At 45.0% G+C, this 133,256-nt stretch overlaps 2 protein-coding genes across 4 annotated transcripts; both read left to right on the top strand.

Annotated features, from left to right (window-relative positions):
• Window positions 1-31,086: 31,086 nt before the first annotated feature.
• LOC110507150 (cis-aconitate decarboxylase-like) lies at window positions 31,087-36,540 on the top strand. The gene is made up of 6 exons (XM_021587004.2): window positions 31,087-31,307; window positions 31,959-32,016; window positions 32,604-32,791; window positions 33,581-33,673; window positions 34,089-34,294; window positions 35,177-36,540. Exons 1-6 carry the CDS (start codon window positions 31,290-31,292, stop codon window positions 36,120-36,122), a joined length of 1,509 nt encoding a protein of 502 aa, XP_021442679.2. The 5' UTR covers window positions 31,087-31,289; the 3' UTR covers window positions 36,123-36,540.
• Window positions 36,541-50,601: 14,061 nt separating this feature from the next.
• Window positions 50,602-109,369, top strand: LOC110507915 (solute carrier family 12 member 9). Of its 3 annotated transcripts, XM_036965310.1 has the most exons (14): window positions 50,602-50,873; window positions 51,070-51,343; window positions 63,626-63,760; window positions 64,133-64,270; window positions 64,858-65,175; window positions 66,313-66,420; window positions 66,503-66,614; window positions 77,424-77,581; window positions 79,872-79,954; window positions 81,792-81,916; window positions 97,407-97,599; window positions 107,309-107,483; window positions 107,886-108,032; window positions 108,172-109,369. In XM_036965310.1, the coding sequence occupies exons 2-14, from the start codon at window positions 51,118-51,120 to the stop codon at window positions 109,101-109,103; spliced, it is 2,850 nt and encodes a 949-aa protein (XP_036821205.1). In that variant the 5' UTR covers window positions 50,602-50,873; window positions 51,070-51,117; the 3' UTR covers window positions 109,104-109,369. The 3 variants fall into 3 exon arrangements, with proteins under 3 accessions (XP_036821205.1, XP_021444011.1, XP_036821206.1); XM_021588336.2 differs by having other exon boundaries at window positions 50,602-51,343; XM_036965311.1 differs by lacking the exon at window positions 51,070-51,343 and having other exon boundaries at window positions 50,603-50,873.
• The last annotated feature ends 23,887 nt before the right edge of the window (window positions 109,370-133,256 follow it).

The following is a 133,256-nucleotide window of genomic DNA, read 5'->3' as shown; positions in this document are numbered from 1 at the left end:
TTAATTATAATCTACACAATAATCCACATTTCCTGTTGTTGTAGATCTGTAGATCCTGTTGTTGAAGATCTGTATCAATAAGAAATGACAATAAGAAATGACTCAAAAGCGCATCAGACAGCTGCCATCAGAACAGTGTGGTCATGTTTAACACAGTTCAAGTCAGAGCCATATACACTGAACAAAAATATAAACACAACATGTAAAGTGTTGGTCCCATGTTTCATGAGCTGAAATAAAAATCCCAGTAATATTCCATATGCACAAAAAGCTTCTTTCTCTTACATTTTTGCAGTAATTTGTTAGTGAGCATTTTTGTATTTTTTGTATTTATCCATTATTTTACCAGGTAAGTTGACTGAGAACACATTCTCATTTACAGCAACGACCTGGGGAATAGTTACAGGGGAGAGGAGGGGGATGAATGAGCCAATTGTAAACTGAGGATTATTAGGTGACGTTGATGGTTTGAGGGCCAGATTGGGAATTTAGCCAAGACACCGGGGTTAACACCCCTACTCTTACAATAAGTGCCATGGGATCTTTAATGACCTCAGGGAGTCAGGACACCCGTTTAACGTCCCATCTGAAAGACGGCACTCTACACAGGGCAGTGTCCCCAATCTGGCCCTCCAACACCACTTCCAGCAACATGTGGTCTCCCATCCCAGGACTGACCAGGTCCATTTATCCTTTGCCAAGATAATCCATCCACCTGTCAGGTGTGGCATATCAAGAAGCTGATTAAACAGCATGATACTTACACCGGTGAACCTTGTGCTGGGGACAATAAAAGGCCACTCTAAAATGTGCAGTTTTGTCACACAACACAATGCCATATGAACTACAGACAAGAAACACAATTGCATTTCATACATGGCCATTTGAATGCACAGAGATACCGTGACGGGATCCTGAGTCCCATTCTTGTGCCATTCATCTGCCGCCATCACCTCATGTTTCATCATGATATCATCATGTACACAATTCTTGGAAGCTGAAAATGTTCCAGTTTTTTCATGGCCTGCATACTCACCAGACATGTCACCCATTGAGCGTGTATGACAGGGTGTTCCAGTTCCCGACAATATCCAGCAACATCACACAGCCATTTAAGAGGAGTGGGACAACATTCCACAGGTCACGATCAACAGCCTATGCGAAGGAGATGTCCATGAGGCAAATGGTGTTCACACCAGATACTGACTGTTTTTCAGATCCACGCCCCTGTCTTTTTTTAAAGGTATCTGTGGCAATGTCTGTATTCTCAGACAAGTGAAATCCATAGATCAGGGCCTAATTCATTTATTTAACTTGACTGATTTCCTTTATGAACTCTAACTAAGTAAAATCTTTGAAATTATTGCATGTTGAGTTTATGTTTTAGAATGTTGCAACAACTTTTAGCATTTAGAATATTGTCATACTTCTAAACATTGAGTTACGTACAGTAGCACTGTTTAAATATTGCAGTCATATTTTCATGTAATGTTCATGGGGAGCTAACATGGATGTCATAAAATGTTGTAGTGTTATGTAATGTAAATGTGTAATAATGTAGAAGACTCAATGTCCTAGCTTTGTAAATATATGGCCCTGATTCAAGGTATCATCTAACCAGGGCTAGAGTCTATTTGATCATGCGTTTTATTACATTGTGTTGCTTGTGACTCATGCCTTAGTGTATTTGATCGTTCTAAAAGGTCACTCAGTGGTGTTGACCTGAACTGATCGCCTCAAAGACTTCATACTCAGACATGTTCATTAGGCTCCAGATGAACAGAATGTCTGTAGCTGTGTTTTAGATTTGCTTTATTGAAATCATTTCATGTGACTGTAAATTACATCTAGAAACAAACAGGCCACTGACTTACTGGTTATTACCTAACTGATAGGTCCAGAAGCAGTAAACTGAGATGGGCCTATCATGAGCCAGGAAATTGCAGTCATATTTTCATGCTCCCATGCATCTATAATTATTTTTTCATGATTGACATTGTTGGCAATGAGAGAGGCTCTCGGGAATAGTATCTTCACGTAAAACGTATATAAAACATTTGATAAGTAGGTGAATTGTGATGAGCGGGAGATTGGTACCTGCGAAATGATGACAAGGAAACAAGTCGAATGGTTGGCTTTTGTGACGTTAAACAGACGTAAAGCATTTTGATGGGCATTCTTGATGCTCAGAATGGAGGGAGAAGATAGATGCCAGTGTATAGTGTAACAGTGACATCACTTATAATATAAGGAAGTACATCTATCAGGTAAACTCATCATGAAACTGTGGTATCAGTTAAGGCTGGTTAAACATCTTTAACAACGGCCTTTGTTGGCTTTACTCTACCTGTTCTACTCTACCCTTGTGAAGACTGGTTAAGCACACAGAAGAGGAGTTCTTTGTTGGCTTTACTCTACCTGTTCTACTCTAACCTTGTGAAGACTGGTTAAGCACACAGAAGAGGAGTTCTTTGTTAGCTTTACTCTACCTGTTCTACTCTACCCTTGTGAAGACTGGTTAAGCACACAGAAGAGGAGTTCTTTGTTGGCTTTACTCTACCTGTTCTACTCTACCCATGTGAAGACTGGTTAAGCACACAAAAGAGGAGTTCTTTGTTGAACATGGCCATTTCCCCAGATTCACTTTTCATTCTCTCCTAAATGTTTCCTTACAGCTCTACTCAGTCCTTATATTCCTTACAGCATCTGTTATCTGGAATCTTCATCAGAGGGGTGAGAGAGGAGTGAGAGAGTCTGAGGTGTGAGGGAGGCAGAGGTGGAACCAAGTCACTCTTATTCGAGTCACAAAGTTGCAAGGTCAGTCTCAAGTTGAGTCCCAAGTAGAGAGGATTAGGATGGGGAAGAATAATTACTTGAGGGGCGACAGGTAGCCTGGTGGTTAGAGCGTTGTGCCGAGTAACCGAAAGGTTGCTGGATCGAATCCCCAAGGTAAAAATCTGTAGTTCCGCCCCTGAAAGAGGCAGATAACCCATTGTTACCTAGGCAGTCATTGTAAATAATAATTTGTTCTTAACTGTCTTGCCTGGTTATATTTAAAAATAGTAGTGAAAAAATGATGTCAGTAACTGTGTCCGTCATTCATCTTCAAAGGAAGTACATCCATCCTTTGTTATGCCTGCTGGGTATTTCCCCAGATCAACCTTCTCATCTCTTTTGACGAACATAGAATATTTTATCATCTCCACCCGACACAGCCCGAAGAAGACTGGCCACCCCGAAGAGCCTGGTTCCTCTCTAGGTTTCTACCTAGGTTCCTGCCTTTATAGGGAGTTTTTCCTAGCCACCATACATCTACATCTGCATTGCTTGTTATTTGGGGTTTTAGGCTGGGTTTCTGCATAAGCACTTTGTGATATCTGCTGATGTAAAAAGGGCTTTTAAAAAAATTTGATCCTCTCCTTTGTACCTTCACTTTCCTTACTGATTTTATCTTATTTTATGTTCCTCACTTACCTAAAACATGTTGACAAGGAGGCTAATCTTGATGTGAGAAAGGCTGGTACCTGTGAAGAGAGATGCCATCACATACATCATGAAACTATGTTAATACCTCTTCACCTAATTCCAGAAACTGTACCAGTTAATCACGTTATAGCTGTTGAAAGACTGGTCAAACAGGAGTTATTTGTGGGCCCTAGCCATGGACATTTCCCCCAATCAACTGTTCATTCTCACTGCCTCCTTTAAAGTGGAATATGTCTCCATCTGAGGGGTAAGCAGAGGAGGCTGGTGGGAGGAGCAATATGAGGACGGGCTCATTGTAATGGCTGGAATAAATGGAATGGAGTCAAATGTGGTTTTCATATGTTTGATGTGTTTGAAAATGCTCTATTTATTCTATTCCAGCCATTACAATGAGCCCATCTTCTTATAGCTCCTCCCACCAGCCTCCTCTGGCGTTGAGAGAGGGGTGGGAGAGGTTCTGAGGGGTCAGCAAGGGGTGAGAGATGTTCTGAGGGGTGATAGAGGTTCTTGGTAGTGGTATCATCATGAAGAACCTGTGCAATAGTTGTTTAGACTTTCACTAGGCAATGTACACAACATACACATGTAGCAGGCTCAACTTGCCCGGCTACAATAAATGCCATAAATTGTCTGTCTTTCACTTAGAAAGAAGTAGAACCAGATATATCAGTTTTAGGCAACTGGAATTCTTTGCAAAAAAAAAACTGACCAAATAGGTGAGCTCCATACTACATTAATAATATCATATCTATGGGCTCTCACAGGGTCGAGTTACTCTGCTTAGTTCAAAACACCTCTCCATTCAGAGGGTGAACAGTAGGCTTTGTTGGAGAGTTGAACAGTGTGTGTGTCCGCGTTCATGCTCCAATGCCCCACCCTGACCCGACTGTGGCGTCATGCTGCTATAAAAAACCCTGTAAATCAAAACATTGCAACCCAATATGCTTTTATGAAAACAGAGAGAGAGAGAGACTGTTGGTATATATATAATTCTCACTTTTCCCCAAAACCCTCAAGTATTCTAAGAGTAAGTATCCTGTTTTGTTTTGTGTTTTGTGTCGACTGGGTGACTAATGTAGACAGGACAGTACAGCCACACCTCAGAATCCCACCTCAGAGCTTTTGGCAAGTCAGAGTTCTTTTGAAGTGCTTCTGTAGCAGAAGGGCGTGTGTGAAACTCACTCCTCAGCCTGAAGTGACCCTGCTTGTGCTGCCGAATAGCTAGCTTTTGGGTGGCATGACTTGGTAAGAAGCTTAAGGAGGGCAGTTAGGTCCTGGCTAGAGGCTACTAGAACCCCAGCTCAGAGATCTATTGGAATGTCCCAACTGCGTTGGAGACCATTCTGAGTGGTGATGGATGTAAATTAATGATTATTTATTGATTATTATGGAATATAATTATTGTGACGTTCTACAGCCTACATGTACCTCGAAATGAATGCATGGATTGATATGGGAGCTAAACACATTCCAAACAGTTGAGCTCCAAAATTGAAATGACACGATTTACATTATTTTCCATGATTTTACAATTTATTTGAATTTATACATGTATATACTGATGATTTTGTAAACCAATTTCAAAATTCACCTCAGATCTCTACTCGAATGATCCATTTCTATTGGAGATCATTTTGAATGTGAAGGTTTCGTTTATCTTAGCTGTGCTTCCTCATGTCCAGAAGTAATTGGTTTTCAGTTGACCAACTAGGGAGGTTGTATGAAGCAGCATGTACAGCATCCTCTAAAACTAGACCCTACTCCATAGTTCTGCAAACTTGACATTGTTTAATACATGGATATCCTTTAATAATGTTCTATTTATTAATGTGTTTTTTATCTCTTCAGGTGCTGGGTCTTGTGGTGGATACAACTTATTTTAGGCTGATTATTGAGACTTGTTCATTCAAGACATGACAAATATTGGTTACGGTATTGAAAACAGATCAAAACTGTGAATTTAGGTGTAGTTGAGTTTTAATGTGAAATAGATTTAAACAATGACAGTACCCTCGGAAATGATTCAGACCCCTTGACTTTTTCCACATTTTGTTAAGTTACAGCCTTATTCTAAAATGTATTAAATATGTATTTTTTTCAGCAATCTACACACAATACCCCATAATGACAAAGCGAAAACAGGTTTTTAGAACATTTTCCAAATGTATTAACCCTTGTGTAGTCTTAACATTCTGTATACTGCCCTTGTCCTAAGGGTCAAAAATGACGCGCCTTCACTAAACTCCTAAAATAAAGCAGCTTAATTGAATTTTAAACCCCAAATCTATTTTGCATGAAGAAACAACCTGTCATTCATCACAAACTTTGTGAATATCTGTGTTTTCCCTCTTCACAATGCATAAAGACTGCATTTAATCAGTGGACACAAGTCTAGATTTATTCTTATTATTAGTATTTCTAAAGGTACTGTGTAGGTGTAAACATACATTCTTGAGCAAGAGATGGCACTTGTATAGTCTAACAAAGGAGAAGAAATGTGCAGAAAGTAGTTTTGAATGCATTTTATTGAAGGGAAACAATAAGTCTTGAACTTTTTTGGCAACATATTGATATATTCTTATATACTGTACAATGAGGAATTCAACTACAAAATACTTCTCCCATTTTTTAACCATTGCCCCCTCCCACAAGGTGTATAAACAACAACAATAAATAAGAATAAAATAAGATAATAGATACAAAACAAGAACATGAAGAACATGAATAAATCAACTCTAATTAGCACATGTAGGACAGTATGCAAGTGTGTGTGCGTCACTTGAGTGGGTTGAGTCACTGATGTGATCTTCCTGTCTGGGTTGGCGCCCCCCTTGGGTTGTGCCGTGACGGAGATCTTTGTGGGCTATACTCGGCCTTATCTCAGGATGGTAAGTTGGTGGTTGAAGATATCCCTCTAGTGGTGTGGGGGCTGTGCTTTGGCAAAGTGGGTGGGGTTATATCCTTCCTGTTTGGCCCTGTCCGGGGGTGTCCTCTGTTTGGCCCTGTCCGGGGGTGTCCTACAGGGAGACAGGACGGACAGCTGATTGTCCTCGCAGTGGCAGACCATGTGAAACAAGGATCGGTACATCCGAACATCACACCTGCGGGACAGGAACGCGCAATCCCTCCATCAGTGCCCAGACTGTCCGCAATAGGCTGAGAGAGGCCTGTTGTAAGGCAGGTCCTCACCAGACATCACCGGAAACAACGTCGCCTATGGGCACAAACCCACCATCGCTGGACCAGACAGGACTGGCAAAAAGTGCTCTTCACTGACGAGTCGCGTTTTGTCTCACCAGGGGTGATGGTTGGATTCGCGTTTATTTTATTCGCGTTTAAGGAATGAGCGTTACACTGACGCCTGTACTCTGAAGCGGGATCGATTTGGAGGTGGAGGGTCCGTCAGGATCTGGGGCGGTGTGTCACAGCATCTTCGGACTGAGCTTGTTGTCATTCCAGGCAATCACAACGCTGTGAGTTACAGGGAAGACATCCTTCTCCCTCATGTGGTACCCCTCCTGCAGGCTCATCCTGACATGACCCTGCAGCATGATAATGCTACCAACCATACTGCTCGTTCAGTGGGTGATTTCCTGCAAGACAGGAATGTCAGTGTTCTTCCATGGCCAGCGAAGAGCCCGGATCTCAATCCCATTGAGAACGTCTGGGACCTGTTGGATCGGAGGGTGAGGGCTAGGGCCATTCCCCCCAGAAATGTCCGGGAACTTGCAGGTGCCTTGGTGGAAGAGTGGGGTAACATCTCACAGCAAGAACTGGCAAATCTGGTGCAGTCCATGAGGAGGAGACGCAGTACTTAATGCGGCTGGTGGCCACATACTGACTGTTACTTTAGATTTTGACCACCCCTTTGTTCAGGGACACATAATTCCATTTCTGTTAGTCACATGTCTGTGGAATTTGTTTAGTTTATATCTCAGTTGTTGAATCTTTTTATGTTCATACAAATATTTACACATGTGAAGTTTGCTGAAAATAAACACAGTTGACAGTAAGAGGACATTTCTCTTTTTGCTGAGTTTATTTATCACTTTGGTCCTGTTTCAGTAGTAATGAAATCAGACCTTCTTGTTGAGTATCTGATCATCTACCATTTTTATAGGATTGGTTCAAATATGCTAATAACGGTTCACTAAGTATATCAAAAACTGGTATGCCATTCATCCCAGCCTTAAAGGCTTTAACTGCATTAAGAAGTTCCTCTGCTGTAATTTCGCTTTCACATTAGTCTTTCTGTACAGCTGTTAATTCTACATTATTAAAATAAAACAATTTACAAAGAATTAACTTTGGTTAGTGGAGATGGAGGAGACTGAAACAAAAGCATATGCTTAAAGTACTTTGCTTCCTCTTTCAAAATATTGTTTGGGGAATCATGGGTGACTCTGTCAGTTGTAAAACGTTTCAGTAAAACCTTTATGGTAGCATTTCTATGTTGACGATGAAAACATAATTTGGTGCATTTTTCCCCATAGTCCATCCAGTTCACTTTATTGTTAAAATATATAAACTTTTGTCTTCCTTGAAAAAGATCCTTCATTTATTTTTGTTTTACCTCTAACTTATTCTGTGCCTCTATGGTACTGTTTTTATTGCTATCTATTTGCACTGTTTGTCCTTCTAGTTCTTTTGTTAATATTAACTATTTTGACGTAAATTGCTTTTGTTTTAAAGATGAGTATTTGTATTTATTAGTGACCCCCAGGGCAGCAGCTACTCTTCCTGGGGTCAAACACATTAAGGCACTTACATTACATACACAAAATATAAAAAAGTACATCATATAACATTTTTACACCACTACACGTCTACAATACAAAATGTATAATACCACCATACAACAATATTACCATCATTCTTCAGAGCCATTCTTCAGAGCCATTCTTCAGAGCCATTCTTCAGAGAACACTTACTCGGGGAAGATGAAGACATGCATTCTACAGCAGGAAGGCTTAACATAACTACAGCTAACGGGTTGGACATCCCTTACCTAGGTTACCTTGAGTTAGATGTAGAGACCATGGGGACAACTTTATCCAGGTGATGCTTCCTGGTAGTCACAGACTAAGCAGTCACAGACTACAGTACCAGGTCTCCTTGGAATGAACATCATCAGCAGATGCAGACAACTAGACCATGCTGAGTTTGAGACAACTCTAGGCAGTGAGGTGGATTCTGATTGGAGAGAAGCCTTTCAGCGAGTACAGAAATGTGATGTAATTGAAAAGGCTTCAGCTGCCGTGTGGCTGGTAGGGATACTATACATGTACAGTGGGGCAAAAAAGTATTTAGTCAGACACCAATTGTGCAAGTTCTCCCACTTAAAAAGATGAGAGAGGCCTGTAATTTTCATCATAGGTACACTTCAACTATGACAGACAAAATGAGATTAAAAAAATCCAGAAAATCACATTGTAGGATTTTTAATGAATTTATTTGCAAATGATGGTGGAAAATAAGTGGTTGACTAAATACTTTTTTGCCCCACTGTACCTGTGTCTTCCGTAGCCACAGTCTATGCAAGGGGACATCAAATTCTCTTTGGAGCCAGCTAACACACAATTAGCTAGGTGCTCTCCTGGTCTTTCCCACACTTGTGGAGTCAAAGAGTCATTGGTTTCCTGTTCAAGTTGTACATTTCTCTCAGGAGGATGTGTAGAAGAACCCTAGGACCCGACTTGGCATTGACAGTGATCAATGTGAGGTGCGGTTCGAGCGTGTCTCTGCCGACAGAAGAAGTGACTGTTGACAGAAAAGGTCAAACATCTGACAGTGACGTTCAGTTGATATTGGACAGCGTACATATCGGTGGAACAGGAAGAATAAGCTAGGCTGCTCTTTTGGCCAGTTACTCAGAAGTGTTTGCATTCCATTATGAGGACCTGGGTTACACTGATGAAGTCAAGCACGAGATTCATTTGTTCGATGACACACCAGTAACACAGCCCTACCGCCGCATTCCTCCTACACAGTACATAGAGGTTAGGGGTCACATCATCAAACTTCTGAAGAATGGTGTCATCCAGGCGAGCTCCAGCTCATACGCTTCCCCTGTGGTCCTAATCCGTAAGAGTGATGGGAGTCTATGTGTTGAATATAGGTGACTGAACACAAAAAACAGATGTGATTCTTTTCCTTTGCCTCGACAAACATTTTGATGCACTACACGGTGCAAAGTTATTTTCAACTATCAATCTTTCGAGTGATCATGGTTGCAATACAATAAACTGACAGACACAAGACTGCCTTTACAACTCCTTTTGGCCTATGGGAGTATCTTAGAATGCGGTTTGGGGTTTGTAATGGCCCTACGACATTTAAATGACTCATGCAAGTTAATACTGTTAGTATGCTTGGATGACATACTTGGGTTCTCTCAGACATTCCAGGACCACTAGGAGAGACTTGAGAGAGTGTTGAAAGTACATTTTGAGAAGTGCCATTTCCTTCAGCAAGAAGTATGTTTCCTTGGGGATCAGATTTCAGCAGAGGGTGTTGGGACAGACCCAGAGATGATCACCTCCGTAAAACAGTGGCTAGTCCCTAGTACACTCAAAGATCTGAGGTTGTTTCTTGGCTTCTGTAGTTAATACAGGAGGTTCACTGAGGGTTTTTCCAAACTGGCTGGCCTTCTCCGTGACATGGTCAATGCATGCCTCAGAGTAGATAGCCCTGCAAAAGCTAAACGTTTTTTTTGAAGGTTCGTGGACATCCGAGTGCCAGGCTGCTTTTGTGCTGTTGAAATTGAAACTTAGCCCTGGTCATGTGTTAGGTTATGCTGATTTGACTCGTACTTTCATTGTCGAGACAGATGCAGGTGGCCAAGGATTAGGTGCTGTTCTCCAGCAGCAAGGAGATAGGAAGAGAGTAATAGCGTACGCCAGCAGGATGCTCCGTAATGCTGAAAAGAATGACAGAAACTACAGCAGTATGAAACTTGAGCTCCTCGCCCTCAAGTGGGCTGTTTCAGATGTAGTGTCCCCATGAGTGACAGAACACTGAGCCAATCACGGCGCAACTAGAGAACATTGCCAACCACTACGCTCCGTATCAAGAAAGCAAAAACAGAGACCATGTTTGTATGCCGCTTTATTAACTCAATTAACTCAGGGCAGGTGGGTCTCTGACGGGATGCCACTGTACATGTTTGTAAACTTACCATTAGAAAGTACCATAATGATTGGGTGTCCATATACTGTAGCTGTACCACGATGTTTGCACTGCTATTGAGTAAACCTCTAACTGTTCTCCACTATTCCACCTGCTAAAATCTCCCCCCATCCCAAGTTGTGTTGTCATCCCAGTGACTGGCAGACCACCCCTGACCACCTGGATCCTAGGGCCTTTGAGAGATTGGGACACATCCTTTGAAAAGAGCACACAGTGCCACCCACAGAACAGAAGCAGATTAACGCCAAAATCATTTCCAACGTCCTCACCTCGATTGTACTATATACAGTTATTGAAAAAAAAATATATAAAAACATATATATAATATATATATATTTCCACAATGAACTAATAATATGCGTAATAATGTATGCAGTTCATGCTAAGGATGCTAAGGGTTGGTCTGCCAGCCATGTTTATACACTACAGTTATCTTCAAGAGGGGGTGGTTAGAGCATTGGGCCAGTAACTGAAAGGTTGCTAGATCGAATCCCCGAGCTGACAAGGTCAAATCTGTTGTTCTGCCCCTGAACAAGGCAATTATCCCACTGTTCCTAGGCTGTCATTGTAAATAATAATTTGTTCTTAACTGACTTGCCTAGTTAAATAAAGGTTAAATAAATAAAAACATTTTAAAAAAGAGAACACTCTTCATTGGCTGGTGGCCTGAGATGTGTGTGTCCAGTACCTGATCTGAGTGTCATCATTGGTGAACAGAGGATGGTGGATGGATTTGAGAATGGAGGAGAGAGGGAAGGTCATCCTCACAGCATACTGCTCTTCACCCTCTCAAAGATCTGTTGGATCCTGATAGCTGGGACACAGCCCTCCCTCATGATGCTACTTGTACCTAGGGGAGGAGGAAACAAGACTGACTAAGTGATCATTGACACACAAGGGACCATGGGGTGAGACTACGGTTGCAAAGTCCTGGTAACTTTAACTAAATTCCTGGTTGGACGATTCCGAAAATTCTTTCTTCAAACCTTCTGAAATCCAGGAATCTTCCAACTGGGATTTCTTGAAATTTGGGGAAAGTTATTGGAATGTTCCAACCCCAGGTGAGACAACCCACAGCCTAAGGGGTTAGTTATGACATCATACTTTCATCTATCTTGAGGCAGTTGACCACTGTGGAGGCTACGACCTCGTTGGAATCCGAGTCACACAAAACACCCTGGATCTTATGGCCCAGACGACTGAAACACACGCAGATAGAGGAGACAGTGTCACTATCAGTACTAGGGAGACAGTATCTGAGTAAATTCAGATTCTGGTTCAGAACTGCATAAAGAATAAATAACATCTACATTATGGCCTAGTAACCAGTAGAGGACTAACACATTAGCATAACTGTATGTTTACACAGCAGGCTGACTGATATGAAACCAAATCAAATAAATTTTGTTTGTCGCATACACATGGTTAGCAGATGTTAATGCGAGTGTAGCGAAATGCTTCTAGTTCTGACAATGCAGTAATAACCAACAAGTAATCTAGCTAACAATTCCAAAACTACTACTACTATCCCCAAAGTGTAAGGGGATAAAGAATATGTGCATAAAGATATATGAATGAGTGATGGTACAGAACGGCATAGGCAAGATACAGTAGATGGTATTGAGTACAGTATATACATATGAGATGAGTATGTAAACAAAGTGGCATAGTTAGTGGCTAGTGATACATGTATTACATAAAGATGCAGTAGATGATATAGAGTACAGTATATACGTATACATATGAGATGAATAATGTAGGGTATGTAAACATTATATTAGGTAGCATTGTTTAAAGTGGCTAGTGATATATTTTACATCATTTCCCATCAATTCCCATTATTAAAGTGGCTAGAGTTGAGTCAGTGTGTTGGCAGCAGCCACTCAATGTTAGTGGTGGCTGTTTAACAGTCTGATGGCCTTGAGATTCAGTTTGTCTGTGATGTGTACGCCGAGGAACTTAAAACTTACTACCCTCTCCACTACTGTTCCATCGATGTGGATAGGGGGGTGTTCTCTCTGCTGTTTACTGAAGTCCACAATCATCTCCTTAGTTTTGTTGACTTTGAGTGTGAGGTTATTTTCCTGACACCACACCCCGAGGGCCCTCACCTCCTCCCTGTAGGCCGTCTCGTCGTTGTTGGTAATCAAGCCTACCACTGTTGTGTTGTCCGCAAACTAGATGATTGAGTTGGAGGCGTGCGTGCCCACACAGTCTTGGGTGAACAGGGAGTACAGGAGAGGGCTCAGAACGCACCCTTGTGGGGCCCCAGTGTTGAGGATCAGCGGGGTGGAGATGTTGTTGCCTACCCTCACCACCTGGGGGGCGGCCCGTCAGGAAGTCCAGTACCCAGTTGCACAGGGCGGGGTCGAGACCCAAGAGCTTGATGACGAGCTTGGAGGGCACTATGGTGTTAAATGCCGAGCTGTAGTCGATGAACAGCATTCTCACATAGGTATTCCTCTTGTCCAGATGGGTTAGGGCAGTGTGCAGTGTGGTTGAGATTGCATCGTCTGTGGACCTATTTGGGCGATAAGCAAATTGGAGTGGGTCTAGGGTGTCAGGTAGGGTGGAGGTGATATGGTCCTTGACTAGTCTCTCAAAGCACTTCATGATGACGGAAGTGAGTGCTACGGGGCGGTAGTCGTTTAACTCAGTTACCTTAGCTTTCTTGGGAACAGGAACAATGGTGGCCCTCTTGAAGCATGTGGGAACAACAGACTGGGATAGGGATTGATTGAATATGTCCGTAAACACACCAGCCAGCTGGTCTGCGCATGCTCTGAGGGCGCGGCTGGGGATGCCGGTCTGGGCCTGCAGCCTTGCGAGGGTTAACACATTTAAATGTTTTCCTCACGTCGGCTGCAGTGAAGGAGAGTCCGCATGTTTTGGTTGTGGGCCGTGTCAGTGGCACTGTATTGTCCTCAAAGCGGGCCTTGGAGCAGGACATCCTGGTCCGTGACTGGGCTGGTTTTCTTTTTGTAATCCGTGATTGACTGTAGACCCTGCCACATACCTCTTGTGTCTGAGCCGTTGAATTGAGATTCTACTTTGTCTCTATACTGACAGGAAAGATCAAACCGCTCTATAACCATCCTCCTGGATGCATAAATACTTCAATACTGACGTTTCTCTCAGCATCACATCAAATAGTGCTCTGCAGGTTAAATAGTCATCATTTGATGAAACCCATATGAAGATAGCATAGCTGTCAAAACGTTGGTATCTAATAATTACATTGGTGCTGCAGTGTGCACCATTTATTTCATTGTATAAATGTGATAATTTACCACTATAAGGTTTAATAAGTAAGCACCAACAGTCTTAAATACATTTTGATAGACCTGATGACCATGTTGTGGTGCATGCTGTCGGGTTCTCCGATGGGATTGGCAGAGGTGATGACTAGTTGAATGGTGACATCACACAGGTGTCCGGTGACTCGGTCAGGGACTCGGGACAGAACCGAATGCAACGGAATAGAAATGGAAAAGGAGTGTGTTGTTCTCACAAGTGGCGGGGCAGCAGTCTCTGAGAGAAGGTACAGTTGACCAGCGATACTAGGGCTCCATACACACAGATGAAAAGCAAGGGCTGATTTCAAGGTTTTACTGCTAACCTACAAAGCATTACATGGGCTTGCTCCTATCTATCTCTCTGATTTGGTCCTGCCGTACATACCTGCACGTACGCTACGGTCACAAGACGCAGGCCTCCTAATTGTCCCTAGAATTTTTAAGCAAACAGCTGGAGGCAGGGCTTTCTCCTATAGAGCTCCATTTTTATGGAACGGTCTGCCTACCCATGTCAGAGACGCAAACTCGGTCTCAACCTTTAAGTCTCTACTGAAGACTCATCTCTTCAGTGGGTCATATGATTGAGTGTAGTCTGGCCCAGGAGTGGGAGGGTGAACGGAAAGGCTCTGGAGCAACGAACCACCCTTGCTGTCTCTGCCTGGCCGGTTCCCCTCTTTCCACTGGGATTCTCTGCCTCTAACCCTATTACAGGGGCTGAGTCACTGGCTTTACTGGGGCTCTCTCATGCCGTCCCTGGAGGAGGTGCGTCACCTGAGTGGGTTGAGTCACTGATGTGGTCATCCTGTCTGGGTTGGCGCCCCCCCCCCCCCCCCCTTAAGTTGTGCCGTGGCGGAGGTCTTTGTGGGCTATACTCAGCCTTGTCTCAGGATGGTAAGTTGGTGGTTGAAGATATCCCTCTAGTGGTGTGGGGGCTGTGCTTTGGCAAAGTGGGTGGGGTTATATCCTTCCTGTTTGGCCCTGTCCGGAGGTGTCCTCGGAGTGGGCCACAGTGTCTCCTGACCCCTCCTGTCTCAGCCTCCAGTATTTATGCTGCAGTAGTTTATGTGTCGGGGGGCTAGGGTCAGTTTGTTATATCTGGAGTACTTCTCCTGTCCTATTCGGTGTCCTGTGTGAATCTAAGTGTGCGTTCTCTAATTCTCTCCTTCTCTCTTTCTCTCTCTCGGAGGACCTGAGCCCTAGGACCATGCCCCAGGACTACCTGACATGATGACTCCTTGCTGTCCCCAGTCCACCTGGCTGTGTTGCTGCTCCAGTTTAAACTGTTCTGCCTTATTATTATTCGACCATGCTGATCATTTATGAATATTTGAACATCTTGGCCATGTTCTGTTATAATCTCCACCCGGCACAGCCAGAAGAGGACTGGCCATCCCACATATGCTCTCTCTAATTCTCTCTTTCTTTCTCTCTCTCGGAGGACCTGAGCCCTAGGACCATGCCCCAGGAATACCTGACATGATGACTCCTTGCTGTCCCCAGTCCACCTGACTGTGCTGCTGCTCCAGTTTCAACTATTCTGCCTTGTTATTATTCGACCATGCTGGTCATTTATGAACATTTGAACATCTTGACCATGTTTTGTTATAATATCCACCCGGCACAGCCAGAAGAGGACTGGCCACCCCACATAGCCTGGTTCCTCTCTAGGTTTCTTCCTAGGTTTTGGCCTTTCTAGGGAGTTTTTCCTAGCCACCGTGCTTCTTCACCTGCATTGCTTGCTGTTTGGGGTTTTAGGCTGGGTTTCTGTACAGCACTTTGAGATATCAGCTGATGTACGAAGGGCTATATAAAATAAATTTGATTGATTGATTGAGATGATAGAGAAGACAGCTAGCATGGCAACTGCAGGAAGAACGCCAGGGCAATGTTAGAACAGTAACATTTAACTGACGTCTAGGTATCAAAACACTGCGTATATGATGCAATGTTTTGAACAGAAAGCATACATGGTCACTGTGGCAGAGATAATGTGAGGTCTGAGACAAGTGCTGTAAGAGCTGTGTAAATGGAATGAGGTGAGGAACTGGTTCCTTACTCTCCAACTGGTAGGGGAGCTGTTGGAAGGTGGACAGGAGGAAACAGACCAGGACCACCTCCATGACCGTGGTCAGAGACAAGAGGACCAGGTTCCCATACACAGCTGGGGGGGGGGGGGGGGGGGGGGGTGGAGAGATGGAGAGGTGGAGCAGAGACATGCAGAAAGTTAGGAAAACAGGATGAATATACTGCATGTGTCCCTAATGACCCCCTATGCCCTATATCAGGCTTCCCCAACGGCGGCCCACAGGCGATTTTATTTGGCCCCTAAAATTTTCTGATCAAAATAATTTGTTGGACATAAAAGACCGGAAAACACCAGCAAATCAGCTCCAAGTGATTTTAGTTTTGGAAATCTGTTCCAAAGTATTCCCACACATAATAGAGAGATATATGTGATCGTATAGAAATGACTATGTTTTAGTCAAATGTTATATCTGTTTGGGCTTCCTGCGGTCAATTTACAGTCTACAAATTATTTGTAATCAACTTTTTTTTACCAAGGCCTATAAGGGTATAAGGAGTAGGGTGCCAAACACAACCTCAGTTTTCACTCTTTTTATCTGTTGAAGCAGGTGAAGAGGTAGATTTTGGTCATTTCATGAGCATGAGGAAAGCGTTCAAGTCCAGAAAAGCAATGACTACAGCTGTGAACCCTATGGACCCTGCTGGAGAGATCTGTAGCATGAGGCCTGAAAACAGATAAGAGAGTACTGGTTACTAAACAGGTCACAGAGCATGGAGACGACAACAACAACAGCAACACTGACTAATTTTGCTGCAAATCTCCTTTTGAAATTATTGTATGATTTAGGCTAAACTTAAAGGCACATTCTTCCTGTTAGGATCTGTCAATGTGTGAAAAGTGTGTGCATGTCAGTGCCAAAGATACATTTTCGTTTTGTGTAAACCTAATGGATAATAAAGTATTCTAATCTTTCAGGGTACATCCCAAATGGTACCCTATTCCCTATATAGTTCACTAAATTTGACAAGAGCCCTATATAGGGAATTGGGTGTCATTTAGGAGGCAGCACAAGTCAACCGTGTACCTGCGAAGCGATACCATGTCCATGTAGCCCAGACAAGAAGGGATGAAGATGGGATGACGGACCCAAACCTCTGTCCTCCCCTGACCTGCAGTCTGCTGACCAACCCCTGTACCACTGTTCCCAACACCAGCACCCACGGAACGCTCAGCCGCAGGAACACCAACCGCTGACTGGACAAGGCCGAGTGGTGCGCCGAGAGAGCTACCAACCCATTGGTCAGGTAGAATAGAGTGTCAGTGATCTGAATGGTCGGTGGTGATGATGACAGCGCCCCCTGGAGATTCCCCGGGGAACATCAGCATCACAGGAAGGAGCGGAGGCGGTAAGAGGAGACGAGCTGAGGACCCACGGGGATCAGAATTTTCTCAGAAATAGAGTTGATAAGGCGGCAGAACTTCGCGAGGAGTGGGCAAATAGGGAGGAGGACACCCCAAAGAACATGTAGTGCCCCTGGAGGGGGATCTGCGGGACAGTGGAGACGGACAGCAGCAGGAACAATGCATTGTGGGCAACTTCCAGGGCTTTGTTACTCAGACTCACCACTAGGAGGAGCAGCACCGCGGTCACGAAGAACCATTCACCAACCATCGACTGTCTCCCAGCAGCCACCTCTCCTTCCGACACAATTACGGGTGTCAACACAAACTCCTCCTATGCCTTGGTCAGCCAGTAAGTGGCGTGCAGTCCAGCCTAGATGGCCAGGTAGCCGTCATGGCGAAGGTGAGCTTAGTAGCTGGAGAGGAGCTGAGCAGCAGAGAGGATGGACACCCACACGGGCCCCAGGGAGAAGGATGTGAAGTAGCCGAAGATGTAGAACAGCAGGATGAAAGGAGACACAGTGTCACAAAAAAAAAACTGAGCGCCTGGGGTTCAGTGTACCTCGTGTTCTTCTTCTTCTCCTGTCAAAGGCTCTGAGCACTGGCCAAAGGGATTTGATTGGTCCCAAGTAAGAGAACGTTAAATAGGGGGGTGCCGAACTCTCTCAGGATGTAGCACTGTGCCAGGCCTTTCACCAGCATGGCGGCGCTGCCGTACACGGCGAAAGGGAGGATGAGGAGTTCTAGAATACCGGAGACAATCAGTGGCCAGGCGGAGGACACTCCCAATACCGCAACCTTGAACAGCAGAGTCAGCGTGATGGCGCCAAATACGATGACATTTACCATGGCTGAGCAGAAGGCCAACAGGAAGGAGAGGAGGGTGTAGGGGAGTTCAGCTGACAGGGATAGATTGGTTATGAAAGAAGTGGGTGTTGTCATGCTGCTCATTAGGTCATGTGACAGGATCAAGTTGGTAGTGATTGGTTGGGAGACACCCTGGAAGATGCATGTGGTGCCGTAGCTCCCCCAGAGTGGTGCATAGCTCCCCCAGTGGTGCCGTAGCTCCCCCAGAGTGGTGCCATAGCTCCCCCAGAGTGGTACCGTAACTCCCCCAGAGTGGTACCGTAACTCCCCCAGAGTGGTGCGTAGCTCCCCCAGAGTGGTGCCGTAGCTCCCCCAGAGTGGTGCCGTAACTCCCCCAGAGTGGTGCCGCAACTCCCCCAGAGTGGTGCCGCAGCTTCCCCAGAGTGGTGCCGTAGCTTCCCCAGAGTGGTGCCGTAGCTCCCCCAGAGTGGTGTGTAACTCCCCCAGAGTGGTGCCGTAGCTCCCCCGAGTGGTGCGTAGCTCCCCCAGAGTGGTGCCGTAGCTCCCCCAGAGTGGTGCGTAGCTCCCCCAGAGTGGTGCTTAGCTCCCCCAGAGTGGTGCCGTAGCTCCCCCAGAGTGGTGCCGTAGCTCCCCCAGAGTGGTGCTTAGTTGATGAAGGCAGTGCTGCTTACAAGGCTGGAAATCAGCTGACACATTCCACCTATCAGGATCAGGTGAACACCTGCAAACACACAACACTGTTAGTGATGTTGAACAAACACTTAAAACAGACAACAGCAAAAACAAAGAGTAGAGTTAGTCATTGTGATAGTGATCATGATGGATGGATTGATTAGCGTACCTGCCAGGATGTTTTCCATCCTGTGCGCCTGTACTCCGGTCCTAGTGGTGTTGAAGTTCTGCAGTAGAACCAGGAACGCACTGATCCCATTGGATAACATGCCCAACACCCCCAGCTCACCATAGAAACTGGCATGAAAACCATCAGAGGTTGCCATGGCATCTGTCGTTTCAGCTACAGCTGTAAAGCAACAGAGACAGTAATAATATTATGTGAACAGGAGAGAGGACAGCGAAGAAAATAATAAAAGAGAGACGGATGAATGATGAACATACAAGCTATTCAGTACCCTATTATTCCAGCATCAATCTGGGTTGAAGTGTTTAACTATAAGCCTCTAGGCTGGGGTCCCAAATGGCACCCTATTCCCTATGGGCCATGGTCAAAAGTAGTTCACTATATAGGGAATAGGGTGCCATTTGGGATGCAGGAACCCTAGACTGGTGTGGTTAGGCTGTTCTGTCTGTCAACACTCTCCTCGAACCCAGGGCTAAGTCTACCTCTTGCTCTAAATTTAAACCCAACATTGTCTCATTCCTGTCCTGCCAGTTTCTTTATTCTGTGGATTGGAAATAAAGTATAAATGTGTTTCTAGTATAAATGTGTTTCTAGTATAAATGTGTTTTGGACAATAAACAACCAGAGGATATATTTGCAGAGTTGATGATGTCACTGGCCCAGTCATGGAGATATAAATATTATGTTGACTGGGACAGATTAGTTGACACAGGTCCTTCCCAGACAGAGAAAAACAGGCATAATTGGAGCTTACTGTCTAGAAAGGGCTCAGGTTAAGATTCAGCTCGATACTTTGTGTTATTTATCACTGAACATAATGATCACGTCGCCGTCTATATGAAAAACAGTAATCTACACTTTACTTTTTATCAAAACACACTTGTGAATTACCATATCCCTCCCTGCCTTTCTCTCTCTTACTCACTTTTCCCTCTCTCTCCCTCCTCCCCGTACTTACTCAGCAATCCCTCTCAAAGAGCCCAGCAGTACCTCTCTACTCCATGTCCTACCTAGTGTCAGATAGGTGCTGAGTCTCATATCCACACACTCCCAATAACAAACACAGGAGTCATAGTGCAGTAAGGGTGACTGGAGGGAGCCAATGTACAGCCGGTGCCTGTGCCTAGAGAGATAGGAGGCTGCTGCCTAGAGAGATAGGAGGCTGCTGCCTAGAGAGATAGGAGGCTGCTGCCTAGACAGATAGGAGGCTGCTGCCTATAGAGATGGGAGGCCACTGCCTAGAGAGATAGGAGGCTGCTGCTTAGAGAAATAGGAGTCTGCTTCGTATAGAGATAGGAGGCTGCTGCCCAGAGAGATAGGACACTGCTGCCTAGAGAGAAGGAAGGCTGCTGCCTAGAGAGATAGGAGGCTGCTGCCTAGAGAGATAGTAGGCTGCTGCCAAGAGAGATGGGAGGATGCTGCCTAGAGAGATAGGAGGCTGCTGCCTAGAGAGATAGGAGGCTGCTGCCTAGACAGATAGGAGGCTGCTGCCTATAGAGATGGGAGGCCACTGCCTAGAGAGATAGGAGGCTGCTGCTTAGAGAAATAGGAGTCTGCTTCCTATAGAGATAGGAGGCTGCTGCTTAGAGAAATAGGAGTCTGCTTCCTAGAGAAATAGGAGTCTGCTTCCTAGAGAGATAGGATGTCGCTGCTTAGAGAGGCTGCTGGTGCCTAGAGCGATGGGAGGCTGCTGCCCAGAGAGATAGGACACTGCTGCCTAGAGAGAAGGAAGGCTGCTGCCTAGAGAGATAGGAGGCTGCTGCCTAGAGAGATAGTAGGCTGCTGCCAAGAGAGATGGGAGGATGCTGCCTAGAGAGATAGGAGGCTGCTGCCTAGAGAGATAGGAGGCTGCTGCATAGAGAAAATGAGGCTCCTGCCTAGAGAGATAGGATGCTCCTGCCTAGAGATAGAGGATGCTCCTGCCTAGAGAGAGAGTATGCTCCTGCCTAGAGGGAAAGGATGCTCCTGCCTAGAGAGAGAGGATGCTCCTGCCTAGAGAGAAGGAGGCTCCTGCCTAGAGAGATAGGATGCTCCTGCCGAGAGAGATAGGATGCTCCTGCCTAGAAAGATAGGAGGCTGCTGCCTAGAGAGATAGGAGGCTCCTGCCTAGAGAGATGGGAGGAGGGTGCCTAGAGAGATAGGAGGCTGCTGCCTAGAGAGATAGGAGGCTGCTCCCTAGAGAGAAGGAGGCTCCTGCCTAGAGAGATAGGATGCTCCTGCCTAGAGAGATAGGATGCTTCTGCCTAGAGAGAAGCAGGGTCCTGCCTAGAGAGATAGGATGCTACTGCCTAGAGAGATAGGATGCGGGTGCCTAGAAAGATGGGAGGCTGCTGCTTAACGAGATGGGAGGCTGCTGCCTAGAGAGATGGGAGGCTGCTGTCTAGAGAGATGGGAGGCTGCTGTCTAGAGAGATGGGAGGCTGCTGCTTAGAGAGATGGGAGGCTGCTGCCTAGAGAGATGGGAGGCTGCTGCCTAGAGAGATGGGAGGCTGCTGCCTAGAGAGATAGGAGGCTGCTGCCTAGAGAGATTGGAGGCTGCTGCCAAGATAGATAGGACTCCGCTGCCTAGAGATATAGGAGGCTGCTGCCCAGAGAGATAGGACACTGCTGCCTAGAGAGATGGGAGGCTGCTGCCTAGAGAGATAGGAGGCAGCTGCCTATAGAGAAGGGGGCAGCTGCCTAGAGAGAAGGAGGCTCCTGCCTAGAGAGATAGGATGCTCCTGCCTAGAGAGATAGGAGGCAGCTGCCTAGAGAGTTAGGAGGCTGCTGCCTAGAGAGATAGGAGGCAGCTGCATAGAGAGATAGGAGGCAGCTGCCTAGAGAGATAGGAGGCAGCTGCCTAGAGAGGAGGCTCCTGCCTAGAGAGATAGGATGCTCCTGCCTAGAGAGATGGGAGGCTGCTGCCTAGAGAAATAGGAGGCTGCTGCCTAGAGATATGGGAGGTTGCTGCTTAGAAATGCTGCTGCTGCCCAGAGAGATGGAAGTCTGCTTCCTAGAGAGATGAGAGGCTACTGCCTAGAGAGATGGAACGTTGCTGCCTAGAGAGATGGGAGTCTGCTGCCTAGAGAGATAGGAGGCTACTGCCTAGAGAGATGGGAGGTTGCTGCCTAGATATATAGGAGGCTGCTGCCTAGAGAGATAGGAGGCTGCTGCCTAGACAAATAGGAGTCTGCTGCCTAGAGAGATAGGAGGTTGCTGCTTAGAGAGGCTGCTGCTGCCTAGAGAGATGGGAGGCTGCTGCCTATAGAGATAGGGGCAGCTGCCTAGAGAGAAGGAGGCTCCTGCCTAGAGAGATAGGAGGCAGCTGCCTAGAAAATTAGGAGGCTGCTTCCTATAGAGATAGTTAGGCAGCTGCCTACAGAGGAGGCTCCTGCCTAGAGAGATAGGATGCTCCTGCCTAGAGAGATAGGAGGCTGCTGCCTAGAGAGATAGGAGGCTGCTGCCTAGAGAGATAGGAGGCTGCTGCCTAGAGAGATAGGAGGTTGCTGCCCAGAGATATAGGACACTGCTGCCTAGAGAGATGGGAGGCTGCTGCCTATAGAGATAGGGGAGGTTGCTGCCCAGAGAGATAGGACACTGCTGCCTAGAGAGATAGGAGGCTGCTGCCTATAGAAATTGGAGGCTTCTGCCGAGAGAGAGAGAGAGGAGGTTGCTGCTTAGAGGGGCTGCTGCTGCCTAGAGAGATGGGAGGCTGCTGCCAAGAGACTTAGGACGCTGCTGCCTAGAGAGATGGGAGGCTGCTGCCTAGAGAGATAGCAGGCAGCTGCCTAGAGAGGAGGCTCCTTCCTAGAGAAATAGGATGCTCCTGCCTAGATAGATGGGAGGCTGCTGCCTAGAGAGATGGGAGGCTGCTGCATAGAGAGATGGGAGGCTGCTTCTTATTGAAATGGGAGGCTGAGCCTAGAGAGATAGGACGCTGCTGCCTATAGAGATTGGAGGCTTCTGCCGAGAGAGAGAGAGGAGGTTGCTGCTTAGAGGGGCTGCTGCTGCCTAGAGAGATGGGAGGCTGCTGCCAAGAGACTTAGGACGCTGCTGCCTAGAGAGATGGGAGGCTGCTGCTTAAAGAGATTGGAGGCTGCTGCCTAGAGAGATAGGAGGCAGCTGCCTAGAGAGATAGGAGGCTAATTCCTAGAGAGATAGGATGTTCCTGCCTAGAGAGAAGGAGGCTCCTGCCTAGAGAGATGGAACGCTGCTGCCTAGAGAGATGGGAGTCTGCTGCCTAGAGAGATAGGAGGCTACTGCCTAGAGAGATGGGAGGTTGCTGCTTAGAGAGGCTGCTGCTGCCTAGAGAGATAGGACACTGCTGCCTAGAGAGATGGGAGGCTGCTGCCTATAGAGATAGGGGCAGCTGCCTAGAGAGAAGGAGGCTCCTGCCTAGAGAGATAGGAGGCAGCTGCCTAGAGAATTAGGAGGCTGCTTCCTAGAGAGATAGGAGGCAGCTGCCTACAGAGGAGGCTCCTGCCTAGAGATATAGGATGCTCCTGCCTAGAGAGATAGGAGGCTGCTGCCTAGAGAGATAGGAGGCTGCTGCCTAGAGAGATAGGAGGCTGCTGCCTAGAGAGATAGGAGGTTGCTGCCCAGAGAGATAGGAGGCTGCTGCCTAGAGAGATAGGAGGTTGCTGCCCAGAGATATAGGACACTGCTGCCTAGAGAGATGGGAGGCTGCTGCCTATAGAGATAGGGGAGGTTGCTGCCCAGAGAGATAGGACACTGCTGCCTAGAGAGATGGGAGGCTGCTGCCTATAGAGATAGGGACAGCTGCCTAGAGAGAAGGAGGCTCCTGCCTAGAGAGATAGGATGCTCCTGCCTAGAGAGATAGGAGGCTGCTGCCTAGAGAGATAGGAGGCTGCTGCCTAGAGAGATAGGAGGCTGCTGCCTAGAGAGATAGGAGGCTGCTGCCTACAGAGGAGTCTCCTGCCTAGAGAGATAGGATGCGCCTGCCTAGAGAGATAGGAGGCTGCTGCCTAGAGAGATAGGAGGCTGCTGCCTAGAGAGATAGGAGGCTGCTGCCTAGAGAGATAGGAGGCTGCTGCCTAGAGAGATGGGAGGCTGCTGCCTAGAGAGATGGGAGGCTGCTGCCTAGAGAGATGGGAGGCAGCTGCCTAGAGAGATAGGAGGCAGCTGCCTAGAGAGTTAGGAGGCTGCTGCCTAGAGAGTTAGGAGGCTGCTGCCTAGAGAGATGGGAGGCTGCTGCCTAGAGAGATGGGATGCTGCTGCCTAGAAAGATAGGAGGCTGCTGCCTAGAGAGTTAGGAGGCTGCTGCCTAGAGAGTTAGGAGGCTGCTGCCTAGAGAGTGAGGAGGCTGCTGCCTAGAGAGATGGGATGCTGCTGCCTAGAGAGATATGAGGCTGCTGCCTAGAGAGATGGGAGGCTGCTGCCTAGAGAGATAGGAGGCTGCTGCCACTACTAGCTGATGATGATGATGCTCAGATGAGTTTGATCGAACAGAGAGAGAAGACGTTGCTTGCAGATGTTCTGGAAGAAAGTTTGTCAACATATTGGTAGGGATGTTTGCAACTCTTTCTTATTGGTCTATTAACTAATTTACCACCTGGTGATGTCAGACAGGCCAAACTCCATCCCACCAAAACAGGTTTCAAACAGTTCTTACACTAAAAGGATATTATCATAATTTTCACAACTTCACAGTATTATTCCAACCTCAGTGTGAAAATATACACTGAGTGTACAAAACATTAGGTACATTGAGTTATTATTATTTTTTAATTTTACCCCCTTTTTCTCCCCAATTTCGTGGTATCCAATTGTTGTAGTGGCTACTATCTTGTCTCATCGCTACAACTCCCATACGGGCTCAGGAGAGACGAAGGTTGAAAGTCATGCGTCCTCCGATACACCACCCAACCAAGCCGCACTGCTTCTTAACACAGCGCGCATCCAACCCAGAAGCCAGCCACACCAATGTGTCGGAGGAAACACAGTGTACCTGGTAACCTTGGTTAGCGCGCACTGCACTTGGTCCGCCACAGGAGTCGCTGGTGCACGATGAGACAAGGACATCCCTACCGACCAAGCCCTCCCTAACCCGGACGACGCTAGGCCAATTATGCGTCGCCCCACGGACCTCCCGGTCGCGGCCGGTTACGACAGAGCGCAAACCCAGAGTCTCTTTTGGCACAGCTGGCGCTGCAGTACAGCACCCTTAACCACTGCGCCACCCGGGAGGCCGATTGAGTTATTTTTTTATTTAACATTTGTTTAACTCGGCAAGTCAGTTAAGAACAAATTCTTATTTACAAACAGTTGCACCCCCCTTTTCGCCCTCAAAACACCCTCAATTAGTCGGGTATGGACTCTAAACGGTGTCCAATGCTTCAAACAACAAACGTTAAAACCGCAACAGTCCTAACTGGTGCATAAAACACAAAGACAGGAACAATCACCCACAAAATACCCAACGAATATGGCTGCCTAAATATGGTTCCCAATCAGAGACAACAATAAACACCTGCCTCTGATTGAGAACCAATCTAGGCAACCATAGACTTACCTAGACACCTAAACTGAACACAACCCCATATATCTACAAAAACCCCTAGACAAGACACATAAATCACCCATATCACACCCTGGCCTAACCAAAATAATAAAGAAAACAAAGATAACTAAGGCCAGGGCGTGACAGTACCCTGTGACAGTGATCACCGAGCCTGCCCAACCTTACCTGGTTGATTGCTCCCGGTCGCCCTGCTCCCGGTCGCCCTGCCAGTGCGGCGAGGTGGAATAGCCCGCAGTGGGCTGTGCAGGCGAACCGGGGACACCATGCGTAAGGCTGGTGCCATGTACGCCGGCCCAAGGAGACGCACTGGAGACCAGATGCGTAGAGCCGGATTCATGGCACTTGGCTCGATGCCCACTCTAGCCCGGCCGATGCGAGGAGCTGGTATATACCGCACCGGGCTATGCACCCGCACTGGGGACACCGTGCCCTCCACAGCATAACACGGTGCCTGCCTGGTCTCTCTCGCTCTCCGGTAAGCACAGGAAGTTGGCGCAGGTCTCCTACCTGGCTACCATACTTCCTGTGTGCCACCCCCAATACATTTTAGGGGCTGACTCTCGGGCTTCCTACCGCGCCGCCGTGCTCGTTTCTCCAACGCCATTCTCCTATAACCCTCCTCGCACTGCTCCAGCGAATCCCATGCGGGCTCCGGCACTCTCCCTCGGTCGACCGCCCACCTGTCTATCTCTTCCCAAGTCGTATAGTCCAGATTCTGCTCCCAAGTCCAATAATCCTGACATCGCTGCTCCTCCTGCAGCTGCCTGTCACCACGCCGCTTGGTCCTGTTGTGGTGGGTGATTCTGTCACAATTTCTTCCTTCAAAGGAGAGGTGGACCAAAACACAGCATGGTTATAGTTCATGGTTCTTTAATAAGAAAACTCAACCATGAACAAACTACAAACCAATAACCGTGAAAACCGTAACAGTCCTAACTGGTGCATACAACACAGAGACAGGAAACAATCACCCACAAAATACCCAAAGAATATGGCTGCCTAAATATGGTTCCCAATCAGAGACAACAATAAACACCTGCCTCTGATTGAGAACCAATCAAGGCAACCGTAGACTTACAGTGCCTTGCGAAAGTATTCGGCCCCCTTGAACTTTGCGACCTTTTCTCACATTTCAGGCTTCAAACATAAAGATATAAAACTGTATTTTTTGTGAAGAATCAACAACAAGTGGGACACAATCATGAAGTGGAATGACATTTATTGGATATTTCAAACTTTTTTAACAAATCAAAAACTGAAAAATTGGGCGTGCAAAATTATTCAGCCCCCTTAAGTTAATACTTTGTAGCGCCACCTTTTGCTGCGATTACAGCTGTAAGTCGCTTGGGGTATGTCTCTATCAGTTTTGCACATCGAGAGACTGACATTTTTTCCCATTCCTCCTTGCAAAACAGCTCGAGCTCAGTGAGGTTGGATGGAGAGCATTTGTGAACAGCAGTTTTCAGTTCTTTCCACAGATTCTCGATTGGATTCAGGTCTGGACTTTGACTTGGCCATTCTAACACCTGGATATGTTTATTTTTGAACCATTCCATTGTAGATTTTGCTTTATGTTTTGGATCATTGTCTTGTTGGAAGACAAATCTCCATCCTAGTCTCAGGTCTTTTGCAGACTCCATCAGGTTTTCTTCGAGAATGGTCCTGTATTTGGCTCCATCCATCTTCCCATCAATTTTAACCATCTTCCCTGTCCCTGCTGAAGAAAAGCAGGCCCAAACCATGATGCTGCCACCACCATGTTTGACAGTGGGGAAGGTGTGTTCAGCTGTGTTGCTTTTACGCCAAACATAACGTTTTGCATTGTTGCCAAAAAGTTACATTTTGGTTTCATCTGACCAGAGCACCTTCTTCCACATGTTTGGTGTGTCTCCCAGGTGGCTTGTGGCAAACTTTAAACAACACTTTTTATGGATATCTTTAAGAAATGGCTTTCTTCTTGCCACTCTTCCATAAAGGCCAGATTTGTGCAATATAAGACTGATTGTTGTCCTATGGACAGAGTCTCCCACCTCAGCTGTAGATCTCTGCAGTTCATCCAGAGTGATCATGGGCCTCTTGGCTGCATCTCTGATCAGTCTTCTCCTCGTATGAGCTGGAAGTTTAGAGGGACGGCCAGGTCTTGGTAGATTTGCAGTGGTCTGATACTCCTTCCATTTCAATATTATCGCTTGCACAGTGCTCCTTGGGATGTTTAAAGCTTGGGAAATATTTTTGTATCCAAATCCAGCTTTAAACTTCTTCACAACAGTATCTCGGACCTGCCTGGTGTGTTCCTTGTTCTTCTCTCTGCGCTTTTAACGGACCTCTGAGACTATCACAGTGCAGGTGCATTTATACGGAGACTTGATTACACACAGGTGGATTGTATTTATCATCATTAGTCATTTAGGTCAACATTGGATCATTCAGAGATCCTCACTGAACTTCTGGAGAGAGTTTGCTGCACTGAAAGTAAAGGGGCTGAATAATTTTGCACGCCCAATTTTTCAGTTTTTGATTTGTTAAAAAAGTTTGAAATATCCAATAAATGTCGTTCCACTTCATGATTGTGTCCCACTTGTTGTTGATTCCTCACAAAAAAATACAGTTTTATATCTTTATGTTTGAAGCCTGAAATGTGGCAAAAGGTCGCAAAGTTCAAGGGGGCCGAATACTTTCGCAAGGCACTGTACCTAGACACCTAAACTGAACACAACCCCATAAATCTACAAAAACCCCTAGACAAGATTGACAACACATAAATCACCCATATCACACCCTGGCCTAACCAAAATAATAAAGAAAACAAAGATAACTAAGGCCAGGGCGTGACAGCAGTGCTGCAGTTCTTGACACACTCAAACCGGTTAGTCTATGTCATGGAAAGAGCTTTCTACTGTCAGTGTATGTAAAACACAGGAAAATCCTGTTTTTGACTGCACTGATTTTCTAAGTAGAAAATATGCAACAATGTTGCATTTTAAAAGCCATTTATATTTAATGACGTGCACTTTAATATAGACCACATGGAGAATTCAATCAATCAGATTTGTTAATATTAATAGATTTGCTAAAGTGCCTAAATTCCAAATTTGACACCACGCCGGCACCACGCATCAGGCCTCCAGTGCGCCTCCAGGGTCCAGTACTCCCTGTTCCTGCTCCTCGCACTCGCCCTGAGGTGCGTGTCCCCAGCCCGGTACCACCAGTGCCGGCACCACGCACCAGGTCTATAGTGCGCCTCCAGGGTCCAGTACTCCCTGTTCCTGCTCCTCGCACTCGCCCTGAGGTGCGTGTCCCCAGCCCGGTACCACCAGTGCCGGCACCACACACCAGGCCTATAGTGCGCCTCGTCAGTCCAGAGCGTCCGGCAACAATACCCAGCCCAGAGCGTCCGGCTACAGTACCCAGCCCAGAGCGTCCGGCTACAGTACCCAGCCCAGAGCGTCCGGCTACAGTACCCAGCCCAGAGCGTCCGGCTACAGTCTACAGACCGGAACCTCCTACCACGGGCCGCAGACCGGAACCTCCTACGTCGGGTCGCAGTCCGGAACCTACCACGACGGGTCACCATCCGGATCCCTCCAGTCCGGATCCGCCAGCCAGCCAGGAGACGCCAGAGCCGTCAGCCAACCAGGAGCTGCCGTTGCCGCCTGTCAAGCCGGCGATGCTGGAATCTCCCTCTTGTCCGGAGCTGCCAGAGCCGCTCCTCAGTCCAGTGATGCCCTCTACGATGATCTTCAGTCTGGGGCCCGCTGCGAGGGTCCCCGCTTCAGAGGCGCCACCTAAGTGGGCCAAGACTGAGGTAGAGCGGGGTCCACGTCCTGCACCCGAGCCGCCTCTGTGAAAAAGGCCTACCCGGACCCTCCCCTTTAGATTAGGTTTTGCGGCCGGAGTCCGCACCTTTGTGGGGGGGTACTGTTATGCCCTGACCTGAGTATTCTTTGTTTTCTTTATTGTTTTGGTTAGGTCAGGTTGTGACATGGGTGATGTATGTGTTTTTTGTACTGTCTAGGGGTTTTGTAGGTTTTTGGGGTTGTTGACTATCTAGGTGTTATATATGTCTATGGTTGCCTAGATTGGTTCTCAATTAGAGGCAGGTGTGTATCGTTGTCTCTGATTGGGAACCATATTTAGGCAGCCATCTTTGGGTAATTCGTGGGTTATTGTCTATGTCTAGTTGCCTGTGTCTGCACTGTTTATATACAGCGTCACGGTCATTTGTTGTTTTGTAAGTTTGACTTAGTGTTCTTTCTTCATTAAATATAGAAGATGTATTCATATCACGCTGCGCCTTGGTCTCCTCCATTCAATGAACGTGACACATACACATGTTTAGCAGATGTCAGGTTGCAGTTGGAAATTAGATCTTGTTTTCAACTAGCTTACCTGGTTAAACAATGGTGAAATAAATGTTAAATAAAAAATTGTCAGTGTAGTGAAATTCTTGTAAAAAAAACAAGTTGCTTAGGGGCTGGAAGCGCGGCTGCCCTATCTTTCGGCGCCATCTTTCATCTGTAAAGCCCTAGTTATTTTGTTGCGTTGACAATGTATGTTCTGAAGATTAATGAAATAAAGGTTTTTAAAAAATGCAAATAAACCTAGCCCTCATTTTAAGATCAACCGATCATCTGAACTGAACTCTTGTTTTAATATGGTGAAACTATTCCTTTTAAACAATGAGACATTGAACATCTAGTCAAATCAGTGTAAAAGCAGGTGGACTGGTTCTACTCTTTAAAAAAAAAAAAAAAAACATTTTGTGGTGAAAAACTGGGTGGGTGGAGCAGAACACGTCAACCCTGTTATCCATAGATAAACAGGCTAGACATGTCTAAACAATTCACTTTTAAAAAATTGTTTTTTTACTTGCATTCAATTGCCCCTCCCTATTGCACACAAGCTTCCATCCCATTGTCACAAGGGAATTTATGGCTGATTTAAGGTGAAATCGTCAACCCTGATACTTTTTTTTACACATTTTTTATTTATTTAACCTCTTGTTTTTAATTGGTTCAACATATGCTCTTTATGACATCATTTTTTTGCCCCACCAAGTCACACATCTCATAAGGCACCGAATTGGTGGAATGACCCCCCTGCCCCTCTCTGTCCTGTATCAGGGATCTTTATCTCTCTGGAGTATAACAATGACACCTTACCTAAGAAGAAAATGCCTTCCTCCTGATGCTGATGATAGTGAGGGAAAATCCCAGCTTGTTATCGGAGTAGAGGTTCTTGTTTGTGGAATTTCCTGCCTCTCTCTGTCCCCCTGTATGCCCCTCCCACACTTATCTGCCCCCCCCCCTCCCGCCCCTCTCAGTCCCCCTCCCTGCCCTTCCCTGCCCCTCTCTGTTACCCCCCCTCCCTGCCACCCCCCCCTCCCTGCCCCTCCATCCCACTCCCTCCCCCTCCCTGCCCAGTATCGGGGATCTTTGTCCCTCTGGAATATAAAAGACTGACAGACTTCACCTGAGAGACAACCTGCCTCCTCTTCTACATATTTTCTTCCTCCATCCATTCATCTGTCCCTCCATCTCACCAACAGATCTACGAGGAAGAGAAATAAGAATTGAGAGAAGGAGGACAAACAGAGAGAAGAGCCCAAAACGACAAAACAGAGGACAGACAGTCAAACAACGAGGGAAGAATTTAACCACAGAGAGAGTGACAACAGACAGAGAACATGCTCTTCAAAGTACAGGTAAGCACCAGTCACTATTGTCACTCACTATGCATATAACCTATATGAGAATTATATGAAATGATTGATATTTATAGTATGGGTCTCTCTCTATCCCATTCCCTGTCAGTATGTCTGGTTAGAGACCTAGAAAGGATGTTGTTGACTGTTGGTGATGTGTGTGGCTGTAATATGAGCTATATGGACACCATGCATTAACTGATTAATCATACATTGATATGTGTTAGTCTCTCTCTATTCCCACTGACCGTCAGTGTGTGAGGTTGGAAGCCGAGAGAGAATAAAGTTGTATGTCTGTCTGTCTGTCTGTCTGTCTGTCTGTCTGTCTGTCTGTCTGTCTGTCTGTCTGTCTGTCTGTCTGTCTGTCTGTCTGTCTGTCTGTCTGTCTGTCTGTCTGTCTGTCTGTCTGTCTGTCTGTGATTTGTATGGTGAATACTTCAAGACTCAAGCTTTATCATCTTATACGATCAGGTGTTTCTTAAAATAATTTGATGTAGTCATGGGGAATTCTGTTTTAATGACTCACGTCACACCTGGCTACACACAGCTCCCCAAGCTGTTTTATGTTCATTCTCTCTCTCTATCTTTCTCTCTATCCGTCTGTCAGGACTGTATTACTGACATATGGCTGTCTGTTTGTGTGTTTGTCAGAGATCCATCAGACCCATGTCTGCTACACTGAGAGGACTCCACCAGTCTGCCCTGGAAGGTAAGCTCTGCTCAGCACTCTACTCTGTACTGTGTACTCTCTGCTGTCGCCATCCTGTGTTAGGATTTTCCTTCATCACAATATCAAAACACACACACACACACACACACACACATACACTGGCTTGGATATGAGAAAGCTTATGTTTGACAGTAGTAAATATTGGTCTGTTCTGTTCTATTCATACAGGATGTGTTGGTCAGGTCTATACTGTACATAGACCTAGGCTACATAGACCTACATTGACATAGGCTGTCTGTGTTGATTCTCTAACTCTCCTCTGTTTCTCTGTCTCAGTTCAGATGTGAATAAACTGAGCTTAGAACATACTGGGGAAGTTTTAAACATTCCTGTCTACTCCTGTCCTCGTCTCCCTTCTTCTCCCCTCTCCTCGTCCACACCTCTCCCCTTTCCCCTCTCTCCTCCTCCTCTCCCCCTTTCTTCCTTCCCCTTTCCACCTCTCCTCCCTCACCCCTCACTCCCCCTCCGCCTCCTCCTCTCCTCCCCCTCATCCTCCTTCTCTCCTCATCATCCTCCTCATCACTCTTCATTTCCTCCCATCCCCCTCCTCTCCTCCTTCCTTCCAGCGATACAGCGTCCAGCCTCAGAGGACAGTGTGACGGACAGTTTTGGACAGTTTATCCAGGGTGTCCAGCCCCACCATCTGACCCCCACCCTGCTCCACCGTAGCAAGAGGATGGTTCTGGACTCCATCGGAGTGGGACTACTGGGCAGCACCACACACGTCTTCCAGCTGGCCCTACAGCACTGTCAGGTGAGATAATAGAATGGATACTTTATTGTCCATTGGTTACATCAGAAACTTGTCTTCTGCCTTTCCCAACACCCGATATACACACGCACACACGTTGAGAGGCACAGGGTCAGCCGCACAGAGCGCCCCTGGATACAGAGCAATTGTGGGGGGTTAAGTGCCTTGCTCAAGGGCCCAACGGCAGGCGATGGTGTATGGGCTCAGAGACTAGCAGCTTCTCAACTGCTAGTTCAGTTCCATTCCCATTTTTGTGTCGCCTGAGACTTGAACCAGCATCTTTCAGCTTCCTTTTCTCCTCGTCTCCTTCCCTTCACCCTTCACCCTACCCCTAACTGATGTGAAAGCAGATAGCTTGTAGTGATGTCAGTCTACCAGGTTGGCACACCAGTGCAGATGAAGGAGAGGACACAACATGAAGAGGCAAGGGCTTTCCCTTACTGACAGCTCAGCCCAGTGTTGTAACAGTGTGTAAGAGACAGCTTGCAGACAACACACAGTCACTGGAACTAGGGTTAAGGTTAGACAGAGACAGTTGACAGACTACATAACTGTTAGAGGCAGACACTCTGTCATCACTTAGTCAGGACAGGAATGAAGGAATGTACTCTGTAAAAATTGGTCACTCACAGTCCCCATGGCGATTAAGTTCATGTGTAGCTGTGTGGAAACACAGCGTGATATGGACACAGTGTTGTTAGGAAGAGGAGAAAAACAGGTTGTTTTAACAGTTATGTTGTCCATCTGTTCTTTCTCTCTACCTCTCCCTACTATCTCTCCTGTGTCCTGCAGCACATGTATGCTCCCGATGACGTCAGTTCTGTTTACGGACGCAGAGGAATCAGACTCTCCCCAACCCTTGCTGCCTTCGTCAATGGAGTGGCCGTGAGTAGATACATCTACAGTAGATCTGTATAGACATGAGTGTAGATATATGTAAGGTAGAAGAGCATAAACACTGTAGCGGAGAGACAGTAGCTACGGTAGTAGGAACCAAAAATCTTAAATTATGACTCATCAGACCAAAGTACAGATCTAATGTCCATTGCTCGTGCACCACAGAGACCTTCATGTCTTAAAGTAGTGATGGAATGTTGTTCCTGTTGCTTATTTGAGCTGTTCTTACCATGATATGGACTTGGTCTTATACCACATCACCACCACCACCACCACAATCATTCAGCCACGCAACCTGGAAAAAGGAACCCCTCAACCTTCACCTTCTGTTTATCTGTTGTCTGTTGTGTTTGGGCTAACTGTGCCTATTGTGTGCCTGTTGCGTGTCGGTTGTCCTGTACAGACCCACTCCATGGACTTTGACGACACCTGGCACCCTGCTACTCACCCGTCGGGGGCGGTCCTTCCTGCCCTACTGGCAGTCAGCGATATGCTGCCCAACAACAGAAAGCCTAGTGGGCGGGACTTCCTGTTGGCCTTCAACGTTGGGATAGAGGTCCAGGGACGCCTGATGAGGTTCTCCAACGAGGCTCAGAATATCCCCAAGAGGTGAGGACTGGACCATTTCTCTGGTGCTCTCTATGGGGCTGTAAAATACAGTATTCTCAGGTCTGTTTGTTTGGTATTCTACCAGCCTGCCTCTGGGATAGGAGAAGCTCAGTGGCTAGTCTAATTTGTTTAGTTTAACAGGTGGATTCTCTCAGACATAGGTGTTTAAACACCATTACAGCCGTTCTACTGTGTTTACACTGTGAGAATGTGGTGAAATGACTTATCATTTGTTAAATCCCTCAATACCGCTAAAACAGACTCTCAGCCTCTTCTCCCTACGCAGACCTAAACTGTATAGACCAGATGGCTGTCCTGTCCAGTAGTATTCCATTCTGCACTAGACAGACACCTGTCCTCACTTTAGACAAATGCAAGTTAGCGTTTTTGATCAGGAATCTTGTTCTGGAGGCAGCTCTGCAGAGTGGTCACTATTTGGCACAGGCACAAAGTCATACAATCAGATTTGAAACCTAACCGTAACCTTAACCACACTGCTATTCCTATTGCCTAACTCTAACCTTAAATTAAGACCAAGAAGCTAATATTTGTTTTCATGAATATAGCCAATTTTGATTTTGCAGCTGGCTTATCTAAGGGGAAAGCGCTCAGTTCTGCCTCCAGGACAAGATCCACGACAATAAACGTCAACCTGCTAGACAGACACTTGTACTCACTGGCCCAGGAATCATTTAATAATGACTGAGACAGACACTTTACTCAAGATTACTCAATTAGGCTGCTACTAAAATAGACATGTTTATTTTAGTTTTAGTTTAGTCATCAACCTGTGCTTCCAAAACATCTGCTCTCTCTCTGTCCCCCCCTCCCTCCGTCCCTCCCTCTCTCCACCCCCCTTCCACACCCCTACCCTCACTCCAGATTCCACCCCCCCACCGTCGTGGGTACTCTGGGTAGTGCTGCAGCCTGCGCCCGCCTCCTCTCTCTGGAACGCTCTCAGTGTAGCCACGCCCTGGCCATCGCTGCCAGCCTATCAGGAGCCCCCATGGCGAATGCGGCCACCCAGTCTAAACCCCTCCACATCGGAAACGCTGCGCGGCTGGGGCTGGAGGCGGCTCTGCTGTCCTCAATAGGACTGGAGGCCTCTCCCAGGGTCCTGGATGACACCTCCGGGGTCGCGGGGTTCAGTGCCTTCTACGAGGACTACGCCCCACAGCCTCTGACGTCTCCAGAGGAGGTGGGGTTGCGGTTCCTACTAGAGGACCAGGACATGGGGTTCAAGAGGTTCCCGGCCCACCTGGGGATGCACTGGGTGGCCGACGCTGCTGCCTCAGTGCACAAGCTACTGCTGGGGGAGCTGGGGTCACAGGGGATGGGGCGAGGGTCACAGGTTGTAGGTCAGGTGCAGGACATTTTGCTGAGGGTTCCCCACTCCAAGTACATTAACCGTCCATTCCCGGAGTCGGAGCACCAGGCCAGACACTCCTTCCAGTTCAATGCCTGCTCTGCACTGCTGGATGGGGAGGTCACCGTGTTCTCATTCTCCCAGGAGGCACTACAGCGACCCGACCTGCTGGCCTTGCTGGGGCGTGTCCGCGTTGAGCATCCCCATGACAACCCGGCTAACTTTGACAACATGTATGGCGAGGTGCAGGTGACGCTGGTGGGTGGGGATGTGCTGAAGGGACGCTGTGATACTTTCTATGGTCACTGGCGCAACCCGCTGACCAATGAGAGCCTGAAGAAGAAGTTCTGTAGCAACGCTGGTGCGGTCCTACCCAGGGAAAAGGTGGAGGGGCTGATTGAGGCTGTAGAGGGACTGGACAGACTGGAGGACTGCTCTCCTCTACTGGCACAGCTGCAGTGAAACACACACATCACAGACGTGCACACACACACAAACAAATATACACCTCATCACATCACTCTTTTCTGACCAGCTGATCTTTCTGCATTTCACATCAGGTGTCTATAGACATATACAGGCCATGAGCTTGCATCTTCAGGTGTGCATGACTTATGTTGGTTTTGGATGTTCTGTTTGCCAGTGGTGTAAAGTAGTTAAGTAAAAATACTTTAAAGTACTACTTAAGCAGTTTTTGGGGGTTTTCATTTTATTTCACCACATTCATCACATTCACCACAACATAGTGAATGGCAGCATAGCCTAGTGGTTTGAGTGTTGGACTAGTAACCGAAAGGTTGCAAGACAGAATCCCCGAGCTGACAAGGTACAAAATCTGCTGTTCTTCCCCTGAACAAGGCAGTTAACCCACTGTTCCTATGCCGTTGTTGAAAATAAGAATTTGTTCTTAATACTGACTTGCATATTAAAATACATTTTGAATGCTTAACAGGACAGAAAAATGGTCCAATTCACACACTTATCAAGGCAGCATCCCTGCTCATCCCTACTCCCTCTGATTTGGTGGACTCACTAAACACAAATGCTTCATTTGTAAATGATGTCTGAGTGTTGGAGTGTGCCCCTGACTATCCGTAAATAAATACAAAATACTTAGGTATATATTTTAATTCCATTTACTTTTGATACTTAAGTATATTTCAAATCAAATACTTTTAGACTTTTGCTCAATAAGTATTTTACTGGGTGACTCACTTGAGTCATTTTCTGTTAAGGTATCTTTACTTTTACTCAAGTATGGCAATTGGGTACTTTTTTCCACCACTGCTGTTTACTATAGTGTCATGAAGGGTGTAACGGTTTTCTGTATGAGAAGGAGAGTCGGACCAAAATGCAGCGTGTAGATTGCGATCCATGTTTTAATAACCAAACGCAAAACACGAATCAATACAAACACTACAAAATAAAGAACGTAACGAAAACCTAAACAGCCCTATCTGGTGAAAACACATAGACAGGAACAATCACCCACAAACACACAGTGAAACCCAGGCTACCTAAATATGGTTCCCAATCAGAGACAATGACGAACACCTGCCTCTGATTGAGAACCATATCAGGCCGAACACAGAACTGGACAAACTAGACATGTAACATAGAACGCCCACTCAGATCACACCCTGACCAACCAAAACATAGAAACATACAAAGCAAACTATGGTCAGGGTGTGACAAAGGGACTTTGCTTGTAGCATTTTAACACTTTCTACTGTGAGACAAGTTATGATGAAGAATCTACTTCCACTGTGAGGGAAGAGACATTTAACTGCATTGAATGATTTAAAGAAGTAAAGCTAAATTAAGTTCAAATTAAGAATCTACCTCCAATGTGAGGGAGGTGGGATAGACTATAGGTGATTAACTTTAACTGTACATGAAATTATCTAAACAACCAAAGCTAAATTATTATAACGTACTGTACCTTTTACTGCATCCATTTATGTATTTACTGTGTTTACTTGACAATGTATCTCTACCGTTCTGTGTGGATTGGGAGAATGGAAACAATTAATTTGAAGGATGGCTGTGCTATAGATGTATATGTACATCAAATTAATGTACTTCATTTTCTTATTCTGTATTTTGAGATTACATTTTGAGATTATATTATATCAATTGTGTATTATTCTATACTTTCATCTCTAAATAAAAAGGCTGAAAACTCTGCATCTCACCTGTTTTCTCCTCTTTGTTTAACTCACTGTATCAGAAGCATTGCTTTCACTCTGCTAACAAATATATTGTTTTTAAGATATTGTAAAAACATGAACCATCAACTCAGTGTCACATATTTTCCTGGTTGTAGTTTCTAAGGGAAAATATACACGTTATTTTCTCATCCTCGATTTCAGATCCTAATGGTCAGTATATTATTGTGGTTGGGACACTGTATTCCAGTGAGAGCATAAACTGGCGCTCACCTTTTTGGGTGTGCATATCAGAACGTTTCCACATAGAAATCGAAACATTCTATTGTGGTTTTCTTGGTAGCCTATTGGTTTTCATGGTTGTAAATGGAACAGTACATATTGGAAACATGTTCAGGCTGGCATAGCTTAATTGATTACATGGGTCGAATTTGATCAGAAGTGTATTGTGCCATATGACAACTTGTTGCTGTACTCGTGAGCGGCATGGGTACGCTCCAACCTGTCACTTCAAAAGCACTCAATTAATGGTCTTGGAGACTCAACACCTGAACTTTACGGTTGTGATATAGCTTGATATAAGCAGAATTCTAGCTGTCCAGATAGAGTTGACCATATGTGTTTTACACAGTATCATTGCTGTTTATTTGACTTTATTTCCAAGATGGCGTAGCAATGCAGACGTGGTTTGTTGTCCTCTTGTTTACTTTTTGTATTTTTCTTCTTTTTTTGTATATATTTCAATATATTTTCAATCTCTTTTCCATTTTTTTATTAAATATACCTTCCGGTAACCCGCCTCACCCAATGTGACACGGATCCGCTATTTTTTAGACCTTATAGCCAGAACCTCCATCAAAAGCTAGCCATCAGAAGCTAAGCAGCTAATTAGCTACTAGCTATTTAGTCATTGTTAGTCACTGCTAGCGGCCTTTACCTTCAGCACAGACACCAGCTGTTTTTTTTGCCTGGATAATACTTGCCAGCCTGCCTGTATCGGACTGTTTTCTCCACTACAATGCCAGATTCCTGATCACTCGGCTACTCAGCCGATGCCTCCCGGACTCTACCCCTAACACGGCTAGAATCCACTACACCACCAGATCCTTGCCGTAAGCTCTGGACCTTTGCATCGGATCATCGCTGCTAGCTACAGTGCCTTGCGAAAGTATTTGGCCCCCTTGAACTTTGCGACCTTTTGCCACATTTCAGGCTTCAAACATAAAGATATAAAACTGTATTTTTTTGTGAAGAATCAACAACAAGTGGGACACAATCATGAAGTGGAACGACATTTATTGGATATTTCAAACTTTTTTAACAAATCAAAAACTGAAAAATTGGGCGTGCAAAATTATTCAGCCCCTTTACTTTCAGTGCAGCAAACTCTCTCCAGAAGTTCAGTGAGGATCTCTGAATGATCCAATGTTGACCTAAATGACTAATGATGATAAATACAATCCACCTGTGTGTAATCAAGTCTCCGTATAAATGCACCTGCACTGTGATAGTCTCAGAGGTCCATTAAAAGCGCAGAGAGCATCATGAAGAACAAGGAACACACCAGGCAGGTCCGAGATACTGTTGTGAAGAAGTTTTAAAGCCGGATTTGGATACAAAAATATTTCCCAAGCTTTAAACATCCCAAGGAGCACTGTGCACTGTAATATTGAAATGGAAGGAGTATCAGACCACTGCAAATCTACCAAGACCTGGCCGTCCCTCTAAACTTTCAGCTCATACAAGGAGAAGACTGATCAGAGATGCAGCCAAGAGGCCCATGATCACTCTGGATGAACTGCAGAGATCTACAGCTGAGGTGGGAGACTCTGTCCATAGGACAACAATCAGTCGTATATTGCACAAATCTGGCCTTTATGGAAGAGTGGCAAGAAGAAAGCCATTTCTTAAAGATATCCATAAAAAGTGTTGTTTAAAGTTTGCCACAAGCCACCTGGGAGACACACCAAACATGTGGAAGAAGGTGCTCTGGTCAGATGAAACCAAAATTGAACTTCCTGGCAACAATGCAAAACGTTATGTTTGGCGTAAAAGCAACACAGCTGAACACACCATCCCACTGTCAAACATGGTGGTGGCAGCATCCTGATTTGGGCCTGCTTTTCTTCAGCAGGGACAGGGAAGATGGTTAAAATTGATGGGAAGATGGATGGAGCCAAATACAGGACCATTCTGGAAGAGAGACCTGAGACTGGGACGGAGATTTGTCTTCCAACAAGACAATGATCCAAAACATAAAGCAAAATCTACAATGGAATAGTTCAAAAATAAACATATCCAGGTGTTAGAATGGCCAAGTCAAAGTCCAGACCTGAATCCAATCGAGAATCTGTGGAAAGAACTGAAAACTGCTGTTTACAAATGCTCTCCATCCAACCTCACTGAGCTCGAGCTGTTTTGCAAGGAGGAATGGGAAAAAATGTCAGTCTCTCGATGTGCAAAACTGATAGAGACATACCCCAAGCGACTTACAGCTGTAATCGCAGCAAAAGGTGGCGCTACAAAGTATTAACTTAAGGGGGCTGAATAATTTTGCGCGCCCAATTTTTCAGTTTTTGATTTGTTAAAAAAGTTTGAAATATCCAATAAATGTCGTTCCACTTCATGATTGTGTCCCACTTGTTGTTGATTCTTCACAAAAAAATACAGTTTTATATCTTTATGTTTGAAGCCTGAAATGTGGCAAAAGGTCGCAAAGTTCAAGGGGGCCGAATACTTTCACAAGGCACTGTATATCTCACTGGTCATCCCCACAGCCAACACCTCGTTTGGCCGCCTTTCCTTCCAGTTCTCTGCCTCCAATGACTGGAACGAATTGCAAAAATCTCTGAAGCTGGAGCCTTATATTTCTCTTACCAACTTTAAACATCAGCTATCTGAGCAGCTAACCGATTGCTGCAGCTGTACATAGCCCATCTGTAAATAGCCCACCCAATCTACCTACCTCATCCCCATATTGTTTTAATTTACAATCTGCTCTTTTGCACACCAGTATTTCTACTTGCACATCACCATCTACTCATCTATCACCCCAGTGTTAATTTGCTAAATTGTAATTATGTCGCTACTATGGCCTCGGGCCTCGCGGCTCGGTGAAAGGTATGGGAAAAAAAGCCAACTAATGGGTTTGAGAGTTCAACCCAAAAAATGCCACAGTGTCTTTATTGAAAAATACTATGATATCACAGGCAAGTGCTCGTTCAAGGTGAATGGTTGTTCAGCCTGGAAACTGAACGGAGAGGACTTGCACTTGATCCTGCATGAAGAATCCAAAAAATATCTTGGAATGCAAGTGAACACGTGGGCAGGCATTGTTAAGCTGGAACTGATCGGGCTACATTATGATTGGATATGGAAGATCAAGATGTTGAACTCCTTCGCTGTCCCGAGGCTCATCTACAAGGCTGACCATGGCAATCTAAAGGGGATCGACCTGAACAAAATAGATGTGCAGAGGAGCGTTGAATTTACACATCCACGCCAGACGTCAAATACAATGAGAATACACAAGGAGCGCTCTTCATTGGCCTGAGAACAAAGGAAGAGTGGGCCACTCATAGCAAGCTCCCAGCAGGAGTCATCCATCCCTCTTCTGCTCATCTCACACTTCTAGTTGATGATATTACTCCAGTGCTAGCCTTTCTACACTGGCTTCCTGTTAAGGCAAGGGCTGATTTCAAGGTTTTACTGCTAACCTACAAAGCCTTACATGGACTTGTCCTGCCTATCTGTCCGACTTGTTGCTGCTGTACATACCTACACGTATGCTACAGTCACAAGACGCAGGCCTCACAATAGTCCCTAGAATTTCTAAGCAAACAGCTGGAGGCAGGGCTTTCGCCTATAGAGCTCAGTTGTTATGGAATTGTCTGCCTATCCATGTGAGAAATGCAGTCTCGGTCTCGACCTTACGTTTTGACTGAAGACTCAGCTCCTCAGTAGGTGTAGTCTGGCCCAGGTGTGCGAAGGTGAACAGCAAGTCACTGGAATGACGAACTGTGCTTGCTGTCCCTGCCTAGCCGGCTCTCCTCTCACCAACGGGATTCTCTGCCACTGACCCTATTACGGGGCTGAGAAACTTGCTTAATATTGGTCTACCATGTCATCCCTAGGAGGGGTGCATCACGTTGTGCCAGGCTTTTTTGAGCTATACTTGAATGGGTTGAGTCACTGATGTGATCTTCCTGTCCGGTCTTGTGCCCCCTCGGGCTCATGCATGGAGGAGATCTTTGTGGGCTGTACTCAGCCTTGTCTCAGGATAGTAAGCTGGTGGTCTGTTGATATCCCTCTAGTGATGTGGGGGCTGTGCTTTGGCAAAGTGGGTGGGGTTATATCCTGCCTGGTTGGCCCGGGGATATTGTCGGAGCGGGGCCACAGTGTCCTCTGACCCCTCCTCCGTCTCAGCCTCCAGGATCTATGCTGCAATAGTCTATGTGCCGAGGGGCTAGGGTCAGTCTGTTATATCTGGTGAAATTCTCCTGTCTTATCTGGTGTCATGTGTGAATTTAAGAATGCTCCCTCTAATTCACTCTCTCTTTTCCTCCCCTCCCGGAGGACCTGTGTCCTAGGACCATGCCTCAGGACTACCTGGCCTGATAACTCCTGACTGTCCCCAGTCCACCTGGTTGTGCTGTTGCTCCAGTTTCAACTGTCCTGCCTGCAGCAATTGAACCCTGACCTGTTCACTGACCGTGTTACCTTGTCCCGGACTCTCTTGTCCCGGACTGTCTCTCTCTCTCAGAAAAACCTCAGAAAATAACTGTAGACCTCCACAAGTCTGGTTCATCCTTGGGAGCAATTTACAAACTCCTGAAGGTACCACGTTCATCTGTACAAACAATGTTCCGCAAGTATAAACACCATGGGACCATGCAGCCATCACACCGCTCAGGAAGGAGACCCGTTCTGTCTCCTAGAGATGAAAGTACTTTGGTGCGAAAAGTGCAAATCAATCCCAGAACAACAGCAAAGGACCTTGTGAAGATGCTGGAGGAAACAGGTACAAAAGTATCTATATCCACAGTAAAATGAGTCCTATATCAACGTAACCTGAATGGCCGCTCAGCAAGGAAGAAGCCACTGCTCCAAAACCGCCATAAAAAGGCCAGACTACGGTTTGCAACTGCACATGGGGACAAAGATCGTACTTTTTGGAGAAATGTCCTCTGGTCTGATGAAACAAAAATAGAACTGTTTGGCCATAATGACCATCGTTATGTTTGTGGGGAAAAAGGGGAGGCATGCAAGCCAAAGAACACCATCCCAACCGTGAAGCACAGGGTGGCAGTATCATGTTGTGGGGGTGCTTTGCTGCAGGAGGGACTGGTGCACTTCACAAAATAGATGGCATCATGAGGAAAGAAAATTATGTGGATGTATTGAAGCAACATCTCAAGACATCAGTCAGGAAGTTAAAGCTTGCTCGCAAATGGGTCTTCCAAATGGACAATGACCCCAAGCAGACTTCCAAAGTTGTGGCAAAATGGCTTAAGGACAACAAAGACAAGGTATTGGAGTGGCCATTGTTCAAACAGGTGCCATTAATACGGGTAACGAGTGGAGGACAGAGGAGCTTCTTAAAGAAGAAGTTACAGGTCTGTGAGAGACAGAAATCTTGCTTGTTTGTAGATGACCAAATACTTATTTTCCACCATAATTTGCATATAAATTCCTTAAAAATCCTACAATGTGATTTTCAGGATTTATTTTCTCATTTTGTCTGTCATAGTTGAAGTGTACCTATGATGAAAATTACAGGCCTCTCTCATCTTTTTAAGTGGGAGAACTTGCACAATTGGTGGCTGACTAAATACTTTTTTGCCCCACTGTACCTGAGCACAGGAGTTTCCTGTTTTAGTTTCAGTCTATAGGCTGGGAGCAACAAAATGGTGTCATGGTCAGATATTCCAAAGGCAGGGCGGAGGAGGGCTTTGTATGCATCGCGGAAGTTAGAGTAGCAATGATCCAGAATGCAACTAGCTTGTGTCGTGCATTCGATATGCTGACAGAATTTAGGAAGTCTTGTTCTCAGGTTCGCTTTGTTAAAATCCCCAGCTACAATAAATGCAGCCTCAGGATGTATGGTTTCCAGTTTACATTTACAGAGTCCAGTGAAGTTCTTTCAGGGCCGACAAGGTTTCTGCTTAGGGGTGGGAAATACACGGTTGTGACTATAATCGAACAGAATTCTCTTGGATGATAATGCAGTCGGCATTTGATTGTAAGGAATTCTAGGTCAGGCGAACAAAAGGACTTGAGTTCCTGTATGTTGTTGTGATTACACCATTTGTCGTAAATCATAAGGCACACACCCTCACTCTTCTTCTTACCAGAGAGATGTTTGGTTCTGTCGGTGCAATGCATGAAGAAACCGGGTGGCTGTACCGACTCTGACAACATATCCCGAGTGAGCCATGTTTCCGTGAAACAAATAATGTTACAATCTCTGATGTCTCTCTGGAATTTCGTTCACCTTGTTATCTAGAGATTTGACATTGGCAAGTAATATGCTCAGAAGCGGTGGATGGTGTGCTCGCCTTCTTAGTCTGACCAGTAGGCCGCTCCGTCTGCCTCTCCTTCGGGCAACCTCGTTGTTTTGGGTCAGCCTCTGGGATAAGATCCCAGGTCCGAACAAAGGATCCGATTCAGAAAAGTCATATTCCTGGTCGTAATGTTGGTAAGTTGACATCACTTTTATATCCAGTACTTCTTCCCGGCTGTATGTAATAACACTTGATATTTTCTGGGCAAACAATGTAAGAAGTAATGCATAAAGAAACAAAGGACCTGAAGCGGGGCAACCATCTCTGTCGGCGCCATCTAGCTCTAAATCCGTTATCTGTTACTTCTATTATTACTACGTATATTTCTTTAAGCCTGGCCTTGTTTCGTTCTGAAGTATCAAGAACGACTGTTTGATTTTAGGCCCTGTAATCTCCATTCCCTGTTTGAGACTCTGATTCTGTAGCCTACCACATTAGTACATAATTTTGCAATCACAATCATCCTGTTCATTCAATTGCTTTACCCTGGTTATATCTAAATAAGTCGTATTTGTTTTGTAAAACATCTACTGTCTCCAGGATTATATTGCCTTGTAAGTTTAAGAACTAATAAATGAACTGTAGTTATAATTGTAACTATTTCATATTTTCTTGCTGTCTTATAGCAAGTGGTGCTCCATCAATAATTTCACACTCCCTTACAGATAGAAGGAAAGGAACTATGGTGAAGGAATGTCTACACTTCTCACCTGTAATGGGTTGCTGTATGAGAAACACTGAGACGGTAGGCCTGGCATCGTGAAGTTGGCCCGCCAGATTCCATCGATTCAGGCCAGAAAGATCCACCGGCTGTGGCACTCAGCAGATGAGTGCACCAGGAGGATAAATCACAGCACAGTTGATTGACAGACTGAGGGAGCAACACAAAGATTCCCTCCCTTGACAACAACACAACTGGTTTAGTGACACTGCAGTGCCCAATCCATGTGATTGGAGGCAGGGGGAAATGCGGAAATGGATCAGCCTGGTAACTCAAGGTATGGGGATGCAGGCCTTTGGCAATGACAAGACCAACAAAACTTGACTTGCTAATCCCTCTTCAGTGAATTCAAGCACGGTCAGTACATTGATGGGCTTAAGTTGAGGGCCAACGTTTATCCCACCCGGATACTCGCCGGAGATGGATTCTTCTTGCAGGTGCTGTCCTGCCACGTATGAATCTTGCTCACACATCCTGGGTCAATGGCTGTTGATCCAAGGAGCCCACATAAATAGGCAAAACAAGGTGTGTGAACTATTAGTAACAGAAGCTGAAAGCAACAGATGGAATTTTATCAAGGAGATGCATATCTCCATGCTGAATGGGAGACTTAGGAAACCTGACTTGATATTTGTGAAAAGCTGTTGCAGATTTGGTGGTTGATATTGCGGTGCGATACAAAGTCGCCTTTGACACCCTCGAGGTGGCTAAATCTGAAAAGATTGCACACTACCTCCCTGTTGCTCCATCAATCATAAACAAGCTGCCGGGAGTCGACAGGGCCACCTTCTTTTGCTTCCCAGTAGGGGCCCGGGGGCAAGTGGCCTACTCGTAACAATCAAGTATTGCAGGTCATGCGAGTATCTCGGTCCTGAAGGGCGGCCTTCGTAAAGCTGATAAGCTGGAGAGTCCTGCTCTACTCCATAGATCTGCTGAGAGAATTCAACTCGAGAAAGACGCACCAAGGCACGAGGGTGTTTAAACAGCAGGTCCGGGACAAGGACGTGCTACCTTGTCCCGGACCTGCTGTTTTCGACTCTCTCTCTCTACCGCACCTGTTGTCTCTAACTCTGAATGATCGCTATGAAAAGCCAACTGACATTTACTCCTGAGGTGCTGACCTCTACAACCACTGTGATTATTATTATTTGACCCTGCTGGTCATCTATGAACGTTTGAACATCTTGGCCATGTACTGTTATAATCTCCATCCGGCACAGCCAGAAGAGGTCTGGCCACCCTTCAGAGCCTGGTTCCTCTCTAAGTTTCATCCTAGGTTCCTGCCTTTATAGGAAGTTTTTCCTAGCCACCGCGCTTCTACATCTGCATTGCTTGCTGTTTGGGGTTTTAGGCTTGGTTTCTATATAGCACTTTGTGACATCGACTGATGTAAAAAAGGGTTTTATAAATTCATTTGATTGCTTGATATTGCTCCCTACTGCATAGAAAGAAAACCATAACCGCAGTTGGGAGTCCACTTCGGTGCTCGTCAGAGCATGGTGGAATAGGGGACTCAGATGACAGTGCAGGCCGAAGAGAGTAATAGGGGTTGCTCACAGTGGTTCATCCTGGCATCAGAAATATATAAACTTAAATCTAAATTTTAATATAACACAAAGTCCTAAAGTTACAAATCGATTGTTTGTGCGTGCGTGCATGTGTGTGTGTCTCCCTAGCTGCAGGAGAAGCATGCTGAGGTGAGAGGGGTTTGGGGGTGTTGTTGGAGAGTGAGGACACAGACCAAACTCAGCTGGAGAGACTGGAGCATGGAATAACAAACTACCTGCACATAGTCACCAACCTGGACATCACGGTAAGACGCACACACACGTAAGCACATACCGACAGAGACATACACACACATGCACACTCACTCTCTAGCTTTCATTCATGCCATCTCTCTCTCCCTCTCTCTCTCTCTCTCTCTCTTTCATTCTTTCTTTCTTTCTCCACAAATACTTGACTGTTTGTCTGCTGGTCCACAGGATGTCTTGACAGACCCAGATCCAGACCCAGGCTGTCCCAGCCAGCAGAGCCAGAGTCTGAACCAGGTGCTGTAGCTGTACGGCAAGCTGCTCCGGGAGAAGCTGGAGTGGCTCTCCCTGGACCTCAGAGACAGCTGCTTGGGACAGAGATGATAACCTGGGATTTCTTCTCTCTCCCTTATCAATGCTGAACTGGATGAAGAATCTAGGGCACTCCCTGGTGGAGATCTCCTTACTACACGGCAGTGTTTTGCTGCCACCTGGATTTATTGATGGAGTTACAGAGTCCTCTGCTGGTGATATACAGCACGACATGGTGTGGTACCCGTTGAGTAGGTGGGATCTGAGTAGGCTACAACTGGCTTCTATAGAGCTCGCCAGCGTGTAGTCCTAAAAACTGGAAATGAGTTTCCTCTGGTTGGTTCAGCCATTCCTATAGGGGAAATGAATGTTGAAAGAATGCGGTTATGACAGCTTTAGGAGATCTTATATTTTTTGTTCTGTAAGATAATATCAGTTAACACTGCCTTTATGAATTATGATGTCTTTCTGTGCTTGCTTTGCTGCTTACATAAATGCTTCAAATTTCACAAAAAGTGACATTAGCTGATGAAGATGATCTCATAGAACAAAATGCATACAATCTCCCCAACCTGTGCTTATCAAAATCCTTATTTTCAGCATTACTCCAAAACCCCCATTAATTTCCCCATAGGCTTTGGCCAGCGAGCCATGGCGGAGTTAGATCCACAAAAAGACGCCGTTAATGGCTCTCTATTAGAAGCAGGCACTATCAGTGAGGCAAAGTCCACAGAGACTGGACCTATGCTCTTTATTAGATGAGACAATTCTAAAGACTGTTGGCCCCACTTTAAAGTGCCTCTGTGCCAAATTGGAAGAAGACTTGCTACATTATTTTCTCAAATGGGAATATCCACAGAGTAAAGGTAGCCTATTATGTAATGTTTTTCACAGCCATGTCAGGAGGGAAAGAAACATCCATGGTGGAAATATAGTTGGTTAAAATCGATTACTGCACTGGTTGGAAGAATGGAAGAGGAATATTTATCAAATGCATACTTTTGAAGAATGGCTGGTTTGGAAAAAGTTGAGCCAAAAGACTGAATAAAAAGGTCAAGCGAGGGAGAAAGAGTGTGTGTGTTGTATTCTATATGATTGATATTCAAGTGTCGAAAAAACATGTTTGGCTATGTCACATTTTATATTGAAATATGATTTGCTTATTATTTCTGTATTTTCAATATGCATGATGTAGCCTGTTACATGGAATGTTATAACAAATTGAAATCATTAAATGCATTCCATTAAACGGTGTAGGCTATGTAAATAATTCAATGTATAGACGTTATGTAGCCTACCCATGGTTTCTATTTATAGACTACATCCGTATAAGATTAAATCTAATGAAAGAGTGTGGACTTTTGGTATTAGTGCTGGACTCAGTGATTTATTTAGCAGTTTTTAGGTTGCGATTCCATGGTAACGTCAGATAGAAGGATTGGCCAACAGCAACATAATTACTGTAGGCTAATTTATTCCAAGGATACAACGTCACTTGTTGAGTGTAAATAGGTGTCAACTTTCGTTTCGATGCAAAGTTTCCAGTAATAAGAAAGTAAAACACGGAGATTGTCACAATGTAATATTTTAAACCAAAATGCTTTGACAAGTTGGAGAGAGTTGATTGGACAATTGGGCTGGCTCATACGAGCAGATGACAAACTAGAAAATACTGGCGTCACATGATAAATCTAGTCAACGGAATGAGCTCCGTGAAATCAGCGCCAATATGCGACATCAACGTGTCCCAAATAGCTTCAAAATAAAAGTTCTCCATTTACTTGAACACAATGGCTTGTTCGACATTGCCTATTGACTGATATACAAATCACCTTGCATCATAAATAACTACTTTGTAGAACAGTCAGTCAGCATTTACCCAGGATGTATGGTGATTTGACTCTCTTGAGCAAGGCCAGCATCACACACGCTATCACCATAAGGCCATTTTCTAATAAAAAATCCCCCCTGAAAAAAGGTTACTTGACTGTTAAAGAATGCTTTTCTGATTTAACAATTAAAAAAAACATATAGTTTAAAGTTCCATGCATTTATTGAAAACACAAACAACATAGAGTCTGGTGTCTAGGTTTCTTCCTAGGTTCCTGCCTCTATGGTTGTTTTCCAAGCCACTGTGCTTCTGCATCTTCATTGCTTGCTCTTTGGGGGTTTAGGCTCGGTATCTGTAAAGCACTTTGTAACAACTGCTGACGTAAAAGGGCATTATGAAATACATTTGATCTATTGATCAACAGATGTTTGATTCTATAACATTTATTTTCAACTATAGACGTCGTCAGCATAAAAGGGGGGCATTTCAGAATCATCAGACTCTCTACTAATAAGATCCAGTTTCATACCATGAAGTTTACCGCAAGTGTCTATTTTTCAGCAGAAAGCTACCTCAATGACACAAGGCCTTATTTACAAATCTCTCTAAAAAAAATACCCCAATAACCCAAGGCCTTATTTACAAATCTCTCTAAAAAATACCCCAATGACACAAGGCCTTATTTACAGCTCTTTAAAGAATACCTCAATGACACAAGGCCTTATTTACAGCTCTTTAAAGAATACCTCAATGACACAGGCCTTATTTACAGCTCTTTAAAGAATACCTCAATGACACAAGGCCTTATGTACAGCTCTTTAAAGAATACCTCAATGACACAAGGCCTTATTTACAGCTCTCTAAAAAATACCCCAATGTCACAAATCTTCACGGTATGACACAGGATCCCATTAGTAGAGGGTCTGAGCATTCCAAAACAACAACTTTTATAGTTTTAAAAGTACAATACTAAGCAGATGTACAGGGCTGACAACTTCTGTAGTTTAAATGGTACAGTAGAAATGTGATGTGTAGAGCTAAAATGAAAAAAACTATTTAGAGGGTGCAACAGTTCAACACTTCAGAAGTCAATGTCAGTTGGCTTTTCATAGCTATGTATTCAGAGGTCAAGACAGCAGGTCCGGGAAAGAGAGAGAGAGACAGCAGGTCCGGGACAAGGTAGCACACCCGATGAATCAGGTCAGGGGTCCCCAGTTGCAGGCAGAACAGTACAACTGGATCAGCAGCACAACTGGATGTACTGGGGAAGGGGACAGCCAGGAGTCGTCAGGCCAGGTAGTCCTGAGGCATGGTCCTAGAGAGCATTTCTAAGATCACAGTACACCAGATAACAACCTGGCACATAGGCTATTGCAGCATACATACTTGGGACTTTCAAAGTTTGTTATTTGATTTCAATAATATATTGTTTGTATTTTGGATAAATGTATGTTTAAGCAATTTTAGATTCACCCTTAGCGTCATTGGCATTGGATGCATCTGGTTTTCTGGCATTGGAAACAACCTGGTGCATCTGATTTTCAGGGATACAATACCTTCAACCTAGGTTCCCTTTCCTGTGAAAACCAAACGTGGGAACTCCGCTCAGGCGTTTCTTTTACCCCTGCTAAATTAGGTTGCTTAATAACTTTTATTTTGAAAATGTGATGTATGATTACATGACCTAGATGTCGCTGGGTTCACAACGCTCACGGATTGTTGGAAAGTGGCAATAATGGTAACGCTAAAGACAACTTTTACGAAAATGTGTGGTTTTTAATGTAGGCCCACGACAAGATAGTGCTGCCTCTGAGTTCGAGTGGAGTTAGGCCACACGAGGAGAACATGTATTTATGATGTCGAGGTAGGCATTCTATATCACTTTATTGATTAACATTCAGACTTCAACGATTGGCCCGTGACAATGTTGTCCAGCGTCTGGTTACATTATTGAGAAAATCATGTCTTAGTAAAGTCACGCGAACTGATTTTTGCTTCTACGTTTGGGAGTGAACTCTAGAAACTAGTTTAGTTGATAAAGTCGAAACAATTGGTGGCAGGGTGTTCTGAAGTTCTGGCTAGTCCTAGTAGCCAACAGCAGCTTCGCCATGTCGGAGAGGACACCGCTCCTGCACTATCGTCTCTCCACAAGCGTCAATGAGCAGTCGGGGGAGCATCATGCATGTCTGTCTGGGGAGACTGTGGAGCAGTCCCTGGCTTTTTCCAGACTGAAGTCGGCGCACCACAGTCGTCCCAAAAAACTCTCCACATTCTTTGGGGTGGTGATACCCACCTTACTGTCTATGTTCAGCGTGGTGGTCTTCCTACGAATTGGTGAGTATAGCCTACGGTTATTTATGATAGTGTCCACAACATAGCTTTATTTTAGGCCCATGTTGGTAAATTTGAGCCAGTTGTTGCCTGGAAACCCGACTTTGAATTCCATCGAATTCTACATCGGGCATAAATTAAAGTGGGAATCAGGAAAGTTAACTCACGACCTCTACAAGCCAGAATGTGGGAAAAAAATGTTAACGTTAAATATATTTTTTCAACATTCTTGAATAAAAATACAGGCCTGATGGGAACAATTTTTTTCGGTAAACTTTCCAAATGTCGATAAAAACAATACACTAGACAAAGTGGGATCTTCTTGTGTTGGTAAAATGAATGAAATGATTAGAATACAGATTAAGAAAGTTATGAAGTTCACAGGGTGGTGAAAGTGCAAGGTAATGAGTTTAATGCGACTTTTCTATAAATATCGAGGGTCTTATTCTGGTGATTTGATCGTCGATGTTTGGCTGTCTTTTAACAAAATAATCTCGGTCTTTTGTCATTATGTAGGCTATATGTGCGCTCTAGCCAAAAGCGGGCAGATACCAACTTTGGTTTTAGAAGTGGGGGAACATTACTTGGTTGGGAATTTGGGGGTCCTCTCAATTTTGGGGGGCATCTGAAGCTATTTTCCTTGCATTTCTACACAATCTAATATGGCCCTCCTAGCCATCTCTATTTAGAACAACAAAAAGTAAGCAAAAATGGCCACAGTCATCTAGGTAAGAGATCATTATTAAATATGCTTAAATGATTGCAGTGGCGACATGACGTTCAGGGCTCATTTGAGCCCCACATTTTTAGCATAAAACATTTTTAAATGACTGATGCCAAGGCACCAGAACCGGCTGATACCCCAATACACACTGGAAGGGGGAGAGGTTAGTGGCGGAGTGAGTTCTGGGCCATCTCTGCCCAGGGCACGAACGCTGCCCACTCCCCCGGCCGGTCCTGGCAATAAGACCTCAGACACCTACCCACATCCTGGTTAACTCTCTCCACCTGCCCGTTACTCCTGGGGTTAAATCCTGAGGTAAGGCTGACCGAGACGCCCAGACGTTCCATGAACGCCCTCCAGACCCTCGACGTGAACTGGGGACCCCGATCAGACACTATATCCTCAGGCACCCCATAGTGCCGGAAGACGTGAGTAAACAGGGCCTCCGCAGTTCATAGGGCCGTAGGGGGACCGGGCAAAGGGAGGAGACGACAGGACTTAGAAAAACTATCCACAACGACCAGGATCGTGGTGTTACCCTGTGAAGGTGGAAGATCGGTTATGAAACCCACCGACAGGTGCAACCACGGGCCATTGTGTAACGGGTAAGGGTTGTAACTTACCTCTGGGCAGGTGCCTAGGAGCCTTACACTGGGTGCAAACCGAGCAGGAGGAAACATAAATAAACAATTCCCGACAAGGACATGGGGGGGAAACAGAGGGAAAATATACAACATGTAATTAGGGAATTGAAACCAGGTGTGTGTGAAAACAAGACATGAAAAATGGATCGGCGATGGCTAGATGACCGGTGACGTTCTCTTTTCCTAGTTTAAAATGATAAACATTCAACATTGGCCATGCTGTCAATGAAGCATGATTTGTGCCAAGCTCAAAACAACTGTTAACTTGGAACTGCAAAATCTGATTTTAGCGAGTTCAAGACAACTGGGACCTCGGGGGGAAAAACAAGCTACGACTGGGAAAATATATTTTGGACTTTCATCCAACTCGGAATTGTAAATTCATAACGCTGCCTCTTTCTAGAGCTACGACCTGAAGATCAGTGACGTCATCATGATTCAACCTTTCTATATATTCGAGTTCCCAGTTGTCTTGAAAGCACCATAAATCCAGAGAATCCCAGACTTTGATGAAAACGTTTGCCCAAGAAGGACCGCTGTGCCACCTTCTTGTTCAAGTGAGCACAGCACAACAAGATGACTCCAAAAGTGTCTGGTATGCTGCTGCATAAATTGTAATATGCCAGGGATATATGCATACTGTAGCTAAGAAAGTAATACTACGTGTATGTTGTGTAGTAAGATGTTAGTAGCCCATGTGCCTCACCCTAATAATTTGTTTATTTTTCACCTCTTAATTTTGCCTACTGTTCTGACTTGGTGGTGAACATGTAGCCTGTGATCTGTTTTTGATAAATGTAATCATTGAATGTTGTAAGAGCTTTCATTGTCTGCTTATATGCCCCCTTTATTTATCCTATGGTTCTGACTGGTGTACAGGGAGAACACTGTAAGAATGGCCCATGTTCTTAATTCTGTCACTGTTCATTTCAAAGTGCTGAACAAATAGTTATACTGACTACGTCCGTCCTAGCTTGCTCGTTAATGTCTTAATCAAAATTACGAATAGCCTCTTATCCGCTTGTACAAACTATGGCATAAGGGGACGACATCTCAATTGTCAGTAGAAAGCACATTTGTTTAACTTCTTATGGCTAGGGGGCAGTATTGAGTAGCTTGGCTGAATAAGGTGCCCAGAGTAAACTGCCTGCTACTCAGTCCCAGTTGCTAATATATGCATAGTATTAGTATATTTGGAAAGAACACTCTGAAGTTTCTGAAACTGTTTGAATGATGTCTGTGAGTATAACAGAATTCATATGACAGGCAAAAACCTGAGATAAAATCCTAACAGGAAGTGGGAAATCTGAGGTTAGTCATTTTCCAACTCATTCCCTATTGAAGATACAGTGGGATATTGGTCATGTTGCACTTCCTATGGCTTCCACTAGATGTCAACAGTCTTTAGAACCTAGTTTGATGCTTCTACTGTAAAGTGGGGGCGAATGAGAGGGGAATAAGTCAGAGGTCTGGCAGAATGCTTTGAGCTCGTTCACGTGAGAGGTAGCTTGCGTACCATCACAATTCTACAGACAAAGGAATTCTCCGGTTGGAACATTATTGAAGATTTATGTTAACATCCTAAAGATTGATTCTATACATCGTTTGACATGTTTTTACGGACTGTAACGGAACTTTTTTACATTTCGTCTGCTCTTAGTGAACGCGCTTCGTGACAAAACGTGCTAACAAAAGTAGCTATTTGGACATAAATGATGGACATTATCGAACAAAACAAACATTTATTGTGGGACTGGGATTCCTGGGAGTGCATTCTGATGATCATCAAGTGAATATTTATAATGCTATTTCTGACTAATGTTGACTGCACAATATGGCGGATATCTTTTTGGCTTGTTTGGTGCGCCGAACTCAGATTATAGCATGGTTTGATTTTTCCGTAAAGCTTTTTTGAAATCTGACACAGCGGTTGCCTTAAGGAGAAGTGTATCTAAAGTTCCATGCATAACACTTGTATTTTCCTCAACATTTATAATGAGTATTTCTGTAAATTCATGTGGCTCTCTGCAAAATCACTGGATGTTTTTGGAACTACTGAACACAACGCGCCAATATATACCGACATTTTTTTATATAAATATGAACTTTATTGAACAAAACATATATGTATTGTGTAACATGGAGTCCTATAAGTGTCATCTGATGAAGATCATCAAAGGTTAGTGATTCATTTGATCTCTTTCTGATTTTTTTGTGACTCCTCTCTTTGGCTGGAAAAAAAGTGACTTGGCTCTGACCTAACATAATTGTTTGTGGTGCTTTTGCCGTAAAGCCTATTTGAAATCAGACACTGTGGTGGGATTAACAAGAAGTGTATCTTTAAAATGGTGTGAAATACTACTATTTTTGAGGAATTTTAATTATGGGATTTCTGTTGTTTTGAATTTGGCGCCCTGCACTTTCACTGGCTGTTGTCATATCGATCCCGTTAGCGGGATCTCAGCCCATAGAAGTTTTAAGCAAGTCAGCCATATCAACTATATATTTTTTAAAGTCAGTAAATGTCCTTGTTTTTTGGAAGAAAATCACTTTTTTTGTGCATTAAAATAAGATCAAGTTGATCAGAAATGCAGTGTAGACATTGCTAATGTTGTAAATGACTGTTGTAGCTGGAAACAGCAGATAAATAATAATTGGAATATCTACATAATTCATTGGACAGTGACCATTTTTTTTGTTATTTTGGTTCTGTACTCTAGCACTTTGAAAGGAAACAATAACAATGAGAGTGACATGCAGACTCCGCTTTAATTTGAGGGTATTTTCATACATATCGGATGAACCGTTTAGAAATGATAGCACCTTTTTGTACATGGTCCCACCATTTTAAGGTACTACAAGTTTTTTTTTTAATTGGCTTCAGATGTGTGTTGTTAGGCAGGTGTATTAATTTGTGCCGTTAGTGAATGCAGGAGAGCTGTTGATGAAAAGTATTGATTCTAGACTAAGCTATTGCCTTTGGAGGTTGTTGTTGGGGTGTGACAACATGAGGAAGATAGCAGTGTCGATGCAAATTAAGCTGGCCGTCATAAGGCTCAGAAATGAAAATCAATCAGGAACATTGCAAAAACCCTGGGCATGCCCAAGTCAACAGTTTGGTTCATCATTAACAAGAAAAAAACAACCGGTGAACTCAATTATGTCAAAAGAGCCAGTAGACTGTAGTGGATGACCGGAGAATACTCTCTATGGTGAAGAAAACCCCCCGGACAACAGCCCAACAGATCAGAAACACTCTCCTGGATGCAGGTGTAGATGTGTCAAAGTCTACCATACGTAGAAGACCACACCAGCAGGACTACAGAGGGTACACTACAAGATGCAAACTAGAGGTCGACCGATTATGATTTTTCAATGCTGATACAGATACCGATTATTGGAGGGCCAAAAAAGCCGATACCGATTAATCAGCAATCGGTGAACAAACACTTATTTTAACTTAATATAATACATCAATACAATCAATTTAGCCTCAATTAGATAATGAAACATGTTAAATTTGGTTTAAATATTGCAAAAACAAAGTGTTGGAGAAGAAAGTGAAAATGCAATATGTGCCATGTAAGAAAGCTAACGTTTCAGTTCCTTGCTCAGAACATGAGAACATATGAAAGCTGGTGGTTCCTTTTAATATGAGTCTCCAATATTCCCAGGTAAGAAGTTTTAGGTTGTAGTTATTATAGGAGTATTTCCCTCTATACCATGTGTATTTCATTAACCTTTGACTATTGGATGTTCTTATAGGCACTTTAGTATTGCCAGTGTAACAGTATAGCTTCCGTCCCTCTCCTCGCTCCTCCCTGGAATCAAACCAGCAACACAACGACAACAGCCACCACATCGAAGCAGCGTTACCCATGCAGAGCAAGGGGAACAACCACCCCAAGGCTCAGAGCGAGTGAAGTTTGAAACGCTTTTAGTGCGTGCTAACTAGCCAGCCATTTCACTTCGGTTACACCAGCCTCATCTCGGGAGTTGATAGGATTGAAGTCATAAACAGCGCAATGCTTGACGCACAACGAAGAGCTGCTGGCAAAACGCACAAAAGTGCTGTTTGAATGAATGTTTACGCGCCTGCTTCTGCCTACCACCGCTCAGTCAGATACTTAGATGCTTGTATGCTCAGTCAGATTATATGCAACAAAGGACACGCTAGATCATATCCAGTAATATCATCAACCATGTGTAGTTAACTAGTGATTGATTGATTGTTTTTTATAAGATAAGTTTCATGCTAGCTAGCAACTTACCTTTGCTTACTGCATTTGCGTAACAGGCAGTCTCCTTGTGGAGTGCAACGAGAGAGAGGCATGTCGTTATTGTGTTGGACTAGTTAACTGTAAGGTTGCAAAATTGGATCCCCCGAGCTGACAAGGTGAAAATCTGTCTTTCTGCCCCTGAACAGGCAGTTAACCCACCGTTCCTAGGCCGTCATTGAAAATAAGAATGTGTTCTTACCTGACTTGCCTAGTTAAATAAAGGTGTAAAAAAGAAGAAGAAAAATCGGCGAATCGGGGCCCAAAAATACCGATTTCCTATTGTTATGAAAACTTGAAATCGGCCCTAATTAATCGGCCATTCCGATTAATCGGTCAACCTCTAATGCAAACCACTGATAAGCCAGATTACCATTTGCTAAAAAGCACCTAAAAGAGCCCCAAGAGTTCTGGAGAAAAGTGTTGTGGACAGATGAGACAAAGATTAACATGTACCAGAGTGATGGAAAGAGGAAAGTGAGGAGAAAAAAAGACATGCCCATGATCCAAAGCATACCACCTCATCCATGAAACATGGCGGAGGGGGCGTTATGGCTTGGGCCTGTATGGCTGCCAGTGGAACAGGCTCACTTGTCTTCATCGATAATGTGACTGCAGACAGAAGTAGAACAATGAATTCTACAGATATTTTATCTGCTCAGATAAAACGAAATGCAAAACCAAATAAAACCAACTCATTCGACGGCACTTCATCATGCAACAAGACAATGACCCTGAACATACTGCTAGAGCAACGAAGGAGTTTTTGATGGCCAAAAAGTGGAAAATCCTTGACTGGCTGAGTCAATTACCAGATCTGAATCCTTTTGAATATGCATTTTACATGCTGAATAGGAGAGTTGAGATTGCCTGCAATGACAACAAGCTCAGTCCGATGATGCTGTGATCGATCCCGCTCCAGAGTACAGGCCTCGGTGTAATGCTCATTCCTTCAACGATAAACGCAAATCTGATCATCACCCCTGGTGAGACACAACTGTGACTCATCAGTGAAGAGCACTTTTTGCGTGTCTTGTCTGGTCCAGCGACAGTGGGCTTGTGCCCATAGGTGACGTTGTTGCCGGTGATGTAAGGCAGGTCCTCATCAGACAACAGGCCTACAAGACCTCAGTCCAGCCTCTCTCAACCTATTACGGACGGTCTGAGCACTGATGGAGGGATTGTGCGTTCCTGGAGTAACTCAGGCAGTTGTTGTTGCCATCCTGTACCTGTCCCGCAGGTGTGATGTTCCAATGTACTGATCCTGTACAGGCGTTTTGTTACACATGGTCTGCCACTGAGAGGACGATCAGTTGTCTGTCCTGGCTCCCTGTAGCGCTGTCTTAGTGATAGGTGAAAATTGTCTGTTAATTGAATGATTAGAATATTCCGCCCTGAAACATATAATTGTATGGAATTGATTAGAATGTATGAAATCATAATCAATACATGTGTAGTCCTAGTCAGAATTAGGGTAAAACAATATGCCTTTGGTATTTTAAACAGACTGTCTGAGCTCGGTGCCGACCTGACTAGAGATTTGGGAGAGAACGGGGAGTACGTCTCAAGGACAAAGTCACTATCTCTGTCGGCTGGGTAGTGAGACAGCGAGTGTGTGCGTATGTTTGTGTGGGCGTGAGAAGTCGGTATAAAAAGAATTGATGTTGTATTCTTGACTTCAGAACGTTCCGTGAATAAACCTTTGACTATTTAGCTGGGCCTCCGTCTGTTTCATTCGACCAGGATCTTACAAATTCTGGTTTGCAGACAGAGTAATATAATTAAATATGGTGATGTACCTGGAGAACATAATTCTCCTATCACTTAGGCGTCTCGCAATTTCTTGCCCTGGCCACATCTGCAGTCCTCATGGCTCCTTGCAGCATGCCTGAGGCACAATTTTTGGGGGGATTATCTTTGAATGACAGGGTCCTGAAAAAGGGATTTTTATTTTTTTGCTGAGTTTAGTACTGTAGAGCTATTTTTACTTGCACACAATATAGCTGGAATCACCCCATCCTGCCCCTATGGGACCACCGCCCTGCAGCGACCCAACTCAGCTTTAGGATCTTAGTGAAACATACGTTATTGGTTCCAGATGTGTTAGGCCAATGCCAGAGCGACAACCAACAGTATGGCAGAACCCCAGGGCCAGGACTGAGCAGTCCAGCAGCTACAAATTGCCTAAATAGGTATCTCCCTTGAAGTGGGCATGTTTTCCATCTAGTCTCCTTTTGTCGTACTGTATTCCATATAAGGCAGCCAGACCTCATGAAAGTTGCACAGTATACCCTTAATCTTGTAATAAATCAAATCTAGTGATACTTAACTTGATGTTTCTGCCATCCATTGTTACATTGTTGGAGGACAACCAACCTTCCAATTAATGGCAATGCATTTCTTAGCTGCTATAAATGCAAGGTTGCACAGTTTCTCCAGTATCAACGTTTGCAAGCAAACAAAAACGGGGACAATCTGTAGACATGCTGAGATAAAAGAACATACTCTTTGCCAGAATTCAGCCCGCCTTCATGAGACCACAACATATGCATATTTGTCCCGTTTTGTGCTTTACTCCTCCAACAGAATAATACTCTTTCTGAGTGAATGGCATTTAGTTTCGTTGGCATATACTACGTTCTATGGATGGTCTAAAACTGTCTGAGATTATATGAACATGACGGAGCATTCAAACACATCTGTTTCCATTCACCATCATCATCAGTCTCCCAGGTCTTCCTCACATTTTTGTTTGACATGTTTTGTCATCTGGAAAAGCCTCTATCAACCCTTGATATATTTTGTAAATCAGCTTTAGAGGTTTGCCAGACTGCCTTACAATAGGTTCAATCTTTGAAGCGTCTGTCTTGTCCAGTGTTTACTGCACAAGAGAGAATAAAGTGTTGTATCTGTAAAAAGGTTCCCCTCAGTGAAGTCACAGACTGGTCTTCCCTGGCTGCCTGACACTGAGACCCCTGTCACCATCTGATCCTGCTCAGATGAAGCATTACAAATAATTAGCTTGGTGTACATTTATACATTGATTCTATTCTTAGATAATATAATGGCTCAATAATTTAAATGACCATTATTCCCAGATCCCAGACTGTAGCCTACCCATCAACTCAAGATGGAACTTTGTATCCATTCACTGATTGATTGTTATAATATACTGCAAAATTCACCTGCGCTCTGAAAACTGGTCTTCCCTGGCTGTATGACCCTGCAGGGACACCTGTCACCATCTGATCCTGCTAAGACATGATGAGCATAGTCTTGTGTACTGACTGTGCACCATAACAGTGAAGCCTGTAGAGCTGTTTATACATTGTCAGTGTGAAAAGTAGGGAATTAGCTAGGGAAACTGACAGATCAATAAAGTTACATTGCTATACTGACTAATAAAAACATTGCGCTGAAAAAATGTCTGAGTATCTACAGTGTCATCACTTCATTCAGAATGTGGGGGGGGGTGTCATGTCCCCCCTGTCCCCAGTGATGCCCCTGGTTAGAACACATGCCAATTCGAGAGGTGGCGTACTCACTATATGTAATGTAAAGAAAATAAATATGAGATCAGTAAAGTTGAAAATGCGATGGAAACCCATTTAACTTGTATGTTTTATTCGGTAGTGATTCATTTACATCTGTCCATCATTTTAAGGTCAACCCTGTTACATGAACTAAACTCTCGTTTTATTATGGTGAACCTATTCCTTTTTAAACCATGTAAAAGCAGGTGAGCTGGTTCTATTCTCATTGGCCATTTTCTGGTGGAAAACGAAGCAGGTTGAGCAGAACACTTCAACCCTGACATAGATAGACAAGCTTGAAATGTTTTAGCAATTCTGCGTTCAGTTGCTACTCCCTGATACACACATCATGCTTTGACTACCCCTGTCACAGATGGATTTATGGATGATTTAAGGTGAAATCTTCAACCCTGTAATCTTCAACTTGGCACTTACTATAGGCATTTTTTGTTTTTAACCGCTTGAGATGGGAATAATGTGTTGAATGTGCTCTTTATGACAATCCTGAAATTAGTTGAAATCAAACCATTTTTTACCACGTTACACTTGGTGGAATGACCCTTGTACCACTTGGAAAGTCCCTTGATGTGTTACAGCACAAGGGTATGAACTCCTGAGAGGTATGGAGAAAAAGTAGGTTAACGGAGAGGGCCTACTGGAGTGAGTGCATCCCAGGACACATTGGGAATATGGACTGTTATGGCGGTCATAGTCATGATAATAAATGTGAAATAATATGTAAGACAACCATTTTCTTATTGGCGGAATAGAGTAGTTTGAAGTGGACTAACTTGGAATAAAATGTAGTTCTAGCTCTTGGAAGAAATGGCTTTATTGCCTCGCACCATAACTTCAGTCTCGAGCCATTAATCACGTTCACATGATGCAGAGCTCGAAGTCCAATATCTGATGGCAATAATGACAACAGTATCTCTAATGTAATCACACATATTACGAAGATATGTTTACAAATACAATCCCCATTCATTAATATCTCTCATCTGTTTTCTTTGTTTAGAGGTGTTTCATTCTATCACATGGTAAGTAAACTGGTCTCTGTGTTCTCTCTCCTGCCTTGATGTGCTCCCCCCTCTGTTTTGCCCCTTGTCTCATACCTCTGCTGCTGTGTAGTAGACACGCACAGGCTGAACAGCCACCAGTTTGAGAGACAATAATACCATTCCACATAACATAAGCACTGCAGTGCATTGGGTCTTATCTGGAACAATATAGTGCTTCTGTTTCAACAATGCATAAGAGCAATAGGAGTGCTGCCCAGTGAATTGGAAGAGTTCTGTTTTTGTTAAAAGCATGAAATAACTTGTTATGCATTTTGACCTATTGTTGAATGTTGCAAGGAAATAGTAACATTGTAGAAGTTTGGTATTTTGCCATAGGCTATTATCAATAAAAAATATTGTCAGTCTAAACTGATTTTGTGTGACATTCAACAACATTTCTTAAACGTATCTGAATTAGAGGTTGACCGATTATGATTTTTCAACGCCTATACCGATTATTGGAGGACCAAAAAAGCCGATACCGATTTAAATCGGCCAATTAAAAAAAATGATAATAAAAAAATAATAATAATCATTTCATTTTTTTTATTTTTTATAAATAAAATAAAGTATTTCTTTGTAATAATGACAATTACAACAATACTGAACAAACACTTATTTTAACTTAATATAATAGATCAATAAAATCAATTTAGCCTCAAGTAAATAATGAAACATGTTCAATTTGGTTTAAATAAAGTGTTGGAGAAGAAAGTAAAAGTGCAATATATGTAAGGAAGCTAACGTTTCAGTTCCTTGCTCAGAACATGAAAGCTGGTGGTTCCTTTTAACATGAGTCTTCAATATTCCCAGGTAAGAAGTTTTAGGTTGTAGTTATTATCGGAATTATAGGACCATTTCCCTCTATACCATTTGTATTTCATTAACGTTTGACTATTGGATGTTCTTATAGGCACTTTAGTATTGCCAGTGTAACAGAATAGCTTCAGTCCCTCTCGTCGCTCCTACCTGGCCTCAAACCAGGAACACGTCGACAACAGCCACCCTTGAAGCAGCGTTACCCATGTAGAACAAGGGAAACAACCACAGGCTCAGAGCGAGTGACGTTTGAAACGCTATTAGCGCGCGCTAACTAGCTAGCCATTTCACATTGGTTACACCAGCCTCATCTCGGGAGTTGATAGGTTTGAAGTCATAAACAGCGCAATGCTTGACGCACAACGAAGAGCTGCTGGCAAAACGCACGGAAGTGCTGTTTGAATGAATGTGTACGCGCCTGCTTCTGCTTACCACCGCTCAGTCAGATACTTAGATACTTGTATGCTTGTATGCTCAGTCAGATTATATGCAGCGCAGGACACGCTAGATAATATCTAGTAATATCATCAACCATGTGTAGTTAACTAGTGATTATGATTGTTTTTTATAAGATAAGTTTAATGCTGGCTAGCAACTTACCTTGGCTTACTGCATTCACGTAACAGGCAGTCTCCTTGTGGAGTGCAACGAGAGCGAGGTAGGTCGTTATTGTGTTGGATTAGTTAACTGGTTGCAAGATTGGATCCCCCGAACGGACAAGGTGAAAATATGTCTTTCTGCCACTGAATGAGGCAGTTAACCCACCGTTCCTAGGCCGTCATTGAAAATAAGAGTGTTCTTAACTGACTTGCCTAGTTAAGTAAATGTTTTTTTTTTTTTTTTTCCAATTGGCTCCCAAAAATACCGATTTCCGATTGTTACGAAAACTTGAAATCGGCCCTAATTAATCGGCCATTCTAATTAATTGGTCGACCTGTAATCTGAATGCCTTGGCATGATGTTTTGGTTAATAATGACATGACTCTGTATGAGGGAGGTGGGTCAAACTGCTGTCTCAACTGTGTAGTTAAGGTGAAAGCTAATGAGAATTCCCCACTGCATGTTCTTATAGACAATTACTGTAAATTCCAGTTTCAACTTCCTGTAGGAAAGTTGTTCCACCACTTGTTAAATCACCAAACCCAGTTCCCGTTAGGGACTTTGAGATCATTTGAATTTGTTGTGTTGTTTAACCATAGTGTGGCCCTTGTGTTCTCTCCTCCTCAGGTTTCGTGGTGGGCCAGTGTGGGCTGTATCAGGCCATAGCCATGTTCTTAGTGGCCTACTTCATCATCAGTATGACCGTGCTGTCTGTGTGTGCCATCTCAACCAATGGAGCCCTGGACGCAGGAGGGGCCTACTGTATCCTCCTCAGCAATACACACACACACAGCTGAATATGATAGTCAGATGTATAGACATATTATTTCAGGCGATGTATGAATGCCTTTCTCACACCACCCATATACTTTACACACACTCCACCTCAGTGTTCTTTCTATTTCATTAATGTAGCATTGCATTCGTTCAGGTATCGGTGTGTGTGTGCCAGTGAATGGCTGGGATTGCTTTCATTTTTATCTGTAAGACACATTGTGTGTGTGAGAGGTGGGTGTGTGTGTATGTCTGTGCCTATTCTTTCAGTGCCTTCACTACACTTTAGTGTGCACATACAAACACACACTCTCTCTCACACACACACGTTGACCCAGCCTTAACTCCCTCCTCCCCTAGACATGATAAGTCGTGCATTAGGGCCAGAGTTTGGGGGCAGTCTAGGTGTTATGTTCTTCCTGGCTAATGTGTGTAGCAGTGCCCTCTATATACTGGGTCTGGTTGAGGCCATAGTAGCAACTTTCGGGCTTCCAGAAGGTATACAGCCGTACTCTCTCCCTTTTCCTGCTTTGTTTGAAGGTCAATGTTTTTTGGGATAGATCTTGTCCTGGAGGCAGAGCTGTGTGATTTCCACAAGATGGGCCAGCGGTCAAGTCAAGATTGGCTATATATTGTAAAAATTGATGAAAACAAAAATGTACTTTTTGGTCTTAATTTAAGGTTAGGCATAATGTTGGAAGTGTGGTGCGGTTTAAAATCTGATTTTATTACTTTTTGGCTGTAACAGCTAGTGACTGCCCTGCAGAGCTGCCTCCAGTACATGAGCCATCCCAATAAATGCCAACCTGCGCTATGTTTACATTGACAGACTAGTTTTCTAGTATTTTTGTATTTGATCTAAAACTAATCTGATTTCACAATGGCTACTAATGCATTGCATTCCCATGTTAATGCTCATTGAATTAAACTGAATAAATTTAAATCAAACTGAATTGGATTCCCACCCTTTGTGACCTTTCATGGTCTGTTTCAGCTTTCACCCTTTCACCCTCATTCCTTCACTCTCTCATTAACCCCCTACACCTTTTAACCTATTCACCACCATCCATTCCTTCCCACTCCAGATGGGGTGAGCCCAGCGGGTTCCCTCCAGGTGTTGCCAGCTGGGTATTGGTGGTCGTTGCTCTATGCCACCGGCATCCTCCTCCTCTGCCTGCTTGTGTGTCTGGTGGGGGCAGAGATCTATGCCAAGGCCTCCTTCCTCATCTTCCTGGTGGTCATGATTGTGCTGGCCAGCATCTTCATCAGCTTCTTCGCCATGCGCCCGCGTACCATCCTCCTGCCTGCCGCCCTGCCCGTCCACAACAACACAGGGCCACAGCCACCCAACATGGCCAACTTTACCGGCTTTAAACTGGACACACTGCTGGGAAACCTGGATGGTGAGTAAGGGGTGTGTGTGCGCTACTCACCAACATACAGTGCATTAAGCACACATGTGTATGTGTCATTTTAAATATAATTTCACTTGATTTAAGGCTGCAATATATCACTTTTTGGGCGCCACTACCAAATTCACATTGAAAGCTCTATAACACACATTTCTTTCTCATTGAAAGCAAATCTAAAAAGCAGTAGATCTGATCTGTGCGCGCTATGCTTCGTGTTCTTGAGTTTAGTTTTTGCATCTTTTACGTTGGGTTTTGTACACCAGCTTCAAACAGCTGAAAATGCAATATTTTGGTTATGGAAAATATATTTCACAGCTGTTTAAATTTGTACAAAATTCTCTACACTATGCTTGCTTGTTTTCTCACATAAACTGAAATTAGGCTAACTATTAAAATTTTAGCAACCAGGAAATGGTGGAGCAATTTGTGCATAATGCATCTTTAAGGAATGAATATAGCAAATAATTATTAAGGTGAGCATATGTGAGTGACGTCTCATGTCAGTAATGCATACTTTATGGTGGCAGAATTTACTGGTTTATCACACACACCCACACACCATTTATAGCCTTAGCCTCTTGATTTACTGAATGTTTACCAGGGTTGCTGGCAGTGAAAAAGGTAATTGATTATTTAGTTGTAATTAGTAGGTCTTGTAAATATCCTTTGGCTCCCCATTTCCACCGTAACGTATCAACCTGACTACTGAGCTGAAGGATTTATATTCAGGGTGGAAATCCTACTGGAATTGTGATACAATTAATTATAAGTTAAATAATCTGTCTGTAAACAATTGTTGGAAAAATAACTTGTCATGCACAAAGTAGATGTCCTAACCTACTTGCCAAAACTATAGTTTGTTAACAAGAAATTTGTGGAGTGGTGGAAAAACTAGTTTTAATGACTCCAACCTAAATGTATGTAAACTTCTGACTTCAACTGTATGTACCACAAGCTATATCTGAACTTTACATGGCCAGATGAAGCATTTCTGTCCTTTTTGAATTCTAAGTCCTCCTTAAAGGCAAGAGGCATGCATGTTAATCAAATAAATTTGTTGTTTAATATCTGAATTCGGGGAGGATTTGAACATGAAGCTGATTGAATTTATATCTAACCCTCCCCTAGCTGACTATGCTGTGGACTACACAACAGGAACCATGATGTCCTTTGCCACGGTGTTTGCGGTCATGTTTAACGGTTGCACAGGCATCATGGCCGGATCCAACATGTCAGGTAATAAATCGTTTTTTGATCAAAGGAGTCGGTGTGATTGTGTGATTGTCTGTGTCTAACCTGGTGTTGTGCTGTGTCCCAGGTGACCTAAAGAACCCTAGCTACTCTATCCCTCGAGGAACCATCACAGCTGTCATCTTCACCTTCATCATCTACAACCTCCTCAGTCTGATGGTGGCCTGCTCCTGTGACCGGTCAGTCACACACACACACACTAGTTTGGGCGTAATCTATGTAGATAAACACACCTGTAACATGTATGTTCACATACAGATATAGGCACACACAAACACACGGGCCCAATCCAACTCAAACTTGACAAACATATGCACTCAATGAAAGACACACATACTCGCATTTACAATTCTATCTCTCTCCGACACACTTTTTCTCACTCCCTCTCCCGTCTCTAGCTCAGTGCCAGTGTGCAGTATTGATGTGGCACTAACACAAGTGTTGCTAAAGAGACATAAAAGGCCCTTTAAAGATGCATTGGAAATCAATACAGCCATCAATTATACTCCTCCCTGTCCTCCCATCTGCCTGTTTCGCCCTCTCCCCCTCAGTAGATCAGACATTGGCAGATAGAACGGGAAGGGAAATATGCTGACTCATTGACCGTGTTTACATGCCCACCAAAATCCCGTTATTATTCGGGATACTCAAGAATTGTTTTTGAGGTGACGCATATTAACATGTCCCATTTATAATAACCTGAAAAAGCTTGTATCGCGGTTATGAGAAACCCGGATAAGATGCCTGGGAAATGCTGGTCTTAGATGGGATACTGTGGCATGTATGCCAGCAGCATACCACTGCTGGCTTGCTTCTGAAGCTAAGCAGGGTTGGTCCTGGTCAGTCCCTGGATGGGAGACCAGATGCTGCTGGAAGTGGTGTTGGAGGGCCAGTAAGAGGCACTCTTTCCTCTGGTCTTAAAAAATATCCCAATGCCCCAATCACTGCCCTGTGTAGGGTGCCGTCTTTCAGATGGGACGTTAAACGGGTGTCCTGACTCTCTGAGGTCATTAAAGATCCCATGGCACTTATTGTAAGAGTAGGGGTGTTAACCCCGGTGTCCTGGCTAAATTCCCAATCTGGCCATCAAACCATCACGGTCACCTAATAATCCCCAGTTTACAATTGGCTCATTCATCCCCCTCCTCTCCCCTGTAACTATTCCCCAGGTCGTTGCTGCAAATGAGAACATGTTCTCAGTCAACTTACCTGGTAAAATAACAGATAAATAAATAACATAAATATAAACATCTTATCCAGTTTACTGTTGTTTTTGCAGTCTGCTCAGGGTCCGAATTGAATATCATGGGTGTTGGATGTTTTCATCTGATTATCAAACAAATCACTTAAAATGTTTTTTTTTTAAGCAGGCTATACCTGTGCATTTCCATCCACCATAAATTATGGAATAATTTTGCTGATACACCGTAGCCTACTGGACCGTATAGCCTAGTGGCTTTGGCTACTTCCACCCCTAATTTAGATACATTGCTGCTTATAATTTCCAGCATTTGGTAGGCCGTTTATCAACTATAATTAGATACATGCAGCTTCTCACTAAAGTAGTGCTAACCAGAATGTCTTACATAGAATGAATGAAATAGTAATGTAGTTAACACCGGTAAAGTTCTCTGTTTGGTTAGGGACCGTGGAGGAAACTCCACAACGGTGAAAAGATTATCGCTGTGCAAAATGTCCAAATGTCATCCGTTTGGCCAGTTTTTAAGGAAATTAAAAGCTGAGAAAACGATGAAACACCTTTCTGATAAAACTTCAGTTTGCCTTGGGTGCATATTATATGTGGTAGAAATACTGTCTGCTTACGTTAGTGTAAAATATAGAATACATGTGCATTTGCATTTTCTGGAGATGCTGAAAGACCGAAATCCTTCTTCTCCACTCCTGTTCCCGAGACACACATGTAACCCATGTTATCTGATTTTAAGCCTACTACAAGAAATGGTTAATTCTGTAGGAGTTCATATGATATTCCTCTACATGTGAGAGGTTATAGGTCTATAGTCAGTGTCCAGATTTCTGTTACTTTCCCATTTTTTTTATTTTTTTATTTCACCTTTATTTAACCAGGTAGGCTGGTTGAGAACAAGTTCTCATTTGCAACTGCGACCTGGCCAAGATAAGGCATAGCAGTGTGAACAGACAACACAAAGTTACACATGGAGTAAGTAAACAATTAACAAGTCAATAACACAGTAGAAAAAAAAGGGGGAGTCTATATACATTGTGTGCAAAAGGCATGAGGAGGTAGGCGAATAATTACAATTTTGCAGGTTATTAACCTGGATTGATAAATGATCAGATGGTCATGTACAGGTAGAGATATTGGTGTGCAAAAGAGCAGAAAAGTAAATAAATAAAAACAGTATGGGGATGAGGTAGGTAAAAATGGGTGGGCTATTTACCGATAGACTATGTACAGCTGCAGCGATCGGTTAACTGTTCAGATAGCAGATGTTTGAAGTTGGTGAGGGAGATAAAAGTCTCCAACGTCAGCGATTTTTGCAATTCGTTCCAGTCACAGGCAGCAGAGAACTGGAACGAAAGGCGGCCAAATGAGGTGTTGGCTTTAGGGATGATCAGTGAGATACACCTGCTGGAGCGCGTGCTACGGATGGGTGTTGCCATTGTGACCAGTGAACTGAGATAAGGCGGAGCTTTACCTAGCATGGACTTGTAGATGACCTGGAGCCAGTGGGTCTGGCGACGAATATGTAGCGAGGGCCAGCCGACTAGAGCATACAAGTTGCAGTGGTGGGTGGTATAAGGTGCTTTAGTGACAAAACGGATGGCACTGTGATAAACTGCATCCAGTTTGCTGAGTAGAGTGTTGGAAGCAATTTTGTAGATGACATCGCCGAAGTCGAGGATCGGTAGGAAAGTCAGTTTTACTAGGGTAAGTTTGGCGGCGTGAGTGAAGGAGGCTTTGTTGCGGAATAGAAAGCCGATTCTTGATTTGATTTTCGATTGGAGATGTTTGATATGAGTCTGGAAGGAGAGTTTGCAGTCTAGCCAGACACCTAGGTACTTATAGATGTCCACATATTCAAGGTCGGAACCATCCAGGGTGGTGATGCTGGTCAGGCGTGCGGGTGCAGGCAGCGAACGGTTGAAAAGCATGCATTTGGTTTTACTAGCATTTAAGAGCAGTTGGAGGCCACGGAAGTAGTGTTGTATGGCATTGAAGCTCGTTTGGAGGTTAGATAGCACAGTGTCCAAGGACGGGCCGGAAGTATGTAGAATGGTGTCGTCTGCGTAGAGGTGGATCAGGGAATCGCCCGCAGCAAGAGCAACATCATTGATATATACAGAGAAAAGAGTCGGCCTGAGGATTGAACCCTGTGGTACCCCCATAGAGACTGCCAGAGGACCGGACAGCATGCCCTCCGATTTGACACACTGAACTCAGTCTGCAAAGTAATTGGTGAACCAGGCAAGGCAGTCATCCGAAAAACCGAGGCTACTGAGTCTGCCGATAAGAATATGGTGATTGACAGAGTCGAAAGCCTTGCCAAGGTCGATGAAGACTGCTGCACAGTACTGTCTTTTATCTATGGCGGTTATGATATCGTTTAGTACCTTGATCGTGGCTGAGGTGCACCCGTGATCGGCTCGGAAACCAGATTGCACAGCGGAGAAGGTACGGTGGGATTCGAGATGGTCAGTGACCTGTTTGTTAACTTGGCTTTCGAAGACCTTAGATAGGCAGGGCAGGATGGATATAGGTCTGTAACAGTTTGGGTCCAGGGTGTCTCCCCCTTTGAAGAGGGGGATGACTGCGGCAGCTTTCCATTCCTTGGGGATCTCAGACGATATGAAAGAGAGGTTGAACAGGCTGGTAATAGGGGTTGCGACAATGGCGGCGGATAGTTTCAGAAATAGAGGGTCCAGATTGTCAAGCCCAGCTGATTTGTATGGGTCCAGGTTTTGCAGCTCTTTCAGAACATCTGCAATCTGGATTTGGGTAAAGGAGAACCTGGAGAGGCTTGGGCGAGTAGCTGCAGGGGGGGGGGGGGGGGGGGGGAGCTGTTGGCTGAGGTTGGAGTAACCAGGCGGAAAGCATGGCCAGCTGTTGAGAAATGCTTGTTGAAGTTTTCGATAATCATGGATTTATCGGTGGTGACCGTGTTACTTAGCCTCAGTGCAGTGGGCAGCTGGGAGGAGGTGCTCTTGTTCTCCATGGACTTCAGTGTCCCAGAACTTTTTGGAGTTGGAGCTACAGGATGCAAACTTCTGCCTGAAGAAGCTGGCCTTAGCTTTCCTGACTGACTGCGTGTATTGGTTCCTGACTTCCCTGAACAGTTACATATCGTGGGGACTATTCGATGCTATTGCAGTCCGCCACAGGATATTTTTGTGCTGGTCGAGGGCAGTCAGGTCTGGAGTGAACCAAGGGCTGTATCTGTTCCTAGTTCTGCATTTTTTGAACGGAGCATGCTTATCTAAAATGGTGAGGAAGTTACTTTTAAAGAATGACCAGGCATCCTCAACTGACGGGATGATGTCAATGTCCTTCCAGGATACCCGGGCCAGGTCGATTAGAAAGGCCTGCTCACAGAAGTGTTTTAGGGAGCGTTTGACAGTGATGAGGGGTGGTCGTTTGACCGCGGCTCCGTAGCGGATACAGGCAATGAGGCAGTGATCGCTGAGATCCTGGTTGAAGACAGCGGAGGTATATTTGGAGGGCCAGTTGGTCAGGATAACGTCTATGAGGGTGCCCTTGTTTACAGATTTAAGGTTGTACCTGGTGGGTTCCTTGATGATTTGTGTGAGATTGAGGGCATCTAGCTTAGATTGTAGGACTGCCGAGGTGTTAAGCATATCCCAGTTTAGGTCACCTAACAGAACAAACTCTGAAGCTAGATGGGGGGCGATCAATTCACAAATGGTGTCCAGGGCACAGCTGGGAGCTGAGGGGGGTCGGTAGCAGGCGGCAACAGTGAGAGACTTATTTCTGGAAAGAGTAATTTTTAAAATTAGTAGTTCGAACTGTTTGGGTATGGACCTGGAAAGTATGACATTACTTTGCAGGCTCTCTCTGCAGTAAACTGCAACTCCTCCTCCTTTGGCAGTTCTATCTTGACGGAAAATGTTATAGTTGGGTATGGAAATCTCAGAATTTTTGGTGGCCTTCCTGAGCCAGGATTCAGACACGGCGAGGACATCAGGGTTAGCAGAGTGTGCTAAAGCAGTGAGTAAAACAAACTTAGGGAGGAGGCTTCTGATGTTGACATGCATGAAACCAAGGCTTTTTCGATCACAGAAGTCAAATGAGGAATATTCACTTTATTCATGGATATAGGATACTCGTGAGCGGGATATCAAAGGTGCATGTAAACAGCTGAGCTACTGTGTGGAATACTTTGCGCATGTAAACGTGGTCGTTGATGGATAATGTAGTAGTTGATCAGACACACTGGATCATGAAATCAGAGGTGGTTGATTTCTACACAATTTAGATCATGAGAAGTGTTATTCAGGACCGCTCAGTACCTCTCGCATGCACGCATACATTCTTTTTTACACTGAGGAAATTGAGTCCATTTCAATCCATACTTCAGGATATGAACAAAGGATAACAAGAATGTATTTCCTTCTTCAGTGTGTTCAGTCCGGTTGTTATCTAGCTCTGTCCTTATCTGCTGTTGGTTTAGTGTTGCTTTATTGCTGTTGGACAGGGCCCGGCATGCAGTGGAGTGTGACGTTATTGGTCTTAGATAGTCGGACCAAATGGAGGAAATGTACAGGGTTTATGAATGATACTGCCTCCAAGGTCCTTTTATGGTACTTGATGGTGTGTCAACCATATCTAAACCTTATCCTGAACTGTCTTAGTAGTTACTGTACATGTGAAAACACACTGACTGCTCCTCCAGTTGTACATAAAGTACAGTGACCCGTGGAAGAGTACAGTGACCCGTGGAAGAGTACAGTGACCCGTGGAAGAGTACTGTCTTAAGCGGGACCCGTGGAAGAGTACAGTGATAACTTGGCCAGGGGTAAAGTCACCATTTCATCATGCGTGTTACTGGAATCATAAACTTGTTATTTCTGGCCATGGAATTCCACATTGATTGTAGCCTAATTTACTTAAAAGGGCTGTATAACATTCTTGACTAGAGGTAAACTCTCATAAATGCCTATTTACATTATGAAACAGTTACACCCTTGTCACAAGGTAGGTCACAGGTTGTCTTTCAACAATGGGCCACATTTCCTTTAGTTGAAAGTTACAATTGGTTGTCAGTTGTAAGGCTGCAGAAAAAGGGGCCAGAGTTTTTCCAAGTCAAGTCACTATTCAGAAAAACTCATGGCGCTAGTCACGGATTGTTACATCTGTCACCAAACTAAAGAGAACTTTCTGCACTTTTAAAGTCAATGTGTCACCAGTGTGTCATTAAGAGACAGACTAAATGGATTACTCAGATTAAATAGGGAGAATGTGCATTAAAGCCATCAGTCAACGTCATGTCAAAGTGACATTACTAAATGCCAAACACTGGACCCCCCCCCCCCCCCCTTCACCACGGACACTCTCTGCATTGCTATAGCAACAAAGCCTCGTTGAAGGGAAAGCAGTTGAATGTCTATCATGGTCTGGGTAAGTGATTTTCACTGAGGGGGAACAAATAGAAGCTTTTTGAGTTGGACGTTATTCCCCCCTTTTTTGGTGAAAAAAAGTAACTTGGTAGCAGTACCCAGAAGTATCCAACAGGTGGAGGTCACACCATCTCACATGAGGAGCTCCCTTTGTATTTCACTCTGACATTGAGGGGTTTCTTAGGTAGCGTTTACACAGGCTGCGCAATACTGATCTTTTCCCCACTAATTGATATTTTGACCAATCACATTAGTTGTTTTCACATCAAATTAGATTTTTTCAGAGCTGATCTGATTGGTCGAAAAATATGAGATTTGGGCTACCTGTTTGGATGCAACCTTATAGATACAGAAATGGTGTAACCTTTGAAGAAAGCCAAAGTAAATTGCTCCCCTCTTCAGCTAGTTACTCTGCATTCTTGGTAAAAGGCACTGTGTTCACTTAACATAAATGTCAGGGAGATTTAAGAATGGCTGTTCAGATCTACAATAGTGCTGCCTTTTGGGAGAATGACATCTGATGCATACCTGAATAGGTTACAGGTGTACAGTTATAGAGTGTGTATGTGTTCTAGATGGTTCTGGGAAGGTGCATAGGAGCCCAATGTAAAAGACGATGATGATGGTTTCCTGTCCAGCTATGAGAAGTATATTAACAGGGTAGGGTAGGGAGTGGTGACTGATAGCCCATTGCCAACTTTCCAGCCCCTCTCACAACCAAATCCAGACCAAACCCCCAACATACAGTAAGCTTAGATTGACTGTGTCTGTATCTTGTTTAGGGACTGAGACCTGAATGATTTGTGTGTATTTTACGGCCTGTCTCTTTCTTTGGATAAGTGAAGAGCGAGTGTGTGTGTGTGCATTCGTTCTCTGGATGACTAACTACAGAGTGTGGTTGTGTGTGTATCTTTATCTTCCCTCTATGGATGAGTGACATTGGAGTGTGTATATATGCAGGTGTGGTGCATGTGTGTGTCTCTGGTTGAGTGACTTTGTTGTGTGTGTGTGTGTGTGCACCTCTGTGTATTGTGCATCAGTGACCTGTTGGCTAATCCCATCCTGCTATAGAAGCTTATGTATTTATTACTGGCTGAATAATTATATTAATTTAAATCTGCCTCCTCCTTTTGTTCTGCTATCTTCAACATGCAGCCTGGTGTGTGTGTGGAAGCTGTGCAGTCCCACAAGGCTCTCCATCTCTTAGTTTTTTCTTCTGTTTTTCAGCCCCCCATATGGCTTTTATTTGTGTTAGAGAATGTGGTACTGTTTTTCACTCCCTCCTGTTCTCCCTTGAGCATCTTGTCTCCTCCCTAGCTTCCCCTGGGGCTGTTTAATTCTCTCGCATGTCCCCCCCACACTTGCTGGCTCGTAGTGCTAGTCTCTTGTCCAGACATTGAGGCAACAAGTCCAACATTCTCAGTCTGTCTGCCCTCCTCTGCTTTCATCTCATACCTCTGTTCCCTTGCAATCACCCCACTGCAGAGTGCCTGTCCTTGGCTCTCTCTGTCCATCCATCCTTTATTTGCTTGCTATCTCTCCACCACAGATCTCTCTCGTTGTCGGTCTCTGTCCGTCTCTGATCTCTCTGTATCTTTCTCGTTCCCCCCCTCTGTCCCTGCCAACACACATTAATAGAGATGGAGAAGACAATGAGGAGGTTCATGTTATGTTGCCCATGACCTCTGGAAGAGGTAGCTGCTACATAAGCAACAGCTAATGGGGATCCTAATAAGGAAATAAAAAAACAACCATAAAAATAGTAGAAGGAATGAGAATGTAGCAAAACAATAGGTAATATGAGAAGGGGTATAGTAGAGACAGTCTGAGATTGAGAGAGGTAGAGTGAATGCGAAAGAGTAGCAGAGGGAGGGAGGGGTGGAGAGGAGATCTACAGGCCTTGTTAGCTGTTGATCCCATTTAATACTCCTCAGCCTGTCTCTCTCTCTCTGTCTGTGTTGCTCTCTCTCTGCCTCCCTCCCCCTGTAGTTGGTTTTGAAGCTTATTTAAAAGAAATGGCAAAATAATATTAACGTATGAACAAACAATTGATGTGTAGCATGAGAATGAACGTCCAGTCTCTCCAGGCTCTCATTTAGCTGCACTCCCCTCCTAAAATAATGTTTTTCTTCTGACAGGTGCTTTACTTCGTTCTGTTCTTTATTTCCATGGCACAGCTCATTCCAGCTTAATGATCTGATCAATAATCTGTATTATGGGATGGAGGGGAGGACGCACACTCAAAAACAACTGTATACACGCCTGTTATACAAAGGCATAGCCTTCAGACATGTTAATACAAAAATCACAAAGTACCAAAATGTGCATGAACACACACACACGCACACCTTCTGTCCTCTGCTCTCCCTCTCTGCATGACTCACGTTCTGTCCTCTGCTCTCCCTCTCTGCATGACTCACCTTCTGTCCTCTGCTCTCCCTCTTTGCATGACTCAGGTTCTGTCCTCTGCTCTCCCTCTCTGCATGACTCACCTTCTGTCCTCTGCTCTCCCTCTCTGCATGACTCACCTTCTGTCCTCTGCTCTCCCTCTCTGCATGACTCACCTTCTGTCCTCTGCTCTCCCTCTCTGCATGACTCAGGTTCTGCCCTCTGCTCTCCCTCTCTGCATGACTCACCTTCTGTCCTCTGCTCTCCCTCTCTGCATGACTCAGGTTCTGCCCTCTGCTCTCCCTCTCTGCATGACTCACCTTCTGTCCTCTGCTCTCCCTCTCTGCATGACTCACCTTCTGTCCTCTGCTCTCCGTCTCTGCATGACTCACCTTCTGTCCTCTGCTCTCCCTCTCTGCATGACTCAGGTTCTGCCCTCTGCTCTCCCTCTCTGCATGACTCACCTTCTGTCCTCTGCTCTCCCTCTCTGCACGACTCACCTTCTGTCCTCTGCTCTCCCTCTCTGCACGACTCACCTTCTGTCCTCTGCTCTCCCTCTCTGCATGACTCACCTTCTGTCCTCTGCTCTCCCTCTCTGCATGACTCACCTTCTGTCCTCTGCTCTCCCTCTCTGCATGACTCACCTTCTGTCCTCTGCTCTCCCTCTCTGCATGACTCAGGTTCTGCCCTCTGCTCTCCCTCTCTGCATGACTCACCTTTTGTCCTCTGCTCTCCCTCTCTGCATGACTCAGGTTCTGCCCTCTGCTCTCCCTCTCTGCATGACTCACCTTTTGTCCTCTGCTCTCCCTCTCTGCACGACTCACCTTCTGTCCTCTGCTCTCCCTCTCTGCACGACTCACCTTCTGTCCTCTGCTCTCCCTCTCTGCATGACTCACCTTCTGTCCTCTGCTCTCCCTCTCTGCATGACTCACCTTCTGTCCTCTGCTCTCCCTCTCTGCATGACTCACCTTCTGTCCTCTGCTCTCCCTCTCTGCATGACTCACCTTCTGTCCTCTGCTCTCCCTCTCTGCATGACTCACCTTCTGTCCTCTGCTCTCCCTCTGCATGACTCACCTTCTGTCCTCTGCTCTCCCTCTCTGCATGACTCACCTTCTGTCCTCTGCTCTCCCTCTCTGCATGACTCACCTTCTGTCCTCTGCTCTCCCTCTCTGCATGACTCACCTTCTGTCCTCTGCTCTCCCTCTCTGCATGACTCACCTTCTGTCCTCTGCTCTCCCTCTCTGCATGACTCACCTTCTGTCCTCTGCTCTCCCTCTCTGCATGACTCACCTTCTGTCCTCTGCTCTCCCTCTCTGCATGACTCAGGTTCTGTCCTCTGCTCTCCCTCTCTGCATGACTCAGGTTCTGTCCTCTGCTCTCCCTCTCTGCATGACTCAGGTTCTGTCCTCTGCTCTCCCTCTCTGCATGACTCACCTTCTGTCCTCTGCTCTCCCTCTCTGCATGACTCAGGTTCTGTCCTCTGCTCTCCCTCTCTGCATGGCTGCCACCTCTTTATGATGGCTTTGTTTTGGAGTGCAGGTTTTAAAATGTCAAGCTTGTTCAGATTTATACTGCACTTGCCACACGTCACAGGAATTAATAACCAGGCTATAGCGTTGACCAGCTCCATTACGCAAGCACACGTGTACACACTCACACACGCACCCCAGAGTAACTTTCAATGGTCCAACCAACACATGTGCATACTCAAATGACTTGTGTTTTCACTACTCTGTGTGTGTGCTGCTGGTGGATTATTAAGAATGTCAGTCTGATTTAAAGCAATGATTCATAAACGTTTAACTGCGGCACACAAACAATAATGCAGACCAACACACACACACAAATCATATCATTGGCATTTCCTAATTTTCAGACAGAGGGGACAGACAGAAAAACAGACAAACAGACAGAGATGGGTGGAGTGGGGGAGGGTTTCATATGAATGTATATCATCTGATTTCTCTCTCTTCCTCTCTCAGTATTCTCCTCCAGAGGGACTACAGTTTCCTGCGGGACATTAATGTGTGGAACCCGTTGGTGACCGTTGGTGTGTACTCCTCCACCATGTCTGCTGCCATGAGTAACCTGATAGGGGCCTCTCGCATCCTCTTCGCCCTGGCACGGGACGACCTGTTTGGTGGGTACACTTATGTCCTCCTCTTTCTCACGATCCACCTCACCCTTATTATTTCTCTTTATAGCTTCTTCTCACACTCTCTCCCTTCTCACTGGCGTTGTGTGTGGATATGGGAGATGAATAGCAGTATTAAGCAGGTTTCCCCTGTAGAGTGGGCAACTGGATCAGAACAGATGAACTAGACTGAACCATGCTGAACTAGACTGCCTTTCACGGGTTAAACATATATTTTAGCTTATGGGTTTTGTTTTTACCTTGTTGTGACTGTATGATTAAAGGTGTTTAACTTAAAGTTCTCATCGTGTGTGTCATTCATGGTGCAACCTGCTTGCCACTTTCCTACACCCACTGGGTAATGGATCCCCTAATATAGTGTAACACACATCTCTTCATCTCACCCACTTTTAAAATATCTGCCTTGTCTTTGCCCTTCACCTTCCCTTTTTTTCCCCTTCTCTTTTATTTTCCTCCCTCTCTCCATCCCCTTCTCTTTTATTTTCCTCCCTCTCTCCATCCCCTTCTCTTTTATTTTCCTCCCTCTCTCCATCCCCTTCTCTTTTATTTTCCTCCCTCTCTCCATCCCCTTGGCTGCATTGATTTGAGTTTAAAGTCTCTAATTTAATTAATTTAATTAATTTCATGTATCAACTGAAATGTGGTCCTAAACGTTAATTCCCTCCATCTTACTCCTTCTCCTCCTCCCTCTTGCTCTCACATACAGTTGAAGTCAGAAGTTTACATACACCTTAACCAAATACATTTAAACTTAGTTTTTCACAATTCCTGACATTTAATCCTAGTAAAAATTCCCTGTCTTAGGTCAGTTAGGATCACCACTTTATTTTAAGAATGTGAAATGTCAGAATAATAGAAAAGAGTGATTTTATTTCAGCTTTGATTTCTTTCATCACATTCCCAGTGGGTCAAAAGTTTACATACACTCAATTAGTATTTGGTAGAATTGCCTTTAAATTGTTTAACTTGGGTCAAACGTTTCGGGTAGCCTTCCACAAGCTTGCCACAATAAGCTGGGTGAATTTTGGCCCATTCCTCCTGGTGTAACTGAGTCAGGTTTGTAGGCCTCCTTCCTCGCACACATTTTCTACAGGATTGAAGTCAGGGCTTTGTGATTGCCACTCCAATACCTTGACTTGGTTGTCCTTAAGCCATTTTACCACAACTTTGGAAGTATGCTTGGGGTCATTGTCCATTTAGAAGAGCCATTTGCAACCAAGCTTTAACTTCCTGACTGATGTCTTGAGATGTTGCTTCAATATATCCACATAATTTTCCTCCTTGATGATCCAATCTATTTTGTGAAGTGCACTAGTCCCTCCTGCAGCAAAGCAGCCCCACAACATGATGCTGCCTCCCCCGTGCTTCACGATTGGGATGGTGTTCTTCGGCTTGCAAGCCTCCCCCTTTTTCCTCCAAACATAACAATGGTCATTATGGCCAAGCAGTTCTATTTTTGTTTCATCAGACCAGAGGACATTTCTCCAAAAAGTACGATCTTTGTCCCCATGTCCTCTCTGTAGTCTGGCTTTTTTATGGCAGTTTTGGAGCAGTGGCTTCTTCCTTGCTTAGCGGCCTTTCAGGTTATGTTGATATAGGACTCGTTTTACTGTGGATATAGATACTTTTGTACCTGTTTCCTCCAGCATCTTCACAAGGTCCTTTGCTGATGTTTTGGGATTGATTTTCACTTTTCGAACCAAAGTACGTTCATCTCTAGGAGACAGAATGGGTCTCCTTCCTAAGCGGTATGATGGCTGCGTGGTCCCATGGTGTTTATACTTGCGTACTATTATTTGTACGGGTGAACGTGGTACCTTCAGGCAGTTGTAAATGTATTTTGATATTTCCATGATTTCAAGAAAAGAGGCACTAAGTTTGAAGGTAGGCCTTGAAATACATCCACAGGCACATCTCCAATTGACTCAAATGATGTCAATTAGCCTATCAGAAGCTTCTAAAGCCATGACATCATTTTCTGGAATTTTCCAAGCTGTTTAAAGGCACAGTCAATTTAGTGTATGTGAACTTCTGACCCACTGGAATTGTGATACAGTGAATTATAAGTGAAATAATCTCTGTAAACAATTGTTGGAAAAATTACTTGTGTCATGCACAAAGTAGATGTCCTAACCGAATGGCCAAAACTATAGTTGGTTAACAAGAAATTTGTGGAGTGGTTGAAAAACGAGTTTTAATGACTCCAACCTAAGTGTTTGTAAACAACTGTATTCTCTCTCTCTCTCACTTGCTCACTCCTCTCCCCCGTCTGCAGGCACGGTGTTGTCTCCAGCTAAGAAGACATCTCACAATGGGAACCCCTGGGTGTCTGTCCTCCTCTCCTGGTTCCTAGTACAGGTAAGACAATGGGAAGCCCTGGGTGTCTGTCCTCTCCTGGTTCCTAGTACAGGTAAGACAATGGGAAGCCCTGGGTGTCTGTACTCCTCTCCTGGTTCCTAGTACAGGTAAGACAATGGGAAGCCCTGGGTGTCTGTCCTCCTCTCCTGGTTCCTAGTACAGGTAAGACAATGGGAAGCCCTGGGTGTCTGTCCTGCTCTCCTGGTTCCTAGTCAAGGTAAGACAATGGGAAGCCCTGGATGTCTGTCCTCCTCTCCTGGTTCCTAGTACAGGTAAGACAATGGGAAGCCCTGGGTGTCTGTCCACCTCTCCTGGTTCCTAGTACAGGTAAGACAATGGGAAGCCCTGGGTGTCTGTCCTCCTCTCCTGGTTCCTAGTCAAGGTAAGACAATGGGAAGCCCTGGATGTCTGTCCTCCTCTCCTGGTTCCTAGTACAGGTAAGACAATGGGAAACCCTGGGTGTCTGTCCTCTCCTGGTTCCTAGTACAGGTAAGACAATGGGAAGCCCTGGGTGTCTGTCCTCCTCTCCTGGTTCCTAGTCCAGGTAAGACAATGGGAAGCCCTGGGTGTCTGTCCTCCTCTCCTGGTTCCTAGTCCAGGTAAGACAATGGGAAGCCCTGGGTGTCTGTCCTCCTCTCCTGGGTACTAGTCCAGGTAGGCCAATAGGAACACCTGGGTGTCTGTCCTCTCCTGGTTACTAGTCCAGGTAGGCCAATAGAAACCCCTGGGGTGTCTGTCCTCTCCTGGTTACTAGTCCAGGTAGGCCAATAGGAACACCTGGGTGTCTGTCCTCTCCTGGTTACTAGTACAGGTAAGACACAGAGGAGAGAATAGGTCTGATTTCACCTGATCAATAATCTCTGATCAGTTCAGATGAAGGAAAAGGTAGATTGATATAGTAGAGAGAAGGGTAAATGGAAAAAGATAGATGGAGAGAGGAGAAGGGAAGTACTTTGAGAGTACTGAGAATTGGCCAAGACATAATGAGAAAAGGAGATGAGATGGGAGGGTAAAGATACAAAGAGACAGAAAAAATAGATGGAGGTGGAGAGAGCTCTGATAATGACTGGCTAGTCAGATACTCTTCAAGAAGCTAGTGTTAAAGTCTAAATGGCTGGTCTTTGTCTTCCTCTCTCATCCCTTGCTCCGCTTCTACACTGGAGTGGGGGAGTAATTAGAGTGAAATCATTAGCCTGTATCGGAGCTCATTAACTAGTCCTCCCCCTCTTTTCTGCTGCTTGCTCTTTCTCTCTCTGCCATTTGAATGATTCACTGATGACACAAGTGTGATTCTAATCTCACTCCATGTTAAACAATCTCACAGATGAGAGAAAGGGAGCGAAGGGAGGTCAGGAAGGAAGGTGAAAGAAGGTGTTAGGGAGGTGGCTATAGAGACAAGCCATGCATCAATTCAAAGTGATCCAGATGATATTTGAGGAAGAGGGAAACCTTGGGACTGATTTAGAAGCCCCTCTATCTTTGTGGTCTGACCTTTTGTAAAGGGCTGTGTGATGTTAGTGATAACTCCGCCTCTCAGAATAGCTTGATGATTACCATGGGTTTATATGGACTGGACATACAACACGAAGACAACTGACCTGATCTCACTCACAGACAGACAGGACAGGACAATGATGCAGTGGCAGGCCCAGAAGTTGCCCATACTGGCCTATGGCTGAGGGCTCAGTTAATAGCTAATTAATACTCTTATTAAAGGGGAGAACTGAGGAGACTGACTCTCACTGACTTTGTTGTGAACGTCAGAGGAGAAACTATTTCTCCCCTCCATCTCTTTCTCCCTCATCTATTTCTTCTCTCTCCTTTTCTCCATCTGTAGTTGGTGTTGTTCACAGGGAAGTTGAACACCATCGCCAGCATTGTAACCATCTTCTTCCTGCTGGTGTACGCAGCTGTAGACCTGGCCTGTCTGGCTCTGGAGTGGGCCTCAGCTCCTAACTTCAGGTACTAAATCAAATCAAATTGGGTTTATCACACATGCCAAATAAAACTGGTGTGAACTTTACAATTAAATGCTTGCTTATGAAACTTCCCCAACAATGCAGAGTTTAGAAAATAATAATGCTAAATTAAATGGTAACTAACAAGGAATAAAATGCAGAAGATTGGAGCTATATACAGGAAGTACCAGTACCAGATCAATGTGGAGCTATATACAGGAAGTACCAGTACCAGATCAATGTGGAGCTATATACAGGGAGTACCAGTACCAGATCAATGTGCAGCTAAATACAGGGAGTACCAGTACCAGATCAATGTGAAGCTATATACAGAGAGTACCAGTACCAGATCAATGTGCAGCTGTATACAGGGAGTACCAGTACCAGATCAATGTGCAGCTGTATACAGGGAGTACCAGTACCGGATCAATGTGCAGCTGTATACATACAGTGAGTACCAGTACCAGATCAATGTGGAGCTATATACAGGGAGTACCAGTACCAGGTCAATGTGCAGCTAAATACAGGGAGTACCAGATCAATGTGCAGCTAAATACAGGGAGTACCAGATCAATGTGCAGCTATATACAGGGAGTACCAGTACCAGATCAATGTGCAGCTAAATACAGGGAGTACCAGATCGATGTGCAGCTGTATACAGGGTGTACCAGTACCAGATCAATGTGCAGCTATATACAGGGAGTACCAGATCAATGTGCAGCTAAATACAGGGAGTACCAGATCAATGTGCAGCTATATACAGGGAGTACCAGATCAATGTGCAGCTGTATACAGTGAGTACCAGTACCAGTACCAGATCAATGTGCAGCTATATACAGGGAGTACCAGTACCAGATCAATGTGCAGCTAAATACAGGGAGTACCAGATCGATGTGCAGCTGTATACAGGGTGTACCAGTACCAGATCAATGTGCAGCTATATACAGGGAGTACCAGTACCATATCAATGTGGAGCGATATGCGGGGAGTACCATATCAATGTGAAGGGATATACGGGGAGTACCAGATCAATGTGGAGCGATATACGGGGAGTACCAGATCAATGTGGAGCGATATACGGGGAGTACCAGATCAATGTGGAGAGATATACGGGGAGTACCAGATCAATGTGAAGGGATATACGGGGAGTACCATGTCAATGTGGAGCTATATATGGGGAGTACCAGATCAATGTGAAGGGATATACAGGGAGTACCAGATCAATGTGCAGCTATATACAGGGAGTACCAGATCGATGTGGAGCGATATACGGGGAGTACCAGATCAATGTGGAGCGATATACGGGGAGTACCAGATCAATGTGAAGGGATATACAGGGAGTACCAGATCGATGTGCAGCTATATACAGGGAGTACCAGATCGATGTGGAGCGATATACGGGGAGTACCAGATCAATGTGGAGCGATTATACGGGAAGTACCAGATCCACTGTCAAACATGGTGGTGGCAGCATCATGGTTTGGGCCTGCTTTTCTTCAGCAGGGACAGGGAAGATGGTTAAGATTGATGGGAAGATGGATGGAGCCAAATACAGGACCATTCTGGAAGAAAACCTGATGGAGTCTGCAAAAGACCTGAGACTGGGACGGAGATTTGTCTTCCAACAAGACAATGATCCAAAACATAAAGCAAAATCTACAATGGAATGGTTCAAAAATAAACATATCCAGGTGTTAGAATGGCCAAGTCAAAGTCCAGACCTGAATCCAATCGAGAATCTGTGGAAAGAACTGAAAACTGCTGTTCACAAATGCTCTCCATCCAACCTCACAAAGCTCGAGCTGTTTTGCAAGGAGGAATGGGAAAAAAATTTCAGTCTCTCGATGTGCAAAACTGATAGAGACATACCCCAAGCGACTTACAGCTGTAATCGCAGCAAAAGGTGGCGCTACAAAGTATTAACTTAAGAGGGCTGAATAATTTTGCACGCCCAATTTTTCAGTTTTTGATTTGTTAAAAAAGTTTGAAATATCCAATAAATGTCGTTCCACTTCATGATTGTGTCCCACTTGTTGATTCTTCACAAAAAAATACAGTTTTAAATCTTTATGTTTGAAGCCTGAAATGTGGCAAAAGGTCGCAAAGTTCAAGGGGGCCGAATACTTTCGCAAGGCACTGTAGCTGCACATTGATCTGGTACTCCCTGTAAAATAACACATCCTAGATCTGAATGAATGAAATATTCTTATTAAATACTTTTTTCTTTACATAGTTGAATGTGCTGACAACAATATCACACAAAAAATTATCAATGGAAATCAAATTTATCAACCCATGGAGGTCTGGATTTGGAGTCACACTCAAAATTAAAGTGGAAAACCACACTACAGGCTGATCCAACTTTGATGTAATGTCCTTAAAACAGGTCAAAATGAGGCTCAGTAGTGTGTGTGGCCTCCACGTGCCTGTATGACATCCCTACAACGCCTGGGCATGCTCCCGATGAGGTGGCGGATGGTCTCCTGAGGGATCTCCCAGACCTGGACTAAAGCATCCGCCAACTCCTGGACAGTCTGTGGTGCAGGCGTTGGTGGATGGAGCGAGACATGATGTCCCAGATGTGCTCAATTGAATTCAGGTCTGGGGAACAGGCGGGCCCATAGCATCAATGCCTTCCTCTTGCAGGAACTGCTGACACGCTCCAGCACTTTGAGGTCTAGCATTGTCTTGCATTAGGAGGAACCCAGGGCCAACCACACCAGCATATGATCTCATCTCGGTACCTAATGGCAGTCAGGCTACCTCCTGGCGAGCACATGGAGGGCTGTGCAGCCCCCCAAAGAAATGCCACCCCACACCTTGACTGACCCACTGCCAAACCGGTCATGCTGGAGGATGTTGCAGGCAGCAGAACGTTCTCCACGGCGTCTCCAGACTGTCACGTCTGTCACATGTGCTCAGTGTGAAACCTGATTTCATCTGTGAAGAGCACAGGGCGCCAGTGGCGAATTTGCCGATCTTGGTGTTCTCTGGCAAATGCCAAACGTCCTGCACGGTGTTGGGCTGTAAGCACAACCCCCACCTGTGGACGTCGGGCCCTCATACCACCCTCACGGAGTCGGTTTCTGACCGTTTGAGCAGACACATGCACATTTGTGGCCTGCTGGAGGTCATTTTGCAGGGCTCTGGCAGTGCTCCTCCTGCTCCTCCTTGCACAAAGGTGAAGGTAGGTCCTGCTGCTGGGTTGTTGCCCTCCTACGGCCTCCTCCATGTCTCCTGATGTACTGGCCTGTCTCCTGGTAGCGCCTCCATGCTCTGGACACTACGCTGACAGACACAGCAAACCTTCTTTCCACATCTCACATTGATGTGCCATACTGGATGAGCTGCACTACCTGAGCCATACTACCACTAGAGTGAAAGCACCGCCAGCATTCAAAAGTGACCAAAACATCAGCCAGGAAGCATAGGAACTGAGAAGTGGTCTGTGGTCCCCACCTGCAGAACCACTCCTTTATTGGGGGTGTCTTGCTAAATGCCTAGAATTTCAACCTGTTGTCTGTTCCATTTGCACAACAGCATGTGAAATGTATTGTCAATCAGTGTTGCTTCCTAAGTGGACAGTTAGATTTCACAGAAGTGTGATTGACTTGGAGTTACATTGTGTTTAAGTGTTCCCTTTATTTTTTTGAGCAGTATATATACTGTATATATTCCTATTCAATAGGTTTGTGTGTGTGGGTGTGCACATGCGTCCGTGTGTGCTTTAGTGCAGATGTATTGGAGGAGCTGTTTAATCTCACTCAATACCACAGGGTTCTCCTGTCCTATGACGACCTCCGAGTAGCTGCGTTAATCCTGCTGTTGGGCCCTGTGGAGGGGGGGCAGGGGGGCAGGTCTGGGCCGTGGGGTTTCCTCTCTGGTCTGGTAGAGGTGGTGGTCTGGTGCGGGGTAGTAGGCTGGGCCCGGTCCGGTCTGGCTAAGCCGATGGAAGTGGTGATGCTCTGGTGGTAGGTCTGGTACGGGGATGAAAGTCTTTGCGGGGCAGCAGAGTGGAGATGGTGATGTGGGAGTTGAGGAACCACTCAGAGGCCCTCTCTGCTACTCTGTTGACCAGGCTGCCTACTCTCTCCTCCTCCTCTCGCAGGTTGTTAGTGCTGGTGTGAATAACAATGTGGCCTGGTATGCCAAAGTCAGGCTGGGACAGGATGTGGAGTGCATCCTGTGTTTTTGGGCACCATATTTTGCACACGTTGTGGTGGGGGAAGTGTTTATCCTCTTGGATGAATTTCCCATTTGAGTCAATGAGGATGGCCACCTCAGTGGGTTTTACCAGATTAGTGGGTTTACGGTCTGGGGCTGGAGTACACAGGGCCTGTGTACATGGGAGGGGGATGTGTAAGGGGGAACTTCTCTCTAGTCGGTGTCCCCATGTAAGCCACTTTGTTGACTGGGGGTGTGAGTAAAGGGTTGTCGGTATGGGGGGGTGGATAAAGGCGGGGTGGTGAGGGGCTGCAGCTTCTCTCTAGGAGTTTCTACAGTCTGCTCTCTGTGCTGTAGCACCCTCTTGATGACAGACAACTCCTTTTCCATCTCCTCCTTTACCTGAACCAGCTCTCCTCATGGTGGCCTTTACCACCTCTGGCGCTGTGGTAAGGCTTTCTCTGAGCTCCTGGACAGAGTTCTTCATCTGGGTCCTGCACTGGTTGATCTGGTCCTGTAGAAGCTCTGTCTGGGCTGGTGGTGGTATAGCTGGGCGGCTGCTCCTTCAGCTCAGTAACCCATACTTCTAACAGAGCCAGCCTGTCTCAGCAGGCTGATGGTAGTGTATCTGGGGAGCTTCTCCTTCAGCTCAGTAACCCATACTTCTAACAGAGCCAGCCTGTCTCTCAGCAGGTTGATGGTAGTGTATCTGGGGACCTTCTCCTTCAGCTCAGTAACCCATACTTCTAACAGAGCCAGCCTGTCTCTCAGCAGGCTGATGGTAGTGTAGCTGGGGGGCTGCTCCTTCAGCTCAGTAACCCATACCTCTAACAGAGCCAGCCTGTCTCTCAGCAGGCTGATGGTAGTGTGGTCTTGGCTATGGTGGTTGTAGGCAGGCAGGCAGGCAGGGGGGAAGATAGTCCTGCTGTCGGTGTGCCTGAGGTGAGGGGAGAGGTCGGGGTGCCTGAGGGGAGGGGAGGGGAGAGGTCGGGGTGCCTGAGGTGAGGGGAGAGGTCGGGGTGCTGTCCTTGTCTTTTTTGCTTTCCGCCATATACCTTAGAGTGGGGAAGTCCTGCACAAAAGAGCAGAGTGCAGCCTCACTGCCCTGTACCAGAACCACTGTCATGGTCCACGTTTACCATCAGAAACAGTTTTCCTGGTCCTTATTGCTTTCCTCAAAAATATGTATTTGCCTTCCTTTGCAGATGCCTTTCTTTGTGGTATAGCTGAAATGCCTGGTTACAGTTGTATGCCAGGCAGTAGTGTGGTCTGTGTAGAATAACAGGTTTGTAACAGTCCTGTTTTGTGAGCAGTCGGCAAACAAAGTTTCTGGGTTCTCCTTCAGAATTCTGATTTAAAATTCATTCTTCCCTTCTCGGATTTGATTTTTGCTGGGTATTCAAAAATAAAAGGGGGGGAAAGTCTCTGTCTCTGCTGCTGGCGCTGCCTCAGTTGCCATGTTGCTATGGTTACCACCAGTAAATAGTTGGAGCTAGACAGTAAGCTAGCTTACATATTTGAATTTGGCTAGCTACCACGATGAAGATTGACAGAGAGAGTGAGTTAAAAGACCAATATTTACCTCCTGTGTTGATCTTCAGTTGTACAATTTGATTACCTACAAAATTTTTTGCTAATTTAATTGTCAGTCTCGTTCTTAAATTCTTTGGGACTGGGGGGCAGTATTGAGTAGCTTGGATGAATAAGGTGCCCAGAGTAAACTGCCTGCTACTCAGGCCCAGTTGCTAATATATGCATAATATAAGTAGATTTGGATAGGAACCACTCAGAAGTTTCTAAAACTGATTGAATGATATCTGTGAGTATAACAGAACTCATATGGCAGGCAAAAACCTGAGAAAAAATACAACCAGGAAGTGGGAAATCTGAGGTTTGTAGTTTTTCAAGTCATTGCCTATCAAATATCCAGTGTCTATGGGGTCATATTGCACTTCCTAAGGCTTCCACTAGATGTCAAGAGTCTTTAGAACGTTGTTTGAGGCTTCTACTGTGAAGGAGGGGGCGAATGAGAGCTGATTGAGTCATGGGTCTGGCACGGTGCCATGAGCTTATCAATCACGCTCACGTGAGAATTAGCTGCGCTCCATTTCCCTCATTTCTGCAGACAAAGGAATTCTCTGGTTGAAACATTATTGAAGATTTATGATAAAAACATCCTAAAGATTGATTCTATACTTCATTTGACATGTTTCTACGAACTGTAATATGACTTTGTCTGAACTTTCGCCTGGTTTTGCCCGCGCCTCGTGAGTTTGGATTGTGTACTAAACGCGCAAACAGGAGGTATTTGGACATAAATGATGGACTTTATCGAACAAAACAAACATTTGTTGTGGAACTGGGATTCCTGGGAGTGCATTCTGATGAAGATCATCAAAGGTAAGTGAATATTTATGATGCTATTTCTGACTTCTGTTGACTCCACAACATGGAGGGTATCTGTTTGGCTTGTTTTGTTGTCTGAGCGCTGTACTCAGATTATTGCATGGTGTGCTTTTTCTGTAAAGTGAAGTGAAATCTGACACAGCAGTTGCATTAACCTGAAGTGACACCCCATCCCGTGAATGGGACCGTTGTCATCATCTGACACTAATTAGCATAACGCAACGGACATAAATCTTCCTAGAAAATATTCCTATTCATGAAAATCACAAGTGAAATATATTGGAACATAGCTTAGCCTTTTGTTAATCACCCTGTCGTCTCAGATTTTCAAAATATGCTTTACAGCCAAGCATTTGTAAGTTTATCATAGCCTAGCATAGCATTATACCTTGCTAGCAGCAGGCAACCTTGTCACGGAAATCAGAAAAGCAATCACATTAAATCGTTTACCTTTGAACTTCGGATGTTTTCACTCACGAGACTCCCAGGTAGACAGCCAAAGTTCATTTTTTCCCAAAATATTATTTTTGTAGGCGAAATAGCTCCGTTTGTTCTTCACGTTTGGCTGAGAAATCGCCCGGAAATTGCGTTCACCACAATGCAAAAAATATTCCAAATTAGCTCCATAATATGACAGAAACATGGCAAGGTGTTTTTCTAATATCTATTCGATAATATATCTGTCGGGACAATTCGTTTTTCACTAGGACCGATTGGAGTAATGGCTATCTGTATATTTTACGCGAGAATCTCTCTCGGAGCCACCATGTGACCACTTACGCAATGTGGCCGCCTACGGCTATTCTTCAACAGAAATGCGTAAAACTATGTCACAATGCTGTAGACACCTTGGGGAATACGTAGAAAGTGTAAGCTCATTGATGGTACATTCACAGCTGAATAGGGAGTCATTGGAATGCAGCGCTTTAAAAACCTGGGGCACTTCTGGATTGGATTTTTCTCAGGCTTTCGCCTGCAACATCAGTTCTGTTCTACTCGCAGACAATATCTTTACAGTTTTGGAAACGTTAGTGTTTTCTATCCAAAGCTGTCAATTATATGCATATTCTAGCATCTTTTCCTGACAAAATATCCCGTTTTAAAACGGGAATGTTTTTTTTCCAAAAATGAAAGTACAGCCCCCTAACATCGAGGTTAAGGAGAAGTGGATCTAAAATTCCATGCATAACAGTTGTATCTTTTATCAATGTTTATGAGTATTTCTGTAAATTGATGTGGCTCTCTGCAAAATCACTGGATGCTTTGGAACTACTGAACGTAACGCAACAATGTAAATAGATTTTTGGATATAAATATGAACTTTATCAAACAAAAAACATACATGTATTGTGTAACATGAAGTCCTATGAGTGTCATCTGATGAAGATCATCAAAGGTTACTGATTCATTTTATCTCTTTCTGCTTTCTGTGACTAGGTACTGACCTAACATAATCATTTGGTTTGCTTTCGTCGTAAAGCCTTTTTGAAATCGGACACTGTGGCTGGATTTACAAGTTTATCTTTAAAATGGTGTAAAATACTTGTATGTTTGAGGAATTTTAATAATGGGATTTCTGTTGTTTTGAATTTGGTGCCCTGCAATTTCACAGGCTGTTGGTGAGGTGGGACGCTACCGTCCCACATATCCCAGAGAGATTAACAACCAGAAAGTTATAACAAGTCAGGAGCTGTTCTTCTGCATGACTTCTCTCCCTCAATTAATGTTATTGTTTATTTTTCTCTCTTTCCGTCATATCTCTCTTTCCGTCATCTCTCTCTCTCTCCTCCATCTCTTTCTCTCGATCGCCTCCAAATCTCTCCACCCGTCTCGCTCTGGTTCTCTCTCTTCCTTTCACACACATGTTTCCCCCCCCCCCCCCCCCCCCCCCCCCCGTCTGATGGTATTGAGTGTGTTAGTGTTCCACTGTATGCCAGCTGGGTGTCGTGGTCACGTGCTAATTAAGACACAAACTGTCCACTTCTCCTAGCTGCACATCTCAGAAGGGATGCAGATAAGTGTGTGTTGAATATGGTGAATCCTTAACGTTGATGTGTGCTAGGTCTGCACAATTAATCAAATTTTTATCTAAATTGCGATATTGATGTGCAATATCCACAGCACACACACAAAGACTCACCCCCTTTCACTCCAGCAGACAGCACAGTTCAGTTAGTCTTAGAGCATTACCTAGATAATAATGTTGTGCAGCTCTAATGTGTGCCTGGGTAGGTATGTGGACACATCTGTGTATCACAACTCATTTTTCATAGAGGGGACACTATCTCTAGACGTTCCTGCATCCCTGTACTTCTCTGTCCATATCAGTGCTTGTCCATGTGTCAAGGGTATTTTAAGTGAACAAAGTTTTTTATATATATATATATATATATATATATATATATATATATATATATATATATATATATATATATATATATATATATATATATATATCGAGTTAACCAAACTTTTCCCACCCTCCGTATCTCCCTCCCTATTGGCCGATGCGATTCGGGTGGGGTGCTGATAAGGCGCGTGGTTGGCTGGCTGCTGTGGGGCACTTCCTTAATTATATTAGCCTGTTGTTGCTGCTGTTGTCGCAGGGCTGGTATTGGGTGTTGTTTGTTGTGTTCCCTGCGTCTCTTTCCAGCCGGAAATAATTTAAAGCCATTTAGTGTGTCTCTCCCCTGAGAACTGCTCTGTAATTAGCATAACTCATTTAGCAGAAATATTTCCTCTTTCCCCTAAATTTGGCACGCGGGTGTTTTAGCTGACAGGGAGCGGGATACTGAATTATGATGTAGCGGAAGAGCTGTCCGCTTGTTAAGTGTGTGCGTGTGTCCTCTGTGTGTGAGAAAAGCGTGTAAAGGGATGTGTGAAAATCTGTGTGTGCGTTTTCACTGTGTCCAACACACTCCTCTTCATCTTTCTGAATGTGGGTTTAAAGGACCGTGAAAGGGCTGTTGGCTGCAGCTTTATCAGTAAATGGCTCCAGTTTTTCAGAGCGCTCCTCTGGGTCAGTATGTTCTACTAGTGATGGGACTGACTACTGGGTTTAGACTAGAGGACAGGGCTGAGTGGCTTAGACACACACACACACACACACACACACACACAGGCTATATTTTTGAGTAAGACTTGAAGGCCAGGCTCTGTTATTAACATGCAGTCAGTCTAAGTGTACATTTTGTGAAGGTTACTCTAATTACTTCTCAAATTACATGTAATGTGTGAATGAGCACTCACTGACATTGTATTTATAGATCTGCCGGCTTTGTGTGCACTTGTCAAGTGTGTGTTTGCAGAGCGAGGGTGTTTTAAGGTGATGGTCGGCCATTGCACAGTTATGTCATCTAATCATGATGTGTCTTTTGGCTGGCTGCCGTGTCTCCTCCCTCTCTCAATATTTGATGGTGGACATTATTTTTTTGCTAATGTCAGCAAAGTGACATCAGTCATTTGGAAATGATTGGTAGCAAAGTGACATCAGTCATTGGGAAATGATTGGTAGCAAAGTGACATCAGTCATTGGGAAATGATTGGTATGCGAGAGAGGAGGGGAGAGACATGGGGAGTGCCAGCGATGCACTGCCACTAATGAGAGAGGGATTAAAGAGACCAAAGGAGAGAGTGAAAGAAAGGGAGAGCAGGCAGGTTGAGCTTTTAACATAATGACTCCAGCAGGGAGGGAGAGAAAGAAAGAGGAGTGGATAGTGAGCAAGAGGGACTGGGGGGGGGGGGGGGGGGGGGTGTGTGTGTAAGATTGAAAAGTAAGACATTGGGGGTGACATTATGTGTAATTAGAGCTAAAACAAATGGAAAGTGTGGAGAGAAGGTTGCGCAAACTGTAGGGGAAAGAAGAGCTACACCTATATATACAAAAGTATGTGGATGCCCCTTCAAATAAGACGATTCGGCTATTTCAGCCACACCCGTTGCTGACCGGTGTATAAAATCAAGAACACGGCCATGCGATCTCCATAGACAAACATTGTCAGTAGAATGGCCTTACTGAAGAGCTCAGTGACTTTCAACGTGGCACCGTCATAGGATGCGTCCTTTCCAACAAGCCAGTTTGTCAAATTTCTGTGCTGCTAGAGCTGCCCCGGTCAACTGAAAGTTTTGTTATTGTAAAGTGGAAACTTCTAGGAGCAACAACGGCCTCTAGGAGCAACAACGGCTCAGCCGTGAAGTGGTAAGCCACACAAGCTCACAGAACGGAAACGCTGAGTACTGAAGCGCATAAAGTCGTCTGTCCTCAGTTGCAACACTCACTACTGAGTTCCAGACTGCCTCTGGAAGCAACGTCAGCACAAGAACTGTTCATCGGGAGCTTCATGAAATGGGTTTCCATGGCCGAGCAGCCTCACACAAGCCTAAGATCACTATGCACAATGCCAAGCATCGGCTGGAGTGGTGTAAAGCTCACTGTGTTCTCTGGAGTGATGAATCACGCTTCACCATCTGGCAGTCCGACGGATGAATCTGGGTTTGACAGAGGTTTGGGGAACGCTACCTGCCCCAATGTATAGTCCCAACTGTAAAGTTTGGTATAATGGTCTGGGGCTGTTTTCAATGGTTCGAGTCAGGCCCCTTAGTTCCAGTGAAGGGAAATCTTATCAATGCTCCTATGCACCAAGCGAAGTCCATACAGAAATGGTTTGTCGAGATCGGTGTGAAAGAACTTGACTGGCCTGCACAGAGTCCAGACCTCAGGCCCATAGCGCACCTTTGGTAATAATTGAAACGCCGACTGCAAGCCAGGCCTAATCACCCAACATCAGTTCCGACCTCACTATTGTTCTTGTGGCTGACCTTGAAGCAAGTCCCTGCAGCAATATTCCAACATCTAGTGGAAAGCCTTCCCAGAAGAGTGGAGGCTGTTATAGCAGTAAAGGGGGACCAACTCCATATTAATGCCCATGATTTTGGAATGAGATGTTCAACAAGCAGGTGTCCACATACTTTTGATCATGTAGGGTACTTCACTCTTCTCTGGTGATTGAGAGAGTGGTACAGTCATTACACTCCTCCTTTTCTAATCTTCTCTCTCTCCCATCACGTTTTAGCGGGAGCTACTTATCAATTAGCGCTCGGGTGCATTCCACTCTGTTAATGAAGCTAAGTCTTTTAGCGTAGCCTAGCTCTCCCAGCTGGGCCCAGGCCTGTTCATTTGGATGGTAATTATAGTAGCTAGCCTTTAATAGCTGTTTATCTGCTGAAGATGTTATTGCAGGAGATTGGGGTCGCTACGTGATCAATGACCCTACCTTTGTTTGCACCTGCATGGGGAGCTCAGGTGTGGCACACACATGCATCAAACACACGCAAATGCATACATCAGACACGCTCACACTCATTGACACACACACATACAGTGCATTCGGAAAGTGATCAGACACCTCGACTTTTCCCACGATTTGTTACATTACAGCCTTATTCTAAAATGGATGGAATATTTTTTTCATCATCAATCTACACACAATACCCCATAATGACAAATCAAAAACACTTCTTTTTTTTTTGCAAATGTAATAAAAATGGGAGGGGTGGAAATATTTGAGGTATGTCTTAACATGATCCAAAGTGCTAATTTCAGACAGCGCTGATAGGGATGTTTAAGATTAACCAAAAGCTGGTTTTGGCGGTAACCCAGTTGGTTATTTTATGAATTTTGACTGTGGAAACGCAGCCTATCCAGCCACGATGCACACTGCCCATATGAGCATGGAGCAAGGCCAGCCTAAGGTGCTTTTGGTGCCTGTATTCTTTGTATTTAGAAACATAAACTATTTTTTTCCCATTTTGTTTTTGATTTGGCATAGCCTCCTCTCTCAATGAAGGCTTTTTTTGTCCTGCCCAATGAAATCACAAAGTAGTCTAAAGGGTTTGGCTCCTAAGATCGCTTTGAAATAAATCTTAATCACCAACGTTTTATTAAAATATAAAGTTTGAGAGGAGTAAAACGGTGAACTGAAATCCCCTTTTTACCAATGCATTGCAGGCACGCCCACATTATTTTGACCATGTAGGTCCTGTTCTGGACATGTGTAAAACCCTGTCCATGATGTACGTGCACATGCCCATCATGAAGCGAGAAATGTGAATCCCGGTGAACCTCGTATTTTAGAAGTTATTTGTAACCTGTAACAATTGCTTGTGTTCTGTTTCATACACTGCATTACCAAAAGTGTGTGGACAACTTCTCCTCAAACGTCTCATTCCAAAATCATGGGCATTAATATGGAGTTGGTCCCCCTTTGCTGGCATAACAGCCTCCACTCTTCTGGGAAGGCTTTCCGCTAGATGTTGTAACATTTCTGCAGGGTCTTGCTTCCATTCAGCCACAAGCATTAGTGAGGTCGGAACTGATGTTGGGTGATTAGACCTGGCTCACGGTCGCCTTCCAATTCATCCCAAAGGTCTTCGCTGGGTTGAGGTCTGGGCTCTGCAGGCCAGTCAAGTTCTTCCACACCAATCTCAACAAATAATTTCCGGATGGACTTCACTTTGTTCACGGGAGCATTGTCATGCTGCAACAGGAAAGGGCCTTCACCAAACTGTTGCCACAAAGTTGGAAGCACAGAGTTGTAATTTGTATGCTATAGCATTAAGTTTCCCTTCACTGGAACTAAGGGGCCTAGCCCGAACCATGAAAAACAACCCCAGACCAGTATTCCTCATCCACCAAACTTTACAGTTGGCACTATACATTGGGGCAGGTAGCGTTCCCCTGGCATCCGCCAAGCCCAGATTTGTCAGTTGGACTGTCATATGGTGAAGGGTGGATCATCTCTACAGAGAATGCGTTTCCACTGCTCCAGAGTCCAATGGTGGCAAGCTTTATACCGCTCCAGCCGACGCTTGACATTGTGCATGGTGAACTTAGGCTTGCATTTGGCTGCTCGAACATGGGAACCCATTTCATGAAGCTCCCAATGAACAGTTCTTGTGCTGACCTTGCTTCCAGTGGCAGTTTGGAACTCAGTAGTGAGTGTTGCAACCGAGGACAGATGATTTTTACGTGCTTTAGCTCTCGGTGGTCCCATTCTGTGAGCTTGTGTGGCCTACCACTTCTCAGCTGAGCCGTTGTTGCTTCTAGATGTTTCCACTTCACAATAACATCACAATTGACCGGGGCTACTCTAGCAGGGCAGAAATGTAACGAACTGACTTGTTGGAAAGGTGGCATCCTATGACAGTGACACATTGAAAGTCACTGAGCGCTTCAGTAAGACCATTCTACTGTCAATGTTTGTCTATGGAGATTGCATGGCTGTGTGCTCGATTTTATACACCTGTCAGCAACCGGTGTGGCTGGAATAGCTGAGTCCACATATTTATTTACTTAACCTTTATTTAACTAGGCAAGTCAGTTAAGAACATTCTTATTTACAATGACAGCCTACCCTGGCCAAACCCTAATCCTGATGACGCTGGGCCAATTGTGCGCCGACCTATGGGACTCCCAGCCGCGACCGGTTGTGATACAGCCTGGAATCGAACCAGGGTCTGTTGACACCTCTAGCACTGAGCTGTGCCACTCGGGATTGGTGTCCACATACTTTTGTATATAAAAATAGTGTTTTTTCAAAACACAAGCCCTCCCTTAGGCCTACTACTGTATAACGAAGGCTGGTTTAACATCAGTGTGTTTTATCCTACCGATTTTATGACATTACATTTGTACATTTATTGTTGTAAAAAAAAAGGGGGATTTGTTGTAATATAATTAAAAGAAAAACAAGCAATCTTATTAGAGTAGTTTTCCGGGTTTTATTGTGACTACGTCTGTGGCGTACATGCAATGCAACTTCTGGAGATGTGTGAATGTGATCTGATCTGTAAGATGGTTCTGATTATGTTCATAAAACACAGGCCTATTTGGGAGCAGTACAACGGTGTGGACTTTCTCCCTTTATCTTTATATTGGATCTTTGTCCAGCTACTGTGAAATGTTTGGATGTGTGTAAACCCCTCCATAGTCTGTGTTGTTTTAATATTCTATGCCCACGGGGAGAAATGATGGTGCCTGTAAGTGTGATGGCCTAATTAAAACGAGTTATTTTGATTTGTTTTTAGACCTTATCAATAATTAAATTAATCTTCCTCATTGATGTTTGGCATGTCCATGCTCAGCCGTAATGTAATTTATAGTAGGTCTAGCCCCTATGTCCTTGTGAATGCTATTGAATCCATGCAATTCATTAGAACAATGTGGAATGCAAATGGGTTCAAGTTAATGCATTTAGCATAGATAGGTCTACATTTTGTTATTTCATTTCTATAAGCCATTTAACAAACTATAACAGACTAACTTTGGAATTGAGTTGATTCCAAGGTAATACATAAAAGACCATAAATACACAACTTGAAGCAACCAAACGTTTCACAATGGAGGATGTGCTGATTGGCCAGTGAGGGGCCACGCCTCAATTGAATTGATCTTATCACACCACTGGATCTACACTCAGTGTTTATTAGTGAGCTATGTCAAGAATCCAGTATATAAATAAATATGTGGTGTGTAGGTTCCTGTCCATTCTAGTATTCTAATTATATGCTCACAAACACATTAACTAACACACACTAATTTACTCTCTCTCTCTCAAACGCACACAATGCATGTACACTACACACTGAACTGTACACCTTTCTATAGATGCAGTTAGTCTAAGACTGAATGAGTTTGTGCACAAAAACACAACGGATAATTAACCCAATCACTTTCTATACACTGACTCAACTCCAGTTGTTTATCATGCTTGGAGCTTTACGTTCACTTAGATTGCTCGTGTGTGAGTGAGCGAGAGAGAGAGAGAGTGGGGAAAGCGAGAGAAAAAAAATAAGATCATTTGCTTCTCTAAAAGCACATGCATTTGCAAAGGTGTGTGTGTAAACCCTCTCCCCTCTCCCTCCAGGCCCACCTTCCGTTACTTCACCTGGCACACCTGTGTGCTGGGCATCGTGGGCTGTGCTATCATGATGTTCCTGATCAACGCTATCTACGCCTCAGCCTCCATCGCCTTCATGCTGCTTCTACTGCTGCTCATCCACTACCTCAGCCCTACCAGCAGCTGGGGCTATATCAGCCAGGCTCTCATCTTCCACCAGGTACACACGCACTTCTGTTCTACATCCACTACCTCAGCTACATCAGTCTGCAGAACATTGACATGACATCATCCGGTAGGGTTGGGCGGTTTTCACATTGTTATACTGTCCTTCAGTCCTTCTATCATCTCGGAATTTATGCTATTACCAGTTTCGTATACAAGGGGGCAAAAATCCCATTGGGTGTCTACCAGAATGCTAACAAAATTAGCACAAATAATAACTAATTTCCATGGAAGCTGCTAGCTAAGTATGTTAACGAGCACAAATGAAAATAAATGAATTGCAAAGACAAGCACTCTAGCTCACAAAATTATACATACAGTGCATTCGGAAAGTATTCGGCCCCCTTGAACTTTGCGACCTTTTGCCACATTTCAGGCTTCAAACATAAAGATATAAAACTGTATTTTTTTGTGAAGAATCAACAACAAGTGGGACACAATCATGAAGTGGAACGACATTTATTGGATATTTCAAACTTTTTTAACAAATCAAAAACTGAAAAGTTGGGCGTGCAAAATTATTCAGCCCCTTTACTTTCAGTGCAGCAAACTCTCTCCAGAAGTTCAGTGAGGATCTCTGAATGATCCAATGTTGACCTAAATGACTAATGATGATAAATACAATCCACCTGTGTGTAATCAAGTCTCAGTATAAATGCACCTGCAATGTGATAGTCTCAGAGGTCCGTTAAAAGCGCAGAGAGTATCATGAAGAACAAGGAACACACCAGGCAGGTCCGAGATACTGTTGTGAAGAAGTTTTAAAGCCGGATTTGGATACAAAAAGATTTCCCAAGCTTTAAACATCCCAAGGAGCACTGTGCACTGTAATATTGAAATGGAAGGAGTATCAGACCACTGCAAATCTACCAAGACCTGGCCGTCCCTCTAAACTTTCAGCTCATACAAGGAGAAGACTGATCAGAGATGCAGCCAAGAGGCCCATGATCACTCTGGATGAACTGCAGAGATCTACAGCTGAGGTGGGAGACTCTGTCCATAGGACAACAATCAGTTGTATATTGCTAAAATCTGGCCTTTATGGAAGAGTGGCAAGAAGAAAGCCATTTCTTAAAGATATCCATAAAAAGTGTTGTTTAAAGTTTGCCAAAAGCCACCTGGGAGACACACCAAACATGTGGAAGAAGGTGCTCTGGTCAGATGAAACCAAAATTGAACTTTTGGCAACAATGCAAAACGTTATGTTTGGCGTAAAAGCAACACAGCTGAACACACCATCCCCACTGTCAAACATGGTGGTGGCAGCATCATGGTTTGGGCCTGCTTTTCTTCAGCAGGGACAGGGAAGATGGTTAAAATTGATGGGAAGATGGATGGAGCCAAATACAGGACCATTCTGGAAGAACCTGATGGAGTCTGCAAAAGACCTGAGACTGGGACGGAGATTTGTCTTCCAACAAGACAATGATCCAAAACATAAAGCAAAATCTACAATGGAATGGTTCAAAAATAAACATATCCAGGTGTTAGAATGGCCAAGTCAAAGTCCAGACCTGAATCCAATCGAGAATCTGTGGAAAGAACTGAAAACTGCTGTTCACAAATGCTCACCATCCAACCTCACTGAGCTCGAGCTGTTTTGCAAGGAGGAATGATTCTTCACAAAAAAATACAGTTTTATATCTTTATGTTTGAAGCCTGAAATGTGGCAAAAGGTCGCAAAGTTCAAGGGGGCCGAATACTTTCGCAAGGCACTGTGTGTATATATATATATATATTCTATTTTCAGGTCTCTACAGAGATGTTTGATTGGGTTCAAGTCCGGGCTCTAGCTGGGCCACTCAAGGACATTCAGAGACTTATACAGAAGCCACTCCTGCGTTGTCTTGGCTGTGTGATTAGGGTCGTTGTCCTGTGAAAGGTGAACCTTCACCCCAGTCTGAGGTCCTGAGTGCTCTGGAGCAGGTGTTCATCAAGGATCTCTCTGTACTTTGCTCTGTTGATCTTTCCCTCGATCCTGACTAGTCTCCAAGTCCCTGCCGCTGAAAAACATCCCCACAGCATTATGCTGCCACCACCATGCTTCACCGTAAGGATGGTGCCAGGTTTCCTCCAGACGTGACACTTGGCATTCAGGCCAGAGTTCAGTCTTGGTTTCATCAGACCAGAGAATCTTGTTTCTCATGGTCTAAGTCCTTTATGTTCCTTTTAGCAAACTCTAAGCAGGCTGTCGTGTGCATTTTACTGAGGAGTTGCTTCCGTCTGGCCACTCTACCATAAAGGCCTGAAGAGATGGCCGTCCTTCTGGAAGGTTCTCCCGTCTCAACAGAGGAACTCTGTCAGAGTGACCATCGGGTTCTTGGTCAACTCTCTGATCAAGGCCCTTCTCCCCCAATTGCTCAGTGTGGCCAGGCGGCCAGCTCTAGGAAGAGTCTTGGTGGTTCCAAACTTCTTACATTTAAGAATGATGGAGGCCACTGTGTTCTTGGGGACCTTCAATACTACTGAACTGTTTTGGTACCCTTCCCCAGATCTCTGCCTCGACACAAGCCTGTCTCAGAGCTCTACAAACAATTCCTTCGACCTCATGGCTTGGTTTTTGCTCTGACATGCACTCTCAACTGTGGGACCAAATATAGACAGGTGTCTCTTTCCAAATCATGTCCAATCGATTGAATTTACCACAGGTGGACATCAAGTTGTAGAAACATATCAAGGATGATCAATGGAAACAGAGTGCACCTGAGCTCAATTTTGAGTCTCATAGCAAGTGTCTGAATACTTTCTGTTTTTTATTTTTAATGGTTCCAGTATGGGCCCGACAGAGATGTTCCCTTCGAGTTCTTAGGAAAGTATGAAGTATTTTTTTATGTGTTATTTCTTACATTGTTACCCCAGGAAATCTCAAGTCTTATTACATACAGCTGGGAAGAACTATTGGATATAAGAGCAATGTCAACTTCCCAACATTGCGACCGGGAATATAACTTTCCCGAAGCGGATCCTCTGTTCGGACCACCACCCAGGACAATGGAGCGAATTCCAGTAGGCGATCCAAAAGAATGACGCCGCAGACGAAGTCGTCACCTGGCCAAGCTCCGTAGACGTGCACACCACTCCCGAGTATACTACTAGCCAATGTCCAGTCTCTTGACAGCAAGGTAGACAAAATTCGAGCAAGGGTTGCCTTGCAGAGAGACATCAGAGATTGTAACATGTCCGTTTCACGGAAACATGGCTCTCTCGGGATATGTTGTCGGAATCGGTTCAGCCACCGGGCTTCTCCATGCATCACGCCAACGGAGATAAACACCTCTCTGGGAAGAGGAAGGGCAGGGGTGTATTCTTCATGACTAACTACTCATGGCGTAATCATAACAACATACAGGAACTCAAGTCCTGCTCACCCGATCAAGAGTTCCTTACAATCAAGTGCCGGCATTTTACCTACCAAGAGAATTCTCTTAAGTTATAACAGCTGTGTACATTCCCCCTCAAGCAGACACCAAGATGGCCATCAAGGAACTTCACTAGACTAAATGCAAACTGGAAACCATACATCCTGAGACTGCATTTGTTGTAACTGGGGATTTTAACAAACCTAAATTCTTCCAGCATATTGATTGCGCTATGCGCTAGCGCAGCACCCTTCGCCACTGCTGATCGTGGACTTCAGGAAACCGCATAGGGAGCACCCCCCTATCCACATCGAAAGGACAGCAATGGAGACGGTGAAACTTTTTTTTAACGACATACTGAAATGGTCCACCCACACAGACAGTGTGGTGAAGAAGGTGCAAGAGCGCCCCTCAACCACAAGGCTGTCCAGAGGGTGGTGCAGTCTGCACAATTTATCACTGGTGGCAAACTACCTGCCCTCCATGACACCTACAGCACCCAATGTCACAGGAAGGCTAAAAAGATAATCCAAGGACATTAACCACTCGAGCCACTGCCTGTTCACACCGCTACCATCCAGAAGGCGAGGTCAGTACAGGTGCATCAAAGCTGGGACGTAGAGACTGAAAAACAGCTTCTATCTCAAGGCCAACAGACTGCTAAACATCAATCACCAACTCTGAAACGCTGCTGCCTACATTGAGACCCAATCACTGGACACTTTAATAAATGGATCACTAGTCACTTTAAACAATGCACTTAAAATAATACCGCTTTAATAATGTTTGCATATCTTGCATTACTCATATCACATGTATGTACTGTATTTTATACCATCTATTGCTCCTTCGCTATCGCTCATCCATATACTTACATGTACATATTCTCATTCACCCCTTTAGATGTGTGTGTATTAGGTAGTTGTTGGGGAATTGTTGGATTACTTGTTAGATATTACTGCACTGTCGGAACTAGAAGCACAAGCATTTCACTACACTTGCAATAACATCTGCTAACTATGTGTAGAGTTGAAGTCGGAAGTTTACATACACTTAGGTTGGAGTCATTAAAACTCGTTTTTCAACCACTCCACAAATTTCTTGTTAACAAACTATAGTTTTGGGCAAGTCGTTTAGGATATCTACTTTGTACATGACACAAGTCATTTTTCCAACAATTGTTTACAGACAGATTATTTACTTATAATTCACTGTATCACTATTCCAGTGGGTCAGAAGTTTACAAGTTTGCAAGCCGAAGAACACCATCCCAACCGTGAAGCACGGGGGTGGCAGCATCATGTTGTCGGGGTGCTTTGCTGCTGGAGGGACTGGTGCACTTCACAAAATAGATGGCATCATGAGAATGGAAAATTGTGGCTATATTGAAGCAACATCTCAAGTCATCAGCCAGGAAGTTAAAGCTTGCTCGCAAATGGGTCTTCCTAATGGACAATGACCCCAAGCATACTTCCAAAGTTGTGGCAAAATGGCTTAAGGACAACAAAGTCAAGGTATTGGAGTGGCCATCACAAAGCTCTGACCTCAATCCTGTCGCACATTTGTGGGCAGAACTGAAAAGGCGTGTGCGAGCAAGGAGGCCTACAAACCTGACTCAGTTACACCAGCTCTGTCAGGAGGAATTGGACCAAATTCACCCAACTTATTGTGGGACGCTTGTGGAAGGCTTCCCGAAGTGTTTGACACAAGTTAAACAATTTAAAGGCAATGCAACCAAATACTAATTGAGTGTATGTAAACTTCTGACCCACAGGGAATGTGATGAAGGAAATGAAAGCTGAAATATATCATTCTCTCTTATTATTCTGACATTTCACATTCTTAAAATAAAGTAGTGATCCTAACTGACCTAAGACAGAGAATTTTTACTAGGATTAAATGTCAGGAATTGTGAAAAAATTGAGTTTAAATGTATTTAGCTAAGGTGTATGTAAACTTCTGACTTCAACTGTATGTGACAAATCAAATTTGATATGATAAACATTAGAAATATGGCCATGCATTGTTCTTGCAAAAAAGACCTTGCTTTTTCATTGTAAGCTCATTTACTTGTGTGTTTCCAAGCAAAATAGCTTTGCACTTTGGTTGTCATCTGATGAAAATGAAGCTATTTTCTGGCTCAACTGTTCTGGGGAACTATGCTAAGCTTCACAAGAACACAATCCGCTTAATCTCTTAACTTATTGCAGGTATTTACCTAAAGTAGCTGCAAATATACAAATGTATGGAAACACTTCAAACGAATAGTTTCAATAGTATTCGCAGTATTGAAAAACCATCCTGTGGCTATTTCCAAATACCCCGGGAATATGGTATATACAATATATCGCCCAAGCCTATCATCCCGAAGTATTTGTATATTTGTCCTCTATTCTACAAGCCTTTTGCTCTAGTGTTGCCAGGAGGGACTGTTGCCAAGGGGACGGTTGCCTGGGCAGTGAAGTGCCAGGAGCCTGTCAAAAGCTAGGCTGCTCCAGGAGCATTATTACAGCCACTTAACTTATTGAGCCTTTCTCCAATGCTTCCTCTCCCCATCCCCAGGGAGAGAGGGAAACACGAGGAACGCGGAAACACTTAGTTTAAACTAACTTGTGTGTGGAGGGATTACGAGGGTGCATGTTTTGGCATGGATCGGTGACATTGAGGAAAGACCAAAGAAGATTGGATTCATGTGATACAGGCAAGGAGATATAAGCTGATAGTCTTGAGGGATGGGTATAGTATTGAAGGAGTGATTGACATGAAAGAAAAAGACATGAGTTTCTTGGTGGGCGGATAGAAAATAATGTCGAAGTTAAGAAAAGATGCAAATGCAGTGACACGGGGATAGGGTGGTGAGAGAGAGAGAGAGGGGAGGGATTAAGAAAATGTGATCTATCAGAAGACTGTGATGGAGATGGATCACAAGAGAGGGTGATTGGAGAGGGACGGAGTGAGGGACAGCTGGAGCGGTAGATGAGTGGAGGAGGCAGAAGCACATTGACTCCAGGAACTCTCTCGGTTTGGCAAAAACTTTAATAAACATTATCATCATTATAATCATTATGTGTTTAGCATTCTCATCATTAGCCGTAGGTACACACACAAACGTACTCTCACAGAAACATACATACACACGCATTCACAAATTATTCACGTGGGGTTTTGGTAATCGGTAAACCGTGTATCAGTGTTTTATTGTTAGATCAGTAATTAGAGAGATCGGATACTAAGTGAAACCTAGAATCGACTACACGTCTTACACATATGCAGTCATGCCCCTTCAGTGATCACGCCATGGAAGTCATGCCCCTTCAGTGATCACGCCATAGAAGTCATGCCCCTTCAGTGATCACACCATGGAAGTCATGCCCCTACAGTGATTAAGCCATAGAAGTCATGCACCTTCAGTGATCACGCCATGGAAGTCATGCCCCTTCAGTGATCACGCCATGGAAGTCATGCCCCTTCAGTGATCACGCCATGGAAGTCATGCCCCTTCAGTGATCACGCCATGGAAGTCATGCCCCTTCAGTGATCACGCCATGGAAGTCATGCCCCTTCAGTGATCACGCCATGGAAGTCATGCCCCTTCAGTGATCACGCCATGGAAGTCATGCCCCTTCAGTGATCACGCCATGGAAGTCATGCCCCTTCAGTGATCACGCCATGGAAGTCATGCCCCTTCAGTGATCACGCCATGGAAGTCATGCCCCTTCAGTGATCACGCCATGGAAGTCATGCCCCTTCAGTGATCACGCCATGGAAGTCATGCCCCTTCAGTGATCACGCCATGGAAGTCATGCCCCTTCAGTGATCACGCCATGGAAGTCATGCCCCTTCAGTGATCACGCCATGGAAGTCATGCCCCTTCAGTGATCACGCCATGGAAGTCATGCCCCTTCAGTGATCACGCCATGGAAGTCGTGCCCCTTCAGTGATCACGCCATGGAAGTCGTGCCCCTTCAGTGATCACGCCATGGAAGTCGTGCCCCCTTCAGTGATCACGCCATGGAAGAAGTGCCCCCTTCAGTGATCACGCCATGGAAGTCATGCCCCCTTCAGTGATCACGCCATAGAAGTCATGCCCCTTCAGTGATCACACCATGGAAGTCGTGCCCCCTTCAGTGATCACGCCATGGAAGTCGTGCCCCCTTCAGTGATCACGCCATGGAGGGGTGGAAGGAACATAATGTTTTCAGAGATTTTTAATAGGCCCATTGTCTTGAATATCTGTAGATTGGTGGCCATTTGGACCTAGTAATTATTTATATGGTTGTCTATGTAACAGGAATTTAATATAGGATAGGCAGGTTTATGTTCCAGACGTGGAATGTTTCAACATTGGTCTTGTAGATATAATTACAGCTCGATGTGATTTTATGTAATGAGAATATGACGGGAGGTCGCAGTACTGCCATTCCATAATGCCAACTGTCTCTTCATGACCACCACACACCCCTCCTACACACTCCCTGGTCTGCAGTCTCTGCCACAGTCTCATGTCTTAATGGGATTCTGATTCTGGATCCAATTTGTTTCTGCAGTGGTGGAATCCTTCTGATTAGACCACAGACAGACCCACACGCTCACTCTGCAGACAAGGGGCGTTGTGTGGGATGTGCATAGGAACACATGTAAGAAGAAAGTAAAGGAAGGGTTTTATGCAGCGAGAGTGGCCAACTTAAGCCATGTACACCATGGTTTCTAGTTGCCAGTAGTAACCGGATTTGTTTGTGATTTAGCCAACTCTGTGGTTTGTTGTTATACCATACATATACATAATGTACAGTCGTGGCCAAAAGTTTTGAGAATGATACAAATATTCATTTTCACAAAGTTTGCTGCTTCAGTGTCTTTAGATATTTTTGTCAGATACTATAGAATACTGAAGTATAATTACAAGCATTTCATAGGTGTCAAAGGCTTTTATTGATAATTACATGAAGTTGCTCTCGGAGGAGAAGTTGCTCTCGGAGGATGTGTTGGTACCCTTCTTTATTCATGGCTGTGTTCTTAGGCAAAATTGCGAGTGAGCCCACTCCTTTGGCTGAGAAGCAGTCCCACACATGAATGGTCTCAGGATGCTTTACTGTTGGCATGACACAGGGCTGATGGTAGCTCTCACCTGGTCTTCTCCGGACAAGCTTTTTTCCAGATGCCCCAAACAATCGGAAAGGGGATTCATCAGAGAACATTACTTTACCCCAGTCCTCACCCTTTCCAGAATATCAGTCTGTCCCTGATGTTTTTCCTGGAGAGTGGCATCTTTGCTGCCCTTCTTGACCACAGGCCATCCTCCAAACGTCTTCCTCTCACTGTGTGTGCAGATGCACTCACACCTGCCTGCTGCCATTCCTGAGCAAGCTCTGTACTGGTGGTGCCCCGATTCCGCAGCTGAATCAACGCTAGGAGACGGTCCTGGCGCTTGCTGGACTTTCTTGGGTGCCCTGAAGCCGCCTTCACAACAATTGAACCGCTCTCCTTGAAGTTCTTGATGATCCGATAAATGGTTGATTTAGGTGAAATCTTACTGGCAGCAATATCCTTGCCTGTGAAGCCCTTTTTGTGCAAAGCTATGATGATGGCACGTGTTTCCTTGCAGGTAACCACAGTTGACAGAGGAAGAACAATGATTCTAAGCACCACCCTCCTTTTTGAAGCTTCCAGTCTGTTATTCGAACTCAATCAGCATGAGAGAGTGATCTCCAGCCTTGTCCTCGTCAACACTCACACCTGTGTTAACGAGAGAATCACCGACATGTCAGCTGGTCCTTTTGTGTCAGGGCTGAAATGCCACAAAATGTAGGATCTTAATTTGATTACGCTTTTGTTGCTAAGAATTTTACTGCAGTGCAGGAACCGCAGATGAGCTTAGTGATTTACTTAAATTAACTTGAAGCCCACACTAACACATTGTTATATTAACAGTAATGCACTTTTCATGTGGCCTACTTTTGGCTGGCTAATAGCCTAACCATCGATTTAAGAACAATTATGGCCAAAAATGTCAGTCCTGTTGCGGCAGGATTATTTTGCTGTGACAATATTGGTCAAATTATGATCCTACATCTATGTTGCTAATATTTAGCATTCCAGTCCTGATAACTGTTGTGTGTGCACTATAGATCAGTGGTTCCTAACCGTAGTAAGGAGTACTTGGCCTATCTACAGGGGGTACTTGAGAAGGCTCATGAGACCATAGGCCTACTGGTAAAATGTTTGAGGGGGTACTCCGGGCAGAGCAAAATTCAGTTAGTGGTACAGTAACTGAAAAAAAGTTTGGATCCACTGCTATACAGTATACAGCTCTGTTGTAACGTAACTCTCGGTCTCTCCCTCCAGGTGCGTAAGTACCTGTTGATGTTGGACGTGCGTAAGGACCATGTGAAGTTCTGGAGACCCCAGCTGTTGCTGATGGTGTCTAACCCTCGTAGCAGTGTAGGTCTCATCACCTTCATCAACGACATCAAGAAGAGTGGTCTCTATGTCCTGGGACATGTACAGCTGGGAGACCTGGGTAAGAGGACACACGGGGGCGTCTCTTGCTCTCTCTCGGGGCGCCTCTCGCTCTCTCTCGGGGCGCCTCTCGCTCTCTCTCGGGGCGCCTCTCGCTCGCTCCCTCTCGCGGTCGTGCTCTTTCTCTCATGTCTCACTCTCTCTCGTGTCTTATGTTTTTCTGTGGCACTGCACAATCAGGTCACTACACAGAGAAATAACTTAATCTCTTACTCTCTGAGGACTTGGCAGATAATGGCCCCTGGCCAAACTGTTTGCACAGATATTGATGTTTTGTTGCTCTCGCCATCCTACCCCCCCCCCCCCCCCCCCCCCCCATCTCGCTCTTTCTCCATCCTCTCCCCCCCCTCTCTCTCTCTCGATCGATACTCCCACCACCACCCCTTCTCGTGCTTTCTCTCAGACACGTTACCGTCCAACCCTCTCCAGTGCCGTTATGACTCATGGTTGTCTCTGGTGGACCACCTCAACATCAAGGCATTTGTCAACCTCACCCTGGCTGACTCAGTACGGCACGGAGTGCAACATCTACTCTTCATCTCTGGCCTAGGTCAATGATTATATTCACTACTCTCTGATACCATGCACTCTATTAGCTGTAACTGGCCCAACTGTCACTCATACACCTCTTTTACAATCACACCCATTCACTCATCTCTCCCTCTTTCCATCCCTCTCTGTCTCTCTAGGTGGGATGAGGCCCAACACATTGGTCCTGGGTTTCTATGATGACTGCACTCCCAAAGACAAACTCACTGACCCCGCCCTCACTGCCACCGTCCCCACTCAGGACCCCGAGGACGAACGCCCGCCCTACCACTTCCCCGCCCTGCGGCCTTCCAATGATGGTATGGGGGAAAACGGAAAAGTCATGGGACCCCAAGAATACGTGGCGGTGATCGCAGATGCCATGAAGATGATGAAGAATGTAGCGCTAGCCCGCTACTTCCACCAGTTCGACCGGGCCTCAACCATCTCCTCGTCCCCAGGGAAGGGTGCTCTGTACGTGGATGTGTGGCCCGTCAACCTGCTGAGACCAGACAGCTCCAGCTATGTAGACACCTGCTCCCTCTTCCTGCTCCAGCTTGCCTGCGTCCTCAACATGGTCCGCGCGTGGCGCCATGCTAGACTCCGCCTCTTTCTATGTGTGGAGGAAGGGCGGAGCCTGCGAGGCGCTGAGGAAAAGCTGGGTCAGCTGCTGAAGGAACTGAGGATCAAAGCCAATGTGTACACTGTGCCCTGGGACCAGCAGGTGGCGCTACACTGGCAGAGGCAGGGTGAGGCGGGCAAGAGGAGACCCACCCGCCAGTCACAGAGAGAGGAGGAGGGGCTGGGGAAGAGGGGGTTGTTTGAGGAGAAGGAAGGAGACAACGGCGACTTTGTGAATAGCTTCCCTAGCAACGCCACAAGGCTGTCGGATGAGTATCTGTTGGCGGTTAATAGGTTGATCCTGGATCAGGCCTGCCCCCCTCCGGCCGTGCGTTTCCTGTATTTGCCCCACCCCCCGGCTGACACGCAGCACTACACGGCCTACCTCCGCCAGCTAGACCTGCTCACCAAGGACCTGGGTCCTACCCTGCTCATACACGGGGTTACACCTGTCCTCACCACTGACCTCTAACACCTGAACTCTCACCAACTGATCCCTGATTAAACCCTCATCCCTTTACCAAATTGCTGCAGGTAGAAGTGCTACTCAAGCTCAAGGATCCACTTACCTGCCCCAAAGCTGTACTAATATACAAAAGTATGTGGACACCCCTTCAAATAAGTGGATTTGGCTATTTCAGCCATGCTTGTTGTTGACATGTGTATAAAATCGAGCACACAGCCATGCAATCTCCATACACAAACAGGCAGTAGAATGGCCCGTACTGAAGAGATCAGTGACTTTCAAAGTGGCACTGTCATACAAAGTATACAAAGTGGCACTGTCCAACAAGTCAGTTCGTCAAATTTCTGCATTGCCCCAGTCAACTGTAAGTGCTGTTATTGTGAAGGGGCAACGTCTAGGAGCAACAACGGCTCAGCCGTGAAGTGGTAGGCCACACAAGTTCACAGAACGGGACCGCCGAGTGCTGAAACGCTTAGCACCTAAAAATCCTTTGTTCTCGGTTGCAACACTCACTACCGAGTTCCAAACTGCCTCTGGAAGAAATGTCAGCACAATGACTGTTCATTGGGAGCTTCATGAAATGGATCTCCATGAAATGGGTTTCCATGGCCGAGCAGCCGCACACAAGCCTTAGATCACCATGCACAATGCCAAGCATCGGCTGGAGTGGTGTAAAGCTCACCGCCATTAGACTCTGGTGCAGTGGAAACGCGTTCTCTGGAGTAATGAATTACGCTTCACCATCTGGCAGTCCGACGGATTTATCTGGGTTTTGCGGATGCCAGGAGAACGCTACCTCCCCAAATGCAGAGTGCTAACTGTAAAGTTTGGTGGAGGATAAATAATGGTCTGGGGCTGTTTTTCATGGTTCGGGCAAGGAAATCTTAACACTACAGCATACAATGACATTCTTGACGATTCTGTGCTTCCAACTTTGTGGCAACAGTTTGGGAAAGGCTATTTCCTGTTTCAGCATGACAATACCCCAGTGCACAAAGTGAGGTCCATACAGAAATGCTTTGTTGAGATCGGTGTGGAAGAACTTGACTGGCCTGCACAGAGCCCTGACCTCAACCCAACCTTTAGGATGAATTGGAACGCCGACTGCGAGCCAGGCCTAGTCGCCCAACATCAGTGCCCCACATCACTAATGCTCTTGTGGCTGAATGGAAGCAAATTCCCGCAGCAATGTTCCAACATCTAGTGGAAAGCCTTCCCAGAAGAGTGGGGGCTGTTATAGCAGGCTCCACTCTAATACTAATGCCCATGATTTTGGAATGAGATGTTCAACAAGCAGATGTTCACATACTTTTGGTGATCTAGTGTATTTCCTCTGTTCCCCTATCCTCCTTATGAATATGGAAGGGTTGCACTGGCCAAAAAGTAAATAATGCTTAAAGGGGACTGAAGTCTGACACTGCCAAGTCATTGGAGCTCAGTAAAAGGTTTTCTTTTCTGAAATCACCATTTGTCTTTAATACAAAATCAGAAACGTGACCTTAAGTTTACAGTTAAAATATGAAAATCCAGCAATCTGTTTAATGGGACTGTTATGGAACTCTAGTCCGCTCCTCTACATGGAATCCCATGGATGTTTACTGAAGGGATATCTATTCTATATAGATCTATCTCATCTCCATGGAGCCCTTCTATTGGATACTACACTCCTATGCAAAGAATGCTGGGGTATGACCGGTACTATACAGCTCAGTAACTTTTTGCTGGAACACGCACATTTTAAAAGCACCATCCAAATCATCATGTTTCAAAGTGTGTTTATATTGTAATTAAATAAAGCTATTTTGTAACAGTTCTGTGTCTTTATTTTCATTTCACTGTCTCATCATTGTGCATTAGTTTTGAATAAGCCAGTAATTTATCTAAACAGTGTTGATTGATGTGTATGTTCACGGCTGTAACTATACTGAAGAAAAATATAAACGCAACATGTAAAATGTTGGTCCCATGTTTCATGAGCTGAAATAAGAGATCCCAGAAATGTTCCATACACACACATATTATTTCTCTCAATTTTTGTGCACACATTTGTTTACATCCCTGTTCGTGAGCATTTCTCCTTTGCCAAGATAATCCATCCACCTGACAGGTGAGGAATATCAAGAAGCTGATTAAACAGGATTATCATTACACAGGTGCGCCTTGTGATGGGGGCAATAAAAGGCCACTCTAAAATGTGCAGATTTGTCACAACACAATGCCATAGATGTCTCAAGTTTTGAGGGAGTGTAAAATTGGCATGCTGACTGCAGGATTGTCCACCAGAGAGTTGAATGTTAATTTCTCCACCATAAGCCGCCTCATGTGGTTTTAAAGAATTTGTATGTCCAATCGCTGCAGACCACATATAACCATGCCAGCACAAGGCCTCCACATCCCAGGACCTCCACATCCGGTTTCTTCACCTGCAGGAGAATTTGCGGATGTCACCTTTATGAACACTTCCCCATGTAGGTGGTGGGGTTATGGTATGGGCAGGCATAAGCTACGGACAACAAACACAATTGCATTTTATCGATGGCCATTTGAATACACAGAGATATCTTGACGAGATCCTGAAGACCATTGTCGTGCCATTCATCCACCGCCATCACCTCATGTTTCAGCATAATGCACAGCTCCATATTGCAAAGATCTGTACATGATTCCTAGAAGTTGAAAATACTCACCAAACATGTCACCCATTGAGCAGGTTTGTGATGCTCTGGATCGAAGTGTATGACTGTTCCAGTTCCCGCCAATATCCAGCAACTTTGCACAGCCATTGAATTGGAGTGGGGCAACACTCCACAAGCCACAATCAATGGCCTGATCAACTCTATGCAGAGATGTGTCACGTTGCATGAGGCAAATGATGGTCGCACCAGATACTGACTGGTTTTCTAAACCACGCCCATATCTTTTTTTTCGGTATCTTTGACCAACAGATTCATATCTGTATTTCCAGTCATTCATAGATTGGGGCCTAATTAATTTATTTAATAGGGCCTAATTCATTTAAATTTACTTTTTCCTTGTATGAACTGTTGCATTTTGCGTTTATATTTTGTTCAGTGTACATATAAGGACACCGAGGTCGACCTCAGCAATGTTTTCTAATTTAAAAAAAAAATCTTAAAATATGTCTTGTACACTACAGAAAATCGATCACGGGTCAAGGTCAACACCTAAATATTGCTCCTAGCGTTGATCAAAGCTCAGAACGCTAATATTCTTGATCTGCACACGCGCCTGCCTCTGCGAATGGGTGGAATCATGAACAGTTTGTTCGATATGTTCGCATGCGTCCCCCGGATTTGGCTTTTTAGCAGCACATTCGCCACTCTCAAACGGCTGACTCCGCTCTCTGGTGGCACAGGCCGAAGACTTGAGACGTGAAACGAACTAACCCAACGTGAAGTGAGCGAGTCGGCTCAAGTAGAGACGCTGCTGACAGTGTGTGTGCGAGATGCTGGACAAAAGGCCATTTTAAAACCATGTTTGTTTCAATATGAACATCTCCACATCTTCCCTATAGGCCTAAACATACATCAAAAATCAAACAATACAGTTGTTAACCAATATAAACAAAAATATTTTATCTCCCTATCGCCAACTGGAGTTTATAGTGTACCCATTACCCACCCTTTTTTACGACTACTTCACTGATCAACAGTCATAAGAAATATTCTAATGTGGATGTGATAAAACCATATTTCTGCGGGCTCTATTGGTCTGTTCGTGTTTTGTGTGGTGCTTGATTCGCAATGCCTGCAATACAAATATGAATGCCAGTGAAGGCTGGGGGGAGGAGCTACAGGAGGATGGGCTCATTAATGGCTGGAATGAAATAAATGTAACGGAGTCAATTCCATTTATGCCATTACAATGAGCCTGTTCTCCTATAGCACCTCCCACCAGCCTCCACTGATGAACACTGAGAAAAGAGAGATCAATGTAAAGAGTGGATGATTTTATGCAATTAATTATTATAACTGACTGAACAGTCACTGATGCTACGTGTCAGTGTGAACCATTTCATCTCAAACCCTGGTTGTTGCCCTGTCTGTGGTAACCTTTGGGTGTGTCGAGGTTAATTAGTTAATCTTGTCTTGAAGCTGTAGGCCTTGAGTGTTTCTCAAATAAACTAGACTTGGATGGGGAGGCTCCAGTCCAGACAGACAAGCCCAGACAAATTGCTCTGTCCCCTAGCTATAAAATAAATGGAGTTAAGGTAAGGGAAAGATATGAAAAATGACCCAACATAACGATGAATACCTGGTCAGAAAACGGAGCTGAACAGTGATTGAGATAAAGAGCCACACTGAAAGTGCTGTAGAAGACATGGTATTTGGTGTAAGATTTCTCTATTTGCCCTGAAAAGGTCAAAGAAAGTGTGTGATGTGTGTAAATGTGTTTGTATGATCAGAGAGCCTCAATTTCCTCTGACAGTTTTCTAACAAGAGAACTCTTATTGCTCTGGGATAGTAGGAAATAGGGAGTGCAGTCAGAGCGGATTGGGGTGGGGGGTCTCACTGTTAGGGTCCTGGCTATGTGTTGGGGTGTTTCGGTGCCCCTGGTGTACAACAGACTTGAAACCCTGTTCAGAGGGGCAACATGTCACACTCACCAAGACTCACACTGCCAACCACTGACCACTGGGCACACCACAGGGACACATCATTTATACATACCCACTGATCACTTTGAATTAGCACTCTCCTCTGATCTGATCCGTCTCTCGTCTCGCTCTCTCTCTCTCTCCTATCTTCTCGCTCTCTCCTCTTTCTCCATCTCTTCTACCTCTTCTCTCCTCTCTCTCTTTCTATATATCTCAGGGTATGAGTTATATCAGAATGCCAATGGTTTCATCTGGTTAATTTTACATGAGATGCAGATTGTCTGAGTCATCAGATGGATAGAAGGGACTTGGTCACACTGATGCTAGGCAGGATTAGTAATGAAGGAGAGGTGTGTTTGAGAGGGATACAAATGTAGTATGATACACAAATAAAGCAGTGAATGGAAAAGCCCTGGTATGGTACACTAATAGAAAGAGCCAACATCCCATGATGCCCCTTGAGTCAGTTTTCTTGTGGTAGTAATGGAGGCTGTACCTTCAATGGCTTGAACTGCCTGAAACAATTCTACTGTCATCTCAAATCTATATCAGGAAGGATGATTAAGGTACGGTGGAAAATTAAATATCAGTTTCTGAGAAAGTTAACCCTTCAACTATGTGTACTACGAATATGCACAGTAGGGACAGTGCATTTGGAAAGTATTCAGACCATTGACTTTTCCACATTTTGTTACGTTACAACCTTATTCTTAAATTGATTTTTTTAAATTACCTCATCAATCTACTCACACACAACCCCGTAATGACAAAGCATTTTTTGCAAATGTTTTAAATTAAACAGAACCTTATTTACATAAGTATTCAGACCCTTTGCTATGAGACTTGAAATTGAGCTCAGTTGCATCCTGTTTCCATTGATCATCCTTGTGATATGACAACTTGATTGGTGTCCACATGTGGTAAATTCAATTGATTGGACATGATTTGGAAAGGCACACACCTGTCTATATAAGCAAAAATAAATCCATGAGGTCGAAGGAATCCTCCGTAGAGCTCCGAGACGGGATTGTGTCGAGGCACAGATCTGGGGAAGGGTACCCAAACATTTCTGCAGCATTGAAGGTCCCCAAAAACACAGTGGCCTCCATCCTTCTTTCTTAAATTGAAGAAGTTTGGAACCACCAAGACTACCTAGAGCTGGCCGCCCAGCCAAACTGATCAATCGGGGGAGAAGGGCCTTGGTCAGTGAGGTGACCAAGAACCCGATGGACACTCTGACAGAACTCCAGAGTTTCTCTGTGGAGATGGGAAAACCTTCCAGAAGGACAGCCAACTCTGCAGTACTCCACCAACCAGGACTTTATGGTAGAGTGGCCAGGCAGAAGCCACTCCTCAGTAAAAGGCACATGACAGCCCGCTTGGAGCTTGCCAAAAGGCACCTAAAGGACTCTCAGACTACGAAAAACAAGATTCTCTGGTCTGATGAAACCAAGATTGAACTATTTGGCCTGAATGCTAAGCGGCATGTCTGGAGGAAACCTGGCACCATCCCTATGGTGAAAGCATGGTGGCGGCAGCATCATGCTGTGGGAACGTTTTTCCAGAGGTAGTGACTGGGAGACTAGTCAGGATCAAGGGAAAGATAAACTGAGCAAAGTATAGAGAGATCCTTGATGAAAAACTGCTCCAGAGCACTCATTACCTCAGACTGATGTTAAAGGTTCACCTCCCAACAGGACAACGACCCTAAGCACACAGCCGAGACACCGCAGGAGTGGCTTCTGGACAAGTCTCTGAATGTCCCAGCCAGAGCACGGACTTGAACCTGATCGAACATCTCAGGAGATACCTGAAAATAGCTGTGCAGCAACACTCCCCATCCAACCTGACAGCGCTTGAGAGGATCTGCAGAGGAGAATGGGAGAAACTCCCCAAATACAGGTGTGCCAAGCTTGTAGCTGCAACGGGGTGAGTAACTGGTTGCCGGGAAGTCAGGTGCAGGAGAGCAGAGATGGATGATAACAGGAGAACTTTAATATACACCCTGACCCAAAGGCACAGGCGAGGCAGCAAAAAGCACAACCATGGTAACATGAACCGGGTTAAACAAAACAAACAAAACCTAGCATAAGCCAGCCTGTAGCATAACACCCTACACAAAGAACAATTCCACACACAGACATGGGGGAAACAGAGGGTAATATACATTTAGTCTGATAAGGGAATGTGAACCAGGTGTGCGGGAAAACAAGACAAAACAAATGGAAAATGAAAGGGAGTGGTGATAGCTAGAAGACCGGCGATGCCGAACGCCGCCCGAACAAGGAGAGGGACCGACTTTGGCGGAAGTCGTGACAGTAGCGTCATATCCAAGAAGACTCGAGGATGTAATCGCTGCCAAAGGTGCTTCAACAAAGTACTGAGTTAAGGGTCTGAATACTTATGTAAATGTAATATTTAAGTTGCTGTTTATTATATACATTTGCAAACATTTCTAATTACTTTTTTTCTGTCATTTTGGGGTATTGTAGATTGATGAGGGGGGAAAACTATTGATGTAACAACAAAATGTTGAAAAGGTAAAGGTGTCTGAATACTTTCTGAATTCACTGTATTTGTTTCGGGGAGATCGTTGTATGTGTGTGAGTTTGTACCATATAGAGAGATGCTGGATATTAGATTGGGGTTGGGGCATACTGTGTGTGCCCTCCTCTATCCTGCTACATCTGTCTCATATTCCAGTGCCCTTTACACAGTCAATCTGCCATAATCTCACCCTTCAATGCAACTACATTTTCCAATTTAATCAGAATTCGGGAACCTCCATGTCATTTAGAAATGAGGGCTCAAAGATACATTCTTGGGCTGATGAGAAAGACCAGAAGAAAAATTGAATCAAGGCTTCAAGTTGAGCAGGTTACTAGTTTTAACATCTCTGTAGGGTTCTCTTTAATGACATGGCAGGCTCTCCAGTGATGAAACTGCAAGCAGCACTATGGGGCTGATTCCGACCTGAGTTAAGCGCGCATAAATTGAACGTAATTCCCTTTCTATGTACTTTTTTCTCTATGCGTAATTTGACATTGAATTTAAGCATGAGAATAACATGGTATTCATTCGGGTGGAGATCTGGGAAATGAAGATATGGTGGAGGTGTGTCTTCAGACCTTGACAAAATTCCCTCTCAATTCTACCATCTTTATGCTGAGGAAGCCACGAATAAGGTCGAGCGAAGATGCCGGTTCCAAGTTGAAAAAGCCTCTACTTTCTTTTTCCCGATAGCAATAGCAACATTCTCCACGCACTGTAAATTATAAATCGATATGCTGATATATTGATAAGGGCTTGTTAAATGAGTAATCCGTTTGTATAAGGGGATTGTAAATACACATGACAATTGTTTTAGATTATTTTTCCCTATGATCCCTGGAGACAAATGTGAAACCTGTCATTGCGGCACCTTTTCCACAGTAAAGTAGGCTATAAATAGTTGTGCTGTTATTCAGAATTGTGTTCCTTCATCATTTGTATGGATGAAATTTGGATACACAAGCTAATGCCTTTTGTAGGGCCGAACCTGCAGAGTTGATGTATGCGCTTTAGAATGTCTTGATTATATGCCCAGGTTCTTCTCCTTTTTATTTTACAATTTGTATCATGTTAACTATTAGCCACCATCAGTAATACCCACATACATTTATAACTGTCACTTTAGTGTTTGTTTTCCTCAATTTGTAGCTTACATTTTACATAATTTAATTCCATTCCGTGTACCTTTCTTTCCTCTGTCATGTCCTTGTAATTATTCGTGAGGGTCACTAGCATAACTGGATCATATTAGGCTAACAGTGTGCAATAATTTGGGACATGTAGCCTTTTGAATCATTATGGAACTCTTACCACACGTAGCAGGTTAAACCTGCAGCCTGGCGCATCGTTCATGACGACTGAACCATTGTTATACAGTTCCATGACTTGGTTAGATTTATAGGACTATTGTTGAACCCTTATTATACTTTTTTCCCCACCTTCCAATATTTAATGGATTGAACTTGGATATGACAACTTTCAGGATGAATCAAACCAATATTTTTTATTCATCAATATATTTTGTGCCTAAAGGCTCTCCAAATCAGTTAAAAAATATATATTTATACATACTTTCTTAACCCAAAATGTCCCTAAATAATCTACAAGATTAGAGTATTTTTAAATCTACCAGTTCGTACTGAAACAGATGAATATGCATAGATTTTGATGGCTTTTTTTGATTGATCTCTATATTCTGAACCTGTTCTCTCTAACTATTTTAGTCCATTGACAAAATTTGAATTGGTACACCATATTTAAATGGAATGCCTAAGATAAATGTACTGAAAACCCTATTGAATGAAAAAAACAAAAAAAGTATGTTGGCAGCAAGTTGGAGGGTTTTCAGCGGTTAAATCACATGTATTCAGCTCACACTAATGGGAACTGCTCTTGCATAGCCCGTTATGCACTTGCATACATCTGAATAGGAAAGGCGTACATTTTCGATGTCTGAATCGGCTCCTATGAGCACATCTGCACTGTGACATCACTACTACCTCCTCTATGACAACATGGCAATCATGCCTGTGACGACATCACAACTAACTCCTCTATAAAGTATTAGCTTATCTTCCCTGTGACATCACTTCTAGGTGACATTACTATTATCACTCATAGCTCCTCCGTTGACATCACCATTGTCTTCTCTATGACATCAGTTACCTCCCTGTGACATCATGGCTTCACTCTTCTCTATTCCATCTCAAGACCCCCAGTAGGCTGACTTAAAAGCACTGTATGAGTGTGTAGTCTGGGGTTAGTGGGAGCTCTGTGATTTGTGTGTGTGCTCAGGTCAGGTAGTGTGTCACACCCCTGTGTTCTCTGGCTCATTTTTGTGTCTGGGTCACTTTATAGTCTGGGAAAAGGATGACCTGCTGTTAATACACACACCTACACAAATAATTGAATGTCTGGTCAATGTCAAATTGTCATCAGCAGTTATTATGAGACAGGAAATTGTTGATTATTCTGTCTGGTTCAAGGACTCATCCCCACAACACCCATATATCAATCTATCTATGGAAACCATGTGTTTGATGTATTTGATACCATTACACTCCAGCCATTGCAACGAGCCCGTCCTCCCCAATTAAGGTGCCACCAACCTCCCGTGCTATCGATCGATCTATCCATCCCCTCCCATCCAATCTCATCTCTATTGCTTTCTCTCTCTCTCTCTCTCTCTCTCTCTCTCTCTCTCTCTCTCTCTCTCTCTCTCTCTCTCTCTCTCTCTTTCTCTCTCTTTGTCTCTCTCTGTATCTCTCTCTCTCTCTCTTTCTCTCTCTTTGTCTCTCTCTGTATCTCAAGCGCACACACAGACATGCTGCATATTGATTGGGCTGTTTGCTCGTTGCGGTGGCTGCTTTAGGTGTCCTAATCTGGGGAGATCACGAGCTTGCAGGGTGTTATTACCACAAAGAGGAGCCACGCTCTCATCTTCCTGCCTGCCTGCCCGTCTCCTCACCACCTGACCACCACTAAACAAAAACTCACACTGAGTTTTAGAGGTGCTGTAGAGTTAATATATGCTGTGTGTAGCTGCTGTGGTGTGAGTTGTCTAGCTGTGCCATGCCATCATGACCCCATGCATCAGAGGCTTCATGTGTTTGAAGGGATCCCTGGTGGCCTAATGTCCTGCTGTCTGCTATTCATTCCATGTGACAGAACAAATGCTACATTTGATGTATTACCATCATACAAGTGGATGAAATTGAGGGGCATTTCAATGAGATGTTACACATAGATGTCTCAGATTCAGTGGGGCGTGACTCCACTAGTCCTTTCCTGTGTGATGTTTCATGCTGTGTTCCTACATAAGATCCTCCTTCATACCTAGCAGTTAAGTGCAATGTTGGGTGACTCAGCTCTCTGCTAGGTTCTGCTCAAATTGCTCCCAAACTGTGTAAATAGTTTGAGCTGAGAGAGTGTGTGAGAGAGAGTGCGTGTGAGATTGTGTGAGAGGATGTGTGTAATTGCAGGCTCTCCTTGTTGATTGGGTTCAGGCTCTCTGTCTGAAAGCCCTGTCTGTCCTGGCGAAGAGAAACGAGGAAGGAAGCAGGAAATGAATGTAGTTATGAGGTTGGCAGATTTCATAGATTCATTCACTGTAATTGGACCCATTTGTGTAAACGTATGGTTACACCCATGGGGGGGGGTTATGTTACCAACCTGTGTGTAGGTGTGCACATGCGTGTCTGCGCTTGCATTAGTTTAGGGCCCCTAAAAGTCCCTTCCAAACTCCTCCTTTCCCTAACTATCCTCCTTTCCCTAACTATCCCCTCTTCTCAACCTCTGTTTCACCCCAATCTCTCTCTCCTCCCCTTTCTCTGACTATGTACTATAATCTCTATTTCCCTCATTTATTTTCTCTCTCCCTCTTTCCCACCTTCTGTCTTATTATGTTCATTTCCCTCTCTTTACCTCCTCCTCTTCATCACTTAATTTCCATCTTATCTCCATCTCTGATTTTTTCCAAATCTTTTCTTGTTTCTTCCCTGTGTACTGTTCTTTCTCCTCCCTCTTCCTCTCTTTTTCTTCCCCTCTCCTCCCTCCATATTTAAGCGGCCCAGTTGTCATGACCACTCCTGTTTAATGGGATCGTCTTTTCTTCTCCCAGGTGAGTCTGCTCATCTTTTATCGCCGTGGGAACAAACACACAGGCACCAAATGAATACCTCTCAACCTCTACGGGAACAAGAGATCACAGGTTTAGAGAAAGAAAAATGGGGAAGGACACAGTTGTTGGTTAGAGCGTTGGTAATGAGAGCATCGTGAGAGTGTATAAGTAAGTGTTCAAGCCAACTGGTGCAGAAGGAATGGCTGGCTGGACGGTAATGGACTGTTCCCTACCACCCGCCAACAGCGCTCATTTACTGACGCACAAACGCCCATGTCTGTGAGTCAGGGAGACATCACTCCCCTGCTATGCTCTCAAGCTCTGTTTGACCACTTCTGGTCCAGAGTGGTTCAATGACAATCAGTGTGTTCTTCAACATGGTTCTGAGTCATTGAGTGCAGTTGAGTATGTTTGAGAGGGACTGGTATGGTTATGTCTAGGTTAGAGGGACTGGTATGGTTATGTCTAGGTTAGAGGGACTGGTATGGTTATGTCTAGGTTAGAGGGACTGGTATGGTTATGTCTAGGTTAGAGGGACTGGTATGGTTATGTCTAGGTTAGAGCGACTGGTATGGTTATGTCTAGGTTAGAGGGACTGGTATGGTTATGTCTAGGTTAGAGGGACTGGTATGGTTATGTCTAGGTTAGAGGGACTGGTATGGTTATGTCTAGGTTAGAGGGACTGGTATGGTTATGTCTAGGTTAGAGGGACTGGTATGGTTATGTCTAGGTTAGAGGGACTGGTAGTAGAGAGAGAGAGCTGCTGACACTGACAGTTCTGTGTGTTGTTGTTTAGCCCCAGCAGAAGATGCGACTGTCATATAAAAGTCAGCAGAGCGCAGCAAACTTTATGTGAGAGAGACGGAGGGAGGGAGAGACAGAGGAGAGAAAGGCAGAGAGAGAAAAAGCGGCAAGTAGAGAGACAGAGGAAGGGAGAGAATGGAAGAGAGGGTGGGAGAAAAGAGTCAGAGAATGAAAGAGAGAGAAAGACAGAAGTGGTCCTAGGTAGACTTTAGGGATTTTAGGAATAAAGCTGTTGGTCAGTCTGTAAACATCCCCTTGGAAACAGAAAAAGACAGGTTCATACTCCATGAACACAGACCTATTTATTGTAAGGCACATCCCAACAATAACAAAGTATCACTGTTAAGAGACTCTGGCTCTGTCATTCAAAACCATTCTGGGGAAAAATGTATGTCAGGTTGAATTACATTTGAATGGCATAATAATGTAGAGTGTGCCTAGTTTTCTCTCTCCTTGTATCGGTTAGTACAACTTACGGGGTATGGGTTACCTCATAAATTGTAACAAACAAATTCTTCCTGACATTTGTTATAAGTGTTTCTGACATTGAGTTGAGGCATCGTTAAGGTATCCAGACTTCAGCAGTGTGTGTGTGTGTATGTGTGTGTCTACTGAAGACAAAGAAAAAGGAGGTTGTGTATAAATCTCAGGGCCAGTCCAATCTGAGCACTAAGACACAGCTGGAAAGTCACTCACTCTGTCATCTGGACCAACACACTGTAACTCACACACTCATTTCCTCCTGGACAAACACACACTTGTTTCACACACATATAACCATAATCTGGTAGTTTTTGCAGTGTGTGTGTGGTGTTGCCGTAAGTCTCTGTGTGTTGTTCCACAGACACACTTCTGAACATTCAGACAGAAGTGATTTGGATCCGGTGGGGGAACGAGAAAGGAAAGGTAAATAAAATGGCAGAAAGGAAGACAAACAAATCTCCCCTTTGATTGAATCTGTTGAGGCGTGGCATTGAGAGATCACAAACAGAGGTGTGTGTATGCGTGCGCCCAATCTGATCAAAATGAAAAGAGGTTTCCATCCCTTCTATGTTCAATGCGTGGGTGGGGGGGGGGGTTCACTACCACTATGCTCAGTACTCTTTTACATGGTCAGGTCGGGCCCTGGAGTGTGTGTTCAGTTTTGTCTCTCCCTGGTCAGTGTGGCCCCTGGCTGTGCTCCACAGGTCACCTGTCCCCACTGGGGTTCCCTGAGGTCCCGTCAGAGTGACAGCCAAGGCCCCCTGCTGGTGAAAGGTGATACTCCATCCACAGTCCCTAACTGACCACAGGATCACTGCTCTGGGACTGATCTGGATGGAGCTGTGTGTGAGGGGCTGGTTAAGAAAACATACACTCCCTTAGCTCTACTCCTCAACACATACCTCCTCTCTCTTTCCACCCCTCTCCTCCTCTTTTCATCCCTCTTTCCCTCTGTCCGTATCCTTCAGGGCATATGTGGTTACCTGTGAGGGTGTTTTTGCCTGGGCTTTTATGAACTAGTGGAGAGGCTAGGGATGATAGATTTATAGCCCACTCACACATGGTGGAGCCATCAAGGATCAACCCACCTCATATCCCCAGGACTCATAAAACCAGAGACACTGGGGAGAGAGAAGAGGGAGGGAGAGAGGGGGGCAGGAGGGAGAGGTAGAGACAGAGAAGGGGTGGGAGAGAGTGTGGCAGGAGGGAGAGAGAGAGAGAGTGGGGCAGGAGGGAGGGAGAGGTAGAGAGGGAGGGAGCAGTAGGAGAGAGATGGGGCATAAGAGAGGAAGATGGTGGGTGGTTGGTTGGTGGGTGGGTGGTGGGTTGGTGGGTGGTGGGTTGGTGGGTGGGCGGGAGAGAGTAAAGAGTTAATAAAACATGTTTTCTACATAGCAGGAAGTTTGAGAGGAGGATGGAGTGAGTGAATAAGATTAAAGTTGGTCTAGCCTTATGAAGCTGCAACTCATTTTGATGAAAGAAACCCTTATGTTTATAGCAGCCATCTCAGGACCCTTCTCTTCCCCCTCTCCACTCTGTTTTTCCTCTCTGCTGTCCTTTTCCCTTCTTCCCCCTCCTTCCTCCATCTCTCCCACTCTCTAGGTAAAATGCATATCCCTGTAGCGATAAATAAAAGGCCTGGGAAATGTTTTTCTGTACTAAAAGACAATACTGAAGTCTGCAAGGGATCCCAGCCCATTGCTTCAACCCCAACCAAACATCCATACAACATCTAAAAAACATAACCATACCATTCCCTGTGCTTTGACAATTTTGGGTCATGATTCCTTTGGGCAAAAACTGTCCGTATCAACGTTGTTTATAAGTCATTTCAACCCAAAAAATCAATGTGATGAAGTTGAATCAACATGGAAAATTGATGGTTTTGCAAAAAGACATCAACGTAAGGGCATTTAACCATGGCAATGTGAATGGGTATATCGCAATTCAACGGCTCAGACACGAGACATATGTGGCAGGGACTACAGACATCACGGACTACAAAAGGAAAAGCAGCCACATCATGGACACCGACATCTTGCTTCTGGACAAGCTAAACACCTTTGCCCGCTTTGAGGATAACACAGTGCCACTGACTCGGCTGGCTACCAAGGATTGTGGGCTCTCCTTCTCCGTGGCTGATGTGAGTAAGATATTTACGCGTGTTAACACTCGCAAGGCTGCCGGTCCAGATGGTATCTCTAGCCGCGTCCTTAGAGCATGCGCAGACCAGCTGGCTGGAGTGTTTGCGGACATATTCAATCTCTCCCTATCCCAGTCTGCTGTCCCCACATGCTTCAAGATGGCCACCATTGTTCCTGTACCCAAGAAAGTAAAGGTAACTGAACTAAATGACTAGTCAGGGATCATATCACCTCTACCTTACCTGACACACTAGACCCACTTAAATTTGCTTACCGCCACCAAAAGATCCACAGATGATGCAATCGCCATTGAACTACACACTACCCTATCCCATCTGGACAAGAGAAATACCTATGTAAGAATGCTGTTTATTGACTATAGCTCAGCATTCAACACCATCGTGCCCTCCAAGCTCATCACCAATCATGAGGCTCTGGGTCTGAACCCCGCCCTGTGCAACTGGGTCCCGGACTTCCTGACGGGTCACCCCCAGGTGGTGAAGGCAGGAAAAAACACCTCCATTTCGCTGATACTCAACACTGGTGCCCCACAAGGATGCGTGTTCAGCCCCTCCTGTACTCCCTGTTCACACATGACTGCGTGGCCAAGCATGCCTCCAACTCAATCATCAAATTGGCAGACGACACAACAGTTGTAGGTCTGAATACCAACAATAACGAGATAGCCTACAGGGAGGATGTGAGGGCCCTGGGAGTGTGGTGCCAGGAAAACAACCTCTCACCCAACATCAACAAAAGAAAGGAGCTGATCGTTGACTTCAGGAAACGGCAGAGGGAGCACCCCCCCATCCACGTTGACGGGACAGCAGTGGAGAAGGTGGAAAGCTTCAAGTTGCCTCTTCAACCTCAGGAGGCTGAGGAAATTTGTTTTGGCACCTAAAATCCTCACACATTTTTACAGATTCCCAATTATGAGCATCCTGTCTGGCTGTATCACCGCCTGGTAGGGCAACTGCACTGCCCTCAACCACATGGCTCTCCAGAGGGTGGTGCGGTCTGCCCAAAGCATCACCAGGGGCAATCTACCTGCCCTCCAGGCAAAAAATATTATCAAGGACAACAATCACCTGAGCCACTGCCTGTTCACCCTGCTATCATCCAGAAGGTGAGGTCAGTACAGATGCATCAAAGCTGGGACCGAGAGACTGAAAAAACAGCTTCTATCTCTAGGCTTTCAGACTGTTAAATACTGATAAATAGGCATTACTAGCACATTATAGGCTGCTGCCCTATATACATAGACTTGGAATCACTAGTCACTTTAATAATATTTACATATTTTGCATTATTCATCTCATATGTATACTGTATTCTATCCTATTCTAATGTATCTTAGACTTTAGACTTTAGACGCTCTGACTGCCCGCCCAAATATTTATTTATTCTTTATTCCATTCCTTTACTTTAGATTTGTATTTATTGTTGTGAAAATGTTAGATATTACTGTTAGATATTACTGCACTGTTAGAGCTAGAAACACAAGCATTTCGCTACACCTGCGATAACATCTGCTAAACATGTATATGTGATAAATAAAATGTGATTTGATTTGACATGTTGAATGTTTTTTGTTGATTTCACATTTTATTCACGTTAGTTGACAACTCAACCAAATGTAAATCAAAACTAGACAGTCAGAGATAAAAGCATAAAAAATAAAACCAAAATAAAACAACAAAAAGTAAGTTTGAATGACACTGAGGGGCAGTGTTTTTACAACTAATGCCAGTTTGCCTGTGGCTGATGCTTTGCAGGTGTTTATACACATGCATATACACACACAGGTAAAAAATGCCATACATGCACTCAAACATATTCAGTTGGCCTTGCTGTTATGATTTTTGTTGTCCCTGATGTCTTTTGTTTTTTTTGCATTGTTATTTTCTGTTTTCCTTTGTCTTTTCCTCTTTTGTTCATTTTCTTGGTTATTTGGGGAGTGGGGAATGGATTTTAAAAAATATCTTTTTTTTCTTGGGGGGGGGGGCTGTGGGAGGGGTCTCGGATGGTTGAGGGGCAGCTCTTGGGGAACTGTGGGGGGGATCTTGGAGGGCTGGTGGCCTGGCGGTTGGGATCTTGGGCTGGTGGCTGATGGATTGCTGGTTCAGGTCCCCGTTCTTTTTTGTACTTTGTGGGAGATCTGTCGACGTGCCCTTGAGCAGGGCATTGGTTGCTTCTGTGTGTCGCTCTGAATGGGAGTCTGTTAGATGACTAATGTGATGTAGTTGTTGAGCGGCTTCACTGCAAGTATATTGTATGTTTTAAATATTCAATAATAAAAACTACACGTTGAACTGACTTCTGTGCCCAGTATGGTGTTGTTAAGTGTATCTTTACAGCTATAGAAATTGACACCAACAGCCTACCTTTATCCTGCTGACAGTTGACTTTTGAAATCCAAACTCTCCTCTTCCGTTGTCGCTATAGTAACAGCAGCTACCTGCATTGGGACTAGCAAATGAACAGGTATAAATATTGGAGATTGGCTCCGGCTAGACTTCATCTGTTAGACTGGGACAGCTGTTCTCATCTAGACAGAATATTTACAATGGCTGAGCGCACATAAACACACAGGTTCGACTCATTCATACACACCACTTCAGAGGACACGCAAGGTTGTACGCACGCAAACACACTTCTACGAGGACACACACACATACAGACACTCCCTCCCTCCCTGGCTCCTTGACAGTTTGGATGGAGACAGAGTGAATAGTAAGGTAATCGGGGGACTTTAGCACAGAGTCCAAGCTCCTCTAGGGAAGTTCATGCTGACCTCCACACTCCACTGACCTGGCTTCTCATTATACAGAAACATGCTGACACTCCCTACGCCACACATTACCAAACCTGACCTCTCATCACTTATTCTCTCTCTCTGTCTCTCTCTCGCTCTCTCTCTTCCCCCCTCCCTCTCTCACTCACTTGTTCTTTCTCTCCTTGATGCTCTTGGTCTTTGTAGTCACCTCATTCTTTTACAGCCTGAAGGACTTTTTGTTTAATCTCTCTCCTTTTGTGTTTCTCTCTTTTGCTGTTCATATTTTCTCTAACTTGACTTCTTTCATTTTGTTCCACTTCCCCTCTTTTTCTCTATCCATCATACCTCCCCCTCTCCTCTTTCTCTGTCCTCTATCCCTCTTCATTCTCCCTCTTTCTCTGGATATCCCTCCACCCTCTCTTTCGTACTCTCCCCCTCTATCTCTCCGACACCATATCCCTCCACCCTCTCTTTCGTACTCTCCCCCTCTATCTCTCCGACCCCATATCCCTCCACCCTCTCCTTCGTACTCTCCCCCTCTATCTCTCCGACCCCATATCCCTCCACCCTCTCTTTCGTACTCTCCCCCTCTATCTCTCCGACCCCATATCCCTCCACCCTCTCTTTCGTACTCTCCCCCTCTATCTCTCCGACCCCATATCCCTCCACCCTCTCCTTCGTACTCTCCCCCTCTATCTCTCCGACCCCATATCCCTCCACCCTCTCCTTCGTACTCTCCCCCTCTATCTCTCCGACCCCATATCCCTCCACCCTCTCCTTCGTACTCTCCCCCTCTATCTCTCCGACACCATATCCCTCCACCCTCTCCTTCGTACTCTCCCCCTCTATCTCTCCGACCCCATATCCCTCCACCCTCTCCTTCGTACTCTCCCCCTCTATCTCTCCGACCCCATATCCCTCCACCCTCTCATTCGTACTCTCCCCCTCTATCTCTCCGACCCCATATCCCTCCACCCTCTCCTTCGTACTCTCCCCCTCTATCTCTCCGACACCATATCCCTCCACCCTCTCCTTCGTACTCTCCCCCTCTATCTCTCCGACCCCATATCCCTCCACCCTCTCCTTCGTACTCTCCCCCTCTATCTCTCCGACCCCATATCCCTCCACCCTCTCTTTCGTACTCTCCCCCTCTATCTCTCCGACACCATATCCCTCCACCCTCTCCTTCGTACTCTCCCCCTCTATCTCTCCGACCCCATATCCCTCCACCCTCTCCTTCGTACTCTCCCCCTCTATCTCTCCGACCCCATATCCCTCCACCCTCTCATTCGTACTATCTCCCTCTATCTCTCCGACCCCATATCCCTCCACCCTCTCCTTCGTACTCTCCCCCTCTATCTCTCCGACCCCATATCCCTTCATCCTCCACCCTCCACCATACTTTCTCCCCCCTCTCTTCCAGAGGATAGTGTATGGGCATGGTAGCTTTGACAGTAAGTGAGGGGAGTAGAGTTGGGGCCATGTGCTTGTTCTGATAAGCCCAGTGTTCTCCTCTTAGGGACCCTGGCCCTCTGCCAGACCTTCCCTTATCCTACCCCCCAAAGTCCCTGTACATACACCAAACACAAACACTGCGCACGTACAAGCACATAGCCACACGCACGCACCTCACGTACAAGTGCACGTGTGCACACTCACTCACTCACTCACTCACTCACACACACACCCCCGCACACAAACACATTGGAGCGCAGTCAGAGACCCAACGACCGGAGCATTACTGCAGTTACAGATTATGTCTTTGTTGATGTTGCTCTGTTTGTCAGAGCTCATGTTTCCTGGTGAAGAGTTGGTCTCATGCTGTGTGAGTGTTGCCTGATGCCTGACATCCATGTTAGAGAAATGAATCACAGCTAGTTAGATAAGAGGCATTCATAGAGTACTGAATCATTGTCCCTGATGTTGTTAGTTCATTCATAGAGTACTGAATCATTGTCCCTGATGTTGTTAGTTCTTTCATAGATAAGTAATAACATCAGTTTAGCAGAATAGTCCTTATTTCTCTTATAAGAGGAGGGCAGACATGGCCATGAGGAAACTAAAATCTCAATTTCCATACGCACGCACGCACACACGCACACACGCACGCACGCACGCACGCACACACACACACACACACACACACAATGAATCTAATGAATAGGGCATTTTGTTTGTGTGTGACTCGGCTCATGTGTTTGGTAGTTTTCTGTGATTAAGTGACTGAGTGTGTTCTCTCCCTTTTATGGACATGATTTATCGGCCTCAGACTCCACAGTGAACATTAATAGGTGGCTGCAGAGACTTTGTGATCCATCTGAACTATGAAAGAGAGGGAGAGAGAGTGGGGGGAGAGAGAAGGAGATGGTGAAAGGTCATCTTTCTGAACTATGAAAGAGAGGGAGAGAGAGTGGGGGGAGAGAGAAGGAGATGGTGAAAGGTCATCTTTCTGAACTATGAAAGAGAGGGAGAGAGAGTGGGGGGAGAGAGAAGGAGATGGTGAAAGGTCATCTTTCTGAACTATGAAAGAGAGGGAGAGAGAGTGGGGGGAGAGAGAAGGAGATGGTGAAAGGTCATCTTTCTGAACTATGAAAGAGAGGGAGAGAGAGTGGGGGGAGAGAGAAGGAGATGGTGAAAGGTCATCTTTCTGAACTATGAAAGAGAGGGAGAGAGAGTGGGGGGAGAGAGAAGGAGATGGTGAAAGGTCATCTTTCTGAACTATGAAAGAGAGGGAGAGAGAGTGGGGGGAGAGAGAAGGAGATGGTGAAAGGTCATCTTTCTGAACTATGAAAGAGAGGGAGAGAGAGTGGGGGGAGAGAGAAGGAGATGGTGAAAGGTCATCTTTCTGAACTATGAAAGAGAGGGAGAGAGAGTGGGGGGAGAGAGAAGGAGATGGTGAAAGGTCATCTTTCTGAACTATGAAAGAGAGGGAGAGAGAGTGGGGGGAGAGAGAAGGAGATGGTGAAAGGTCATCTTTCTGAACTTTGAAAGAGGGAGAAAGAGGGAGAAGAAGAGATCTGGACCATTTAAACTATTAGGCTACAGGAAGACGAGAGTTGGTTTCAAGATGATGCAAGATAGAGGGTTTGGGAAGAGGTGGAATGTGTAGAATGGATGGAGAAGGAGAAATGGATAGCAAATGGGTGGGGGGGGGGGGGGGGGGGGAGTAGGTGTTGATGTGTGGACAGCCCCACTGACATCAAAGGCAGGACACAGACTGGTCCCATTGTGTTAACTGCATCACGCCACCTCTGATCCAAGCCTTGCATCATGTCATATCTTCTGTGCATGTATGAGTATCTGTGTGGTTGAAAGTGTGATGGTGGAACACTTGAGAAAGAGAGAGAGTGTGTGTGAGGGAATAGGAGACAGGCCAGAGCGAGAGAGGCAGGAGGGAGAAGGGAGAGAGTATGAGAGGGGTAGAGAGACAGTGTGAGGATGGGAGTGGTAGAGAGATAGTGTGAGGATGGGAGTGGTAGAGAGACAGTGTGAGGATGGGAGTGGTAGAGAGAGAGTGTGAGGATGGGAGTGGTAAAGAGACAGTGTGAGGGTGGGAGTGGTAAAGAGACAGTGTGAGGAATGGAGTGGAAGAGAGACAGTGTGAGGATGGGAGTGGTAGAGAGACAGTGTGAGAATGGGAGTGGTAGAGAGACAGTGTGAGGATGGGAGTGGTAGAGAGACAGTGTGAGGATGGGAGTGGTAGAGAGACAGTGTGAGGATGGGAGAGGTAGAGAGACAGTGTGAGGATGGGAGTGGTAGAGAGACAGTGTGAGGATGGGAGTGGTAGAGAGACAGTGTGAGGATGGGAGTGGTAGAGAGAAAGTGTGAGGATGGGAGTGGTAGAGAGACAGTGTGAGGGTGGGAGTGGTAGAGAGACAGTGTGAGGATGGGAGTGGTAGAGAGACAGTGTGAGGAGGGGAGTGGTAGAGAGACAGTGTGAGGAGGGGAGTGGTAGAGAGACAGTGTGAGGATGGGAGTGGTAGAGAGACAGTGTGAGGATGGGAGTGGTAGAGAGACAGTGTGGGGATGGGAGTGGTAGAGACAGTGTGTGTGTGGGAGTGGTAGAGAGACAGTGTGAGGATGGGAGTGGTAGAGAGACAGTGTGAGGATGGGAGTGGTAGAGAGACAGTGTGAGGGTGGGAGTGGTAGAGAGACAGTGTGAGGGTGGGAGTGGTAGAGAGACAGTGTGAGGATGGGAGTGGTAGAGAGACAGTGTGAGGATGGGAGTGGTAGAGAGACAGTGTGAGGATGGGAGTGGTAGAGAGACAGTGTGAGGATGGGAGTGGTAGAGAGACAGTGTGAGGATGGGAGTGGTAGAGAGAGTGTGTGTGGGAGGATGGGAGTGGTAGAGAGACAGTGTGAGGGTGGGAGTGGTAGAGAGACAGTGTGAGGGTGGGAGTGGTAGAGAGACAGTGTGAGGATGGGAGTGGTAGAGAGACAGTGTGAGGATGGGAGTGGTAGAGAGACAGTGTGAGGATGGGAGTGGTAGAGAGACAGTGTGAGGATGGGAGTGGTAGAGAGAGTGTGTGTGGGAGGATGGGAGTGGTAGAGAGACAGTGTTAGGGTGGGAGTGGTAGAGAGACAGTGTGAGGATGGGAGTGGTAGAGAGACAGTGAGGATGGGAGTGGTAGAGAGACAGTGTGAGGATGGGAGTGGTAGAGAGAGTGTGTGTGGGAGGATGGGAGTGGTAGAGAGAGTGTGTGTGGGAGGATGGGAGGGGTAGAGAGACAGTGTGAGGATGGGAGTGGTAGAGAGACTGTGTGTGGGAGGATGGGAGTAGTAGAGAGTGTGTGTGGGAGGATGGGAGTAGTAGAGAGTGTGTGTGGGAGGATTGGAGTGGTAGAGAGACAGTGTGTGTGGGAGGATGGGAGGGGTAGAGAGACAGTGTGTGTGGGAGGATGGGAGTAGTAGGGAGTGTGTGTGAAGATGAGAGTGGTAGAGAGAGTGTGTGGGAGGATGGAAGTGGTAGAGAGACAGTGTGTGGATGGGAGGATGGGAGGGGTAGAGAGACAGTGTGTGTGGGAGGATGGGAGGGGTAGAGAGACAGTGTGTGTGGGAGGATGGGAGGGGTAGAGAGACAGTGTGTGTGGGAGGATGGGAGTAGTAGGGAGTGTGTGTGAAGATGAGAGTGTGTGGGAGGATGGAAGTGGTGGAGAGACCGTGTGTGTGCATGCAAGAGAGATAGCTCTATAAGGCACCATTAGCAAGGTTTTTTATAGGGAATCTAATTTAGTGAAGGTTGTTGGAAGGGTAATGCTGTTTTTTAACTTGGGTTCCTGCTCTGACTTAAAGGAATCCAATACTTGTTTTATTTTTGTATGTTTTAAAAACATAAATAAAAAGCAATTTGTTTGCTTGAGCTTTGTGCCGGAGTCTTAAGAGAAGAGAAAACAGAGAGAAAAGGGGAAACAAGAAAGAGACAGAACAGGGTAAAAGAGGATGAAAGCTGAAACCTGTAGGGAGGGCTTTGGTTCTATTAGAGAACTAGGTTCATGGCTACATGCACTCGATTGGTTGATTTGATATTCTGCTTAGCCATCCGCTGTGACACTGTGCGTGATTGAGTGAAGTATGAGTCACATAATATGTCATCATAATAATGGCCATGGTTGTCAACAGTTTCATGATAGTGGCCATGCTGATTGTGCTCACATCTGTGTTGTCATTTTGATATCCATGGCTATTTACTCATTTGCGCCGTCATAATGGTATCCATGATGGATTCTTACTCGTTTGTGATGTCATAATGGTATCCATGATGGATTCTTACTCGTTTGTGATGTCATAATGGTTTCCATCATTTGTGATGTTATAACAATTACTTTCTCTCTCTCGCACTCTCTCTCTTTCACACCATATCTCATTAACAAGCATTGAAGAGGGGTCCAGAGCCTGAGAACATCTGAATGTTACTGTTTCTTAATAGTCCATGGTCGATGCGACACGAGTATAGTAACTTGTTTTCTTGTACAGTACTGTAACTGATTTGGCTGCTGGCTTTGGTTTGGTCCAGTCTGTAACTGATTTGGCTGCTGGCCTTGGTTTGGTCCAGTCTGTAACTGATTTGGCTGCTGGCCTTGGTTTGGTCCAGTCTGTAATTGATTTGGTAGCTGGCCTTGGTTTGGTCCAGTCTGTAATTGATTTGGTAGCTGGCCTTGGTTTGGTCCAGTCTGTAACTGATTTGGCTGCTGGCCTTGGTTTGGTCCAGACTGTAATTGATTTGGTAGCTGGCCTTGGTTTGGTCCAGTCTGTAACTGATTTGGCTGCAGGCCTTGGTTTGGTCCAGTCTGTAACTGATTTGGCTGCTGGCCTTGGTTTGGTCCAGTCTGTAACTGATTTGGCTGCTGGCCTTGGTTTGGTCCAGTCTGTAACTGATTTGGCTGCTGGCCTTGGTTTGGTCCAGTCTGTAACTGATTTGGCTGCTGGCCTTGGTTTGGTCCAGTCTGTAACTGATTTGGCTGCTGGCCTTGGTTTGGTCCAGTCTGTAATTGATTTGGTAGCTGGCCTTGGTTTGGTCCAGTCAGTAACTGATTTGGTAACTGTTCTTGGTTTGGTCCAGTCTGTAACTGATTTGGCTGCTGGCCTTGGTTTGGTCCAGTCTGTAATTGATTTGGTAGCTGGCCTTGGTTTGGTCCAGTCAGTAACTGATTTGGTAACTGTTCTT

This window comes from Oncorhynchus mykiss, chromosome 27, assembly GCF_013265735.2.
Source record: "Oncorhynchus mykiss isolate Arlee chromosome 27, USDA_OmykA_1.1, whole genome shotgun sequence".
Lineage (NCBI taxonomy): Eukaryota > Metazoa > Chordata > Actinopteri > Salmoniformes > Salmonidae > Oncorhynchus > Oncorhynchus mykiss.
This window is presented reverse-complemented; position numbering and strand designations above follow the sequence as displayed.

Coding starts and splice junctions, on each gene's coding strand:
- LOC110507915 (XM_036965310.1), top strand. CDS start 51,118: ATGTCGGAGAGGACACCGCTCCTGCACTATCGTCTCTCCACAAGCGTC. Junction 65,176..66,312: donor ACTGCTGGGAAACCTGGATG/GTGAGTAAGGGG, acceptor ACCCTCCCCTAG/CTGACTATGCTGTGGACTAC. Junction 108,033..108,171: donor ACTCTTCATCTCTGGCCTAG/GTCAATGATTAT, acceptor CTGTCTCTCTAG/GTGGGATGAGGCCCAACACA.
- LOC110507150 (XM_021587004.2), top strand. Junction 32,792..33,580: donor TGGCCCTACAGCACTGTCAG/GTGAGATAATAG, acceptor TGTGTCCTGCAG/CACATGTATGCTCCCGATGA. Junction 33,674..34,088: donor CCTTCGTCAATGGAGTGGCC/GTGAGTAGATAC, acceptor TGTCCTGTACAG/ACCCACTCCATGGACTTTGA.